Source organism: Rhipicephalus microplus, chromosome 3, assembly GCF_043290135.1.
Source record: "Rhipicephalus microplus isolate Deutch F79 chromosome 3, USDA_Rmic, whole genome shotgun sequence".
Lineage (NCBI taxonomy): Eukaryota > Metazoa > Arthropoda > Arachnida > Ixodida > Ixodidae > Rhipicephalus > Rhipicephalus microplus.
In genome coordinates, this window is record NC_134702.1 from 75913196 (window position 1) to 76057374 (window position 144179).

The 144179-nt window shown below is 43.7% G+C and overlaps 2 protein-coding genes and 1 pseudogene across 2 annotated transcripts; 1 reads left to right on the forward strand and 2 right to left on the reverse strand.

Annotated features, from left to right (window-relative positions):
* Nucleotides 1-57123: 57123 nt before the first annotated feature.
* On the forward strand, nt 57124-61106 carry LOC142802835 (uncharacterized; annotated as a pseudogene).
* Nucleotides 61107-65900: 4794 nt separating this feature from the next.
* LOC142803794 (evasin-3-like) lies at nt 65901-92339 on the reverse strand. The gene is made up of 3 exons (XM_075889838.1): nt 92225-92339; nt 80064-80157; nt 65901-66112 (listed from the first exon to the last, which is right to left on the reverse strand). The coding sequence occupies exons 1-3, from the start codon at nt 92332-92334 to the stop codon at nt 65999-66001; spliced, it is 318 nt and encodes a 105-aa protein (XP_075745953.1). The 5' UTR covers nt 92335-92339; the 3' UTR covers nt 65901-65998.
* A 14433-nt stretch (nt 92340-106772) lies between these two features.
* LOC119160015 (evasin-3-like) lies at nt 106773-127844 on the reverse strand. Its single transcript, XM_075889839.1, has 3 exons — nt 127670-127844; nt 117473-117566; nt 106773-106996 (listed from the first exon to the last, which is right to left on the reverse strand). The coding sequence occupies exons 1-3, from the start codon at nt 127726-127728 to the stop codon at nt 106871-106873; spliced, it is 279 nt and encodes a 92-aa protein (XP_075745954.1). The 5' UTR covers nt 127729-127844; the 3' UTR covers nt 106773-106870.
* Nucleotides 127845-144179: the final 16335 nt, after the last annotated feature.

The following is a 144179-nucleotide window of genomic DNA, read 5'->3' on the forward strand; positions in this document are numbered from 1 at the left end:
AACACAGATACGACGGAGACGGTCCGAGAAAGCGTTCGCTGGAGGTCAGGCACCATCGTCAAGGTGCATAAATTTGGCACATCGAACAAGGAGCGTGTAACCTTCGCAGGCAAGGAGAAGCCACGCTTTGTTCACTACGACACAATGCTGATCCCCGTCAAACCCTACTACCGGACGATCCCGGCCTGCGGCAAGTGCGGTGTCGTCGGCCATCGGATGGACACTTGTCCCAACCCACGACCGGATACCTGTGGCCTGTGTGAACAGCAGGTTCCGCTTGTGGAGGAAGGGGTGCGGGCCCCTCATGAATGTGTACCCATATGTTGTGTGTGTGGTGGAGCACACGCCACAAACTCTCGAGCATGTACGGCCAAGTACCGTGATTCCAAGGTGGCCGCACAACAGGACGGAAAATCCAAAAGGGCGTCCAAGAAACGACTCCAAGATCAGACTCCCAGTGAGCCACCACGCCGGGAAGTCGCCAAGACAGACAAGCCTGCTTTCCCTACTGGAGGAACCGGAAAACAGCCGACGGCGCAACCATGCGGCGAAGCCGGGTCATAGGCCAATGCCGTCAAAAACAGAAACCAGGTGGGTGGTACGGGTAGGGCTGCCTCCTCATCCCCCCTATCATCCCCTCTTCATCACGTAACGCCGACCAAAATATTATTGCCAAGCTTCAGGCACAAATCGAAGCGTTACAGAAAAGACTAGCGGCAGCCGAGGCCAAACGGACCCGACTAGTCTCCTCTCCTCCTCCCCCCACAGTAGAGGTAATGGAGAGTGATACCGGGGCGGCGGCAACAGACGCGGTAGCCACACTCGAAGCTCGTGTGAACACCCTTGAGGTCCGTATGGACAGCCGTATAACTGTCCTCGAAACCCAAATCTAAGCGGCTGTAATTGCTGCCATTGCTAAAATGACAGAAACCATCCCAACCCTGATAGCTCAACAAGATGCACGTTTCACCAAACGAGCCGGCCCAATTAAGGACGCGTCCGACCGGTACCTTAAAACGCCTCGTCGACAGATCGAATATGAGAATGATGGCAGCTGCTCCGTCTCCGAAATTGAGGACACCCCCCTCCCCGCTAGTGCTGGCTCGGGAGCACCGCCACCGCAATCGCTCGTTAACTCCACTGACCATGGCGGGCACCCTTAGAATTCGGAAGTCCCCAGGATCCAATACGGCCACTCCCATCCAAATCACCCAGTGGAATTGTCATGGCTTTAAGGCTCACACTAAGCGGGCCAACCTCCGGCTTTTTCTCGCAGCATTTCTAAACCTTCCAGCTGTGGTAGCCCTCCAGGAGCCAGGAAATGCTGCAACACTCACAAACTATACTACGTTTCAGCAGGACCCTTTATCTTGTATCTGCGTGCACAAAAAGTATACGGCCAACCTAGTTGATCTCGACCTTAAGCCAGCATTCTCGTACGTGATGGTGACACTCCTTCCGCTGCGTAAACAGGACCCGCCACTGCACGTGCTAAACATCTATTGCTCACCAAAACTAAGCAACATTACATTCGAAGACCATTCTAGCCGCGCCTTAAAGGCTGCAGGCAGAGACCCTCTAGTGATCCTGGGTGATTTTAATGCCCCCAGCACACTTTGGAGGTATGCACGTGAAGAGAAACGTGGACGTAAGATGGCGGAACTTATGTCCACGCTGGGTCTACCTCTTCACACCGACCCTGCCTACCCAACTCGCGTGGGTAACTCCGTGACCCGGGACACATGTCCGGACCTTACCCTCACAAAAAACATCCAGTACGCGGATTGGGTCAACATTGAGGAGACCCTTGGCAGTGACCACTGCATACTCAACACCACCATTCGCACCTATCCTTTGGCAAGACCCTACGGAGAGGCAAAATCACCCGATTACACGAAGTTTCGGCAAATATATGCCAAAGTGACACCCATTGAGGAGCAAGAATACCATGTTTGGTCCCAGCAACTGGTTTCTTCATTACGTTCCACAGAAACACAAATTAAACTCTCTGAGGCGACTCCGGCGGTGGATAACCACCTCCTTCACCTTTGGGAGGCCCGGCGCAGCCTCGTCCGTCGATGGCGCCGTCAGAAACACAAGCGAAAGCTCAAAATTCGCATCGCTGAGCTCACCCAGCGAGCAGCAGAGTACGCGGCCCAGCTTGCTGACTCTAACTGGGTGGACCGTTGCAACACGGCCGCTCGACAAATGTCCAGCCGGAGTACCTGGCGCCTCTTCCGCGCCTTGATTGATCCGACCAGAACTCGAACAGAGACACAAAAGCATCTGCAACGAGCATTTCACAGCTTCGACGGAGACACAGCCAAATTGGCATGTAAACTCCAAGACCCATATATATGCACACAGCAGGACTCCCGAAAGCCGGCGTACTCGTATGCAGGTACCGAGAACGCGGAGATGGATCAACTGTTCCAGTTACACGACCTGAAGGCAGCCCTAGCAAAAATGAGGCGAGGAACGGTGCCGGCAAGAGATAAAATTACCGTAAAATTACTTGCCAATCTTCCTGACTCGGCCTACACCATGCTCCTTGCCTACATCAATTCCATTTGGATGGGGAAAACAAGCCTACCAATTGAGTGGAAGACCGACCTGGTCACCTTCATACCCAAAGCGGGCAAAGCCATTAACACGGACAACCTCGGCCCCATCTCCCTTACTTCTTGTGTGGGAAAATTAATGGAGACGATGGTGCGCGACAGGTTGTCCGCGTTTCTCGAGACCAAAAATGCATTTGCAGACACCATGTTCGGGTTCCGCCCACACCAGCTCAGGATGTCTTGCTTCAGCTCGACCTTGAGATCCTCGATCCAGTCGAATACTCCCTGAATGACAAAGTTGTGCTCGCTTTGGATTTGAAGGGGGCCTTTAATAACGTGACCCACGAAATTATTCTAACAGGTGGATTCCGGCCAAAACACTTTCAACTATATTAAACAATTCCTCACTGACCGAAAATCATACATTCGGATTCAGGACATTGAACACGGCCCTTATTGATTAGGCACGAGAGGGACTCCGCAGGGAGCGGTCCTCTCACCCCTCCTATTCAATGTGGCAATGATGAGACTCCCCACTCAGCTGGCGAAAGTCGAAGGCATACAGCATGCGCTGTATGCCAACATCACCATATGGGCGTTACACGGCTCGGCAGGAGACATGGAGGCAAGCCTGCAGCAAGCGGCGGACATCGTGGATGACTATGCCCGTCGCTGCGGCCTTCAGTGCTCCCCGCCCAAATCGGAATTCGTGCATATACGCCCATCACCAAATTGCACCACAAAAATCGACCTCTCCCTTCACAGCGGACCCATACCCGAACGCGATGAGATTAGAGTACTGGAGCTTTTTATACACAAAAATCGCAGAGCAGACACAACATTGGCCAAATTACGTAAGGTGGAGGACCAGGTGGGCCGGATGGTCCGCCGAGTTTCCAACAAGCGCGGGGGCTTACGATGCAAAGATGCCTTGTGGCTAGCGCATGCATTCGTAACCAGCCGAGTCCTGTACTCGGCTCCATACCTCCACCTACGCAAATCCGAAGAGAATGCACTCGAAGTCATTCTCCGCAAAATCTACAAGCGCGCCCTCGACCTTTCTGTCAGCACCTCTAACCAGTGCCTTTTGGGCTTGGGAATGGTGAACCCCTTCAAGGAGCTGAGAGAGGCGCACTTGACAAACCAATATACTAGACTCTCTAAAACATCGTCGGGTCGCTGCCTCCTTGCCCGGCTACACATCAATCATTCAATACACACGGAAGAGCGCGTACGGATTCCAGAAGTTTGGCGATACTTCTTACACGTGCGCCCTCTTCCGGCTAACATGACCCGAGACGACTACAGTGGCCGACGCCTCGCACGGCCGGAAGCCTTGGCTCGACAGTACAACCACAAATTCGGAGCAGTCTACGTGGACGCATCCAGCCCGCACCACGGTGGTTGGTACACGGCTGTGGTCGTCCACCAAAACACCGTTGTAAACGGACTCACATTCTGTGCACATAACATTACGCACGTGGAGGAGATCGCCATCGCACTAGCCGCCGCAGATCAGGACTCGAGGGTCATCATCACCGACTCAAGGGGTGTCTGTCGCAATATTGAACAGGGATACATTCCATACCTTGCTTATAAACTTTTGCAGAACAGCAGCTACCTAGGTGCCCCCGCGCACCGAACGATCATACGGGTTCCGGCTCACACGGGCCTCGATGGTAATGAGACGGCCGATGCCGCCGCCCGCGCGCTCACTCTCCGGGCACCATCCTCGTCCCCTACCGATCCGGAACTCGAACCCAATCCCACCTACACCTTTAAGGAGGTCACACAATTTTATCAATCCGGCCATAACGTCTATCCGAAACCCTGTAAGGGCCTCACGAAGGCGGAGGAGCGAATCCTCCTTTGCCTTTATACCAAAACTTCATTGTGCCCGGCAATCATAAAACACTTTGACCCCGCTTGCATGGGGAAATGCCCGCATTGTGAGGAAAATTCCTCTGACATTTTCCACATGGTGTGGGCATGCCGAAAAACCCCAAACCTTACCCCACTACCCAACCCTTCGCGGGAGGACTGGGAGGCAGCCCTGCTCGGCTGCTCTGACCTGACGGCCCAACGGGCCTTGGTCGAGTGGGCCCGGGCCGCGGCCAACGCCAATGGGCTCCCGTAAGAGGGAGCCCACGTAGTGTTTGTACGGGGCGGCCCCTTAAGCACCGTTCTCACCCTCCAGGTAAATAACATCTGTAAATAAATGTTTTTCAGCAACAGCATGACATCGACGCGGAGGTTGACGCCGGCGGCAAAATCCTGCTGAGGATGTCCACATGATTGCTCTCGCAATAAAAGCTCACATCGGCTGCGTTGACCCGACAACCTGAGGAATCAAACCCATGCATTCTGCGTGGCAACCACGTATTCTACCACAAAGTCACACGATATCTCGCAACTGCTTTACAAATAGACTGCATTGTTTTTTTAAGCGTCAATTGGTGATGGGGTGATGGCTATCCAGTTTTATAAACATTACAATTGTACTCCTACGGTACAGCCCCCACGTCACGTCAAGTTCAGCCGTAGTAAATGGCACTGTACTGAAAGTGAGTGAAAATGTATCATTATACCGTTTGCTTAGGTATCGCACTTCTTTTACAGGACGACAGGGACAAAGAGACATGACACTGTGGTCTCTGTAAAAAAGTGCGATATTTGACCTGGCGGTACACTAATCAGTCGCCTACCAGCCCAGCACTCCACCTTATGAACAATTTATATCAACCAAGGAACGGCAAGGATAGACATTTGTAATTTTATTTAGACTGCGTTAATAAAAATCTGTGCAACTCCAGGAAGTAAATGATTGCGAGTGGGTGAAGTCCTATATTCTCGGTTCCGAAATGTCTACGTTGAAGTTGCCGAATAGTATAAAGGACGCACTGATAAACGGATGGACCCACTCATGAACGCATGGGCAGATGGATGGATTCGTCGCCGGATAGACAGATGGCGCGGGTGATCATGCATTTTCTGTTGTATAGTTGGTTACACAAGTCAATTGTTTACAAATGTTTTCGTTTTGTTGTTGTTGTTGTTGTTGTTGTTGTTGTTGTTGTGCAGGCCTTTGGTTTAGGTTTTGTAAGGCATGATCGATGCCAACTAGTTCGGCCGTAAGGAGTTTCGGCCTTATAGAAACTGGCATCGGCAGCATTCACATAGCGACCGCCTAGAACGAAAATTCGGCCGATCCCATGTACCTTGGGAATCGATGTTATGCAAAGCATGCGAGGGAAGGAGACTTCGTTGCATTTTTTAGGATCCAAGCTCCTTAGGTTGTGCGTCGCTTCCTCCTCTCTAGTCGTAGTAGTAGTATGCAGCCACCTCTAGTTTATGAGTTCCTCAATAAATGACATTGTGTTTATATGTTCCTGGGAATAATATAACTACATGGCGATAGTGGTGTTCACAGCATATGCACCACGGATGATGAGAGGAGAGGTCATGCCCATCCAGCGCACTGCGGGAAAAGTGTGGAGGAAATGTAGTCATATAAACACAATGCCATTTATTCTGCTGGGCACAATGGTGGCGTTGCTATGGTTGCGTATTGTGCAGTTGGTCTAGGAGGCAGCAGCGGTGGCAAGATGGCGGCACGTGCGCCTCCGCAGTTCTTGTACTGGCACGTGGCGGAGAATATCCGTGCTTCTTGCCACGTTACTGGCTACAGAGTGCTCTCCCAGCAGTTATTGAACTAGCCGCAACGTTCACGAAACATGTTGCTTGCCATGGGGCCCAGGGTATATTACGAGCACGTATATCCATGTGCCGTGTAGCGGATGAAGTAAATAAAGTCCTCAGCGAAATTTCCTTTGGGCACCATGACAAAACGAAAAGCCGATGTACTCAATGCAGGTCAGTGCAGTGTTGTGCAGTGGTTGTGCTTGTGAAAACAGACTAAGCCCCACCACGGTGGTCTAGTGGCTAAGGTACTCGGCTGCTGACCCACAGGTCGCGGGATTGCAGCCCGGCTGTGGCGACTGCATTTCTGGTGGAGGCGGGAATGTTGTATGCCCGTGTGCTCAGATTTCAAATCATCACCAAACCATCACCACGCGGTAAAAATGCGAACCGTACAGAAACAGAAATTCTAGTGTGTGTACAAAAACCTAGATGGCGCTGCAAGTCCATACGCACCATGTTTTTTTTGGGGGGGGCAAGCGAGCCCTTCGGGGTGCAGGATAGCTAGTGACGAGGAAAACAACCAGGGAGACTCTTCGACAGGTGGTATGGACAGATACGATTCCAAAGTGGCGCCAATATCTAAGATACGTAGAGTCCGGGGCATAAATAGACGTAGCCACGAGCGCCGAGCCAATTCAGACATAGGGTATATTAACATGCAGGGTGGTAGGAACAGGCTGAAGTGGGAAGAGATAGAAGAACAGCTAAGGGAAGAGAGGCCGATGGTATACGGTTTTGTAGAAACACATCTCAGGGACATGGAACAACCTCCGAACAATCCGGACTACGCGTGGGAGTATTGTAATGGAACAGAAGGCAGCAGAAAGGGGGGTGGTATTGGGGCGATCATTCATAAAAGTACAGACTGGCAAAGGGTCAAGCAGGAGTGCAAGGAACATTTATGGCTAAAAGGGAAAGTGGCAGGTCAAATGACACTCCTGGGTTTCGTGTACTTGTGGACGGGAGCAAAGGCCAGAGAGGAAAACCAGGCAATGGTAGAGTGTATATCAAAGGACATTCAGGAGTTAGGAAGAGAGTGCGAGATAATTATACTAGGAGACATGAATGCGCACATAGAAGATATAGATGGGTATACCGACCCGACAAGCAAAATGATCATGGATATGTGTGAAAGGCTTCATTTGATCATTTGCAACAGTACCGAGAAGTGTGAAGGGCAAATAACATGGGAGGTAGGAAGGCTTCAGTCGACGATAGATTATGCACTGATGTCACATAGGATGTATGATAAGCTCAGGGAAATGCACATAGATGAAGGTGGCTCCAGAAGTCTGGGTAGCGATCAAAACGTATCAAGCTAAGTTTTGGAAGAGCAGTGAAAGTGGGAAGGAGACAAGATGAGCAACTACAGGAAAATTTTTATCCAGAAAGGCAAATTGAAATAGCCACTAAACAAATTGAGAAAGTAATCACGGAGGATAATAAGACAGTGTAAACATACACGAATCTAATTAGACTCTTTGAGCTAGAGCTTGCTAAGACGCGTGACAAGTCATCCCGGAAAAGAAGACACAAACCCAAAAGTTGGTTGGATGAGGAAGTTAAGAGAGCCATAGCAAAACGTCAGGAAGCCTCTAGGGAACACAGACATGCTAAGCAGCGGGGTGTACCGACAGATGATGTGGAAAGAAAATGGGCAACCTTTCTAAGCTGTAGAAGGGATGCATCCCTTCTGATTAATGAAAAGATTAGAAGGAAGGGAGCTCAGTGGCTGGCAGAAGTAAATAAAAAAGATAGAAAGGCAGCTGCGAAATTTTGGAACCATCTAAACTCCCTAAGAAATGATACGAGCCTAGAGCAGAACTTTATAACTACAGCCCAAGGTGCTAGGCTAGAAGGGGACGAAGCTATTGAATATATAAGAACAAGGGTGACAGAAAAATTTCAACAAAGAAGTACTTTATGCACCACAATAGACAAAGACGAATCAAGTGGTGCAATGGCTCCATTTTCACAACAAGAGTGGGAAAGGGCTGAGAAAAGGGTTCCTAGTAGTACATCAACAGGCCCAGATGGCATTCCAATTAGGCTGATAAAAACATTAGGTCCGAAGTCTAAGCAGGCTTTGAGAGAGGCAGTGAGTACAATAATAATCGATGGCGAAGTTCCCGATGGATGGAAACTTAGCAGGATGAGCATGATCTATAAAGGAAAGGGGGACAAAGCTGACATAAACAACTACCGTCCTATAACAGTGACATCAGTGGTCTACAGGCTGGCGATGCAGATTATAAAGGAAAGACTGCAGGCGTGGATAGAGGATGAGGGGGTGCTGGGGGAACTGCAGAATGGGTTTCGGAAACACAGGAGGTTGGAAGACAATCTGTTCTCACTGACGCAGTGCATCGAAATAGCAGAAAAAGAACACAGGCCCCTGTGGCTAGCATTTTTGGATATCAAGGGAGCGTACGATAGCGTGGTTCAAGAGGAATTGTGGGGAATACTGGACACACTAGGCGTGGAACATGAAGTCACTAATCTTTTAAAGGGTGTCTATAAAGGTAACAAGGTAGTTATAAAGTGGGAAAAACAGGTATCCAAGCCTGCAGAGGTAAAACGGGGGCTTAGGCAGGGGTGCCCCCTGTCACCCTTATTATTCATGATGTACCTACAAGGATTAGAGGCAAAATTAGAGGGAAGTGGACTGGGCTTCAACCTCTCTTTAGTCAAACAAGGAAAACTTATTGATCAGGCACTACCAGCAATAATGTACGCAGATGATATAGTGCTAATGGCCAACAACAAGGAAGATTTGCAGAGACTGATGGACATCTGCGGTAATGAGGGAGATAGGTTAGATTTTAGATTCAGTAGGGAAAAATCAGCAGTCATGATTTTCAATGACAACGAAGGTAGTGAGCTTAGAATACAGGAGGTCACGCTAGAGATAACAGATAAATACAAATATCTGGGCGTATGGATAAGCAATGGGACCGAGTATCTGAGGGAACACGAAATATACGTGACGACTAAAGGTAACAGGAATGCAGCAGTCATGAAAAATAGGGCACTGTGGAATTACAATAGGTATGATGTTGTGAGAGGAATATGGAAAGGGGTCATGGTTCCTGGGCTGACGTTCAGCAATGCGGTCTTGTGCATGAGATCAGAAGTTCAAGCAAGATTAGAAATTAAGCAACGTGGAATAGGTAGGCTTGCTTTAGGAGCTCACGGGAATACACCAAATCAGGGAGTACAAGGTGATATGGGATGGACATCATTTGAGGGCAGGGAAGCTAGCAGCAAGATAAAATTTGAGAAGCGATTGAGAGAAATGGGGGAAGAGCGTTGGGCTAGGAAGGTTTTCAGCTACTTGTACATAAAGAATGTCGATACAAAATGGAGGAAGCGAACCAGGAAGTTGACTGGTAAATACTTAGAAAACAGCAGGTGGCCAAACCAAAAAGAACTATCGGTTAAGAAAAAAGTGAAGGAAACGGAGACTGACATGTGGAGAATGGGCATGATTAAGAAGTCCGCACTAGAGATCTATCGAACTTTTAAGCAGGAAATTGCCAAGGAAAGGATCTATGATAATACTCGGGGTAGTTCTCTACTGTTTGAGGCCAGGACGGGAGTACTGCGAACCAAGACATATCGGGCCAAATACGAAGGGGTCGACACAGTATGCAGTGTGTGTGGAGAGGAAGAAGAAACTGCCGAACACTTGATAATGTTCTGTAAAGGGCTTCACCCTATAGTTCAGGATGATGGCGCAGAGTTTTTCAAAGCACTGGGATTTAGGGACAGCGAGGGCAAAATAGACTTTAAGCGGGTAGACTTAACTAGAAGGAGGTTATCTGATTGGTGGCTAAAGTCAAGGCACGAGTGAAAATTAAACCCTTCACTGCGAAGTACGAATCCTGAACTTCATTATTTAAAGGAAAAAAAAGATAAATGTAATGGTTAGTTCACTAAGTATTACGGCTAGGTGGCGTTAGCCGCCGCCCGATCTAAAGGGTACAGCCACATCCATCCATCCATCCATCCATCCACCACAACGGCGTCTGTAATAATCAAATGATGGTTTAGGGATGATAAATTCCACATATCAATGAAAACAGACTGAAAATTTATGCTGAGGATTATGCTGAGAAGGTCATGTGCAGGTATGTAATTTTGTGTTCGATGTCTGTACTGTAACAGCTGATTGTGCGCATTAAAACACTTTTTGTCTTTTCTTTTTGTCGCGCGTGTGGTGGGGCTGACGAGACCATCGCACACATCGTTACTGAGTGCCCGCAACTGAGCCCATCCAGTTCGAAGACAGATCTCGCTGCCGCACTGGGTTTCGTGGACACATGTGATGTGGTGGACTACGCCGCAGTGAGGCGCAGCAAAACTCGCCTAGAACAATGGAGGAAAATAACTCTCCAGGGACTTCGGGAGGGTTCTTAACTCGGCAACCCGCCCAGTCTGTATTTTGTTTTCTTATTTTCTTTCTTTTTTTTACTATTGGCTAGGGTGCCAAAGTGTGCCTGTCCGTTACAAAGGGAATGGCCGCATTACCATGATCATCATCATCACGGTGTTTGTTGAAAAATAGCGGCGTGAAATTGTCGTTCACCGGTGAACGATGCCTAGTGGCGTGGTAAGGAAAGAGTTAAAGAACCCCAGGTGGTCGAAATTTCCGCAGCCCTCCACTACGGCGTCTGTCATAATCAAATGATGGTTTCGGGATGATAAATTTCACATATCAATGAAAACAGACTGAAAATTTATGCTGAGGATTATGCTGAGGAGGTCATGTGCAGGTATGTAATTTTGTGTTCGATGTCTGTACTGTAACAGCTGATTGTGCGCATTAAAACACTTTTTGTCTTCCCTTGCTATGCTCACCCCTTCAGTAATAGAACTACCACGTTCGAGTATCACTTCACCGTGCACAAGGTCACTATGGTTACACAATGCTTACGGCGGTGAGCTTTTACGTTGAACATGGACACGGTGATCGGGTGCCATGTCCTCTTGCGTGAACGACGGAATGCAAACATCACAGGCGGCCCACGGCCGATCATACATATTGTTTGTACAGTGCGTGAATATAAAGGTCGTGAAAACATTGGCACCACACTCGCCACAGTCAGGGCATCTAGCATGCATTCTCTTGTACTTGCTTCCTTCTCTTTGGCTTCACATTCGGATGTAAACAAGAAAAGAGAATTTGGCCGGTCAATATGTCCTACTTCCGGCTTCACCATGGCTTCAAAATGAGTGACGCCAGGGCCTCTCATAAGTTGTTTCCTTCCTCCATGATACCGATGAGGGAACGATGAGGAGTGGGGTGCAGCTTTCGTTCATCCATCTGTCCGTCCGTGCATCTATTCGTCCCGTGCGTTCGCCCATTCATCTATCGGTCCGAGCATCCGTTCATCCGTCTGTAAGTCAGTGCATGCGTCCGTCCTTCTGTCGTTTCGTTCATGCTTCCCTCCATCCACCTGCCCATTATGCCGTGCGTTCATTCATCCATCGGTCCATCTGTGTGTCCGTCCATGCTTCCGTCTGTCCACCCATCTGTCCGTCCATCTGTCTGTCCACCCATGCTTTCATCCAACTGCACATCTATCCGTCCGTCCGTGAGTACGTACGTTTGCCCGTCCATCCGTGCTTCATTCCATCCGTCTGTTCGTCCGTGCGTCCATTCATACGTCCGTCAGTATGCCCATGCGTCCGGACAGACGGGCGCCTGAGATCACTCATTGTCATTCACTCTCTGGATATGCTGTAATTTTTATTGAGTCACACGTCATTAAATGACGCTAAATGTGAGTACAAGTGTTGCACGCGTAGACATATAGAACCGTTACATAACCAGTTGTTTGTACTTGCGAAACAATGCCAACAAGAACATGAATATTAGCAACACCAGAAGAGATAAGCTGATATGAAGCGCTGGTTCTCGCGCATATGGTAACGCTGGACATGGTACATAAATCAACTTCATCGAATGTTGCCAAACATCTATTGACGTTAGCCCAACATGACGTTTGTATGGTAAGAGTACATCTAGCTATTGTTTATAAAAGTCTATAGTCCAGCACTGCAGACGCAGTTGACGTTTAACGAGCATTGCCGTCTATTTGAAATGTCCTTCCAAGACCTGGCGTGGCGGTAGAATACGTGATTGCCATGCAGAATGATGTTGTTCAATTTAGGCTGAGACTATGATATTTACTGTATGCTTTCGATGGGCCAAAACTGTCGATGTATGCTTTTTCTTAAGGTTATCACGTTACAATTACTCATGTGTGTTCTAGCCGTTCCTTCTTTATACCTAATTACAGATACACGTTTAGTGGAAAGTGTTTGACAACGTACGCGATAGGATTGCGACATTATTCGAGTCTTGGAAGCGCGTCACGTTCGTCAAACCATCTCATCTTTCCATTCTAGTTTTCGTTGACGCCAAGTTAAGAACGTAATCATGAAAGCAGCAAGTCGCAAGAGGCTGTATATATAATCACACACACACACACACACACACACACACACACATATATATATATATATATATATATATATATAAGCGAATTGACGTCCAATGTGCTTGCACTACGCAAGGATATGCTTCACAATTGCTATCATGGTCCCAACAGGAATGATACCCCAGCATTCTGTGTGGCGATCAAATATTCTACCATAGAGCCATGACAGGTCCCAGAACTTCTTTTCAAGTAGACCGTGATGTTCGTGAAACGTTTATTGTGGCTGCAGTGCTGGCTATACAATATTATAAATAGTGCATACGTAGGCCTATCACACGTCCATCAAGTCGGATTAACAACAATTGTTGTGAAGCTGAAGCTCATTTATTCAGCAGAGTCCAGGGCTGCCATCCTCGCTGGCCAAGCGCTACATATCAGCTTATCGCTTTAGGTGTTGGTAATAGTCATGTTGCTGTTAGCATTTTTACGCAACAATAAACATAAGTCTGCGCGTGCAGCAGTTTTACATAACTTAAGCGTCATTTCCTAATGTATCGCCTAATAAAAAATGACGGTAGAGTCGCCTTTCCTCCTCATGCTTCACGTGATAACAATTCCAAAGGTAAGCGAGATCTGCTGAATTCTCTCAAGAATGGAAGCTTCAGCGAGTTAGTAGGCGTTCCGCTTTGATTGAACCAGAGCGCACAAAACGAGGACCAAGAAACAACACAATGGGGGCGCTGTTTCGTTCTCTTCGTTCTTCGTCCTCGTCCCGCGCACGCAGCTTTAAACAAAGATGTAGCTACTCGTGCCTGCGTTTCAAGCTGTTGCTGCCACGTCCGAGAGCTTGAATAAAATTGAGGCATATATAGTTCACGGCCCGAGACACCTGAATGTTCTTTGCCCATTTCAATTCATTCATGGCATATGTTTGCGCAGGGTTAAAAATTATGAGTGAGGATTAAATTTCATTGCAGCGCCTATTCAATTTTTCATGGTAGAACCCAAAATACAATGGGTGAAGAAGTGATGAAAAGGAACTGATCACGCGCTTCTCGCAATGACTTTTTTTCTGTTCCTGGTTTTCCGGGAGCAAATATATGAAGATAATACTTGCTTCAATGTAACATCATTGTCATTAGGCCTTTATTATCCTCAAAAACAAGCGTTTTCATTGCGCTGCTTCCTAGAAAACCTCAAACAATAAGGTGGAGGTCCGGAGAGGCAGAAATATAGGGAATACTTTGCTCTCTCCTCCATTGATCATTACACGGAGAAGCAGGGACTTTGCCATTCCCAGCCCACTACGTGCGCGCGATACGACTCAGTGAGTGCATGCAGCTGGAAACATGTGTAGGGAAGGCTATCAGTGTCATTTTTCTGCGTTCGAAGAGTATTAAAGAATAGAGAGACACTAAAGTCAAATAACAATTTACGTTAGGGTGAAAGCTCAATGGATGACAGCATCTAAAATGACAATATTATCAACAACAGTCTAAGAAATTAAGGTGAATGCACTAAAACACATACGCCGCAGTAGGGCATTCTCTAAATGAACCCGATGACTGCAGACGGATCGCCAACAATTAATCACTAGGAATCGATATAGCTGTGCTAAGTAAAGAACCTTCTGTGCATGAAGAGACGCAATAAAATGCTGCTTGTTTGTTTCTGTTTTATTCATGGAAAAAAGCCCCGCCACGTGAGGCGGGAGTCTAGTTGCTAAGATACTCCGCTGCTGACCCGCAGGTCACAAGATCGAATCCCTGCTGCGGCGGCTTCATTTCCGATGGAAGCGGGAATGTTTTGTGTGTGAAATCAATTATGGAAAAAAATCATAGAGTTGATATACTGACTCTAGAGGAAACGCGGGGCCAGAAAAGCTATAAGCACAAAAGCGCTGATATCTCGGAACGTTGTTATTGTTGCCATCGCAATACTTTAAAGAAGCGCTAAGTTTTAATGTTTAAAACACTCAAATTTTTGCGGGACAAATAAAAAACAAGCATGTTCACGTTTTATAAATAAATTATAAATGTATAAAATTTTTATTCACCACTTTTAAGAAAGTTACAATGGCTATTTATCAAATTTACTGAACGCAGAGAGAAGCGTTTGCAGATTTGTTCAATAGATGCGCCACCGATCTTGTAACGTTGAGAGCGTGGTGATGCGGTGCGCGGCCGATTGTGCCGACTTGCATACGCACCGGGTGAGTCGGCACCCGTTGCTGTGTTCTAACACTCACCGTAGACGGCTAAATAGACAGCTAAATGGACGGCGGCCATCTTAAGTCTCATTCCAATTCTCACGTTGCCGGCAAAATAGACAGCTCCGAGAAGACCACATCGTAGACAAATACGATGCAGGCTACTTTGCTATATAAACAAGATGTCACTCAGCGAATCGCTCGCATAGATCGGATCTCGCCGGAATGGTAGTCTGCACACAAGCTGACGCTTTCTCAGACGCTCAATATGAGTAACGTTTATTTGTTTTTATTTCAACACGAAATAAGCCAGAAAATACAACTGTTACGTTTGTTTACTTTAGCTTTTTCTTCTCGACGTAAGGTGGCGCATCGTCGCGTAAAAGACGTACAGAAGTGTTCCAATTCTCGGACAACATGGGCTCGGTGGTTTCTTCTAAGCAGTCTGCGTAGACTGTCTACGTGCTGTCTAAGAATTAGAACGCAGCCCGTGTTTCTTGTTGCCAAGCGTACAGTGACTAGAATAGAGAAGTGTGATGAGCGGCAAGCAGCGCCTATGGAGCGCACTGAAGCTTTTGCGAAAAAGCCGCGTGGGGGCTCGCGCAGTCATTTATTCGTTGTTTGCGCGTTTCCGACAGTTTCGTCGGGCGCACTCGCTCTGTTTTTTTTTTTTTTTTTGCGGTGACACTCTGACACCAATGCTTCTGTATGCACTCTCATGGCACGAAAACAGTCATTGCTTCGTCCCGGGGTTCAGGACAGGCTACAAGTCAGCTAAACAGAAGCATGCATTGTTCGGCAAAAGGACGATCCCCCTGTTAGCGCAGTGGCGGAGAGCGATATGCCGCGCGCTGACAAGCTGCTTCAAGAAAATTTGGCTGTGTGCGAGCTGCACATCGACGAGAGGCACGGAACTTCAAGCACACTCTTAATGGTGAAATTGTCCGTTGTCCTCATTGAAAGGAATAGGCGTGCGCAGAATACCCGTGCAGCGGGGGGGGGGGGTGAAAGTTCATAGCGGCATCCCCCTCCCTATTGAATCGGTGTGTGCGGGAAAATTTGCACCCCTATTTCAGGTGACAAAAAGAGTGCCCCAACGCCTACTCAATGTATAGAGCAGATTTAGCAGCCCCCTCCCAGCTGGGTGACTAGAAGGGGCTCCCGCCCCCTCCACTCCCCACGTGCGGACGCCTATGGGTAGGTTTTTTGGAGAAGCTCATCGCATTTGCAGACACCCTTGAAATCACTTTTTCAAAGTGGCTTAGCTACAACAAGCTTTACAGTGACAGCTTGGAAAACCTTGTTTTCTGTTTGCAAAAAAAAAAACAAAGATGTCACACTGGGCTGCGCAAAACATGGTCCGAGCCTCACCAATCCAGTGACCAAGTTTCTTTTTCTGAGCACCCTTGTGCGTTTTTACACAAAGGGACTCCACAAGGAGTGAGCATCTTTTCATACCTGACGCTCTGGCACGTCACCTGGCCAAGGGACACAATATTCTGTGGTGCGCTTGTGTACTAAAAAACTTTTTTGTGGATAAAAAATACGTGCGACCAATTATGAAGAATGCATACATATAGTAACTAACTACTCTGAAACGCGTTGTATGACCAGTGCGCAGAAAATAAAATGTTTTCATCCGGATACCACTCGTGATTCTCATCTCAGAGTTTGATTATGCGTTAGCCAGAATTATTATTGTATGAAACTCTATGGCGTTTGCAGAAGTGGTTAGAGCAAGGTATGCATGTTACGAAAAATAAGGCTTTATTTGCAGATTAGTGCATAAGGAAATGATGGTTCGCCATGGAAGGTGTTGCAAGCAATGACTCAGAACTGAGTTCATCGTTCCACTTCGCATCGATGAAATGTTTCATGCAGTCACGCGCTCACTTTTGGCACCTTGTCAATATTTAGGTTCAGTCGCGCACCCACGTAGGCATCCTGTATTTCCTGAAGCGAATTAATAAATTGGCTCGGTCGCCATTTGAGGCCATGCACAAGCAACAAAATATTATTTAAATACTTCACATTACCCGCGCGCGTGGTTGATTGCCGTCTCTGCGCAGCGCAGCGCCGCCTTGAGTGACGTGCGAACGCCTGCCAGCGCTATCCGCCGGTTTCCTCCCAAGGCGTTACGTGCTAGCTGGTGCGTTTATCACACTTCTCTATTCTAGCCAATGTACCAAGAGCCAAAAACTCGTATTCATGTGACAGCCTCTTGCCGCGATGTAACAGAGATCCACGAAACAGAGAAAATACCGGGTGTAATTGCAGCATGCAGTGGCGACTGCAAGGAAACGTCAACCGAAAGCCCAGTACTGTTCTATCATGGCGGCACACGGGCGATTATGGCTTTTAGTGCTTGGCCCTATGGGGAGCTTTTCTCCGAGAGTCTTTATATTAACTCTATTGAAAAAAAAACCACCGGAATTTACTATGCTAAATGACGCGACTGATTCAAAAATTCAATTTTCACGTAGTTACACTAGAAAGGTGGTGTCATCTAGCGGGCGCAATTGAACCACAAACGTCTGCAATCACGAAGCCAATGGCGAAAATTTGATCAAAGGTCATTGTTGCTGCTGTGGCTCCCGCTGCATTTGCTGCAACGCTGTGCATGGCAACAGTGACGTGGGTCGGTCCTGTGGCCCGCTTTTTGAGGCGGGTAATTTGAAGTGCGCTAACACGATGCGAACAACTAAAACATGACTTTGCTTCAAAATAGATCCTTCCTTGGCACAAAAGTAACACTACAAGGTTTATAAACCGCTATTTTAACAATAAACTTCCGACTTAATAGTTGCCCTTCTGTCCCTTTAAGGAGAACTGAATGAAGCCTCCTTGTACTTTAGTGGAATGGGTTCTCGGTTCTCAGTTCTGACTCATCGCTGAAAAATGTACCACTTACTGTCAGAATTTAAATAGTGCGAACCATGTAATGAATTTCATCGAATGCCGAGTTTACTTATTTTGCGAACATAACTGCACAATTAATTTTACTAAACTAAACAAAAATAAAACTTGAAAGTTTTATGTAGGTTCCAAAAGTATCACTTGAATTTTAGTCAAGTTGTTCGAGTTGCCGCATACGGGCAGCGAGAACAAAAGTGATGACACAACTATATATTGTGAGAAATTTCTTTAGCAGCCCATTCAATGGTACGTGCACAGCCCCTGCATGTGCCCAAATACGCCTAGTAGTTCGTTGAAGATAATTGCAATATTGGTTTCGCAAACGCACCGAACAGGTGCGCTTTCATGCTGACAGTCATCGCTCATTATCTCTTTTGTAAACTCGTGTAATCAAACATAGGTTTAATTCAAAGCTATGACAAGCCTTACTAAACTTACATGCAACACTCAAGGAGCAAAAACTTGTAATCATTCCTGAGCTCTTCTGAAAATTGCATCACATTAGGCCGATTTGTCTATGATTAAGTACGCGTACTAGTCGATCAAGATATGCTGATCTAAAAAGAGGTGGGGGATGATCTATAGATTATTCTTCAATGCGAAGGAATGCTAGCGGTTAGTATTATTTTAAAAAAAAGTATAAGCAAGATCTGCGAAACTAGCAAGCCTGCCCAAAAGAACAAGCTATTTCCTAATTTTGGCGCATACACGGACTGTTTCTTTTTGTCTTTCTTTCAGCGACATGATAACTTTGAGACACGCTACCATTATTTTGTTAATAGACGTGAAGGCATCGACGGGCAACAGATATCTTCCCCAAGGCAAGTTGTTGTGGGTGTTTCACGCTAAGAGGGTGATCTCGTCGGTCTCATACTTGCAAAAGCGTGGCCTTCGCAACCAGCTTCGGCAACGTGCCGTAGCATTGACACGTTACTGCATCTAATTCGAAAGAAACTGTACTTACCGGCATCAAAAACTGGTTAAACACGCTCCTTAACAGCGTGCTCAATATGATTGTTCTTCAAAAGTGAGCTGTTTTTGGGTGACGACAACACGAGCTAAAGCAGCTTTGCTGTTAAATATATTATTTTTAGGGATAAGCTTTCATACATACATACAATCCTAAGCCGAATGCCTATTTTTTGCCTGCTTACGTTTTTTATGCCATGTAGTCTACAAAAGTAGCGTTTGTGGACTAAACAAAGAAGCGTTGTAAAAAAGTGCAGGCTTTGGTTCCGTGGCCTTTGCTATGGCTCTACAAGCAGCTTTCTCCATTTATAGGTAAAAGAAAACAATGTCCGTACGGGATAAGTTGGATAGGTAGTGTTTATACGGGACCAATAAAACGTGTGAGTGTTTTAAAAAAATCGTTTGTTAAAGCATCTCAATAATGTGTATATTCTCATTATTTCGCAACAAATCTGCGTTTATTTGGTAAAACATAAAAAATTTATGCCATGTCTCGTAAAGGAAGATGAATCTATTGATTACTGATTTGCCTGGGTGTCGCAGCTTCGAGCAGAGTTTCATTATATTCCCCGTCCCAAGACCAAGTCCAACATTGGCCGAAGTTACTGTTGTTCACGAAAACACAGAAGCAGCTACTGTTACTGCAATGTCGGTTTGTAGTGCACTGAAAAAAAGAAAAGAAACATTAGTGCAATATAAGCCCATAAACACGCTTACTCAAGACATAACAAAAATGAAACGTAAGTGTTCCTTGTAGGTGTTTACTTCCTTAGCACGGAGAGTAGACTGAGGAAGAGTAGTTGTATAACGTTTCGTCAGGTGAGTTGGGACTCGACGGTAATGCTCCACCACGCTAAATAACTCGTAGGAACAGAATACTGTGGTCTACTGTAAGCGCAGTTCTTTTAGTATGTTAGGTATTCACTAAAAAGTGTTTTAAAGGTGAAATCCATAGATTTCTCGCAAAAGGTAAAAGTGACCATCAAAAAAAAAAAAACACGTGATGACATCAATCTATGGGACGTCATTACGGCGTCCCATGATGTCATCTTTTGATTAAAGGAGTGCAGATCGAGGAGGTAGTGTAAAACCTTGTTATGTGCGGCAGGCTTTCGGGGGATCTATAAAAGCCGCTGATAAAATTAAAAGTTGGCTATTGCTTTCAAGTCGTGTTAGGGAAACGCTTAATGTATCCTGTAACATTTCATGCGGAAAATGTTTTTAGGGTCTCATATTCGCCGGAATTCATGCGACCTTAAGCAGAATACCAGCTTGAATATCCGGGCACTTCGAAACTTATGTGCACTCAATCGAGAAGAAAGGGAAATTCAGACGACATCACCACGAGCATTGTGTGCTTAGACTTGGATGAAACATCCTATAATTAAGCCCAAAAGTTTAATAACAATGGGGGCGGGAGTCTTTTGTTGTCCCCCAGTCCTGTAGAACCGTATTAAATATCTTACAGTAGTCCAATGGAGCTATAAAATACATTGATTCAAGCTTCCTTCGTTTGTTCGCGTTACTGCTCAAGGTGTGAATTCTTGAAATTAGAACTTTTTTTTTACATTCTAAAAGAACGATCTTCCAAAGGCAGGTGGGGCACCATGCACTTGCCCATAATAATGCCAGCATCTAGCTTGTGCTCTTTTAAACGCCATCGGCGAACAAGGAAACGGGTGGCAACGCGAATGTGTCACATTCTTAAGAGGATGATGCAAGAGCAGATTCGCAAGAACTTATTGGACTAGACCCGGCTGTATTTTCCGTCAGAAGCACCTGCTTTTCTTTCAGCTTAAATTGGGTTGGGCCGAACCTTTCAGAAACAAAAAATTGGCAGATCCCACGTACAGTGGGAATCGACGATATGCGAAGCAAGATAGAGAAAGGTTGATATATCACTTTAAAATCGGCACAACGTTACGAAATGGAGGTAAATTATACGCACATGACTTCCATGTCATGCTTATCATTTTTGGATGTGTCGTCTACCTTCTTCATCTATTCATGTCACGTGATACCCAATTTAGCATATGTGGAGCTAGCCAAACGACCGCGAGCATGACATGAGCGTGGTATGTTGTCATAGTCTTACATGACACGCGTGTCAGGATTATCATGTTTGCACTAGTCATATACGTTTGTCATCCATTTACGTCACGTAACATCAAATTTGGCATAAGTGTAGCTAGCAAAAAGGCCATGAGCGCATTATGAAAGGTACAGTGACGCTACGTTAGCAGAACGCGAGTACTCTATATATAGTCTGACGCCAGGCGCAACCGGCGCAAACAGCGTCCGTCGGCGCGAAATGCGGCATGATACATTTCGCGCCGATGCGTTACCCAGACAACACTGCGTCTACCTCTTTTCGGGACGGAGGGACGCCGGGCACGCTGAAACACGCATGTGTCAAAGCAACGCAGCGCGGCGCACGCCTGCCAATATATGGCAGGACCACCACCACGCGTGGCAACGCCGGCGTGACGTGACAAAATGAACGCCGGTGAGCACGCACACCGCGTCACGTCAAAATGTATTGACACCTTGACTGTGGCATGTAGTTATTTTGTCACATGACACACATCTCATGATTATCATGTTTGTACCAGTTGCATAGCTTCGTCATCCATTGGCGTCACGTAATAACAGGTTTGACATATATCTCAGTCCCCACGTGGGAGCTGCCCGCTACACAGTGATCTGTGTTTTGGAGGACCAAATAAAAGTTTATCTAATCCAATCCACTATGTGAAGCTTACGAAACAGCCACGAGCGCATCATTAGTGTGGCAAGTAGCCATCTTGTAACATGACACGCATGTCGTGATTATCAGGTTGTGATGTGTCATTCACCTATGTCGTGCGTTCACGCCACGTAATACGGATATTGGTACATGCGAAGCTAGCGAAACGGCCACGAGCGCATCATCGGCGTAGCATGTAGTCATGTTTGACGTGACATGGATGTTTATCATGTTTATCATATTTGCACCAGTATCATACTGTCGTCTTCCGTTCACGTCCCGTAATACCAAATCTGGTATAAGTGAAGCCAGTGAAACGGCTACCACCGCATTGTGAGCGTGGCATGTAGTCATGTTGTTACATGACAGGCATGTCATGATTTTCATGTTAGGGTCTGTCGCTTGTGTTCGCCATGCAATCATGCCATACTATACCATTTTTGTAACATGCCTTTTGAACGAAACTACCGCAAGAACTGCAGGACCATTAAATGTAAATCATGACATTCATCACATACGTGTCATGATTTCATGTTACTACTCGTCAAGTATGTTCCACATACAGTCATGTTATGCCATACCAAGTTTGGTATCGATACCATTATGGAAACGGCCAAAAGAGCTAAAAGACATAGGCGGATAGATAGATAGATAGATAGATAGATAGATAGATAGATAGATAGATAGATAGATAGATAGATAGATAGATAGATAGATAGATAGATCGATAGATAGATAGATAGATAGATAGATAGATAGATAGATAGATAGATAGATAGATAGATAGATAGATAGATAGATAGATAGATAGATAGATAGATAGATAGATAGATAGAAACAGTCAAATTATCTGCAACTCACCAAGAGACTACTTACCGTCTCATTGCAAAATTCAGTGTTTACGTCTTCCTCCTCGGTAGTAGATTCTGGTCTGCTGAGTCCAATAAACCTGGACAAATCGAAAATTGAGAATTGTGCGTATAGGTTCGAATAAGGTATCGCGAGCTAGTAGAGTGAGTGAAAATGGTAAAACTCTAGAGCTTCGTAATTAGGCCCCGTGTTCACTGCTCTCATTCAGTTCATAATAAAAGGAACGTTTGTGCGTGTAACAATGCCAGTCTCAAACTATATCCTTCAATGCTGCTGGAGTACGATTCCGACATGCTCACTTCAACCTAATGGTTAGGGGGCAGATCTTTAGGGAGTAGGGGCCTATATGTAGGAGCGCCTGACCGCTATTTTCCAACTCTTCAAGTTCCTCGCTGGAAAGACGTGGGGGTGTCAGTAGATGCAATGATGGAACTCTACAGAGCCCTGTTTTTCGGTTTTCTGAGATATATCTTGCTCGTGCTTAGCACTACCTGCAAGACCAATGTTCGTGTTCTTCAGGCAGTACGAGCCCAAGCACTGAGAGTGTGCCTTGGTCTGCCCAGATGTACGTCAACAGAGGCAACGATTTCTATTGCTGGTGACTATCCGATACAAACTCACATTGTTGTAGAAGTCCTGAGAACGCACATAAGACACTTCGCACGTGCTTCCTGTCATCACCTTGCACTGTTGCCTTCAGAGAGGCGCCAAGCATCGTTCGCTAAAATTATTGTGAAGTTTAACGAGAAACTTCCCTCGGGCTCCCCTCCTGCATCTAAACCATCGATACCCCCTTGGTGTCTTATTCGATCCACAGTGCATCTAGTGTACCAGGGATCCGGAGGAAATCTGAGCTTTCATCGCCCGTGCTGAAACAACTGGCTCTTCTTCTTTCGCACGAGAAATATTTAGACAGTGTACATATATATACCGATGGCTCCACGAACCACCAGAGTTCGTCAGGTGCAGTAGTTGTCCCAGCAAGAGGTGTTACCATCAGCTTTAGGACTGACCACTCCACGGCATCTACAGCAGCGGAACTAGCTGCTTTGCACGCTGTGGACTTTGTGTGGTCAATTGGGAACCAACACAACAATGGTCGATTTTCAGCGACTGAAGGGCTGCCCTACAATCTGTGCTCTCATCACTGCGTCGCGGGCCGTACGAACAGCTTGTTTTCGAAATTCGATGCTTTCTCCACACTTCACACGAGAAAGGGCATCATGTGACGTTTCGGTGGCTGCCAAGTCACTGCGGTGTCATAGCGAATGAACGTGCCGATACTGCCGCATGGGCAGCTCTTGAAGGAACACGAGAAGAAGCCATACCACTTTCGCCGACTGATGCAGCCAGTAATCCTCGACGACTTGCGCGTGAAATCACGTTTTCACTAGGGTGCCCACAAAGCAACAAGATGAATCGTCTACACCACCTGTCCTCTTTGATGGCTCTCCGCATGCCCACTGAGCTCGACCGAAGAGAAGCCACCCTTCTTCATCGCTTATGGCTAGGAGTGGCATTGACAAAATCTTCTTCCTTTGTCATAGGAATGGCCGGCAACGCTCTCTGGGATGCCTATGATTGCGAAGAGACGCTACACCACATCCTGTGCGACTGTCCGTTGTGTGACATCTAGAGACAGTCACTGGCATCCGTTCGTGCGCGCATCGACAACAGCCAAATGTCTGTGGACACTATTCTGTCAAGTGCCAGAGAGAAGACATTACAACAGAAGGCGACAAAAGCTCTGTTGAAATTCCTACGCGACACGGACTTGAACAAGTGGCTGTAACAGCAATCTCACACACTGTGAAAGACAAGACTGGACTATGACTGAGTGTGTGCGCGTGTGCTGCCGAATGTGGTGTGTTTTTCTCTTTTCCCTCTCTGCTTTCTATCCTTCGTCTTCCCCATTCCCCTCCCAGGCACAGGGTAGCAAACCGGCTGCCTATAGGTTGGTTAACCTCCCTGCCGTTATTTTCCTCCTATTTTCCTTCTTTTAGGGTGTAGGCTAGTCGCTCGTTGTCTATTGTAGCCAACCCTAGGATTTGGAGTTTTGACTAGATGGCGCTGTGCCACTTGCTCCACTCCGATGCGTAGTATACGCGTGCTTTAGTGTGATGATAGACCACTAGATGGCGCATCAGTGCTCACATTAGATGGATGCACTCTCTTCAATGCGTGCTAGTGTGATAGTTCTGCCACCTTTATAAAATGCAATAAGAGGAAGCGTGCAAACCCGATTCGAGTATGAGCACGATTCGAGTATGAGCGGCGCAGACAAGACGGTGGAGCGGAGGGCTTGGCAAACTGCTTCAGTGCGTGCTCGAACATGGTATCTCGATATGCTCTAAGATGCGTATCGTATGATAACATGCAATCAATCAATATCGGAGGAACCTGTATCAATCTCGCCTTTGCAAACTTTCCACTACGTCTGTTCCAAGAACCACTCTCCGTTCATTTACCGACCATAAAGCATTTATTATGATGGCAGAATTGAAGCCACATTTGCATACGCTTTACAAATAAGATTACGTTGTGTATGTATACAGTCTTTGTCACGTCTTTGATGATCAACTCGGCAAAATTCACGCAAGATTTATGGTATATTGATGTACCTTTGGAGCTCTGCCCACTCATCATCATTCACTCCGTGGATATGCTGTGATTGTTTTTTTTTTTTTTTTTGCAAACTGGCGATGTGCGACCTACGCGTCCGCAAGCTGCTAGGATTAACCGCGATGCTGCGCAATAAGTAGTGTGTGGGAAGCTGTAAACCACCCAACCACTCGATGCACACTTTTGCGGCCTGGTGCGATTCTACGAATCTGCCACGCATTATGTAACGCGTCAGACTCCCCCCTGATTGAAAGTCTTACGGCATTCTCGCTTATAATTTAGTTTAAAGCAATGCCCTGGCTTCTTTGTGGAACACCTGCTTACAATGCGAAAAATCTGGGCTTGATTAACAGTCGGGCCGAAGGATAGTCTTTATTTATTTGAATCTATCTCGAATTTTAGTTCTCGGACGGCGCCTATTTTTGTCTAACCAATGATACCGACGCCAGTGCCAAGACCAACGCCGACAAAGCGCTATCATGGTAAAATTGCGGTTCGAGCTGCAATAAAATGCAGACATTTTGCATCGCAGCAAAACAATCTCCCAAACTGCCATGTGAGCGCTTGCAGCAGCTTTCGAAAAAGACTTTGCAGAAGCGTCCTTCTGGGGCAACGACAAATTAAGTTGCAGTGCTTGGTATGCGATCTTATAACCCTTGTGACAAAGCAAGGTACCGTTAAGAAGCGTTGCCCAACCTTCTGCGTAATACCCCCCGGCCTCTTCTACCATAATCATATCATTGCACCGTTACGAGCCTTTCGCTTTGATAAAACTGTCATCCAAAACAGAAAAAATAAGAAAGGTGTAGGAAGTGGATTCTAAACGTGGTAACCGAAGCGCTCTGATTGCTCACTTGCTGTGACAGATGGCGCTATATGTTGTGGGCTGTGCACAGGTAGCCGGGTAGTCGCTCTAGTATGCCTGTTTCTTTCTAGTACGGTAAAAAACGGTGTTTACGAAGTTAGTGGCAACCAAACAACTTCGTCAACCCTCTTGTATCATTAAAATGCCTTTGAACCAAAAGATTTATATACCAGCCACATTCTGCATGTATGGTTTCACAAGAGCAATTTGCCTGCATGGCCCGAACCCTTGACCTCTACTAGACCCGTACAAGAGGCTTATTTTTGGTGCTATATGTGCAGAAACATGTGCGGGCAGTTCTCAAAAAAGTTTCAACTCGCATGCGTAGTATCACGATAATAACGATGTTACGCAAGGTTTTGGTGTCATTATGATGCAGTCATATATTTAGAACTGCAGGATTCAGTTCTATTTTTAACGAACTTCCCAACTTCCCAAAGTAATCAAGCGTGGTCGTCACTTTCATTAATCAAGATTCAACCACAGATTAAGAGGGCAGATTAAGATTGACAGCACGTACAAACCTTTGATTTAATGAAATCACCACTGCTCTAGAATAATTTAGAGCGAAATCGCATTACTACTTTGACTGGGACTGCTGTGATGAGGCGTAAAACCTATTGAAGCCTTTGTGACTTGCAACGATGCAATTAAGCAAGCAAATAAATAACGTGGATGCTAGAGGGCCATCGCACCAAATAGAAAACAACTGCATTATACTGCATGAGTACAATGTTTTGGGCATAAATGCACATAACTGCCGAGTACCCGGTAAATGCAAATTGAACTATTGCTTAAGCGTCATAGCTGCACCACTACAAATGCTTCTCAAGCTCAGTGACATGAAAAAAGAATAGTACGCTTCCAAAACCATCAATTTAAACTGCTCTGCGCCAAATTTTCATGTTAACTGCGACATCTGGTTTAAGTGGCATACTTACACTGCCTGGAGAATAGCGGCTGCAAGTAGAGCTGATCTCAGAGACACAACAAAAGCCATTTTGAGTCGAATTCGTCTCAGTTCCTGTCTAAGAGCCTGGGTGAATCCGTGACTCGTTTATATAGCTCATTGGAGGTGTGGAAATTTACAGTGTCTTCAGTATGCGTTAATTAATGGCTACGCCCAGACAGCATTCACGTTAAAAAACAAACGAGCACGTAAGCATTGCCCTTCTATTCAGAAAACAATCTAGTTCGGTTCCTGAATGGTGTCTTCTTCGTCAATGAACTCTTGGCTATGCCTTTTCTCTTCCCTTGTAAAAGACGTCAAATGCATGAAGAACTTTTTGTGAAAACGCGTCAATTTATTTATTCGCTTTGATAAAACGCAAACACTTCTTCTTTTTACTGGAAAGAAACACAGCAAGATTTTCGGCCAGCTTTCTTGTGACCCCGTCCCCCTTGTTGGACTAACGGCAATAACAATTATCTGGGTTTTTTCCACTAATCAAGTCACCTTGCTCCTCACTATCTATTTTCTTCTGCCTCAGGATTATCTAATTCATTGGAACATTTAACACATCAGTATTTACGCAACCTACAATGAATGAAAATGACAAGACATTATCTATTGTACACTTTCACCTTTGATTCACTGCGAAAAACTGGAAAATTGTATCTAAGTAACTGCCTTTTAGACCAAAAAAATATGACAAATCCCACGTACAGTTATAATCAATGATATGCGAAGCACGAATGAAGATGGTTGATATGCCACTTTCAAATCACCACAACGTTACAAGGTGCAGGCAAATTATGCTGTACACGACTTCCGTGTCGTGATTATCATGATTGGATGTGTTGTTTACCTTCGTCATCTATTCACGTCACATGATGCCAAAATTAGTATATGTGGAGTTAGCGAAACGGCAGTGAGCACGCTATGGGCGTGGTATGTTGTCATGTTCTTACATGACGTGCGTCTCATGATTATCATGTTTGCACCAGTCCTATACCTTCGTCGTTCATTGGCGCCACGTAACACATAATTTGGTGTATGTCGAGCTAGCGAAACGGCCTCGAGTGCATCACGAAAGGTCCGATATACTACAACGTAACGTTGACGGGTGCGCACGGTGGGCGCAGCGACGCTACGTTAGCACAGCGCAAGCACTGAATAGTATGAGGCCAAGCGCAACCGGCTGGATTCCGGCCTGTAATAGGGGATACTGAAAGAAGGGGAGTCTGCACCTTCGTATGCAACAAACTAACGCACGTAACCAACGACCTCAAGATAGAAGCAGGCCGGTTGGAACACGTCTTGGTAGAGATCGTGCCGGGTACCAGCAACCGTCAGAGCATTTTCATTCTTAATATATACAGCAGTCCAAAGGAACAAAAGCAAGGGTTCAATACGGTTCTAAAGAAAGCTGTTAATATCACCGGGGAATGTCCACTCGTCATAGCAGGTGATTTCAACGCCCCTCATCATACATGGGGTTACAAGTACAACACTGGGAAAGGAAATCGACTTTGGCAAAGTGCAAGTGAACTTGATCTCACCCTAATCACAGACCCCGGCCTACCAACAAGGCTTGGTACATCTTGCTGCAGGGATTCCACCCCGGACCATACATTTGTAAGGAACATCAAGAAGGCCCAGTGGATGAACCTTGCTGTAGACCTAGGGAGTGACCACTGCATTCTTGCCACTATCTTCTCCGTGGAGCGTAAAAAGCAGAGAGAATTTCACTTCACAGACTGGGATAAGTTCAGGAAGATAAGGATGGAAAGGGAACAAGATGGCCACAGACAAGGCTTGGAGCAGTGGGTCAAACAGATTAAAGATGACATCAAATCCGTCTCCTCCACCATTACCACAGATTTTCCGGTTGAAAGAATGGATAGCCGGCTCGCTCATCTTCTTGAGGCAAAGCAAGCACTACTGAACAGTTAGAAGGGTCAGTGCCTGAACCGAAGACTGAGGAAGAAGATAGCTGAGGTAAACAGATCAGTCGAGGAACATTGTCGCGCACTATAGAGGCAGCAATGGGACGAAATCTGCAACTCCGTCGATGGTCAGATGCGCAATGGCAAGACATGGAATATGTTAAAGCATCTCCTCAACAAAAACACCACCAAAACAAATCAAAAGCATGTTATCGCTCGAATTTTGCATAAAGAGATAGGGCGCTCTACAGAACAGCAAGTTGTCCAGCAGCTCGTGCATAAGTACCTCCCAATCAAAAGAGAATTGGCACCACCAAGTAGACAGTACCAGGGCACGCCAAATCCAGGTCTTGAGGGCGACTTTAACATCGAGGAGATCAGAAGAGCCTTGCATGATCTCAACGGCAGGTCGGCCCCTGGCCCGGACGGCATATCAAACAAGGCCCTGCGTAACCTTGATGACGATTCAATTGAAACCCTGAGGGATATGATCAATTCAGCATGGAAAGAAGGCAGGGTGCCAGAGCAGTGGAAGCTGGCCAGCACGATCCTTATTCCTAAGCCAGGAAAGCCCCCTAACTTGGACAACATGAGGCCAATATTCTTGACATCATGTAAAGGCAAGGTCGCAGAACATGCCATACTGCACAGGATAAACAAGTACTTGGAAGATAACAAGATATATACACACAATATGGTTGGATTCAGGGCAGCGCTATCCACACAAGATGCATTGAAGCTTACCAAACACCAGGTCATTGACAATGAAACCAGAGACGTGAGAGCCATTCTGTGCCTAGATCTAGAAAAAGCGTTTGACAACATCCACCACTCATTCATACTCGAAGCAATTTCCAAGCTTTGTCTAGGGAAAGCCTTCTATGACTACGTATGCTCCTTTCTTACAGATCGGAAAGCCGTGATGAAGATTGCAGATATCGAGACCGCAGCAATCGAACTAGAAGCAAGGGGCACGCCGCAAGGGGCAGTGATTTCACCAATGCTGTTCAACATTGCCATGATTGGACTGTCAAAGAAATTATCGAGCATTGAAGGATTGGAGCACAGCATCTACGATGATGACATTACCATCTGGTGCACAGGCGGAAGCGAGGGGCAGATTGAGAGCGCTCTGCAAGAGGCAATTGACACCGTAGAAGACTACCTTCGCCCTTCCTGGCTCAAGTGCTCCTCGAGTAAGTCAGAACTTTTGCTTTATCGGACTGCACGCCGGGGACCGAAGCCCAGGGGATGGAAGCCGTTAAACCAGATAGACATCCATCTCCGTACAAATCAAGGGGACGCCATCCAGAGGGTCGACTCCATCAAAGTCCTGGGAATGCTGATAGAGTCTACCGGCGCCAACAGCAAATCTATAGCCAAGTTAACTCGGAAAGCAGACAGTGCAGTGCACCTCATACGCAGAGTGGCCAACAAAAGAAATGGAATCAAGGAAGACAACCTCATCAGGTTCATGCATGCGTTTGTTCTAAGTCACTTCACATATGAGGCAGCAATGCACAACTGGTCAAAAGAAGAGTCTGAGGCACTGAATGTGCTCCTCAGGAAAGTTATCAAGAAGGTCCTGGGCCTACCCATACATACCAGCACCGAGCGTCTGCTTGAGCTTGGCATACACAACACGCTCGAAGAAATAGCAGAAGCCCAAGAGAGAGCACAGTTTGCAAGGTTATCTACTACAAGGTCGGGGAGAATGATCCTGCAGGAGCTGGGCCAACACCCAATAGCAATCAGACGCAATTACAATGATATCCCTGACAACATCAGGGAGACTATCACGGTATCTCCTATACCGAGAAACATGCATCCAGAACACAACGTCGGAAGAAGAGTAGCGAGGGCCAGGACTATACCTCGTCAAGTCTCAAACGAGGAACGAGGGGTCGTATTTGTTGACGCGGCTTCCTGCGCCAATGGGAAAGCGTTTGTGGCACTGGTAGTCGATGGGGCTGGCCATGTCGTCAACTCAGCGACGGTCAGGACGAAAGACCCAATCATTGCGGAACAAGTGGCCATCGCCTCAGCACTCAAGATGGATAACATTGAAGTCGTCTACAGTGATTCCGTGGCAGCACTACGGGCGTTCGCCAAGGGGACGGTCTGTGAACAAAAGCTGAAAATGCTGCAAGGCAAGAACATAACACATCATCTTCTGAGTTGGTTCCTAGCTCACCTTGGACAAATCAACGATTCCCCTCCCAATCTCAACGAAGCAGCACACGAGGCGGCGCGAGGACTCTCCAACCGCGCCTCCCCGGGGATGCGTTCTACCGGTGAAGGGCATAACCGGGAAATTCTTACAACATATAACGAGCTCACTAAACATTTCTACCTGTCTAGAAGGATTTTCCCTCCACCACACAAAAATCTCACCCGGCCACAAGCACTTACATTAAGGCTTTTGCAAACGCGGATGTACCCTACTTTGAAAATGTTACACATCATGTACCCTGACCTATACCCAAGTAATCTTTGTCCACATTGTGGGGAAATAGCTTCATTAGAACACATGCTCTGGCAGTGCACCAAATTTGCTCATTTATCGCACATCACCTCTGCCAGATGGGAGGCGGCAATCCGCAGCTCGTCCTTGGCAGATCAGCTCTGGGCTGTCCACCAAGCCCGCGAGGCGGCTGAGGAGCTTGGCATCTCAGTCCCCACGTGGGAGCTGCCCGCAACACAGTGATCTGTGTTTTGGAGGACCAAATAAAAGTTTATCCAATCCAAGCGCAACCGGCGTGACCAGTGTCCGTCGGCGTGGCCTGAGGGCAACCGGCGCGAAACGCGACATGCTGCATTTTGCGCTGATGCCATTGAGTAACGTTACTCTATGCCGATGCATTACCCAGACAACACTGCGTCTCCGTCTTTTATTGACAGAGGGACGCCGGAGGCAGTCAAACGCGTATGCCTGAAAGCAACGCCGTGCGCGCCTGGCGTGGCTACGCCGGCGCGTGCGCGCCCCGGGTCACGTCGAAGTGTATTGGCGCCTTGACTGTGGCATGTAGTCATTTTCTCACATGACACGCATTTCATGATTATCATGTTTGCACCAGTCACATACCTTCGTCATTCAATGGTGTCACGTAATACCGAATTTGGCATATGCGAAGTTAGCGAAATGGCCTCAAGCGCATCAAGAGTGTGGCATGTAGTCCTATTGTTACATGACACACATGTTGTGATTATCATGTTTGGATGTCACGTAATACCGAATTTGGCATATGCGAAGTTAGGGAAATGGCCTCAAGCGCATCAAGAGTGTGGCATGTAGTCCTATTGTTACATGACACACATGTTGTGATTATCATGTTTGGATGCGTCATTTACCTATGTTGTCCATTCGCGTCGCGTAATACCGAATTTGGTATAAGTAACTCTAGCAAAACGGTCGAGACCGCATCATAAGCATGGCATGTAGTCATGTTGTTACATGACACGCATCTCATAATTATCTGTTTGCACCAGTCAGATACAGTCGTCATCCATTCACGTCCCGTAATACCAAATTTTGTATAAGTGAAGCTAGCGAAATGGCCTGCATCAGCCTTTATATTTCTTTTAACAATTTTCATCACGTGGAGGTCATAATGATCACAAAATATAACACTGTCATTGAAAAATCAGAATCATATTAAGAGAAGAAGAAATTAGAAGGCAAGATTCGAACACAAGACCTTCTCACGCAACTAATTTTTAAAAAGTTGACACGCTACCACCATGCAACACTAAAAAACAAGGGAGTTCGTTTCCTTCATCAGGTGGGTAATATTAAGGATTCGCCTCTTCATTTTTGAAGTGTGAATACACTTTATAAGCGACCCCAAACCATCCAACACCGTCGGCGGCTTCCGCAGTCTTCTCTCTATCTTTAAAAGAAAGAGGACTTGGCGGGCCGCAGCGCGACGCTCTACCGAATAAGCCACGGACGCGATGCTGATATCGGTGTCAGTAACGCGCCTTATACCCCCTCCCCCTTCGCTCGCTCCACTCTCCTCGCTCGCTACAGCTGCGCGCGCACCCCTCTCTCTCGCGTGCCCGCCTTCTCTCTCAGTCTCCCGTCGAGAGCGGGTCGTGCGATGGATGTCCCGGAGGCAACGCTACCATCAATAACGAATGCAGTACAACCGAATGCCAGCACTGCACCCGTCGTTGGAGGTGACAGTACCGCGGTGGTTTCGCCGACGTTGGAAGACAAGGCGGCGCTGCGAAGGGCTCGTGAGACCAAACGCAAGCGGGCGAAGCGTGCAGCGGATGCTGAACTGCGTGCTCGCGAGGCCGAGTGCAAGCGGGCGAAGTGTGCAGCGGATGCCGAACTGTGCGCTCGCGAGGCCGAGGACAAGCGGGCGAAGCGTGCAGAGGATGCCGAACTTCGCGCTCGCGAGGCCGATGACAAGCGGGCGAAGCGTGCAGAAGATGGTGAACTGCGCGCTCGCGAGGCCGAGATGAGGCGTCAGCATCGAGCCGCGAACGCGGCCCAAGAAGCGGAACGACAACGCAAGCGTCAGGCGGAGAAGGGCGATGAAGGCCGGCGTCAAGACGCCGCTCGCAATCGTCAACGGCGAGTGGACGTTCCCGAAGCCGTTCGAGCCAGTGAACGTGCCACGTGGGAGAGGGTGCGAGCCCTGGACTTTGCTCGTCCGGACGCGCGTTTCAAACGCGACTTTGTGGATCGCAGCTTCGGTCCCAGCTGCGCCGCGTGTGACCGGCTGTGGTTCGATAACAACCTGAGCTGCATTTCCGGTGTGAGGAACGAGACCAACAGGTTGAACGCGTTGCGGGTTCTTTGGAACGAGTTCGGAAGACGGTCGGGTGAACACCGATGCGACGACATGGATGCGCAAGGCCCGCGGCTGGCTCCCTTCGGTGCGTTCCGGGTGTGTGCGTCTTGCCGAGAGTCCCTGCTGGCCGGGCGGGTTCCGCCGTTGAGCAAGAGCCACGGCTACGCGTACTTGCCTCGTCCCGCGGACCTCCCCGATCTGAACCCGGTGAAAGAGCGCCTCATCTTGCCTCGACTCCCCTTCATGAGCATCAGGCGGCTCACGCGGGGCTACGGTCAGTACGGCATTAAGGGACAGATCGTGAACGTGCCCATCGACGTTGCGAGCGTGGTGGAGTGTCTTCCGCGGCTGGTTCCCGAGGACGTCGCGATAGACGTGCACGTGAAGCGGAGGCTGGTGAGTCCGGCTACGTACAGGCGCAGACTGGTGAAGCGCGGTAACATCTTGGCGTGGTTGAAGCACCTGGAGCATGCGCCGTTGTATGCTCCCTCATAGCATCACCTCGTGCATTCGCACTTAACCATGTTCACCCTCGGGGAAATGCTTGGGAGTTTTTTTTTTTGTTTGGAAACGTAGATTTCAGCGATTGCCAATATGCAAGAACTAAACAGAAAGTAGGTCATTTGTTCGTTTTGCCGTTCCCTGGATTAGAACGTAGCTCTGACGCGTTTCGCAGTGAATAAGATTAGCGCAACTAAACATACAAGCGGCATTCACAATGAATAAATGAGGTGTTTTTCATTTATATTTACATAAAAATTAAATCTTGTGGTGCACACTGAACACTTCACGTTCTGTCACTGCCTTCGACATACTTTAGGAAATTATTTTTGACGTTTCCTTACTACATCCTTATTACTTCACTCTAGCCGTAACAACGATACAGATCAGGGTGGCATATTGCGGGTGTAGAGTTGTTGCAAAGGCCGCAAATATAATAAATTACGACGTTGCTAATCATCTTAATGCAGTTTCGAGCATGATCACCCGAATGAGGTCGTATTCACATAATTCACTGCACGCATCATAGACTACAAACACGGATAATAAACGCTCGAAGTGCCAGTGCTCTGAAGAGTACTGGGAGGCGCTCGAAACGCTTTTTTTTAATAATTTATCTTCTGCACCAGAACAGAAAATAAAATTGCCCTTAGCACATATATGTGTGCGCTTAAAAATCAATGGTGAGCACTTGGTACTCGTCGATATAGATAAGGAGCAGGAGTATATTTGCGTTTTACTCTCTCGTTTTAGAGGAGTGCAAGAAGACTCTACGTGTCTGAGAGACTGGAATTTTGATTGCTTTCACTCTGTCTTTTCATGTAGCGAGAACGACGCATTGCGCTTCATCGCACACTTTGCGAGAGTAACAAAAAAGGCTCTTAGTTGGAACTCGGCTGATTTAGCATTGTGATACGCTTTTCTCCTTCTATATTTTCTTTTGCTCTAATTTTTCCCACCTCTCGAAAGAGTGAGCAGGCATTGTGCCCCTCCAGTGGCAGTTGCCAGCTACCTCTTTCCCTCTTTTCTTGCTGTTCTTTTGTATCCGTGTATGCCAATCAAATGAATAGTGAATAAATACCCTCCCCAGCATTTAGAGTGTAAAAGTGAAGCATTTTAGCAAGTTATTTCTTGCTCTTGCCGTACCAAACAACTATCGTCATAGGCATACACTGGTATAAGAGTCATGATTATGTTGAACCTCGCTAGTAAACTCTGGTACGCTAGATAGAAGGAAGATAACATTTAGCCCCCAAAATTGGTATGTATCACAGAAACTTGTGTGGCCTAACAGAAGAGTATTATAATTTGGAGATGTCGTGGACTGGAACATTTAGAGGCATGGAAAGAATAAAAATGTGTAGTCGAGCTGGATCTAACCAAGACAGTCACCGTGGCAGTCACGTTTTCTGTGACAGAACCTTGCCAGATATTCAAAATGCTTTAAAAATGCTTTTACAGGCATCACATCAAGAAAATGTCAATATTTGTTTATCTGTTGGCTATCATCTTTTATAAAAATATACTAAAATTAAAATAACAGTAAGGCTTTCAGTCAACTTCGCAACTCCTAAAACAGTGAAACTGGAAGATTTTGAAGACTACTCTGGCTGTTTCTAGGCTCCATTTAGGCCTTATCGAGATGTTACAGATTGTTTATAGGATGCTTCTAGGCCACGGTTACGCTTTGACTACTTTATGATAGGTTGTTTCAACATTGTGTCTCAGCTCAGAGAGGTTCGAGTTAAACCACAGGTAGTCACGACACAGGCGCATCGGCATTTCCGTAGGCCTCCCATCACTTCGGGGAATCCTCGCAGCCTTTCCATTTTCCTAATATATTCTTGTTATACGTATTACGGGTCTCTGGTTCACTCCTGTCGCTTCGCAGTCATTCTTTGGTTTAGCTGTTGCCTTTGTTCTTGCAATGAAACATGTATATAGTGTAATTTCTAAGGCACGTATCTGTTTACGATTACCCTGACTTCATCTCTGCAAAAAAAGCCGAAACACTGCATATTTAATTTAAAGCGTTAAACTGTCAATGACCAACAAAGCGTATATAAATAAAATATTGAGATAACCGTTTCGTGCTATTTGAATGCGTTAAAATGCCATAAAAGATACCAAATGGTATTACAGCAACGTGCCTATAATTGTGCAGTGCTAACAGTCATCAATTGATATTACAGCAATGTGCCTGTCATTGTGCAGTGCTAACAGTCATATCAAGGAACAACTTTTTTTGTGACCTATGTGTACCCACAATGGTGCTGTAGTGGCTAAGGCCCTTGGCTGCTGACCCGCACGTCACGGAATCGAATCCCGGTCGTGACGGCCACGTCTTCGATGGAGGCGAAAATGATTGAGGCCTGGGCACTTAAATTTTGGTGCATGTTAAGAACCCCAGGTGGTGGAAAATTCTCGAGTCCTTCACTACAGCGTCTCTCAATCTAATGGTGGTTTCAGGACGTTAAATCTAAACAAATATTATTATCTGAGCCATGTCAAGTCGCCACATAAAATGACGAGAATTTCTCTAGAAATTTCCATCGTGTACCACCTTCCCATTACTATAGGTGCCTTTTAGAAGCCTTTAGTTTATGGGACACTTCGTAACGCTGATTGTTGAATAGTTGAGTATATAAAATGCCAGCTCGTTTGAAATCTTGCCAACAAAGAGTACCGTATGTTCGAATCAGTGTTTATTGAGTGAGTGTCCAAATACGAGTTAAGAGCACAATATTTATGTAATTGTTGCGTCATAAGACAAGTACTTTGTGTGAAAATTACAAAATACAATAAGTACAAAACAAAAATACAGTAGGTACTAAATGCCGCTAGGAAACACAAAATTGAAATAACGAGACACATTCGCGACTGTGTCACGTGGAGCACTCAATATTACGCCAAACTAAGGCATTGATGAAGACCCAGCCAACCTTTTCAATATAGCCATTTTAATAAACATACAGCCACATGCTCACTCAGGCTTTATATTAATAGAGTGTGTTAGTGCATGCACACGCTTTTGCGTTCCTCTGTACTCTCAGCCGCAAAGAAGAAGAACACTGAGGACGCAGGAGATCACGTAATTGAACCACTTTGCAGCTCAGCGCATAATCTCTCGACTGAAAGGAGGCAGTTTGTATTGTTTTTTTTTTGTTCAATATTTCAACATCAGTAAGATATACTGACTTTCAGTATAACCAAGAACATTTACCTTCAACTTTGCTTCAGGTGAAAATGCTGAGAATTCTGTGTATGTCGTGCAAATGAGTGTAGAATTACCATTAGGACGTTGTCCAGCCGACTGCATAGAAAAAGCTTGAAATATTATTCCACTTCAGGGGGGGGGGGGTACGTGTCAACATGCGCTGCCACCAATAACGAAATTCTACCTTGGCAAGATCCGGAAATGTCGACACAATGTACACCTCTACAAATACAGATTTTGCCTCGTATATGATTTTCTCATTGGGCTCCTTTATAGCTCTCTTGATTCTGTTTACTGACACCATCAACCATACGTTTTCTAATTCAATTCCAGTGTTTGTATTTAGTTTATTTTACAAATAGATCCCCATTTTACAAATAGGGAGCGGCGATGGCATAGTGGTTAGATCATCCGCCTCGCATGCAAGAAGTCCGTGGTTCAAATCCCGGTGCCGCGCAGTTCTCAACCGGAAAAAAAAATCCGCGTGTGGATGGAACTGCATTAAGAGGCCTGGGATGCGGCCTCACCAGTAACCACCGCCGGGAACGCACTCCCTCACCAGAGAAGTATTGGCCACCCTGGTGCAGTATCTGGCCACTACCTCCCACATGCATACGTCAAATAACTCACGGCCCTCAGTTCCCAGCAGCTGCGAAGCAACTGACCAAGGCGGCGGTCAGATCTGCAACGCAGCAGAGGGTGCTAAGAATCTCTGGACTACAGGCCGCCATTGGAACCTGAACTTGGCAACGTTTAACGCTAGAACCTTATTTGGTGAGGGAAGTCTAGCTGTACTATTCGAGGAGCTAGAGGGTGTTAAATGGGATATAATATGGCTCAGTGAGGTTAGGAGGACAGATGAGGCCTATACTGTGCTACAGAATGGGCACGTCCTTTGCTATCGGGGCTTAGCAGACAGAAGTGAACTGGGAGTGGGGTTCCTAATTCACAGAAACATAGCTGGCAACATAGGGGAATACTATAGCATTAATAAAAGGGTGGTAGGTATTGTAATTAAACTGAATAAAAGATACAAGATTAAGGTAGTGCAGGCTTACGCGCCTACATCAAGCCATGTGACGCTTCAGTTTAAAGCTTCTATGAAGACGTGGAATCGGCAATGAGTAAGGTAAAAGCACAGTATATTATAGTCATGGGCGACCTTAATGCAAAGGTAGGGAAGAAGCAGGCTGGAGACCAGGCAGTAGAAGATTATGGCATCGGTACAAGAAACGCCAGAGGAGAGCTACTAGTAGAATTCGCAGAACGCAATAATTCGCGGATTTTGAATACCTTCTATCGCAAACGAGAAAACCGCAAGTGGACATGGAGGAGCCCTAATGGCGAAAATAAGAACGAAATAGATTGTAAATGACTGCACACCCAGGAATCGTGCAGGATGTGGAGGTGGTTGGCAAGGTACGATGCAGTGACCATAGAATGGTACGGTCTCGAATTCGCCTAGACTTGAAGAAGGAACGACAAAAACTGATACGCAAGAAGCCAATCAATGAGCTAGCACTCAGAGGGAAAGTACAGGAATTCAGAGTGTCGCTGGAGAACTGGTACTCGGCTCTTAGTGAGGAAACCAACCTTATCGTAGATACAATGAATGATAACCTGACGAGTATCATTACGGAGTGTGCAGTGGAAGTTTGAGGCAGGGTAGTTAGACAGGACACTGGCAAGCTTTCCCAGGAAACGAAGAACCTAATTAAGAAGCGTCAAAGCATGAAAGTGTCAAGTACAACAGACAAAATAGAACTGGCAGAGCTTTCGAAGCTGATTAATAGACGTAAAGTATGCGATGTAAGAAGGTATAACATGGAGAGAATTGAACACGCTCTGAAAAACGGAGGAAGAGTCAAAGCAGTGAAGAGGAAACTTGGTATAGGCAAAAGTCGGATGTATGCACTAAGAGACAAAGAAGGCAAAATAACTACCAATATAGATAGGATAGTTAAAATAGTGGAGGAGTTTTACAGAGATCTGTACCGTAGCCGAGATAACCACGACCTTAATACTATAAGAACTAGCAGTAACCCAGATGACACCCCACCAGTAATGATAGAAGAAGTCAGAAAAGCTTCGGAGAGCTAGCAAAGATGCAAAGCTGCTGATGAGGATCAGGTAACATCAGATCTGTTGAAAGATGGAGGACAGATTGTGTTAGAAAAACTAGCCACCCTGTTTACGAGGTGTCTCCTGACGGGAAGGGTACCAGAGTCTTGGAAGAACGCTAACATCATCTTAATACATAAGAAAGGAGATGGCAAGGACTTGAAGAATTACAGGCCGATCAGCTTGCTCTCTGTAGTATACAAGCTATTTACAAAGGTAATTGCTAACAGAGTAAAGAAAACATTAAAATTCAATCAACCAAAGGAACAAGCAGGATTTTGAGCAGGCTACTCAACAATTGACCACATTCATACTATCAATCAGGTAATAGAGAAATGCTCAGAGTATAACCAACCACTATACATAGCCTTCATAGATTACGAGAAGGCGTTTGATTCAGTAGAAATATCAGCCGTCATGCAGACACTGCGGAATCAGGGCGTAGATGAAGTATATATAAACATTCTTGAAGAAATCTACAGGGGATCAACTGCTATCATAGTGCTTGATAAAGAAAGCAACAGAATACCAATCAAGAAGGGTGTAAGGCAGGGGGACACAATCTCCCCAATGCTATTTACCGTGTGCTTGCAGGAGGTTTTCAGAAGCCTAGAATGGGAACAGTTAGGGATAAGAGTTAATGGAGAATACCTTAGTAACCTGCGCTTCGCCGATGACATTGCATTGCTGAGTAACTCAGGGGACGAATTGCAACTCGTGATTACGGAGTTAGACAAGGAGAGCAGAAAGGTGGGTTTTAAAACTAATCTGCAGAAAACGAAAGTAATGTACAACAACCTCGGAAAGGAACAGCGCTTCGAGATAGGTAATAGTGCACTTGAAGTTGTAAAAGACTATGTCTACTTAGGGCAGGTAATAACCGCAGAACCTAACCACGAGATTGAAGTAACTAGAAAAGAATAAGAATGAGGTGGAGCACATTCGTCAAGCACTCTCAAATTATGACAGGTAGATTGCCACTATCCGTCAAGAGGAAGGCATATAACAGCTGTATCTTGCCGGTACTTAGCTACGGAGCAGAAACCTGGAGACTTACAAAGAGGGTTCAGCTTAAATTGAGGACCACGCAGCGAGCAATGGAAAGAAAAATGGTAGGTGTAACCTTAAGAGACAAGAAGAGAGCAGAGTGGATTAGGGGACAAACGGGGGTTAAGGATATCATAGTTGAAATAAAGAAGAGGAAATGGACATGGGCCGGGCATGTAGCGCGTAGAAAGGATAACCGCTGGTCATTAAGGGTAACTAACTGGATTCCCAGAGAAGGCAAGCGGGTTAGGGGGAGGCAGAAGGTTAGGTGGGCAGACGAGATTAAGAAGTTTGCAGGTATAAATTGGCAGCAGCAAGCACAGGACCGGGTTAACTGGCGGAACATGGGAGAGGCCTTTGTCCTGCAGTGGACGTAGTCAGGCTGATGATGATGATGATGATGATGACAAGTAGATCATTCGTATTGACGATGAAGTAAACTATTCCTCGCAATCGCTGCTGAACAAATGTTTCTCAGAAAAGCCAACAGGGGACGGTGAGCCGTCGGGTGGCACGTGGAGACCTATTTACCTGAAGATTTATAAGCCCACTTTTGTCGGTTTCACAGTTATCTCAATTATTATTACTGATGAATATGACTTCAAGATTTCTTTTTCTAGACATGAGACTTTTCATGTTGGGAATTTGCCCAGCAAACCTTCTAATTAAACTAACGTCCACCCACCTTCCTATGAATTCGGTCGAGGAGGCAGAAGGAACCTCATTTTGGTTATTCAGAAAAAGCTCCTACCGAAAAAAGAGTATATTCGTTCGTAGTATAGGACGAAATATATCAATGCATTAGTGATGTTTACTAGTATCACTAAAACAGCAGCGAATGTAAACTAATCCAAAATGTGTTTATATCATGGGAAACAAAAGGTGAGTACTATTGATGACGTTAACTAAATCATTAGCACCATTTTTCAAGACGTGATCAATGTATACGGTTAACACAAAAGAGAAAATAGGACTTTTAGAGGCCCTCCTTACATCACTATCACAAAAAAGGCAATATTATGTAATATAAATCTACTTGTTCAAAACTTATGAATGAATTATTGATTGGTAGCACTTAGTCCCTGCGTTCATCCGTATACCAAATTGAAGGCGGTTCTTTTTCGCATATCTGTGTTTGTATGTTCAGGTGTGAGTGCTATTGTGTCAGTTTTTCTGCAGCTTCTCTACTAAACTGAAAAATTCTTAAGCTCACATATTAAAATATATCAATATATCAACCCAAATAAAGATTGCGGAAATTAAAATATAAATGCTCACTTTTCTTCACCACTTTCATTAACCTCTTGGTATATCTGTTTGGCATGCGCATACGAAAACTAATACCCATAACCTCGTAAAATTTCAGTGAAAGGCAGAATTCTCCACACCGAATCAACCGAATGAACCTATGAATGTTAACCTTCCTGAATTATAACTTGAAGACAGACACCGAGAGGGGAATTTCTTAAACAGATTTACATGAATAATTCACCACTTGAATCATCTGTATATCTTTGTCCCTAGCAAACAGAACTACACATCACCCTACACAAGATGCATGAAAACTTACTTCGCAAGAACGAAAACATTTAAGAATATTTGCCCTCACACTATACCATAATGCAACCTCATTATCAAACTGACGTCATAAAAATCATTATTAATATATTGTTATATTGTCTTCCTAACCATACTCATACTTTTGTTGTAATAATGCTTGGTTTTTGTTGTTGCTTCTTTTAATTTTTGCAAGCGCGTTCAATGTTTACTATTCTTATTGCCCACGCTGCTTGGACTACGTGTCTGCAGTATTTCATGAATATATACATAAATATAAAAATAAAGGCATAGACTAAAAACTAAATAAAAATACGTCTCTGTTACAAGACGCAGTGCTGTCTGTTATAGAGTAGTTGACTTTCTGTCGCATAACAGGCTTTATTGAAAGAGCATCCTGTAACTTATTATTTTTGGTTCACGTAGCATTCGAAAGCGCGCGTATGTGCGTAATCATTCTTTGCGGGATCTCAAGAGCATCTCGTTGACACGACTAAAATGCTACCTAATCATAAAATGTTACCTAATTGCGCTTACCCTGGTCCAGCACGCAGTGATGAGGGCGTGGAAAACTTTTTGTTTGGCAGTCTTTGTGCTCCTTTGCACAGTTCGATCGCTTGCTTATATATAGATGTGACGAAAAATATGGCGGCTTCTTACCAGAATTGTCAAGCCTCGAGGCAGGGTGGAGCTCGGTAGGCTTTCTTGCATCTCTCGTTTTTTTTTTGTTTATTTCTAAGTTCTCATTAGCCCTCTTTTTGCTTCTTCTATCGCTTTGTATCTGCTTGTTTCATTTGTGTTTTTGTGCATTATTTTTTCTTTCTGGTTTCTTCTATTCACTTTTATTTCCTTTCTGTCTCTGTCTCTATACATATCACTACTTTTGTATCTCTCAATCTCTATTTGTTTCTTTTTCTCTATCTTGGCTTCATTGTGTTTCTTTCGGTCATTTTCCGTTTGCGTTACGCTACGCTTTTACATTCTCTTTTTCGTCTTTATTTTTGTCTATCTCTTTTATTATCTTTTTCAAGGGTTTCTCTTTCTCTGTAACTTCTTTTATTTGTTTTGCTAAAATACAGTCATCAGTAAGTATATTACCAACTTTCCACCGTATATCCTCAAATGTTTCGATTGAAGCTTGAGCCGCGCAGCTTGAGCCGCGCAGCCCGATATTGTATATATGTGTGCCGACAGGCTATTCAAGAATACTGAGGTGTTATCTCGGCATCAGCCCCCAGTGCTTCGTGGCTGGAGTCGGTCAAACCAGTTCATGTCACGTTATGCAGCGTTCCACTTAAGTTTGCGGATAACTATGCATTTGATAGTCAAAGTTTCAGAAGTCTCTACTACGACGTCTCTCATAATCCCATAAAAACTCGTATATCTTAACAATATTTACCTTGTTATTATTTCTGTCTGCATATCTTTTTATGTTGCTTTTTCTTTCATGTATTTCACGGGCAGAATTTTTCTTTTACGATTGCCTAGTTTCAGAGGTGCATACCCACCTCGGCAGTTTTATACGCCCTAAATACAATTTATTGATAACTGGAACAGCTTCTCTCTTAAAAAGCTGCTTGTAACAGTTAATGATAGTGTAAAGCTGACTCTTGTCGGTATCGTGATTGTTACTTAGGTCTTAGGCGCGGTTATTAAAAAAATCTGTTGTGGCACATAGTGGGCACCTGATTGACTTGATACGCTCATTGCGGTACGAGTTCGTTGTCTATAGCGTAAACAAAGAAAGACAACGTAAAAAATGAATATATATTTGTAATAGTACGTTATTTGCAAAAATTTCTGAACGCCCCCAAAAAATGTTAGCAAAGAGGTAGTAAATGCACACATTTGCTAATTTCGCGAGAATTTTTCGCCATCCTGTCTTTCCTTTACTTGCCTGTGAAACTGGTAAATTTTTCCGCTTCTACAAAAATTGGGGGACCCCTCAGCTTCACTTTCAAGAGGTTAACGCGATAGCAAAATTTGGTCCCTAGCGTGCTATTCAACCGTAAAGTACATACTTATTAATATGTCCTCTTACGCACACACACGCACACACACACACACACACACACACGCACGCACCCACACACACACACACACACACACACACACACACGCACGCACGCCCGCACACATACACACACACACACAGAGAGAGAGAGAGAGACATACACAGACACGTGCATATTCTTTATAACTAAGCTAATCACAGATAATAGAAGGAGGATGTGCAAATTAGGCTAAGTTCAGGGAAACATTGAAGTTCGAAGAGATAAAAAATTGTCCCATAGGGGCCGTTTCTGTAGCCAAAGGGCTGCATCTAGCCCATTCGTCTTTTTGTGAAGACTGCAACCGTCAAGCAGCTCTCAAGCCGTAACTGTAAGGGCAACAGCTGATACCTTAGCAAATACCACTCAGCTAGTCCAGCCTAGGTCGGCAAGCTCACCTTTGAATCGACTCACTCAGACTCAAAGTGAGCCGTGAGTCTGAGTGAGTGAGGCGGAGAAACTTTTCTGTAAGTGAGTCCGAAGAAGTTCGGAGAAGTATTATTTTCGCTATATTGAACCCAAGTTCGTCTATATGACGCCAAATTAGGCGAATCAGGTATGAGCGGGTCCGAAGAGTAAAGTATATTTATTCACCGAGACTGAGTGAGGTTCATATAAATGCGAAGCGTTTCCTAGCGAACTTCGGCAACTTTTGGCGTATCTATCTATCTATCTATCTATCTATCTATCTATCTATCTATCTGAATCCGGCGGCAACCAAGGCATTTTCTGGCGGCAACCACTATGGCGGCAACCCTGCCGCATTTCACGCGTTATTTGAGGACACACTGTGTTCTCTGTACTCGACAAGTAAATTTTATTTTTGGGATTCAAAAAGCTCGCGATCTTTTCTTTCCATTGATGCTGAGCGTTAACGTCTCCCCTGAAAGATTATACGTTAGCAGTGAAAACAGTGTGAGCTACAAGAAAGCATTTTCATTCTACAAACCTTGGTTGTTCTGCGAGCACGGAGAAAATGTTCAGCATAACAGTGCGAAATATACTGTGCCTTTACACTAAGAGCTATAGGAGAATTCTGTGAAGCGATATTGAATATAAAAAATTAGTAATTTATTAACACTTTAATGAAAATTGGTCAAATTATGAAAGTTGGCATTGAATATGGGCAAGTAATGAGTGCCCGAATCGCACTAGCATACACAAGGTGCAATTTTCGCGTTTAGTGTCTTTTACAGAAATTACACGCATAAAAATAGCACCAAAAGTTCATATCACAATAACTTTATCGACGTATAAGTTGTACTGAGCACTGAGAGTTTAACCATTTTCAATTATGAATTATGCAGTGCTTAGAATATCATGACGCAGATAAGCTTAGGCGACGTTCTTTCATAAAGTGCTCATCAAGCGCGTCCTACATCCTTTTTCATTTTACTTTAATTTGTCGATGTTTTTGCGTAGAAAGTCAAACGGAAGCCTCATGCGAATAGCTGTAGAGTCTTGTCAGATTACGCAGCATATTTGTCAGAAAAAATATATAGTCATTCATTTCTATTGATACACCGTCCTCTTTTGCCCGTTGCTTTAAGGCACAGCATCAGCATTATCATCAATCAGCCTTACTACTCCCGCTGCAGGACAAAGGCCTCTTCTATGCATTTTCCGCCAGTCAACTCAGTCCTGTGCTTCCTGCATTCATTTTTGACCCGAAAACTTCCTAATGTCACCTGCTCACCTTACGTTCTGTCTCCCTCCCACCTGCGTGCCTTTTCTGAGAATCCATCCAGTTCCCCTAATACACCAGTGGTTATCCTGCCTACACGCTACGAGCCCGGACCATGTCAAATTCTTTTTATTGATTTCAACTTTGATAGTATTAACTCCGGTGTGTTCGCTGACCTATTCTGCTCTCTTCTTGTCTCTTAAAAATACACCTATCATTTTCCTATCCATCCTTCACTGCTTCAGCGTCAATTTAGGCTGAACCTTCTTTGTAAGCCACCAGTTCTCTGCCCAGTACACTACAAAAAATTTTACATCCTTAAGGGTGTATTTTTTCTTTCCCATGAGTAACACCCTTTTAGGGTGTTACCCATGGCCGAGATGGGGTGAGGTGGTGATCAACGTAATGAGGCGCGAAAAAGCAGCGGCTTGATTAGGAGCCAACAAAAATGGCACGTCCTTCTTGAAGAGATCAGTTAGAGCTCGTGCAATGTTCATAGAAACACAAAACTGCGAGCGTCTTTGGCGCTATATAGTTGGTACAGGCAGATCGAAAACAGCGGTAACTGTCGGGATTGGGGCGAATATCAGATGAGTCTTCGAGATGCCCCAGGATAGCAACTTGGCGTTGTTCGAAGTGTCATTTCGAAGAATGAACTTGTAGCCCAGCCGCACGAAACACGGAGATAATGAACGAAAGTTGGTAGATATGAGTCTCAAAAGTTATGAGTCTCAAAAATATGAGTCTCAAAGATATCAGTCTCAAAGATATGAGCCTCAAACATGGTGGACCCACATGACTCGTCATACTCCCACCGGAAACCGGCAAATTTTAGCGCGGGCTGCCAACCCCCTCCGGCGGCGTTGCGGGGGATGTGTCCCAAAGGCCTATACTGGCCTGAGTTCGCTGAGCAGTGCGTTGGTGCTCGCCAACGATTCTGCGAGTGGCGACGCAGGACCATCTAGACACTTCCGTCCAGTCTTGCTGCGCCGGTCCTTAGGGAGCGAGTAATGGGGAGAGTACTCCTGGCGGCATAGGCAAAGCGGAGCCTGAAAACTCGGATAAGTCAGATTCACCCATGGTTTTCGCCATGCCTGACCCGGGGGGCTTACCCTTCGTTTTTGCCCTCCGGTATACCATCCTCTTCACGTGTGCACATAGCCTCACAAAGGTGCTGCGCACAGCGGACTCACAGAAGGGGTGAACCACGTACCTTTTCATTCCCTGCTCTCTCACTCCTCATCACACTTCTCCTAAATATTCAAACAGCGTGAGGTGGCCAATCGCACAAGCATCTTGTCAACCTCCCTGACTTATCTATTTTCCATCTCTTAGTTCTTTTTTGTTATTTCTCATGTATGTCACGGCCTTACAGCTTATAATATTCTAATCTAAGATGATACGATGTGATGTGGGCATCGTGACCACGTGCTCATTTTTGTCCAAAACCTTGAGAAACCAGTGGCGCAATAGAGGCACTTAACATGATTTCCGCATCAGAATAGGTGACGTGGCCTGCAGCGCAAGCTAGAAGAACAATAAAATAAAGAAATGGTGCAATAAAATGAAACGTTGATGGTTCTTGTGTGAGTATGTACGGCTTGTGTGGGTTTCTTCAAACACTTCTATCGATGGTCACCCACTTTGCCTTGCCTTCGCCAATGAATCAATCCAATTCAGTTCGTCGAAGAAAAATCAATGGAAAATTACTGTGCAAAATCATTTAAAAATACGCCGCCACCTCCAAACTATAACGCATTGATTTCTTCCCGGCGGGCAGTGTTTACCCCTGGAAGTGAGGCTGTGACGTTTGTGCAACCCCCTAATGTCACATGTACAATCAAAGTGGGGTTAAAAAATATAATGATGATAAAACGCTCTGCGGAACGTTTGTTCGTGAACGTCAAAAAGCGTGTGCCGTGACCTGTCACGGGAAAAAACATGAAGCAGTGGTGGAAAGTTCAAACTATCTTTTAATACCTTGATGTCACAATCTGTTTGTCAGTTCGGTCGTTAGCCTCTTGTTTGTCTGTACGTGCTTCAATTTTATACTTTTCAATGCACCTTGAAAAAGTTTTGCTTCGTGATTTACGAAAAAATAAATAAAAAGCCCAGCCTAACAGGTCATCTTCATTATCGTCTGGCAGAGTTATTCACAATTGGGCACGTACGACGTCCCCAATTTTTACAAACCACTTGGTCCGGTGCGAATGCTTCAAAATTATGTGTGCAATGTGTGCAAATTCCCCAATTTTATGCTTTTACGTAACTCTAAGGTACAAGATTTGAAGTGAGTGGATCAGGTAACAAACTCGTTAAACGGTATCTCAATTATAATCAAGAAGACATGGGCATGTGCAGAACATAGAGCAGTTTGTCAGGGGGACTAATCAGATTATGCTAGTCGAGATAAGGTGGTCATACCAGGCAGAGGAACGCGTTATTCGGAGCAATAAAGAACATGCCTTTTTTCTGAAATAAGTGGATGACGAACACCTAAATTTGTACCGTTCTCAGCAGCCTTTCCTATCTCCTTGTGGCCATTGCGACGTTCTAATCAACCGTCTTTTATTGACACTTTTAATTATAGCGCTTGCTCAGGTTCTTTTTAAATGCGAAGCATTTCTTAGTGAACTTCGGCGACATTGCGCGTATTTATATATCTATCTATCTATTTATCTATCTATCCATCTATCTATCTAGCTATCTATCTATCTATCTATCTATCTATCTATCTATCTATCTGTCTGTCTATCTATCTATCTAGCCCCTTATGACTTTTAGCTCTCCTGGCCGTTTCGATAATGGTATCAATACCAAACTTGGTATGACATAACATCACTGTATGGACAACATACTTGACTAGTCATAACATGAAAATCATCACATGTATGTCATGAATGTCATGATTCACATTTATTGATCCTGCAGCTCTTGCGGTGGTTTCGTTCACATGGCATGTTGTAAAGCTGGTATGGTATGACACGATCGCATTGCGAACACAAGCGACAGACCCTAACCTGAAAATCATCACAAGCATGTCATGTACCAACATTACTACATGCCAAGCTCATGATGCACTCGCAGCTATTTCGCTAGCGTCACATATACCAAATTGGGTATTACGGCGCGTGAATGGGTGACGAAGGTATGTGACTGGTGCAAACATGATATTCATGAGATGTGTGTCATGTAACAACATGACTACATACCACGCTAATGATGCGCTGGCGGCCGTTTCGCTAGCATCACATATAAAAAATTTGGTATTACGGGACGTGAATGAATGATGAACGTATGATACCAGTGCAAACCTAATAAACATCAGATGCGTGTCATCTAACAACATCACTACATGCTTCGCTCTTTATGCGCTAGCGGCCGTTTCGCTAGCTTCACATGTACCAAACTCGGCATTACGTCACGCGAACGGGCGACATAGGTAAATGACACATCTAAACAGGATATTCACGACATGTGTGTCATGTAACAACATGACTGCATGCCACACTCTTGATATCCCGGCTGCGGCGGCTGCATTTCCGATGGAGGCGGAAATGTTGTAGGCCCGTGTGCTCAGATTTGGGTGCACGTTAAAGAACCCCACGTGGTCAAATTTTCCGGAGCCCTCCACTACGGCGTCTCTCATAATCATATCGTGGTTTTGGGACGTTAAACCCCACAAATCAATCAATCACACTCTTGATGCACTCACGGCCGTCTTGGTAGCTTCACATATGCCAAATTTGATTTTACGTGACGCCCCGCCGCGGTGGTCTAGTGGCTAAGGTACTCGGCTGCTGACCCGCAGGTCGCGGGTTCGAATCCCGGCTGCGGCGGCTGCATTTCCGATGGAGGCGGAAATGTTGTAGGCCCGTGTGCTCAGATTTGCGTGCACGTTAAAGAACCCCAGGTGGTCGAAATTTCCGGAGCCCTCCACTACGGCGTCTCTCATAATCATATGGTGGTTTTGGGACGTTAAACCCCACATATCAATGAATCTCATGTTCTAATCTCAGAACTACTCTGCAGTCGTCCTATCTCTAAACGTTACGCCATTATATTCAGTTCTACCACATCAGGCGTGATAACCTATCATAGTTTTTTTTTCAATTTCATTCAAGGTATTACTCCAAATTTCAGAAGTGCGGAATAACTCGGGAGTGCAATTTTCATTTTAAGCGCAGTGATAAGTTGGCGGTTGCAAACTGCAAATGTGTACCGACGGGCTTTCAGTTTATCCGTATTCATTGCGGAGTTACTTTTACACAGGTAGTCTCTCGTGTTATTAATTTACCTGAATTGCACCTTCATTTAATAAGACTAAAATTTCATTGTATATTGCTACCTCTTTCTTTTCGTAGGCCACTTATCGTTAGCTTGGCGCTTTTGCGTATTCAATTCCGACCCCATGTTAACGCTTTCTTGGCACGCATACCCCATGGTTATCGTGAGATGAGCCACAGTTGACGCTGTTGCTTTTCTTAGAAGCACTTCAGATTGAGCACTTCCTTCCAGCCCAGAGATTAATTGGTAATAGGGCTTAAATATATAGCTGAAAATTGGTGGTTGCTATTCAGGTAAATAGGTGTCTTAAAAACTCCTTATAAAATTCAACCACCTAAAATAATGAGCAATTACCTGTAATGTTAATGCTGATGAAGTTAATTGAATGCGCTGATCAAAGCACAGACACTTTTTTTCTTTTTGGAAGCAGGCAGCCGTGATCGTTGCAGGGCCTTGGGAGAAAATTGTACCACGAGCTTTTTCTTTTATTTACGTGAATACTGAGATACGCTGGAACATAGCGGCGAGACAGCAATTGAACGCCAAAAGTACCGTAATGCCTTGACACGCCCAGGTGCGAATGCCACTGAAAGACAGTTGTGTCAAGGACTACGGTCTCCCAATATATTTCTAATTCCTTGCTGTCTTTGCGAAAGAGCTCGTTCCATCTGATCTGAAGTTTGTCCGATTGCATGAACAGCAACTGAAGGCGTTTGACTTGAGTGCCTTTAGCGCCCTAATATATATTCACTGACTTATGCTTGCTAGACATTTACATTAATGGCCTCTCTATCAGCCACCCTTACACCGCCATTCTCCTTAAGAAATGTGTCGTATTACGCTGCACGAATTCTATTATTTCTCTGGTTTTTCATCATCCGGCTAAACAATTCGCTATCTGTCACTCTTACTGGTGCGTCTGAGTTTTATAGAGATATCTAAATAATTCACAATAGCGTGAAGCGAATATATCCAGAAGCCCTTAGGCACCGCACCATTGCGCTTCGTGTGTGATGTGTGCAATTTTTCACATTTTTCGCGCTACCGTCAAATACTTAATTGCTTGGCGTAGAACGCATATTATTGAATAAAAGTGCTGTTGCCAGGCGTATACAATATTGCGCATGCCAGACGTTAATAGTGCGAAGAAGAAAATCTTCGTAAACATTTGAAAATAGTACCAGACATAATATCCTTCAATGAAACAGTCAACGTTTTGCATAATGAAATTCCCAGCAACAAACATGAATCAGTAGAGCAAGAACTGGGTTAAGTAGCCTATGGTTGGTAGGAGCTAGGATACTTCCTAATCATTTTTTAAGAAGACGTGCAGCCGCAGACCCCCACAAATAACGGCACTAACTGCTGTGTGGCCACAAAACATAGTTATTTTAGGGAAAAATGCATATACATTCAACTGGAAAATACAGTTGGGTCAAAAACAGCACTACCGTTGCAGCAAACGACAAATTAAGGTTCCGTTTCTTTATTTCAGAAGGTGAATTGATTTTGTGAAAAAAATCGATATTTTGTTTCGGTATATCTACGTTACACCTTAACCCTTTCCATGTTGAATACGAGCTGCACTCGTTCATTGTGAAGCAAGCGCGTGGGAGCACCACGGTGAAGTAATATTATAGGTGATTAACTTCGATGTGCTCTCTTTAACTGCAACAATGAAATTAGTGAAATATATGAAAACGCACTCAAAGTACACGCTTAAAGAGAGACTCGATTGCTAAAATGGCGTCCTCCCGTGTGCGCGATTGCTGCGGGCAGAAAAAGATCCTTTCAGGGAAAAAAAAGAGCACTTGTTTGCCGAAGCTTCGTAAGTAGATAACTTGAGTTCTTGCGCGAGTGTGGCAGCGCCCACCCTTAGCAGCGCACTTTTCATAAATTATCACACTCGAACGACGACCACATATCGCCATTGGGCACCCCAAGAGGCGAGAATCTCCTGTGACGCGTGAAGCTTTATTTGAAGTCACGAAATCGCTGCCATGCAGTTTACTTTTTCAAATTAAGGGTGACACTTTTTGCATCGAAGACCGGAGAGGTTGAAGCGCTTTCATAGGAGAGTGCCGGGAAAGACATCATCTGCACATTTTCAAAAAAAAAATTGTTGCTGCGCGAACTGTGAATCAAGTGGCTCTGAAAAAAATTATTTTTTTTCAATGAGTTGAAGACTTGCAGAATCAAAAAGGTAAATAAACGACTTGGTTTCTACTATCATTTGTTACCTAAATTTTGGTAGGGAAAGCGTAAATACAGGCATGAAGAGTCCTCGGAATTTTTTAGAGAGAGTAGAATATACTCTAGAGGGCTTCAGCTTTGTTTTTTTTTTCTCCAGATCACTCTTTTATGATTGGCGTTGTCATGTCCGTTTTTAGAAAGAGATGCTACTCGAAAAACCAGAGTTTCTTGAATCTGTAGTCTACAGGGACTTGAACTCTTTGCTGTTTCCGTAGGATCTTATGCTGATTTTAAATATGTAATTAGTTATCTAGTAAGTTGCATAGATTTCGTTTTGTACCATGACAATGTGTAAAATCTGTGTTGTATGAAACAGTGTTCCAAGGAACGACTTTCCAGAAACCAGTTTATTTTTGGAGGAACGAAGGAATGCCGCCGTTATATTTAAGATTGATAGAACTGTACCGACAATGTGTCTCGTTTACGTGGGAACGGTAGAGGAAGCGTTCCTTTTTATAAACGTTCCTTTGTATTTAACAGGTGCGCACTCGCCGCAAATAATGCAGAACAGGGTGGAGTGGCGACTGGTTTAGGTGCAACGATCTATCACTCACCTGTCACTTGACTCTACTGCATCCTTATGTTCACTTAAGGCGCCCTTAGGGAGCGCAAAGAAGTGCGCATTGCTGAGACCAACCACATGTGGAAAAAATATCTGATTACATTTCCTATCAGTATGATCCAGTTGTACAGCAATCAACAGGCGTTCTGGAGAGTGGAAGAGTTGACACACCTTGGAGAATTTTCACTTGACCTTCGAGAATGATGGAACCTCATTGTAAGGCTGCCGCCAACAAAATGCGCACAAATTTTTTACCTCGGCGTCTTTGATTTAATTGATTGATATGCGGGGTTTAACGTCCCAAAACCACCATATGAATATGAGAGACGCCGTAGTGGAGAGTTCGGGAAATTTCGACCACCTGGGGTTCTTTAACGTGCACCCAAATCTGAGAACATGGGCCTACACTGTTTCTGCCTCCATCGGAAATGCAGCCACCGAAGCCGGGATTCGATCACGCGACCTGCGGGTCAGCAGCCGAACCTCGGCGTCTTTGCAGGTCCGCCAACTCATAAGTAACTTTTGTGTGAGTATGTGAGTGCGTGTGCGTGTTCAACGCTTGAGGCATAGAAAGTGAGTAAAGCACCAATATCTTTCACTGTAATCCCGCGCAGTGACTATGAATACTGCGAATGAATGGTCTTGGGTCCGAACGTAATGGTGGCCAAGCTACACTTTGGAATTCTACTCTTTGGAAGTGCTGCGTACAGTGTACGCTTCGGACGTTTATATATGTTTTATATTCACGCACTCATGGACTGCTAAGTACCTGCCTAAATTCAGGAATGCTTTTCTCGTCATGTGTATCTTAGCTTCTCCATGGCTCAATTGTCTCTTTATATCCTGTTCATGCCACTGGCAGCTATTAACAAATCTGTCTTTTCACAGCCAGGTGCAAATGACAGGTAAGAGGACCGAAATATAATCGAAGCGAGTGCAACAAGGGCGCCTGCACTTTTAAAAAAAGTTAGTGCAGGTTATTACTTTTTAGATAGTAAAGTGCTGTCACAACAGTCACGGCCTAAGTAGTAACTGCAGGCAGTAGACCTGCAGTTACTGTCTGCATGTACTATTTGAGTAGTGAGTGTTGTGACAGCAGTTCATTACGACAAAAGTCAGTAAGTAGCACTACCTTTTATAAGAGTATGTCTGGTGCCTGGTACGGTTGTGTTTGGCCAGGAATGTATTCAACATGCCAGTAATCTCTGTGGTTATTGGTCTGTGATTTGATTGTCAATAATTTCAACAACCACTGCTCTGAACGTCTGTTAAGCAATAAACAAGAGTCGCACATTCAGCGCTACTCTCATCTCTACTATCTCGATTGACTTTGTTCTTAGTTGTGTTCAACATGAGAGAACCCTCGCGAGCTTCATCAAACGGCTCTTCAACGTTGCCAGCGAAATCCTAACGACAAAATAAAGCTTGTCTGTCATATACCAACATCGAGACAGAACTCTTGGGAAGTGCGAACAAGAGACTTGTATGTTGGACACCATTTAACATTCTCACACTATAATAATAAATCAGCACTCATTAAACTCCTGTGTATTGTTCCTTTTGGTGCAGTTTTATACACATAAGACCTATTTTTTATATTGGCGCATATGTGGTTATTTCTATTTGAAGAAAAGTTGTATGACGCTTGAGCTTCGCCTTCAAGAGTAGGACGCGATAGCGTAATCGGGCTCCATGTGCTTCGCCTGATCCGCTGCTTGCGTGACTACTGCAAGTACAGTTACGAAAAGCCCACGAAGCCGTATTTCTCTTTTTTTTTTGCAAAATAGAGAGGATTTCGTTCCGGGTTGGTTGGACAAACGTGATCCTACGCAGCTGTTCACTTTGTCTGAACACTTCGTGACGGGTCAGTCTTTAAAATCCTCACTCATTTAGCAATTATTATTTGTTGACGCATGGCGTGATTTTACGCTCCTGCCACGGAACACCATATGCGGTAGGAATCGTCTAATTGCTTATTATTTGTATATTTTTGAAGCAGTTTCAAGCAGTACCTGACTGTTTGGTAGAACGCCAGCTGCCTGCTACATGAAAGGCTTGGCTGAATTTGCACTCGAACAATTTTTTATTTTCATTTGTGGTCATCTCGAGTTTTTCTTTACGGAAAACCCTGTTGTTTTACTGAAAACCAACAATGCCAGTGCCGAGACCCAAATTCAAGCAATACAACCTCTTTGACGCTTTTGTGTTGATATTTCAAGTGAAGTATTCTTTTCAAGGCTGATGTAGAAACTGTCATACATGTTGCATTTGTATACAAGAGCACTAAGGTTGCAGTTAGACATAATTGTAGTGTGGCCGGTGGCCTTTAAAAAGTGCATCTAGGATTGTTTTCCTACACGCGTTTTACACATTCATTTGCGATGACGCTGCTGATCTTAAATTTGTAGAATATCATCATCATAATCATGATTATCATAATCGTCAAATGAGTTCCACCACTGTAGGGCAAAGGCCTCTCCCATGTTCCCCAGTCAACTCTGCCCTGTGCTCTCTCCGGCCTATTTATATCCCCAAACTTCCGAATTTCATCTGCCCAACTAACTTTCTGTCTCCCCTTCAACCACTTTCCTTCTCTTGGAATCCAGTCTGTGATAAATAATGACCAGCGGTTATCTTGTCTTGGTTCTATATGTCCTGTGCACTAAGTGAAAAATTGGCAGATCCCACTTACCGTGAGAATCAATCATATGCGAAGCACGAATGAGGAAGGTTGATATGGCACTTTAAAATCAACGCAACGTTAGGAGGTGGACGTAATTATGCCGTACATGACTTCCGTGCCGCGATTATCTTGTTTGGACGTGTCACTTACCTTCGTCCTCTGTTCCCGTCACGAAATACGATATTTCGCATATGTGGAGCTAGCGAAACGGCTGCGAGCACGCTATGAGCGTAGCAAGTAGTCAAGTTTTACATGACACACATATAATTATTATCATGTCTTGACGTGTCATTTATTTTCGTCGTATATTCACGTCACGTGATACCAAATTTGGTTTATATGGAGCTAGTGAAACGGCCGCGAGCACGCTATGAGCGTAGCATGTAATCATGTTTCACATGACATGCATATCATGATTATTATGTCTAGACGTGTCATTTACCTTCGACGTCTATTCACGTCACGTGATACCGAATTTCGTAAATGTGGACGTAGCGAAACGGGGTCGCAAGCACGCTATGAGCGTAGCATATATTTATGTTATCGCGATAGCAATTATAAGTACACTCTTGGCTGGATTTTGCCGCCGGCGGCAGCGTCGGCGTCGATATCAGGCACAACCGTGATATATATATATATATATATATATATATATATATATATATATATATATATATATATATATATATATATATATATATATATGGCACAACGGGAGCGTTGTCAACAAGGATAAATATATTTATTTTCCAACAGTTTCGGGAGGGGTCCTCCCTTCATCAGGGGATGAGTTATACTAACATGAACTTCCAAACTTCGTTGCTGCCACATCCCTCTAACCTTGAAAGATGTTTGCGAGAGTGAGAGAGAACTAAAAGAAAGGAAGAAAAAAGACAAAAAAGGCAAAAAGAAAAAAAGAAAGTAAAAAAGAGGAAGAACCACTGTCAACACTGAGAAAGAAACCAAATGTCCGTGTACGTCCACATCCGGTTCTTATCCCGTGCTGGTCAGTTCTCGACATGTGTCGGGCCACCCAAGCTTGTCGCCGCGGTGGCAGGAGGGGTCCGTGACGGCGTGCCTAAGGAAAGGGTTTCCCCTTAATGGGTCGGTGTCTCTTTACCTTTCATCTTCGTCCGTTTCCCTTCAATGGTCATCAAGTAGTAGGCAAAAATAACCACTTTGTATGTGCATGTGAAAAAAAGAAAAAAAAGTAAAAAAAGAAAAAAAAACAAGAAAGGACAGTGTACACGTACGAGTCAGTCAGAAAAAACAAGCATGGTCTCCAGCTATCAATATTTGTCACCAATTTCCTCCTGGCTTACTTCTCGGAGGCAGGAGAGTGTTCCGGGGTCCTCGCTGATGCCGGCTACTAATGTCCGAATTTTGAAAATAATATATGCCTCACAGCGTGAAGCATACTTTATTTTCAAATTGGTGACCAGTCTGTTGCAGCCTCGTCTCTCAAGGCTACAACAGACTGGCGGCGAGTATGGGATTCAAATTCCACTTGGCTACAAGGCACCATTAGCGGCGGTTCCGAAGCGCTGTGAAGATAGAGGCAGGATGGCGACGTTGGGAAGGTTTGATCAGTTCATCGAGAACGGTGACAAAAATTTTCAGTCCTACGTGGAAAGGTTCGACCACTTCCTGAAGGCCTCCCAGGTGAGCCACGACCTGAAGGTGTAATGTTCATAACGGTAGTAGGAAAGAAGGCCTACAAAACTCTGAAAGCGTTGCTGGAGCCAGAAAAGCCAGAAAACAAGACGTACGCACAGTTAGTACAGACACTGAAAGAGCAGTACGTTCTTAAAACTTCCGTGATTGCCGAGCGTTTCAAATTGAATCATTGTTTTCAACAAGATGGGCAAGCGGTGACAGCCTTCGCTCTAGAGCTGAAGCGGTTGGCGACATCCTGTGATTTCGGAACGTTTCTGGACGACGCGCTGCGCAGCCGGTTTGTGGCAGGACTTTGTGACAAAGAAACACAAGCAGAGCTGTTAAAGACAAGCAAGTTGGCTTTTAAAGAGGCTTGCGATATGGCTAGGAGTATCGAGTTGGCCCGGAAAGAAAGCCAAGGTTTTCAGCCCAAGTCGGCGCAAGGAATGATCAGCACCCTTTACCGCAAAACAGATAGCGGGAAACGCCCACCACGCTGGAGAGAAGAAACTTCGAGGATGCCTGCTGGAACCAGGGGGGCGGAACCACTGCATTGTTTCCGATGCGGCTCAGAGCATGATGCAAATATCTGCAAATTTTGCTAGTACCGTTGTCGGGTGTGTAAACGGGTTGGACACATAGCGAAGATGTGTAGGGACAGAGGTAGAGACGCTGCGAAGGTGATAGACGAGGAAAGTAACGCGGGTGAACATGTGCTGCACAATATCTATTCCTGTGAGGGGCGCACCAGACTCTACGAAATGTGCCTGAAGCTAGATCAGAAAAGTGTCCGCATGCAGATTGACACAGGGGCGTCTGTGTCAATTGTACCAGAGTCACTGTGCAAGAAATGCTGGCCCAGCCTACCCTTAGAGCCATGCAGTCTTAAGCTAAAAACCTACGGTGGCACTCCGCTGACGGTAAAAGGGAAGCTAAACGTTTCCGTAGAGCACAATGGTCAGCACGAGCAACTCCCGCTAATTTTCGTGAAAACAAACGAGAGTACTAACACTATGCTGTTGGGGCGAGACTGGCTGTCAGCACTGAAGTTAGACTGGGCTAGTGTGCATGGGGTTTGCTTGGACAAAGTGGCATTGCTGCTTAGAAAATATGCTAAGATCCAAGGCAGGCTCAAAAGCCTGCCTTGGGTCTAATTAAGAACAGGGCCATTAAGTTAGTGCTTAAAGATAATAATATCAAACCCGTTTTTTGTAAAGCGTGGTCGGTACCATTTTCAGTTAAAGAAGCACTGTCTTTGGAACTGCAGAACCTCGTGAAAACCGGAGTGCTAGTACCTGTTCAGCAGAGTGAATGGGCGACGCCACTAGTAGTAGTATCGAAACCAAACAACCAGGTCGGGGTGCGGGGAGATTTCAAAGTGACACTAAACCCATGCCTAAGAACTGATCATTACCCCCTTCCTGTGATTGAGGATCTGTTTGTAAAGCTGGCCGGTTGCAAATATTTCACGGTGTTGGATTTGTCCACTGCATACCTGCAGCTGGAATTGTATCCCCAAGCGCAGTCGCTAGTCGTGATCAACACGCATTTGGGGTTATTCAAATATACGCGCTTACCCGATAGCATAACGAGTGCACCTTCAATTTTCCAGGCAGTTATGGATGACGAGTTGAAAGGACTTGATCGGGTAGCGTGCTATCTAGACGACGTGCTGATAGCAGGAGCTACCTTTGAAGAATGTTTCCATAAAGTGAAAATTGTGCTGCCCCGGTTTCTAGAAAGAGGCATTCGACTGAAAAAAGAGAAATGTAAGTTGTTTCAAACTTACGTCTTGTATTTCGGACACGTTCTCGATGAAAGGGCATACGCCCGTCAGAGGAAAAAGTAAAAGCTATAACAGAAGCCCCTGCACCTGCGAATGAGGCACAGTTAAGAGCTTACTTAGGGTTGATAAATTATTATGCTAAGTTTGTTCCCCACGTGGCCACAAGACTCAGACCACTGTATGACGTGTTGAAACAAGGAAAAGGTTTCAAATGGTCCCGTCAGGACGAGCAAGTGTTTCAGCAAAGAAAAACGTGCTTGACGGAAGGTAACGTTTTGACATACTACGACCCAACGAAAGAGATAGGGCTGGTGTGTGACGCATCCATGTACGGCGTGGGCGCCATTCTGTTTCATAAGATTGATAAGGTGGAAAAACCTATTGCTTATGCGTCTAGGGCACTGAGCAAAGCAGAGAAAGGTTATGCTCACATTGAAAAAGAGGCTCTCGCCATGGTCTTTGGACTGAAGAAGGTCCACAAATACCTATTTGGGCGTAGTTTTGTCGTTTGTTCGGACCACCAGTCATTAGCCAGCCTTCCGGGGCACGGCAGACCTGTTCCAGTAATGTCTGCAGCACGCATGCAACGATGGGCTTTGCTACTGGCGGCTTACAATTACAGATGGGTGTACCGAAAAGGCAGCAACATGGGAAACGCTGACGCGCTTTCGCGATTGCCGCTGGCGATTGAGCGAGATGTCTCGGATTACGTACAATTTTTTTCTGTTGTCAATGAACCTCCACTGTCTGCTAACATAATCAGCAAGAAAACGAGTACTGATAGAGTGCTATCAAAAGTGTTGTGGTACGAGAAAAATGGCTGGCCTGCGCATGTCACTGATAGTGAATTCGAACCGTACTTTGTTCGCCGGTGTGAACTATCGATAGATCAGCAGTGCGTTACGTGGCGAAATCGGGTAATTTTTCCGCACTTTTTGCGTAAACAAGTGTTGGCACTTTGTCATGAAGGTCACCCCGGAGTTACGCGTATGAAAATGCTCTCGCGCAGCTATGTCTGGTGGCCTCAATTAACCCAAGATATTGACAATGTTGTTAAAAGTTGCTGTACTTGTCAGTTGACGCAGAACGCTTCACCTAAGGCCCCACTACAAACTTGGGGTTCGCCAAGCCGCAGATGGCAGCAACTCCACCTGATTTCGCATTCGCTGACAACGAGTGGCTCCTCGTGCTGGTGGATGCACACACGGAGTGGGTGGAGGTGTTTGTGATGAATTCAACAACGACCGAGAAGACCGTCGAGTGGCTGCGTGGGGTGTTCGCATCGTATGGCCTTCCAGATGAGGTTGTTACGGACAACGGGCCTCAGTTCACGGCAAAGAGTTTCACAGAGTTCCTGCTTAAGAACGCAGTGCGGCACTTTAGAACAACTCCATACCACCCGGCGTCCAATTGAAGTGCCGAGAGGTGTGTCCAGATGGTAAAACGGGATCTTACGCGACAGCTTCTCGACGAACGGTCATCGGGCCAGAGTAAGACCCTACAGCACCGCATAGATCTCTTTCTGTTCAGGTACCGGAACACACCGACCACAACCACGAAGCCGACACCGGCAGAACTGTTTTTGTCGTGGTCGCCCCACACTCGCCTGACTATGCTGCAGCGAGACCTGGAGAGACGGATGAAAGAACGGTTTTCCAAAGTAAAGGCCCAAGTTGACGAAAGAAGAGGGTCGGAAAGAGCTTACACAGAGAGGGAAAGCGTTCTGGTTCAAGGCCTTCGTCCAGCGATCCCAAGTGGCTGATAGGTGCCATATAAAGAATGTGCAGTGCCGTTACGTACCTTGTGCACGTAGGATGCGAAAACAGGTTCATGCATGTAGACAATTTGCGTCCGCGCTACTTTTAGAGTGGCGAAGAAGGCTCCAGTGAGCGTCCCTGTTTTGTGCCCAGCTCAATTCCAGACCCTGGGTCCGAAGCCCCTCCTACGAGACCCCGTCCCCTTCCAGTTCATGTGTCTCCCAGGTCTGCTACCGCACCGCCGGCGCAACCCGGAGACTCACCTCCCTCAGAACAACCAAATGCAAGTCCACATCAAGGCTCAGCCCCGGAAACGTCCCCTCTGCGAATACCTGTGTCTTCTCTAGGTGCTCAGAGTCTTCGACTCAGTGCTCGTACAAATAAACCTCTCGATTAGTATAGGCCATAAACATTGTGGAAAGGAGTGTGGTGTCATGCGAAGCCTGTGTGACGTCACGCTGATAGCGCCGGTGCTTCATGGCTATATAAGCGGTGTGAACCGGGCGCCCAGTGCTCTTTTGTACTCCGTAATCATGTAGTAATAAACCGGCTTACTGTTCTTCGTTCACGGTCACTCTGGCTCTGCTCGTCCCTCGAGGCTAAGTTTCGTGCAGGATGTTTTCAAAAACTGGGAAAACACTGTCGCACTGCCTCATGAAGGCACCATGGCGCGATTACTTCAACGGGTACTAGAGATGAAATGACTAAAGCAAGTAGCGTTTAATATCACTTTTCATGTTATTAAGAGGAAGGTTGTGCGGGCGTCATTTCAGCAGACGAGCACCTGTAGATGAGCCTCTTGTGAGCGTCTATAGGGCTCTGTTGTGTTCCTGTAAAGTTTATTTCACCACACGCAACGTCTATTCTATTTTGCTCATTTTACTGTATTTACTTTTGCTACCAAAATTTTGTCGAAAGCATGTGAACTAAATAGGATAACAACACTAGCTATTGGGATCCCCGTACAACAATCCCACCAGCCACCAGCATTTAAAACCAAATACGCAAATGCGCTCCCAAGCATGAATGATATCTGTAAGTATTATCCAATGCTGGCAAGCCACGAGCACCCTAGGCAAGCCTTTCCCGAAGTACAAAAGGTTGCGTATTGCTGAAACAAAACTTTAAAGACATGTTAAAGTATGCAAAAATAAACTCGCCTTCTACTGCTAAAGAGCACCCTGCAGACATCCAGGATGCAGGACTTGCAAACATCGTCAAGATGGCGTGATACTCAAACGTACCCGGAGTGATTATGTCCATCTTATAAACTCAACCTTTACATACAGTGGTGCCAGCATTATCTACACGATCCAATGTTCATAATTTCATAAACAGTACTTGGTCGAAACAAGACACTCTGTTAATGTCATGATAAACGGTCCCCTTGAGGACACAGTAAAGAAATTACCATATGCAGTGGCACAGCAGTTTATTGTAGCAGCACACAACTTCGCCCTTCTCAAACTCTACAAGCTACACTTGAACTTCCGGTCCGCAAGAGACAGAAAAAATAGAGTCATGACTTATTCACAAGCACAACGCACTCCGACCAGTAAGTGTAACTTTTTCTAAAGAGGCTCTTAAATCCATTTAGTGTGGCACGTACACAAAGAAAACAAATGCGAGTTAAGCCCTGCACCTAGGAATTTATGATTTACTATTGGTAACTTCTGACAGCCAAGATTCAGCAAAACGTGTACAAGGGAAAGCAACAGTTCCCAGGCTTTTATACCATGCTTTCTGTAGAAGCGTGACCGAGAAGTTTTTACCAGGACTGTACATCCTCACTTCCTCACCATTTCATTATTTTTTTTACATTGAAAGTCATGAGATCACAACTCGCGTCTCATGCAGCACCGTGGTTGTCCATCGCGTATACCACCACCAGTGTCCGTAACCATATCGCGCGAATTAAAAAAAAGAACACACATTGTACCAGTGACACAGTGGGTCTTGAACCCAGATCCGCTGGGTGCCTGCCCAGTATCTTACCGTTGAACCATGCCGGTGCTTGGGACTTGTTGGCAAACTTGCATAAGGCAGACTCGATTTTGGGGAAGCAATCGCGTTAATACGACTTATGAAGCGTCTTAAAACTGAGAAAGAACAACCAGTCGTCGTACAATAAGAATAGCGTAAAGAGTGGGTCGTCCATTGGCCCAACACCTTACAAAAGCTTGTTTTTGTTCAGCTATTAACTGCGGCGTATACCCACTTCAGGCATAATTCCTCGTCGTCGTCAGCCACTGCGTGAACAATTGACACAATATTCCTCCCAATAGTTTATCGAATACGATGCTTCTCAGGAGAATGACGAAAAATTGTATAGCGAATTGTGGCCTATTGCCCTAAAAGTTTTAATATTAATGTCATGAAGGTCATCAAGCAAGTGCGCTTGAAGCAGTTACCCAATGTGTGTTTAGAAAAAGCTCTGTAAGGCCACTCTTCTAGCTTTCGCTTAATGTGCTGCGCCTTCCGCGCAGGTCTGGTGTTTGTTTTCGACCGACATATACTAAGTATGATGAAGGGTATTTCGAAAACTTTAAGGGTCTGTTCATAAAAAAAATGGTGATATTAGGCGACATGATATTTGTTGCCCAACTCTACAACCGTCGCACACAGAAAGAGCGTACAAAATTGATCACACGTTTAGTATACGCAATAGTATCAAACAGCAAGTGCAGTCGCCTAGAAAACAAAAAAAAAAGAGCACGGAAGTAGCACTTTCACACGTGAAACCTGGGGCGGGGTGAACCATGCAGTGCTTTAAGATATATTTTGTGCGAAGCATTTCTTAGTGATCTTCGGCGACTTCGAGCGTATCTATCTATCTATCTATCTAGCCGCCTACGACTTTTTGCTCTCCTGGGCGTTTCGTTAATTGTATCGATGCCAAACTTGGTATGGCATAAAATGACTGTATAGAGAGCATATTTGACCAGTCATAACATGAAATTTATGACAGGTATGTCATAAATGTCATGTGTGTCATGAATGTCATGGTCCTGCAGCTCTTGCGGTGGTTTCGCTCACATGGCAAGCTGAAAAACTGGTATGGTACGGCATGATTGCATAGCTGATTTGTGGGGTTTAACGTCCCAAAACCACCATAAGATTATGAGAGACGCCGTAGTGGAGGGCTCCGGAAATTTCGACCACCTGGGGTTCTTTAACGTGCACCCAAATCTGAGCACACGGGCCTACGACATTTCCGCCTCCATCGGAAATGCAGCCGCCACAGCCGGGATTTGAACCCGCGACCTGCGGGTCAGCAGCCGAGTACCTTAGCCACTATACCACCGCGGCGGGGCCTGATTGCATAGCCAACACAAGTGACAGACCCTAACATGAAAAACAATGGCATGCGTGTCAGGTAACAACATGACTACATGCCACGCTCATTATGCGCTCGCGGCCGTTTTGCTAGCGTCACATATACCAAAGTTGGTCTTAAAGTGTGTTAGTAGATGTCGAGGGTACCTGACTGGTGCAAACATGATAATCATGAGATGCGTGTCATGTAACAACAAAACTACATGCTACGCTCATGATGCGCTCGCGGCCGTTACGCTAGCTTCACATGCCGGATTTGATATTACGTGAGGCCAATGGATGACTAAGGTATGTGATAGGTGCAAACATGATAATCATGAGATGCGTGCCATGTGAAAACATGACTACTTGCCACAGTCAAGGCACCAATACATTTGAACTTGACGCGGTGCACGTGCTCGCCGGTGCTCATTTTCTCGCGTCACGCCGGCGTTGCCACGCCAGGCGCCGTTCCTGTTATATACTCGCAGGTGCGCGCTGTGCTGCGTTGCTTTAACGCATGCGCGTGTCAGCGCGTCTGGTGTCCCTCCATCACGAAAAGAGGAAGACGCAGTGTTGTTTGGGTAACGCGTCGGTGCGAAATGCAGAATGTCGCATTTCGTGCCAGTTGGCGTCAGGCCATGCCGATGGACGGTGATCGCGCCTGGCGTCAGACTATAAAGTGCTCGCGTTTTGCTAACGTAGCATCGCTGTGCCCAGCGTGCGCGCGCGTCAAAGCTACATTAAAGTATACTGGGCCCTTTATGGTGCGTTTTGCGGCCATTTTGCTAGTTCCAAATATATGAAATTTGGTGTTACGTGACGTCAACAGATGACGAAATGTATGACTAGTGCAAACATGATAATCCTGACAGCGTGTCTTATAAGAACATGACAACATACCACGCTCGTAGCATGCTCACGGCCGTTTCGCAAGCCCCAGATATACTAAATTTGGCATCACGTGACGCGGATGTATGACGAAGGCAAATGACACATCCAAACATGATAATCATGACACGGAAGTCATGTTTGGCATTATTTACCTCTACCTCGTAACGTTGTGTTGATTTTAAAGGGACATATCAACATTTTGCATTCGTTCTTCGCATATCAGAGAATACCACTGTACGCGGCATCTACCAATGTTTTGTTTGGGGGGGGGGGGGGGGGCAATCTGAAACCGTGTATGCAGGGAAGCGTGTTTCCGTTATGCACATTTCGTCACAACATTGCATTGAAACGTTTCTTACTGTAAAGTTCTTCTTTTTTTACCTAAATGCTCATATTTTGTTTCCGATGAAATGGCATTTCGGTTACACTGAAGTCGAAAGCTATTTCTTGGCCTTACATTCGCCTTCTTTTGGGGAGTGGTAGTGAATAGGGGGATTTATTTAATTGTTGTGGTGCATACTCCTTTGAAACGGATTGTGACTGAATCACATACCTTGTCGACAGGAAATGCTTATAATCTGGGACCCCGGGTCACTTTCTACGTAAATCAATTTTTTGTCTGCCAAGCTTAACTAAGTATCATCGTGACTCTCAGATGTTATTCAATTACATAAGTAAACTTGCTTCCAAAGAAACTCCGGGGGTATTTTTCATATGTTGAGTCTGTGACTTGCACCAGTCATAATGTGTTTTTCTTGTATTAAACTCCAATTTTAAATTTTGTGTACTTTGAACCCTTGCCAGACGTGCGTACACATTGGGATGCAATCGTACTCTGCGAACAAAAGCTTTTGTGCGGTCAGTAAGCATTTGTCTTGTCTCCCGTCATGTTTTCCTGTTCACTCGCTCCATTGAAATAAATGTCACTGACGTCGGTAGGTAACGATTTTATTTAGTTTTGCCCAAGTAAACGAAGTTCTGCAGAAATCTTGTCCACCTGTGTTATTCATACAATACGTAGCTTGCCTCTTTAAGGTTCATACTCAGGAAAGTTGCCCGTAATCATATAGCACCAACCTGTAGTGTTGTACCCGAGCAGGCCACAAAAACAGCTTGGAGGGCAATCGTCTCCATCTGAAGTGCACTGCAAATGCGTTGATTAAAAACAACATTGCATAATAGGTTCAAAAGTAGTCTGCGTAAAGCGCTTTTGCGTGTTTCTTTCCAAAAAAAGCGAAAGCTCAATTTAGATATAATTTAGGTGATGTTGCGGAGTACCGACGAACTGTTTTACTTGCCTTATCATGTTTAAACTAATCAACTAATCCACTGCATAAGCCAAGCGCGATCACTTAAAAAAAGTTAGGGCTACAATAGCTGCATGTGCTAAGTGATTGTTCTAAACGTAAAACGTCTATTTGTGGACTCTTTACATATTTGATACAACAGAACTACTTAAGCAATCTGACAAGAACACTCACACTTCCACCACCTGTAGTAGCATCTATACCAGCATATTTCAAATTAAAGAGCTTGGTAATGTGAAATATCAAGTGGCTTCGGTCCAACCAAAGTTGTCCATTGCGCTTATAATAAGAGCCTTTTGGGCTTGTGCTTTCGCCGAGTAACTTCTAGAGTTTTCCAGCCACCTGTGGCACCTTTGTACTGATTTGCAGTCTTCCAATATATATATATATATATATATATATATATATATATATATATATATATATATATATATATATATATATATATATATATATTTGTGATCTTTACGGTAAGCAACAGTGCGTTTGTCGATACATTTAAGTAGCTGAGTGTTGAAGTAGTATTAACCTGCAATTGTGAATGTGCATTCAAGCTATTGGAGACAATATTAAAGTGAATAGTTGCTTGTGGTCATAGTTGCGCATGTTTTCGGTGAACTTAGGTAATATATTTATAGACAGCATATATTAGGGATAGTATCTACTAACTTTTTGTTAGCGGCTTTTTATTATAATCAAAAGTATGAGAAGGAATGATAAAATACAAAGAATCAAAGCTTCTTTCGCACTTCTTGGTAAAAATCGCGAAGTTTTCTTAGCTTTTTTGATGATAATAATTTGTTTGCTGTCTCACTAGCATTTGGGAAATGCTTGCAACATCTGAAGCTCTGCACAAGTTGCTGTGAAAATCCAATGTCCACCATGCATTTACAGGACGTGACCTGTAAGCGAGAGGTGTATTTTTTTCTCAGTTGGTGTAGGGATCCTCTTCCGGTGTCCCACGATAGCTTTCTGCACCTAATGTGGTTTTGCACCACCTGGTGTAACGGTAGCATAGTGGATTTTCTGCACCTTGATTGTCTTCGATATTGCCTCCTTAATCGGTCATCCTTTAACCAAGCGACAGTGTCGTGCGGTAACTTATTCACGTGACGTCCTGTTATGCAACATCAAAGTGACACCACAGTTACGTCACAGGTTGTCGTCATGTGACTTCATGAGTCACATGACGAAATCATCATCACCTCATCGGGTGGTGATGATTTTTGCATACCTTGAGATCGCGCCGACGTGGCAGCACTTCCGCCAACGGCACAATCAATTTTCGCATCTTCTGACAATACAGACAGTCAGATTGTGAACTGAGACAGTGCTTGGATTTATCCGCACTCTATAAGGCAATTTTCTTCAATTTTAAAAGGCTCAATTTTTTATAGGTAGCGATCCACATCGCTAGCGCCAGCAAGGGGAAACCAGAGGAGAAAGAAGACGAGGCCAGAGAGGAATGGGGACAACGTGGCACGATTGTCGCGCTGAACGTGGCACACTCGCCGTTTGCCGGAATCTCTGCGCTTCCTGTTCTCCGCTGCTGATCCTGTTCTGCGCTGCTGCTCACGGGTTGGAACGGCTTGAACGACGGGCGGCGGGATCGCACTTCAATTTAACGTTTGCTTTTTTGTGGTTTTAGTGCTTTTTTGGCAGTTGTTCCTGGTTTGTGCCATATGATTTTCTGAGTTGAAGTGACTCGGGCTATTTAGATGTCGGTTTCTTCGCCTTGCCAAGGGCCTTCTCCTTGGCTAGCATCTATACCGGCCAAGGATTGGCCGATTGATTCTTTTCTTTGCAGTGGGGTTACCAACGTCCCCGTTGCTCTGGTACCGACCAATGGAGGTATGATAGCTATGAAGAACCCGAAGATGATTCAAATGGAGCTTCGGAAAGCCACAACACACTTTCAAAAGATCACTGAGGTCCGGCATTTCGGTCGTGGTGGTATTTTGTGCTGCTCTACCGATCAGGAGTGCGTCCGAGAGCTTCTCAATTGTTCCGAATTTGCAACGCAGCGGGTGAGCCCATTTATTCCAGCGCATCTTGCATGATCGAAAAGCATAGTCCGCGATGTAGATATGAGCCTGACCCCTGCAGAAATTCTTGAGTTATTTTCAGTAGCAGGTGCAGTGTCAGTATGCAGGTGCACGCGTCTGGTTGACAATAAAAAAATCACCTACTGAATCGGTGATAGTAACCTTTGCGGGAACGATAAGACCATCTGAAATCAAAGCTTGGCCTCTTATCTATAAGGTAGATCCTCGATCCCCTAAGCTACTGCAGTGCTTGAATTGTTGGAGATATGGCCACAGCGTGAAAGGGTGCAGATCAACTGCCAGATATCGACTATGCGGAGAAAATCACGACAGCCGTAAGTGCAACTCGACGGAAGAGAAGTGCTGTTTATGTCATGACTCGCATCCTCCAGACTCTTTAGATTGTGAGGCGAAAGAACGAGAAATTAAGATGCTGGAAATTGTGGAACGCAGGCGTTGCTACCGGAGGGAAGCTGTGACTGAATTACAAGAACGCTCGAAAGGTTACGCAAGCGTAACAGCACGACATACCACTGCTATGGATGCATCGTTAGCAAAATATATAGCAGAGGCTATAGAGAAGGCAACGGAAAAGGCGATGGAGCGTCTTTGCAGCAGTATTATTGGAGTCGTGGCTGAATTGTTAACATCTCAGTTGACCCAAATCATTGCTTCAGTGTCTACGAAAAATCAGACTTCACAGGATTTGGAGGCTTCAGAGTGTGCCAGGACAGAAAGTCCAAAAGCAGGACCCTCCAGTAAGATACTGCGGGCAGATCCAGAACCCGTATCAGATGACACTGATGAATTCACAGATATGGATGCGGAATCTCATAATTTCTTGAAGTGTGCCAGATCTCCCCTATCGAAAAAGTCTTCACAGAAATCAAAATCTAAAAAGTTCCTGTCAAAGAAAGACATTTTGGAGAACTTCTTCAAAAAAGACTTTTTGAAGAAAGATCTTTTGGATCAAGCAGTCTCTGCGGCGGGTTTATTGAGTCAAAATAGGCTCCTTAAAAGTATTACAGTGGAATTGTCGATCAATAGGGTCGGCTACCACAGATTTATTGTGTATTTCTTCGCAAATTTCCCCAGATATTATTACTTTACAAGAAACTTGGCTTACAAATGGACAAAAATTTTACCTAAAAAATTATCGCTTATTTTGTTCAGACAGACCTAGCAGAGGTGGTGGACTTGCTATTTTTATATCAACTAAATTTAGTCATAGAGCGAAGATTAACTACCTGTGCATGGATTCTAACTATGAAACTATGGTATTAGGCATCACTCTGCCAGGCTGTTCCTCTTTTTCTTTTGTTAACGCATACTTTCCGGTAGGAGTACAGGACACAAGATGCTTAGATGCAATGTTAGCTTCCTGCAGGACGGATGTAATATTAGCTGGTGACTTTAATTCACACCACGTGTCTTGGGGTTTCAAGACTGATGTAAATGGAAGGCGCTTGTGGGAATGGACTGTTGATAATAACTTATCTTGTGTATATTTCCACACTGTTACGTTTATTAGGAGACAATCAAAGTCGGCGATAGATCTGACCTTTTCCAGCTCCTCACTAAACATTTCGTCGTGGAGAACATTAGATTGCGCAACAAACAGTGACAACCTTCCTATTAGCTTCGATATTAACTTTCCCTGAATATTTTTACTGGTAAAATTGGCTCGTTTGTAAATTATGAGCGTTTACAAAAAGACTTAAAGTCTACTTTTGTTCTTCGCAAGGACATGCAGGAAGACATTCGGGCTATGAGTCTGTGTGCGGTATTGAGAAGAGCAATAAAAAAGTCAACTTTTTCAATAACTTCAGACACAGGCGGGTCGTTTAGCCCATGGTGGAACGCTGATTGTATGAGGGGGTATAGAAAACGAAAAGCGGCGTGGAAGCAACTTATCCACAACCAATGCCCAAAAAACTGGTGGGACTATAAATACGTGGCAGCAGATTTTAAACGTATAGTACGCAAAGCAAAAGATGACTATGACACTAACAAATTTAGCTATCTTTCAAAACCATACAACAGAAAAGCGCTTTTTAGATTTTTGCGTTCCAGAAAAATGATACCACCAGCAGACAATAATATTTCTTTAATTCTTTCGCCTAGCGAACTCACTAAAATATTTGAAAATGTTGCTAAAGGATTAAAAGAAAGATTCAGATCAACAATGCCAAAACACATAGTAAAGCCGATTGCAGGGGAGGAGTTCATTGAGGTGACATTAGCGGAACTAGCGGGTGTAGTGAGGCACTTACCTCCTACAGCACCTGGACCAGATGGAGTAACCTCAGCAATGATAAAAGTACTATATGACATTTCCCCACATGAACTTTGTAATATGGTTAATTACTCTTTGAAAAATTCTTGGATACCGGCAGATTGGAAACTTTCCAAAATAATTCCGATACTTAAAAAACAGCGACTTGGGTATACACTTGACAATGTGAGGCCAATTGCTCTTACATCTAATTTGGTTAAACTAACTGAAAGAGTTTTGAATGCACGTGTAATAGAATACATTGAGTAGAAATCAATTATGAACCCCAGTCAAATTGGCTTTATATCGGGATGCTCCATATGGTGTGCGCACGCGGATTTGGAGAGCCGTATACAGTTGGCTAGGCGTAGAAGAGAGTATTGTGCATTAGTTACTCTGTATTTGGCCAAAGCGTATGACAAAGTGGAGCATAAAATACTAATAGAGCAGATGGAAATGTAACACTTACCAAACTACATGACAGCATGGGTAGCAGAGGTTTTAAGGGAGAGAGAGTTTTATTGCTTTCAAAGGGGTTGTTTTTCTAACAGATATCGACAATACCGTGGCGTACCACAGGGGGCAGTGCTCTCACCGGTGCTGTTTAACATGTTCCTCAGTTCGATTCCAACACATAGCAATATTCATTTATATGTGTATGCTGATGACATTGCTTTCTTTGCGACAAACAGTGATCTGCAATCACTTTACCATACATTACAGAATTACCTAAACATGATAGAGGAATGACTTGAAAAAATTGGAATGTCTCTAAACGTAAACAAAAGCGCGCTTCTAGCGTTCTCGTTCAGGGATCCTGTCAACATCTCCTTGATGTATGGCACAGAGCAGATTCTCCAGGTGGATTCACTCAAATACTTAGGCATCATATATAACAGCTCGTTAAATTGGAAAAGTCACATCGATCACATTGCGTCCAAAGCAACACGAGCCATGGGGTGGTTACGCAAGCTCAGCAACATAAAAAGGGGGTTGCGAAGAAATACATCGGTAATGGTCTATAAAATGTACATTCGTCTTATCATGGAATTCGGCTGTGTCTTATTTTCGGGCAGTGCGACATATAAAATGAGACCGCTAATACTATTAGAAAGGGAGGCTTTACGACTATGCCTTGGACTACCCAAGTTTGTTGCTAACAATGTGCTATACATGGAAGCGCGTCTACCGTCATTGGTGAATAGATTCAAAATGCTTACTATTCAAACATTTTTAAAACTATACACTGTGCCCCAGAGAGCATCGTTTTATGCTTTTATTAAAGAATCAAGCTTGTTTTTTTGAAACTTGGTGGTCACGATTCCACTGCCCACAGATCTTGTTCGTTCAAGCGCTGCTAGAACCACTGAACGTGAAAATCTAACATATTTTCTCAACAAGAAACGTTAATTTAGATCTTAAGATAGAATTTGAGAAGATTTATCCCTCTAACGCAAAGAAAATGCCATTTCAATATTTAAATGATCGGCTGCAGGATTACTTGGCACATGTGAACATGAACAACATAATTGCGACTGATGCATCCGTATCAAATGAAAAGGCTGGGGCAGGTATCTTCTCACGTTTCCTTGACTGGTCCTTTTCGGTTAAACTCTGATTGATTTGATTGATTTGTGGGGTTTAACGTCCCAAAACCACGATATGATTATGAGAGACGCCGCAGTGGAGGGCTCCGGAAATTTTGACCACCTGGGGTTCTTTAACGTGCACCCTTTCGGTTAAACTCTCAGATTACACACCAATATTTATACCAGAATTATTCGCTATTGTACTCGCACTACGGAAACTTCCTTTGGGCGAATAGGAAGCAGTTGTAATTACAGATTCTTTTTCAGTATGTGCTGCTCTGTCTTCAGGTGCCAACTTAACACTTATGCACATGTTTCGACAACTCGTACCGACAAACCTGAAAAAACTGCAGCTCTTATGGGTACCAGGCCATGGTGGCATATATCTCAATGAGATGGCGGATGCACTAGCCACAGTATCTCTTAGCGGTCCCCTTATCCCGATTTTGCCTGATACGGCTTATGCGCACAGCAATAAGGTTTAGAAACCTCTGTCTGCATGAATACGACTGCTACTCATTGGATAATTATCGAGATTTCGCACATCTAAGATGCCGCTGGAATAGACAGTGGTGTGCAACATGGCACTTGGCAGTTACTTTTACAAGATTGCGTTGCAGAATTCCACAACTGAATTAATATTTGCATAAAGTTCGTCTGAAGGCGTCACCTTTATGTCACACTTGCGAAGAAATGGAAACGATTGATCACTTCGTTTTGTTTTGTCGCCGATATTCTCATCAGCGGAAAAGATACCTGGTAGCTCTACTTAAAAAATTGGGATTAGAATTGAATGTGGAGTATTTTTGTCGTTTGGCAGCATTAAATTCGATTATAGCCACAGGGACGTCTGCTCTGCGGTATTTGAATACATAATTGAAACAAAGCGATTGCCATGTTAATCTGCGCATAAATATATATATATATATATATATATATATATATATATATATTATTTTAGACCCACTATTACCTCTGTCTCAAATCACATCTGATAGCCTGCATCGCTCCCTGCTCAGATATACTCCTTTTTCGATTTTCGGCTTTTCTGTCTATATTTTTTTCAGCCCAAAATTACGTTTTGTTTGAAAAACAATTAGCCTTTTAGTTAAGATCCTGCCGCCCGGTTCTTGGCCGATCCCCCTTTGTGGGTGTGCGCCAGACTATCAAGGATCATCATCATCATCACAAACCAATGCCGTCGTAGAGTCTGCATGAAAAAGTTACATTGGCGCAGTCGAGGTCAGGAGCCTTACATTGGCGCAGTCGAGGTCAGGAGCCTGCAAACGAAGATCAACTTCGATCGTCGTCAAGAGCTTCCATCCTGAGCTTCCAAGCAGAGGACCAGACGTAGGTGGAGCAGCAGGAAGCCACTACAACTCCGAGCCTTCTGGAGGTGATCGCCCATATCGCCGGAGCTACTGTGGATGACCTCGTCGCTCAAGATAGCGTGTCTGTGAACACGACTCTAGAGTATTTGTTGTCTCATTCGGCAACAGCTCCTTCAGGACGTACATTGCGAACACCAAGAAGTCTCTCTGATACTAGCAGTGAAAGTGCCCTTAACGCTATACTTGAACTACAGAAGCTATATATGGCACAACAGCAGCAGCTTTTAGAACTTCTTGTGTCAGTTGCAAATGTAATAAACAAGAAAGAACTTTGACCAGACATGGTTGACGGCAGTTGAGGCGCTGATGCGTGGCTCGATTTCCACAAGTTTGCATGCACCAAAAAAAAAGAACAAGTGGAAGAGCGATGAACACCACGTACGTAACATGAGACCTTTTCTCTCTGGGAACGTTCAGAAGACGTTTCAACTACAAAGAACTTCATATGGAAACACTTCTTGGGCCTCGTGGAGGAAACGCTTTGCAAGTGCTTTTGAGGCACACCCTGTAGAGCTTTGGGATAATAATATTACTTACGGACAGAGATAAACAAATATCAGGAATTACGCTCTCGAAAAGTGACGCTTACTTCGTACTGCTCACTCATCATTGGTGGACTCCTCTCTCGTGGCTCCAGTCATACATTACATGACAAAGTACTATGAACAAGAGATGTCGGTGAGATCACTCACTTCTATGGACGAGCTACTCTCATCACTGAAATATATCACAGCGTCTGAATACAAGCCACCTGATGAACAGGCTAAAGTCAGTAGAGGTAATTACTGTGGCAAGAACTCACCCCCATCTGTAACCACTCTAGACGCTAACATTGAACCTAGACTGTACATCAGCATGCTATTGAGTTCACAGTGTCAGGACAAAACTAAAGAACCTCACACTGTCGAATAAGCAATCTTTCTTATGAAGACAGGAATTCTGGGTGTCCAGGTGCTAGTGATTAGTCGCAAATGGTTAGTTTTATTTGACATTGGGGCCTCTGTTAGTTTATTTACCGAGAACATAGTGAATTCTAGAGACAATGTACCTGGGAACCCCATTCATGTGTGCAGCTATGATGGTTCTTGTCGAGAGTACCACAGATGGGCCGAAGTATGTCTGGAGTTTGAAGGCGAGAAGTTCGAACTTTAAGCGCTAGTAGTGCTCGAAGTCAATTTCGACAACCTCTTATCAAGTCGTATAATGAAACGCATGAAGATTGACACATTTTTGGATTGACGAAGATTCAATCTGAAAGGAGTGCGCTAAAGAAAATATCGCCCATAACGCTTTCCATAGGCCGGCAACTAGAGAAGGTGTACCATTGATTTTTCCCGAGCTTTTGCGTGTTGGTGCATACCCAGAAACCACAGGAGCCACTGAGGTACAAGAAAGTCTGGTTAAAAAAGGAGCTTCAAGGAATGAATGCTAGAGGCGGGAATCATCAAGCCTTCAACTTCATATTTTGCTTCACCCATACAATTATTCCGAAAGAAGATAGTTCGTTTCACCTGTGGACAGAATATAGGCTCATTAATAAGCAAACCGATCTTTTCCAGTACGCAGTGCTACGAATAAATCAGATTAAAGAAACCGGATGACGTCAGTGGTTTTCCCGCATTGACCTGTGTAAAGAATACTGGCAAGTGCCACTGAAAGAAGATACAAAAAATTTACTACATTCGTCACCCCTTTTGACATCTACGAATACAACAGACTACCCTTCAGATGGAAGAGCTCCGGATCATGGTTCCAAAAGATGATGAATGACGTACTTTTGTATATTCTGTAATGTATGCATAGACGACATTATTATATACTAAAGCACAGGAAGGTCATGGAGAGCACTTAGAAAATGTCCTCAAGGCACTTAGCGCCATTGACTTAAGATCAACATAAAGAGTAGTGAGCTCTTCTGCAGAAAAGTGGCATCTCTTGGAAGAGTTTTTGATGGATCAGTCAAGGGCATTAAGGAAGAGAGCATCCAGCGCAATAAAAAGCTTAAAAAAATTTATCACATACACTGCTTGAGGGTGTTTTTTGGACTTGCCGGTCATTTCCGTGCATTTATAAAAAACTATGCACTAAAGACGAAATGTTTGACCACACTGACTCAACAAGGCGTTCCCTTCGTCTGGCCCGACGAATATTAGAACAGCTACCTGTAACTTGTCTTAGCCATATCAACTGACCTTGTGCTAGCACTGCCCGCCTTTGATCTTCCGTTTGAACTTTATACAGATGCACCTTACTCCGCTGCAGGCGCCAACCTGCATCAATATGATGAAAATGAGCAACCCGGAAGAGAGCTTTAGGTCATTGGCTACTATTCCTGCACGTTAACGAAAACGCAGGAAAATTACACGACAACAGAGAAAGAAGCTCTAGCTGTTGTAATGACCCTCAAGTACTTCAACCAATTCAGTTTTGACGTAATTCATAGACCAGGCTAGAAGCACCAGAACGCTGATGCCTTGTCCCGTCTTCACGTGTCACAAGACGTTCCACACGGAAACATCAACTTGCTGACCCTGTGGGAGATAACAGCTAGACATGGAACTGCGCATTGGGAAGATGTATTTGCCTGAAGCAAAAGTGCCTCAAGTTCTGATCTTGTATCACAGCAGTCCACATTCAGGAGGGCAAGACGGATTCTGTAGGACATACGACAAACTTACTCAGAATCTTCTATGGCAAAATATGAAAGCAGATGGTGTCTATTATGTGGCGCCAGACGTGCCATGAGGGCCAAATGGTGAAGTCAAAATACACGCCTCGAGGAAATATAATGGTATTGTCAAAATATTCGACTCTCCAATTTGAAGCAGTTCATCTTGATTTCGCAGAAGTTAGAAAAAGAGTGAAGGCATCAAAATATCGCAAGGTTTCTTGATCGCGGTGGATGAGTGCACGCACATCGCGGCCGCAAAAACGGGAAGAAAAGATTCGAATTGCATAACAGCACTGTTGCAGAGAAAAATTTTCAAACACATCAAGGACATCGTTGCCGACAATGGGCCAGCGTTTAGGAGTCGGAAGCTACGCAAGTGGGTCTGCGAAAGAAACGTCGTGCTTTGACACCCAGCGCCTTATCATCCTGAGGCTAAATCTCATGCTGAAAGCATGAATAGAGACCTCAAAATGTATATAAATTTATACCAGGAAGTCAAAGGAGGCTGGAAAAGTGCTTTAGATTTACACGTACATCGTAATAACAGGTCCTACACCACCAGCATCAGGTGCAGCCCATAATTCGCTGCGTTTGGTACTGTTCCGTATTTGCGAGCGGACGAAGATCTTGGGTTAGTTGACAGAATCACACTGAAGGAGCGCCCCAAGACCGAACTCCAACAACTAAAATACAGAAGTACGATGAAGATGCATTTTTGTCGTCGCCACAGCATGAAGATGAGGGAGATCAACCATAGTTCCAGTAGCGCCAGACAGTAATGTCTGGCGCTACTTTTTTTATGAATCAAACAGAAACAAACAAGCAGCATTTATTGCGTCTCTTGATGTATGGAAAGTTCATTATTTAGTGCAGTTAGATCCATTACTAGTGACTAATTGTAAGTTGTCCTTTTGATGTCATCGGGATCCTTTCAAAAATGTCCTACTGCGGCGCTCTTGTACTTGTGCATTTACTTTATATTTCTCGGTAAGTAGGGCACTATTGTTGATAATATTGTCGATTTAAATGTTATCATACATTGAGCTTTCACTTTGACGTAAATTGCTAATGAAGTTTAGTATCCCTTTAATGTGCACTTGAATCTAAGCACACGGGCCTACAGCATCTTCGTCTCCATCGAAAATGCAGCCGCCGCAGCTTGGAATCGATCCTGCGATCTTCGGGTCAGCAGCTGAGTACCTTAGCCTCTAGATCACAGCAACGAGGTATGATCCGCTTTCGTGTTATACTGATTCCTGGGACATACAGATCAGTGTTTTTTTTCTGTCTGCTGGTGTCTCTCAGCTCATTATTTCTTTATAAGCGAGCAGCTGACCTATAATCTCTAGTATACTCTCTGAAGACATTAAACCCGCCAGAACGAGTCCCTTTATTCGGTTGAAGGAAAGAAGGAGAATTTCAAGGACTAGCTTTTCTTCGTTAGGGCAAATGCACATATGTACTCAGGGAGGCTGACGAGTAATGACCTCCACCGTAGCTAAATTGTTCGAGCATCAGATGTGTAGTTTGAAGCGTCCAGATTTGGCTCCTATCAGTGGCAACTAGTGTACTCTTTCTACATTACTTTCACACTCATGTCATACTTACTGCAAATAGAATCTCTTATGTTTTCTTTGTTACTGTCTGCTATTTCTTGTTATTATTGTTTCTTACAAAAAAGACGAGTTCACAAAATTATCCTCTTTGTTGCTTTTTTCCCTCCATTTTACTTAAACTACTCTTTTCATTCCTATTGATGGCTACGCTATATATTTGTTTTCTGCGTGGCGCCAAGCAGTGACTTGAGATGGCAGCACATGGTGCCAGCCTACTCCCGTTTTTCCTTCTCCTCCCTCTTTCCTTTCTCTCTATCATCCCCGTTACTTATCTTTTCCTCAACTTCCCTTTTCTTTCACGCTCTTTTGTGGTACATGACTATTCTCTTGACGGTTATGCTAGAAATGATTTTGGTTGCTTTGCGCCTAGCTGTGCAACGACAATGACAGCATATACATGTATATGAAGGTCCGAGTTACCAAGGCTCTTGGCACATAAAAATTACGTGATCATACACGCCACGAAATAAACTGGCTGAAACTTTAACCTAATGCATTCTCTAAACGTCTTCTAGTTTTGTCAATTTTTAAATCCATAAGAATTGCAGCAACCTTAGAACCAATGCAAATTTCTGATTTCTCAACAATAACGGCTTCTTTCTAACTATGCAGCCATTGTTTAATTCATAAGCTTATGAAGCATGTATAAAAAGGCCGACTTATTGGTGAAAACCATTTGGTGGACATGTTGATTAGTACCCACTTTAAAAATTTTCGACAACCTTTCCTGTAGAAAGAAGTAGTAAATGTTATCAAAAAGCGAGCTGACATCGAAGCTCTGTGAGAGAGGCTAAACTAGCACCTGAGGATTACGCGTACAGAAAGAGTCTGAAAACTCAGTGAAGCTAAATAGTTATGCAGATAACTAGCAATGTGCCATGCCTTGAATATTATCTGGGTCTTGTATATCTGTGCCCAAAATTAGCGCGAGGATGGCGCACATATAACGTGTCTATTAAGTTCAAATTCTTTTCGCGTAGCAGTTGTCACTGAACGTTGAAAGATCTAGGTTTTTTAAAATACGAGCATCATTGAAGAAAGTAGCAGTAACCTTCTCGAAAGGTATTTCATGCATTAAATTTTGATCTCAAAGACTACAAAGTGCGAATTTAATGTCATTAACATTGTCTTTGCGGATGCGAATAAACGAGGGAAGATTTGCGGGGCACTGCTGGGAAAGAATCAGCGGGTATCAAATGGTAATTGCTAAAATATGAACTACCATATTGTAAAAAGGCGCGACGACAGCTTCACTGATCACCGTATAGGTCACGGTTTATGAAATTTCCTTTAGGTGCAGCCATTTATAGATATGGTGGAGAGACGGATGGGCTCACAAGACATTAAGTAAACGTAAATGGTAGGCAGCTAGAGGCATACTTTTTAACCTATCATCACACTTTAGAGGATATAAATGCACGAAAAAATGAGGAAGGCACATGAATTAAAATTTTTTTTAACACTTGAAGCATGTCTTGTTTAAAGTAGTGATAGTGCATCCGCAGGCCAGACGCTTAGGAAACGGCACAAAAATGAAACCTTTCACGTCTGAACAGTCACATCTCACGAAGGCCTACACGTGCCCGTGAATGATATGCACGCATTCTTCTTGTCTTAACAGGCAACAGTAAATATTTGTCACTGATTCTTTTTCTGTCATTGTGCGCTCTTTCAGGTATTAGTCAGCATTCTTATGCCTACAGTCTTTGATCACTAACGCCCCCCAACAATATCAGCTTTCTGCCCAGCAAATCCTATATTACGCACTCCACCACAATTTCGCGCACTAAAGGCAAAGGCGTAGCGTGATTGGACCTGTGTGCGTAGGTATAGTGGCAAACGAGGCCCGAGACTTACCCCTGTCCTTCTAAACTTTTTTTGGAATATAGTACAGGGAACAAATTGGCACTCGGTCACATCTGCCTGCCGAGCACTCACGCCTAATCACTAAGCACCTCGCCCCTCCACGAAAATATTTCTGCCTATGCCTCTGTGTTGAACTCAACTAACATGATCCAACACCATAGAGATACGTGTCATGCGTTTTTACTATAGTTATAAATGTATCTACGAAAGATTCTATAAACAGTTTATTTATTATTGCCGTGTTACTAGCCTGGCTATGCGATCTTTATGTCACCTGCTGATAAATATTGCATATCATCCATTTGAACGCACACTTTTACAATCCTCTTACTTACCGTTTTATTGCAAGGTACTACGTTAATGTTATATTTGTCATCTTCATACGTCATTGCCTCTACGCTCAAAACAAGAGCATTCGGGCGTGCTCGCCTGTAAAACAACACATTGATTACACGACGATTTCATGCTGTAGGCAATCTAGTTTACGTTGAACGTGGTGAAAAGCGCAGACAAAGTGAAAAGTTTTGGTGCATTTTCCATGAATCTTATTGTATTCTACTTTGCCGGCAATACAGTGTTTCTATGCTTCTATCTACATTGAAGCACTCCTCACTGAAACATCGGTATTATTGAACAAACGTTGCCCAAATTAGCAGTGAAATAACCACCCAAGATACATGGTCTTTAGGTAATCCTTTCATTTTCTATGGCGCAGCCATGTGTTTGAATAGCAAGGCATGTCGTACTCGTCATATCATTTAAAAGAATGTTCTACATCACCATATCATAATTTCATGAAAGACCCTTCAAAGGTGAACACTGGAACAGCACACCACGTCAACGCTTCACATTGTACTGTTCAACATGAAGGCTTTACTCCTTCTTATATGGTCAATGATTCCTTTGCCAGCCTGATAATCATACCTGCTGCGCCGATAGTGTCTACAGTGATTTCGGTCGTGATCAACTCCGGGCATGTGCATTTCCCGGCTTAAATTTCTTCTGCTATCGACTACCAATGGCGAGCTGAATCAACACTGACATCACACCTGGCGAATAATTTAAGCTGCTGCTTCCACCTACCTTCCGTCAGTGGGCACGAGAACAGCACCACGCTGACGTTTAGTTATTTATACTGTTCAACATGTGGCGGGTGTAAACCATTACCGCTATTTTGTAAAAAATCAGGTGATAGCTTACTGAAGTGTTCCCGTTTGTACAAACGTTTTATGAAATTGAGTTGTTGTGCCACCCAGAACTCCCTCATGAATTTTTTATATATTGAATACTGGCGTGAGAACTCATTCGAGTACACTTATTTTCCTTTGAGTTACAAAATGCAAAGCCAAGAACGAATTCACTGCTGACATATAGCGATATAAGAGTGACCAAAAGACCACAAAGACAAAAAACTGTCGTCGTACGAAAAGGTTTAGATTACCTGAAGCAAAAATGTGAAGCTCTAAGAGCAATGAATGAGGTACTATCTGAAGTGAAGCTCGGCGCAGCACATGGTAAATGAATTTAAACATGAGTAAAAGTAAAAATAGTATGCGTCCCTAATTCTGACAACACCTCGCTAACACTAAAACAACGTACCGCTTCATCCAGTAAGCTTGTAATAATGCTTCGGTATTTTTTAGGAGTTTTTTTTTTCTAAAAGAGTTAAATGAACATGTACTGAAAGTGAGAGAAACACTTTTTTTGCTACTGGCAATATGGTCGGGCCACCTAAAACACCTTTATGTCAGTGTTTTGCTCTTTTATAAATACCACAAATCTATATTGTAGCTAGAATTTACATGATCCTGTTTCGTCAGTATTGAGGAGTGAAGTTTGAATTCGCTTCATATAAATTGGAATATTTCATTTGGGTATGAATTAGCTCGTGAAATTCGTGTAAAACGATTCTAATACACGATATAGTAATTTTACTATAAAATAACAAATTCCCATGCTTTAGTCGGGGCTCTGCTTAGTCTAAAGGGCGTAATGGCGATTACTAGACTTGCAAGACAAGCGATTTGTTTTTGGAAAGAGCGCACTGTTCGGGACGGTCATCGGGGTTTTGTTCTTCGTGGTATCTACTGAAAGCATTGATAAGTGTTCTAGTCCGTTTTACGCCATGCAGTTTTGGACCACTCCTTCTTCTTTAGGAATTGATGGGTGCCCAATACATTTATTTCCTGTCTATTTTATTTCAAATATTCCATGTTGGAGCAAACAGAGGACATGATACTGTAGCACCAAGCTGTATGACGATAATTATAGAGCGAGAATAAAACGACGACACAGAGACAAGAAGGACACGAAAGACACGAACGCTCGTGTCTTTCGTGTCCTTCTTGTCTCTGTGTCGTCGTTTTGTTATCGCGCTATAACAATCGTCATGCCATACCAACTAGCCCATGCTGCCACACTGCCAAGCTGTAGGAAAGCCAGCCTCGTGATCGAGTTTTGTCATTGAACATCATGTCCTTCAGTAAGTACCTACACGCCCTAGAAAACCTGATTCTGTAACGTAAGCACGATAACAAAGTAACTACGACACAAATGAAACATTTTTGGTAAGATTTCAGGTAAGATTTGGGTAAGGTGGGTCAATAAGTTTGACTGAATCAAATATTATGCATATCGTGAGCTTACTGCTTACGTCATCTACAATAGCACTTAGACGGTACCCTATGGTTTGATGGAAAGTCAGAACTCAGGTCAGAGCACAGATGTCAGTTGCGTGAAAACGAAGTGCTGGCTTCGGTGCGATGACGGGCGTGTAATAAGCAGTGTTTGCATCTCGTTCTTCCAGGATCAACGAATGCTTTATTGTCAAATTTAGCGACACTGGTTTCTTAACGCTGCTGCGTTAAAGTTTTCCGCGTCCGTTATTGCTGTTCCTGAGTTGATAAACAACGTGAATCATCTGTGGCGCACACCCACACGCCAAGGCGCGCATACTGTAGTGGTGGCTATATAGTTGAGCATTAGCTTTCAATATGCACAATACTGGGTTCGATTGCCACTGCCGACCAAACATCGGAAGGTGTCTCCCTACGGTTCCATAAAAGACCTTCCACGCACCTGAACCCATCAAGGTATTAGCAAAAAAGACAAGCTTCTGCTGCAAGAAAGGGGGGAGAGGGTGAAGCCAATTGTTGCTGTCAATCCGCAACACAGGTTTAATAAATATATGCACGTTTCCCACCTGGTGCTCTGCAGAACGAAGTACACAAAGAAAGGCACTGATCTTGAAAGAATTTGGCGGCACGGAACCACCAGTCTATAAAGTCAAGTCATCATTTTTATCTTTTTGCGAGCATCTGTCGGAAGCAGAAAGACACTAACCCTTCAAAGGTAGAAAATAACTGAACGTCTTAGTGGGCACACGACAAAACTAAACTGCACACTTCTGTATGAAATTTCACTTCAGAAAATAGTCTTTCGTTTTTAGACTGAGCACAGAAATAGTGGAACGTACTTCATGCAGTAGTTGCCATGCTGCATATGGTGGCACATTCCTAAATCTCGGTGGCATATTTACAAAGTCGGGCTAGGGTTTATTAGGGTGCCTCGTTTGCCTGAAAATTTACTTTTATATGACAATAGTTGGGTTTCACCTGCTAAGCCTTACACTCGTTATTTCTTGACCCTAATTTCACTTTGACGTAGTATAAATGTGGAAGATTATATTCGGTTGTAGTTAGAGTGCAATAGCCATCCGAATGCTTCCGTAAGATCTTCATGGTACCTAAAAGACAGTGATTCCACCATCTTTCAAATTTTTTCACTAGCACTCCTATTGGTCCACAGTGACTGATTCGGCAGTAGGCACCGCAAAAATCGGTTCGAGAGCGATCGGCGTGGAGAAGGCCTTTTCGGCAGATGTCGCCACCACCGAATGGAATTCGGCGCACTTTCTGCAGCCGGAATGCTCATTGTGAATGCGCCCTTAGACAGGTAAAGCATTCGCGGGCTTTTGTGGGAAGCTCGGCTATTTTTGCAACAGTGTTGATACTGTGCTTTCACCAGGTTCTTTTTTGAGAACACCGAGCAAGTTTAGCAGTACTAATTTTGCTTCTTTCACGAAATTCTCAATTTTTGACAATGAGCACTCGCGGCATTCAGTCGACGTCTCTTCAGCGGGCTCCACGTACCTTTATTAAGAAGAACTGCAAATTGCCGGTACAGAAAGCAATTGAAACATTGAGGTGTTTCTGGACTCCATGTGCTCGGACGACATCAAGGCCCACTGACTGCTTGGCAGCGCCTTGGCAGTCCTGGCAGCAATAAAGCAAATGAGTGGTCTGAGTAATAGCGTAGAAAGATTCGTCATGCTGTGCACTTGGCGTTAGATGAAAATGTGTGATGACAGGTTGTACCACTTATTTTTTTGCTATCTGAGCAGACAGTGAGTTAAAAGCACGAATACGCAAGGAAGTGGTTTGTGTGAGGTGGATGGTCGCTGCCGTTGAGCTTTAATTCATAACGTTTAGAGTGGCTGTAACGGGCAGTTGATGGTAATAGCTGCAGTATTTCAGAAAATGCGAAGTGCATTCGCGAACAACCTGGTGTTCCACGTGTCAATGTAACGCGTCTCCAAGAAGCATAACTAAATCCCTCATACCGGGTTGATAAAAATACAGCTACGCCCGGAACTCTATTTTGTGTGGTGCAAGAACACTGCCGGTGTACTCATCGCTTATTAATTCAGGCTGTGCTGTGAGGCAGGTAATTGATAGATATGTGGGATTTAACATCACGAAACCACCCAATGATTATGAGACACGCCGTAGTGAAGGGCTAAGGAAATTTTGACCACCTGGGGTTCTTTAACGTGCACCCAAATCTGAGCACACGGGCTTACAGCATTTCCGCCTCCATGAAAAATGCAGCCGCCGCAGCCGGGATTCGATCCCGCGACCTGTGGGTCAGCAGCCGAGTATAGCCACTAGACCACTGCGGTGGGGCACTGCGAGGTAGTTGTGGATTGGAGTATGGTTGAATGATAAACGCTTGTGTATGTTTCACTTTTACATCTATCATCTCTGATGATCCAGATGGCTTCAGCTTTTTTCATTCAATATCCGAGAAATTCTTCAGCTTGCAGAATTTAGCAAGCAAGCCCCTTAAGAAAACAAATATCCATCTAGAAGAGGTCGACCAACTCGGGTGATAGCGAATCGTCGAACGGCTACTGATTCAGATGAACGTGAACTGGTGTTACCCTAATAGGCGCACGCTGTGTATCTAACATTCCCTTCTACCCATATTCTCAAACCCGCCCCATAGTCGTCGTTTTCTATCAAATAAAGATTCATTCATTCATCAATCATTATATGAATTTGGTCACGCAGACAGAACCATACCATAGTTATTCAAAAGGCATTCTAATTGAAAAAATGACAAGTTGGTTCACATAGGGCAAAATAGATGCATTGATCTGTAATGCATCAATGTGAACAATTACTAATGAGCCGCGCATGCCGACAAGCGTGAATGTGTTTATAGAGAACACTTGGCAAGGTCAGTGCGCTATCAATGACATTAACAATATTAGTGGTACTGGTTTTCGACATGAGACCAATATATAAACAAAGTATAATGAAGATATGTCTGCAATGGCAATCATTAAATCTCTACAACAGCAGAAAGAACATCTGTTATGTACAAGTACGAAACATACGGATAAAGAGAGCCTTGTCACTATGTCAAATCCACGTAAAGATTTACGCTATTTTTTTACACATATTTTTCTCCACACGTTGAAGTGTGAGCTCTTACAAAGGTTTCACTGTTGCTCCTTTTCTCCACCCGAAGATTGACATGTGTACATACGTATATAAACACAGTTTTGATCTTTGCAGTCGAAGTAACAACACATTGTACAAATTTTCTGGAACCTATGTATTACGTAACTTTTGTCAGTTCTTTATATTTCTTTCACCTGATTATAGAGGATGCATACTTATGGCTCAACGTAATCATCTATGTAAATGTGTGACTAAATTTATGGTTGGTTATTTGGCAATAATGAAAATTGTATTCTGTAGCTTTATGAAAATTCGTTGAAGGCATGTATGAGAATTCGTTGTCTCTGAACCCCGCAGGTCGAAAAAACTATGAACCGCTCTCAGCCTCGCTCAATAAACATACTTTATTCTTGGGGCCGGCTCACACCAGATTCGCCCAATTTGACCACATATTAACTAACTTGGGCTCAAAATCACGAAATTGTTTCTTCTCCAAACTGCTTCGGGCTCACTCACAGAAACGTTACTCTGCCAAAACTCACTCAGACTGACAGCTCAATCTCAGTCTGAGTGAGTCAATTGAAGAGTGAGTTTGCCGACCTAAGCTAGACCCAACTTTTGGACAACCTGTGTGGTATTTCCTGAGGTATCAGCTGTTGCCTCTACAGTTACGGCTTGCGAGCTACTTGGCGTTTGCTGTCTTCAGAAAAAAAACGAATCTGCTAGCCACGGCACTTTGGATCCAGGCACAGCCCCTACTCCCCTAAACTTGTGCCTTCTTTGCACATTCTGCTTCTATTATCTGTGATTAGCTCCGTTATTGAGAATATATATGTACACGTTATGTGCCCAATCTAAAAACTGTTCTATGAAAAGGACTGTGGTGCATATAAGTTGATCTCTCTTTGTGCACTTGTGTCCGAGCGAAGTGCTGCTGAAGTATCGAATTTACATCGCGAAGGGCTGCTGAAGGTTTCAAAAAGTTTATTTCAATTCAAAGCATTCAAGCCGAGGCTTTTGCGGTATACCTCTGTTAACCACACAGTGCGTCAACGAGTGAAATGACTGAAACCGCTCAGGACTACTCGATCACTGTACAGGAGCACTGGGACTTGCATATTTACTTTAGGCGATATGCCAGGCCTCTTTTCCAACACTTGTTTGAACTCGCTGCTGCAATGCCCCCTACGACATTGAGTGCAACTGTCTGTGCGTGTCATCCATTTTCCATGCTGTGATGGTTGTACCTTGCATAGGTTTAACGATTTCTGCTGTGCCGAATGGATCATAATTGCTTGTCGCAGCACTAAAGCGCGTGCCCACCTACACTGACTCGCTCGACCGGCGTGTCTAGTTACGTTGGTGCAGCGGTCACACCAATTGCGACTCGAGTCATCTCATGTTCAGGGTTTCCACTTGCTGTCTAGTAACTTCGCCAAAGGGTAACTGAAAAGCCAGCAAAAGTCATCCACTCTCCTTAAGTTTCGTCAAGAAGTCACCAATCTATATAAGTATAGTATGACTAAGATTGCTCATATAGCCCCCTGAAGTACAGTATTATTCATAACTCTTAAGTTATATTAAAGTTTTCAATGCCAGTCGCATCACCCTCGTCGCTATATGAGAGGGCTCAGTGGACCTGAACTCACATCACCCGCTTCACCATGGGGCCACTGGCTGAGAAAGGGCATGCATGCTAGAGCAGTGTCCTTGAACACTATACCCTTATAACAAAGGTGTTTGACATATCAGTCATAGCGAATACAGGGTGATGCAGTCGCTGAAACAATGCAGTGATAGCATGCGTAGCCTTTCCACACACTTACAGAATTTCATTGCTGTGAAATGATGTGTCCGATAAGTGAACATCCAATTACAAAACAATGAGAAAAAGTTCAGAAAAACTCCGTAACCATAGCGATGCCCGCCCCCCGCTCTCTGTGTGGTTATGTTTACGCTACACATTCGCCCAAATGCAGTTTCTGAAGGCTGCCTAAAGAAGCCGACTTCTTAGCGAGCCCATAAATATGTTAACAGATTTGAACTCAACATACCAAATTTGAAAGTGCTATATAGCACAGTGGCGTATCCAGGAGGTATGTGGCAAACCCGACCCGTGCACCCCACCCCCTCCTCCGAAATGTTTTTCGCCATGGCATACATTGAAAAAAATCACCCTTTCAAGGGTGTGGCCTCCCCCAAAAAATAAAGTGTGCCCCCCCCTCCACCCCTCCAATATGTATATATATATATATATATATATATATATATATATATATATATATATATATATATATATATATATATATATATAATTTCATCTACACCCCTGCTACCGCACTGAGGGAGTTGACAAGTTATTCAGGACAGTTGGATCTGTGGTCAGAACACGTGGCCTAACTATCACTTAGCCGCCTTAGAAGCGAAACTTTAAAGAATCTTAAATTCCTTAAAGCACCTAAAAATTGATACCACCACTTCAAGGCACGCGAAGCAATCTGCTGACCTAAATTTTGCTGGGAGGTTGCCGGTGGACACATCAGTGCGCCAGTGCCTCCAAAATTTATGTAAATTCAGAAAATGCATGTGAGAAACAGGACAGGCGTGCTGAATTGCACGCAAAGTTCACCTTCTACTGGTGTGTCTAAAACTACGACAAAAATAAGAAAAGAATGTAGTCCTCAATTATTTTTAAAAACAATGAGTATTGAATGCAACACAGTCAAAATCTCTGGTGAAAATGGCGAATAATTTGCCATGTCTTCATTCATGTTATTAAATCGCTACGGGCCTCTCAAATTCGCCAATTTGGCAAAACGTAGCCACAAGTGCCACCCCTTCATATGTTACTAAGTCCGCAGAGGCAGAACTCAAGGTTCGGCTCAGTGACCTAGAGTGCACCAGCTCGTAGAAAGTGAGCGAATGAGCTGTGCTGTATTTGCAGACTCGACAATGGCGTTACAGTGCATACAGTAAGTGATCTAATGTAGTTGTTACTAGCAGTTTACGTAGAAAAATGTTGAAGCGTCAGCACGACGACAAAAAGAAAAAAAAACACCACGAGGGCAATGTTCTGTAACTATTTCGTGATTTCCAGATGGGTGGCAACGTTTTCACAGAATACACGGCTAGCAGAGCCCATCAAGGAGAACACGCCGTTCCCATTCCTCTTTCAAGGACAGATGCTGTAAGCTAGCTTCATCACCTGGCACAAAAGCGTTCACAGTTAAAGGGAACACCTGAGTGCACAGCACGTTTATATCTCGCTATCTTACGGAAGAACGGTAGCTTAGAGATGCATCAGATTTCTGGTGTTTGAAAGTTCGAATTCCTGTAGACACACTGGTGATGTGCATGCAGATTGTTTTCATAACCACTTACTGTTATAGGGCCAGCAATATTAATGGTGTGCATTCGAGTGCTCCCTTTAACAGTGAACGGTGTTGTACGTAATGTCTAGTAAGAAGGAGCACGCCAAGTATAAAACATGCAAAACAACACTAAAAAACTCCCAAGCATTTTCCCGAGGGTAAACATGGTTAAGTGTGAATGCACGGGGTGATGCTATGAGGGGTATTTATTAATTCGCACTATTATATTTATTAATCACACTATGGTGCCTTTATGGTGTAATGGTTCCTGGGAATCGCAATTCGATCACATGGGGGAGTTTACGTTAACTCACTGGCGAATGCGGGAACGTCCACTCTCCGTTTACGATTGCGAGCGGCGTCTTGACGCCGGCCTTCATCGCCCTTCTCCGCCTGACGCTTGCGTTGTCGTTCCGCTTCTTGGGCCGCGTTCGCGGCTCGATGCTGACGCCTCATCTCGGCCTCGCGAGCGCGCAGTTCACCATCTGCTGCACGCTTCGCCCGCTTGTCATCGGCCTCGCGAGCGCGAAGTTCGGCATCCTCTGCACGCTTCGCCCGCTTGTCCTCGGCCTCGCGAGCGCACAGTTCGGCATCCGCTGCACACTTCGCCCGCTTGCACTCGGCCTCGCGAGCACGCAGTTCAGCATCCGCTGCACGCTTCGCCCGCTTGCGTTTGGTCTCACGAGCCCTTCGCAGCGCCGCCTTTTCTTCCAACGTCGGCGAAACCACCGCGGTACCGTCACCTCCAACGACGGGTGCAGTGCTGGCACTCGGTTGTACTGCATTCGTTGTTGATGGTAGCGTTGCCTACGGGACATTCATCGCACGACCCGCTCTCGACGGGAGACTGAGAGAGAAGGCGGGCGTGCGAGAGAGAGGGGTGCGCGCGCAGCTGCAGCGAGCGAGGAGAGCGGAGGAGCGAGCGAAGGGGGAGGGGGACGCGCGCAGCGGCGTTGAAGATATAAGGCGCGTTACTGACACCGATATCAGCGTCGCGTCCGTGGCTTATTCGGTAGAGCGTCGCGCTGCGGCCCGCCAAGTCCTCTTTCTTTTAAAAATAGAGAGAAGACTGCGGACGCCGCCGACGGCGGTGGATGGTTTGGGGTCGCTTATAAAGTGTATTCACACTTAATAAATCCAACGGTGGAACTCCACCTTCCGGCCGGGTTTCATGGACGTAAAACTGCTTCTTTGTCGGCTTTCGTTTTGGGTTACCTTCATAGAAACAAGCACAACATTAATTGTAAGGCCCGACAGTGTGACGTGGGAGGACTGCGGAACCGAAGAAGACAATGATCATTTGCTGTGCTACTGCCATCGATATTTCTCTGAAAGGCGAACACATTCACATGTGTTCCTAAGATTGAACAATCAGTCGTTATCCATGCAGACGTTCATCTATCATCTTTCCTATCACTCGTCAGCTCACAAAGCAGCTGAACCAATTGAGTGCTTTTTTGGGAAAAGCGGGCCTTTGTTATCGCCTTAGACTATTTTGCAGAGCCACCGCCGCATATATGTCAGCGAAGTTATAGATAATTCCCTTTTTCGTTCCCTGCTGTCTCGCTCCTCATTACACTCCTCTTCAATATTCAACCAGCGTAAGGGGGCCAATCACACAAGTATTTTGTCAACGTTATGAGGTGTCATAAGGTGTTTTAATTATAAAGTGTTTTATAAGGTATTTTAAGACTTATATAACGAATTATAACGAATTATAGACTTATTATAGACGAATTATCAGGTGTTTTAAGACGTTAAAGCTCACATATCAATCAATCAGTCCTCGTATCACTAAACGATACGCAATTGTATTCAGTTTCATCACAATGGACGTGATTACCTTCCATAGTTTTTTTTCCTTTTAATGTTTCTCGGGGTACTACCTCAAATGTCAGAAGTGCAGAGTCACTTGGCAGTGCAATTTCCACTTTAGGCACAATGATAAGTTGGCAGTCGCAAGTTGCGAATGTGTACCGTCAGCCTTTCAGTTTATATGTGTTCATTGCGGAGTTACTTTTACACAAGTATATAGTCTCTCGTGTAAATTTTTTGCCTAGATTGGGCACTCCTTTACAAAGACTAAAGTGTGATTGTTTATTGCTAACTCGTTATTTCCATAGACCACTTACCGTTAGCTTGGCGCTTTGCGTATTCAATTCAGATCCTATTTGAACGCTTTATTGGCACGTGTACTCAATAGTTATCGTTAGATAAGTTGACGCTGTTTCTTTTCTTAGAAGCATTTTAGATGAAGAACTTCCTTCTGGCATTGCAATAATTCGCTAATTGTGCTTTAAAGTATAGCTAAAAATTAGCGGTTGTGATTCAAGTAAATAGTTATCTTGGATACAGGTTATAACATGCGTCCGCTTAAAGTAATGCCCAATTAACTGTAAGAATAATGCTGAAAGTTAATTGAAAGAAAGCACATACACTTTCTTTTTAGAAGCAGGTAGCTGTGATCGTTTCAGTGCCTTGAGGAAAGATTTGTACCACAAGCTTTTTTGTTTTCTTTCAGTGTTTACTGAGATCTGCTGCAGTATGGCGTCGAGACAGGAATTTAACTTAAAAAGTAGAGCAGTGCATAGACACGCTCAGGTGCAAATGCCACCAAAAGACAGTTGTGTCAAGGACTACGGCCTTCCAAAATATTTCAAATTATTTGCTCTCTTTGCCAAAGAGCTCACCTCACCTGATCTAAAGTTTGTTCGATTGCATGAACAGCAACTGAAAGCCTTTGACTTGAGCGCCTTTAGCTCGCTATCTATATTTGCAGATCTATCCTTAGCATACAATTACAATAATGACCCATCTGCCACACTTGTACCACCATTTTCTATAAGATATGTATCATATTAAGCTGGATAAATTCTGTCGAATTCCCTGGTTTTCCGTCACCCGCCTGTACCCTTTGTTAAATATTGTGTCAACGACAAAGATAGTCACTATCATCTTTGGGGGATAAGACCAGGGTTCGTAATAAAGAAGAATTCGACGGGTGGGCTTCGCCATGGGCACGGCGGCTCGTCCTTTCCTCAATGTTTTGGTGCCGCAACCCAGGAAGAAGGGCCTTGGGAGGTGAGGCAGAGTGGACTTTACGAATTTCGACCGCCGTCGTAGCCTCGAGGACTTTCTGTGAAGCCACCGTGGGTAAAGCTGATGTGCGAGGCCTAACCACCGCCGAGACCTGGGAGCGTGACTCCGGTTACAACTGAGACCACTAGGAGCACCCATGGACTGACATGAGTGCAGGCATCGTCTGGAGGCTCGCGAGACGGGAGCCCTCACGTCTACTTCGGCTCCGTCCTGACTCGCCCTTCACGACGACGGCTCGATATTCGCAAGATCACGAAGAACGACAGCCCGACAACTTACGGATATTCGTTGTGCGTACCGTCTGTGATGAATGCCGCGTTGACTCCAACTTCGCCTCGTGACTCGGCTGGCCAGTGACATCTCCTGTTTTCCACGCTGGACCGGATCATGGAGGCCCTCTACGAAAGGCAGAATCAAACACGCAAGGCTGTCACGCAGGTGATCGCAGATATCGGACACCTTTGTCATATGAACTACCCATCAATATGTGTGTTGAAGAAGTTTCACCTAACTTTGACTGAACAGTACGAGCTTCTCAGAGGAATCGATGAGGAGGTTGCAAACACAGTTGACATCGATCATTTGAAAGCGGAAATGGAAGAAGCCGAAGTTTATGAACGCCATATTATTCTAGCGAGGGTGAGAGCGGAATATAAGATTGAATATTCACAAAAGGCTCGGCAAAGTCACGGGGAAGCGGTAAAACAACGGATGAGAGCAGAAGCAAAAAGGAAAATAATCTCTTCGTCTCCATCACCACCATCTATTCATTACGTGCCGAATAGCAATCTTGTAGCACAGATGCCGGTCGAGTCAGCCTCGGGAAATTTTCTTGAGCGTGGTGGAAGGCAATCGATCAGGACCTTCACTGAAGTAACGACCATCAAAGGAGCCTGCGCAGAACAACTGCTACCTTCAAGGACCCGGCACACGCCTGCAGAGCTGTCGTCAGCGTGCCTTATCCATGAACCTGTTGTCAAGACATCTACAACAACTCCGGCGTTAGAGGTGGAAGGCATTCCCATGATTAAAAGGGGAAACACTTTGTAGACCCAAAGAGCCACCCACTAGATGTTGAGGATACGTCAAAGCCAAGGCTAGCAGATTTAGACGTTGTAAAGTCCTCAACAGCCTGCGTACAAGTGCCCGATGGAGGAAAATCACGGTCAATTCTAAAAGCGACATGAAACATGAGAAAGAAACAAAAGGCCACGACGACACAAAAGCCAGCCCCTGGCGCTGCTGAAAGCTTAGGTTCTCCAAGAGAGCTTCAGGAGTTAATATTGAAGAGAGGGTGCACGGCACATGTTATTTCCGCAAAGTTGATAAATGGTGACTCAGTGCAACAGCGGTGAATGAGAGAGACCAGACGAAGGCGGAAGCAGAAGGGTTACAAGGTAAATTCAGCAACAAAGAGAAAGCAGAGGAAAAGGTTACTCAAGTGTAGCTACACGAAATCTTTCTGTAAGAGTGTTCTCTGCGAATTTTCGTGCCAAGAAAACTTGATTAAACGACAATGCAAGTTCATCAAGGTCAACGCGTTCAGAAGCACGAGTGTGGAACAAGCGCCGGAAGCACCGTTGTAAAACCAGGTGCAAGAGCGAACCCGGATTGTTCCACGTGGATTGACTTGGACCTCAAATTATTAGTGACGAACATTATGTGTTTAGTGTTTACAGCAACTGTGATATTGTTTATCATGAAGCCACACTGGGGGACGTGGAGGATGTTGCAAATTATGTAGAGGACGATGAGCGACATTATCATCATCGGGGGACTAGACCAGCATTCAGAAAAAAGATGAGGTCGACGGGTGAGCTTCGCCTTGAGCACGGCGGCTCGTCCTTTTCTCAACACCCTTCTCGGTCAGTCCCTCATACTGGTGCTTCTGAGTTTCTATAGATTTCATAAATCATTTACAACAACGTGAAGCAAATATATCCAGAAGAACTTACGCACCACACCAGTGCGCAGCGCGTAATGTCTGCCACTTTTCACATTTTTCACGCTACCAGCAAATAATCAATAGCCTGGCAAGGATGCGCGTAATAATAAATAAAAGTGTTGTTGCCAGGTGTAGTATTACTGTGCATGCCAGATGTTAATTGTGCGAGGAAGAAAATGCTCGTAAACACTTGAAAAAAGCACGACACATATTGTCCTACACTGAAACAGTCAACGTTTTGCATAGCCGCAAATTCCCAGCAAGAAAAATTAATTGGTGTAGCGAGAGCTGGATTACATAGCCTATAGTTGACAGGGGTTGGGCTACTTCTAAATCATTTTTAGAAAAAACCGGCAGGCATGGACACCACAAATAATGGCAAGAAACGTAGTGTGGCCATCAAACATAGTTATTTAGGAAAACATGCATATACATTCCGACTGGAAAATACAGAGGTAGAAAAAAAACAGCACTGTTGCAGAAAACGATGAATTAAGCCTCGGTTTCTTTATTGTGAAGGGAAAACCACTCTCTGAAAAATCAAAATTTGCTCCGGTATATTTACGCTGCGCTTCAACACTTTTTCTACTGAAGAGGAGCTATACTAGTGCACTATGAAACAAGCATTTGGGGGCACCGCAGTCAGGCTATCCTCTAGGTGATTCACTTTGAAGTTCTCTCTTTGGCTGAACAGTTAGATCAGTTAAATATATGAACACGCACTCACAAGACGCATTTGGTATACAAGAGAGACTCGATTTCTGAAATGGCGTTCTCTCGTGTGCGCGATTGCTGCATGCTGGAGAAGCTTCTTTCAGGCTAAAAAAAAGCACTTGTTTGTCAAAGCTTCATAAATGAATGACTTGAGCTCTCGTGCGAATGTGGACGCTCCTACCCTTAGCAGCTGAGATTTCGTAAATCGTCAAACTCGAAGGACAACCCTATATTGCCATTTGGCATCCTAAGACGCAAGAATATCCGCTGACGCGTCCAAGTTTCATTTGAAATCACAGACTCGCTGCCTTGCGGTTTACTTTTTCAATTCAAGGGAGACACTTTTTGCACGCAAGGCTGGAGAGGTTAAAGCACTTTGTTTGGTGAGTGCCAGAAAAGCAAGCATCTCCTTGCCCCGCCGCGGTGGTCTAGTGGCTAAGGTACTCGGCTGCTGACCCGCAGGGCGCGGGTTTGAATCCCGGCTGCGGCGGCTGCATTACCGATGGAAGCGGAAATGTTGTAGGCCCGTGTGCTCAGATTTGGGCGCACGTTAAAGAACCCCAGGTGGTCTAAATTTCCGGAGCCCTCCACTACGGCATCTCTCATAATCATATAGTGGTTTTGGGACGTTAAACCCCACACATCAATCAAGCATCTGCACACACTTTCAAGAAAACTATGTTTGTTGCGCAAGCTGCGAATAAAGTGCCTCTGAATGATTCTTTAATGGTTTCAAGACAAATAAAATATGAAGGTAAATAAACGACTCAGCGTCTTGTGTCATTTTCTATAAATACTACGGTAAACAAGGTGTAAATACAGGATTGAAGAGCTTCCCGGATTTTTTCAAGAGAGTCGCGTATACTCTGGAGAGAATCAGTGTCATGTTTTTTTTTTTCCAGAGCATTCTTTTTCGATTCCATAAAGTGGCGTTGGGATCTCCGTCTTTAGAAGAGATGCTACTCGAAAAAAAAAGTTTCTTGAAACTATATTCTGGGGCAATGAACTTCTTTCTCTTTCCGTATGATCTTATGCTGATTTCAATTATGTAGTTTGTTCCCTAGTGCGTTGTATAGTTTTTGTTTTGTACCACGTTATTGTGTAAAATCAGTGCTGTATTAAATGGCGTTCCAAGGAACGACGTTCGAGGAACTAACTCTTTTTCGGAAGAACAAAGGATCGCCACTGTTTCATTTAGGATCGGTGGAACTGTACCGGCAAGGCGTTTGGTTTGGGAACGCCGTTACTTTTGTAAACATTCCTTTGCATTGAACAGCTGCACGCACGCTGAACATAATGCAGAGGAGGGTGGAAGGAGACTCCACGAGGTGCAGCAGTCTACCAATCACCTATCACTTGAGTACGCTGCATTCTGGTGTTCACTTTACGGTGTCCTCAGAAAGTGCAGAGAAGTGCGCGTTCCTGAGACCGACCCCGTGTGGCAAGAACATCTCATTACTTCTCCTATTAGTATGATCCAGTTGGACAGCAATCGAGGGCCGTTCTGGAGAGTCGGTGAGTAGACACACTTTGGAGAATTTTCCCTTGACATTCAAGGAATGATCGAACCTCATAGTAAGGCTGCCACGGGCCAGGAAAAGGCGCACTATTTTTTATCTCGGTGACTTTTCAGGTCCACCAAATCATAAGCAGCTGTGTGTGTGTGTGTGTGTGTGTGTGTGTGTGTGTGTGTGTGTGCGTGTGCGTGTGTGTGTGTGTGTGTGTGTGTGTGTGTGTGTGTGTGTGTGTGTGTGTGTGTGTGTGTGTGTGTGCGCGCATTCTTGTGGTTCTGCAACTCGTCTATTTGACCTTGTCGGTATAGTCGAGGCACCTTCGTGTGTTTCCATGGCGTCTTCAAAAGGTGAGAAGTATGGCCCCGAAAAAAAAATCTATCGTGCGTAGGACAGAGGAAGCAATCACCATGCTTGAGGCATAGAAAGTGAGTAAAGCACCGATAGCTTGCACCGTCATCCCACGCAGTGACTTCCTACTGCGCATGAATGGTCTTACACCCACGAGGCGCATGAATGGTCTTACACCCCCGATTGAGCATGTACCCCCTCATTATCAGCAAGATGGTGCAATGAGCAGGCGGTGGCTCTCATCTCTCGCGCGTACTTTGGCCCGCGTAGAGAAGGAGGGGGTGCACGCTCGATCGCGCACTGTTATCTTGCAGTGGGGAGAATCGTACGTCTTGGTTAGCCGTTGAGTTTTGTCGGAACGATTATGTTGAAGTTACCGGGCGCACAAAGTTCAATGCAATCGTTACACAGCCTCCGTTTGCAAAAGGGCGCGCTTTTCAGTCTAGCGAAGTAACATCTGAGATGCTTATTCGCGTTAATGCGTACCTGTGAGTAGGTTTCGTGCATCCCTTGTGCGTGAGAAACGCGGGGCACGTTTCGATCTGCTTGCCATTCTGTGCATAAAATACCAATTTGTTGCTATCGCGTTCATTGCTTCGCCTTTGCGTCAAACCTGTGACTTTTTTTACATGACACGCATATCAGAATTATTATGTGTAGACGTCTCATTCACCTTCGTCGTCTATCCACGTCCCCTGATAACAAGTTTGGTATATGTGGAACTAGCGAAACGCCCTCGAGAACACTATGAGCGTGGAATGTAATCATTTTTCAAATGGTACGCATACCAATATTGTCATGTTTGGACGTCTTACTTACTTTCATCGTCCATTCACGTCATGTGATACCAAATTTCAATTATGTGGAGCTACGAAACGACCGCGAGGCACGTTATGAGCGTAGCATGTAGTCATATTTTACATGACATGAATATCTTGATTTTCATGTTGGGACGTGTCATTTACCTTCGTACCATTTACATTCACGTCACCTGATATCAAATTTGATATAGGTAAATCTATAGCGAAACGGCTGCGAGCCTATCATTAGCGTTGCACCTAGTCATGTTCTTAGATGAAACGCATTGCATGATTATCATGTTTCCACCAGTCATGAACCTTCGTCAACTATTCGGATACTGTAATACCGAATTTGGTGTATGTGAAGCTAGCGAAACGACCGTGAGAGCACCATGAGCGTCGTGTGTAGTCATAGCTAGTAATAATATGAACATCATGACGTGCAAGTCATGATTTCCACGTTAGGGTCTGTCACTTATGTTCGCTATGCATTAGTGTTAATCCATACCAGTTTTTCAAAATGTCATGTGAACGAAACCACTACCACATGAGCAGCACGACCATGATATGTTAATCATGGCACGCATATAATTTTTATTTTATGTCTAGTTAGTTATGCTTGTCATGCTGTCACGTCATGCTGTACCAATTTTGGTATTGATATGATTATCGAAACGGCCAGGAGAGCTAAAAGTGATAGGTGGCTAGATTGATGGATGGATGGATGGATGGATGGATGGATGGATGGATGGATGGATGGATGGATGGATGGATGGATGGATGGATGGATGGATGGATGGATGGATGAATGGATGGATGGACGGACGGACGGACGGACGGACGAACGGGTGGACGGATGGACGGATGGATGGATGGATGGATAGATGGATGGATGGATGGATGGATGGATGGATGGATGGATGGATGGATGGACAGACGGACGGACGGACGGATGGACGAACGGACGGACGGACGGATTGACGGACGGACGGACGGACGGACGGGTGGGTGGGTGGATGGGTGGATGGGTGGATGGGTGGATGGGTGGATGGATGGGTGGGTGGGTGGGTGGGTGGGTGGGTGGGTGGATGGACGGACGGACGGACGGATGGACGGATGAATGGATGGATGGATGGATGGATGGATGGATGAATGGATGGATGGATGGATGGATGGAAGGATGGATGGATGGATGGATGGATGGATGGATGGATGGATGGATGGATGGATGGATGGATGGATGGATGGATGGATGGATGGATGGATGGATGGATGGATGGATGGATGGAGGGAGGGATCGATGGATGGATAAGCTCAAAATCGCCGAAGGCTGCTAAGAAATTCCTCGCATTTGAAACTTCTATTTCATAAAATAATGAAAGAGACAAGAAACTTGCATGACGAGAATGAATGAGAAGAGATCGGGATGCTAAAATACGGGAGGTCTTCAAAAGCATACTTGCCTTGTCATTGTCGGTGAGTATTAAGTACAGCGAATATTATAGTATACGTGGAGTATTTACTACTGGAAGTATTTAGGATACAAACCACGTTCAACGTATTCCTTTGTAAGTTGAGTTATATACTTGAGACTGGCATGAATGAAATGGCTGTGGTATACTGATATAAACTACTAAAAATAGTATGAAAGAAATCCCATCAAATTCAAGCCAGTAGTTTCCTGAAAAAAGTGAGACATATTTGTCCCACTGATTCATGCAGAGTGTTTTCAAAAACTGGGAAAACATTGTCGCACTGCCTCATGAAGGCACCATGACGTGATTACTTCAACGGATACTGGGAATGAAATGGCTGAAGCAAGTGGCGTTCTATATTACGTCTCAAGTTATTGAAAGGAAGGTTGTGTGGACGTCATTTTAGACGACGAGCATTACCTGCAGATGCGCCTGTTGTGAGCGTTCATAGGGCTCTGTTCTGTTCCTATAAAGCTTACTTCACCACACGCACCAAGCGTTATTTTTGCTCATTTTACTGTCTTTACTTTTACTACCAAAATTGCGTCGAAGGCTCGTGAACTAATTAGGACAACAACACTACCTATCAGGACCCCCGTACCACAACCGCACGAGTCGCCAGAATTTAAATAGAAATACTCAAATGCGCTCTCAAGCATAAATAATATCCGTGAGTATTATCCGACGCTGGCAAGCAACGATAACCGTACGAAAGCATTTCCCGATGAACAAAAGCTTGTGTTTCACCAAAATAAGAGCTTTAAAGAAATGTTGAAGGATGCAAAACTGTAACCGCCTACTACTGCTAAAGTAGCACCTTGCTACCGTCCAAGATGCAGGACTTGCAAACACCTTCGAGATGGCGTGATACTTAGAGGTACCCAGAGTGATTGTGTCCATCTTATAAATTCAACTTTTTCCTACACTAGTGCCAGCATTATCGACATGATTGAATAATCATACTTTCATAAACAGAACTTGGTCGAAACAAGACACTCTGGTAATCGGTCACAATAAATGGTCACCTTGATTACACGGTAAATAAATTACCATATGCAATGGCACAGCATTTAAATGTAGCAGCACACTACTTCACCCTTCTAAAACTCGAGAAGCGTCAGTCGAAATTTCGGTCCGCAAGGGGCAGAAAAAACGCAGTCATGTCTTATTTACAAGCACAACGCACTCCGGCCAATAGGTGTAAACGTTTCTACAGAGGCCCTTGAATTCATTCGGTACGGCACGTACACAAAGAAAAGCAATGCGAGTTAAGCCATGCATCTAGAAATCCGTAACCTACTATTGGTAACTTCTGGCAACCGAGATTTAGCAAAACGTGTACAAGGGAAAGAAAATGTTCTCAGGCCTCTATACCACGTTTTTCGTTGGAAGCGTGTCCAGGGATGTTTTTACCAGGACTGTACGTCCTCACCTTCCCACCATTTCATTCTTTTTTTCAAAGTGAAAGTTATAAGATCACAACTCAGGTCTGACGCAGGACCGTAGTTGTCCATCGCCACCACCACCCCCGGTGTTCGTAACCATATCCCGCACAATTAGAAAGAAATACGTAGTACCAGTGACACAGTAGGTCTTGAACCCAAATCCGCTGAGTGCCTGCCCAGTGCCTTGCCACTGAACAACGCCGGTGCTTGGGACTTGGCAAACTTGCCTTAGGCAGACTTGATTTCGGGGAAGCAATTGCATTATTACGACTTATAAAGCGTCTTAAAACCGAGAAAGAACTACCAGTCGTCGCACAATGTGAATGGCGTAGCAAGTTGGTTATCTATTGGCCCAACCGATTAGAAACGCTTGTTTTTGTTCAGCTATTAACTGTGGCGTATACGCACTTCAGGCATAATTCCTCATCGTCGTCAGCCACTGCGTGAACAATTGACACAATATTGCTCGCAATAGTTTATCGAATACCATGCTTCTCCGAAGAATGACGAAAAATAGCATAGCGAACTGCGGCCAACTACCTTAAAAGTTGTATATACTAATGCGATAGTGGGCATCAAGCAAATGCGTTTGCAGCAGTTACCCAATGAGTGTTTAAAGAAGGCTCTGAAAGGCCGCTCTTCTGGCTTTCGCTGACTGTGCTGCACCTTCCATGCAGGTCTGGCGTTTGTTTTTGACCGACATATACGAAGTGATGAAGGGAGGTTCGAAAACTTTATGGGGTCTGTTCATGACATACGTGTCATGTAACAACATGACTACATGCCACGCTCATGATGTGCTCACGGCCGTTTTTCTATCGTCACATATACCAAATTCGGTATTACAGCACGTTAATAGATGGCGAAGGTACTTGACTGGTGCAAACATAATAATGATGAGATGCGTTTCATGTAACAACATGACTACATGCTACGCTCATGATGCACTCGTGGCCTTTTCGCTAGCTTCACATATGCCAAATTTGATATTACGTGACTCCAATGAATGACGAAGGTATGTGATTGGCGCAAACATGATAATCATGAGATGCGTGTCATGTGAGAACATGACTACACGCCAGAGCCAAGGCACCAATACATTTCAACGTGACGCGGTGCACGTGCTCGCCGGCGTTCATTTTGTCGCGTCACGCCGGCGTTGCCACGCCAGGCACCGGTCCTGTTATATACTCGCAGGCGCGCGCTACGCTGCGTTGCTTTGACGCATGCGCGTTTCAGCACGTTCGGCGTCCCTCCATCACGAAAAGAGGGAGACTCAGTGTTGTCTGGGTAACGCATCGGCGCGAAATGCAGAATGTCGAATTTCGTGCCGGTTGGCATCAGGCCGTGCCGATGGACGGTGGTCGCACCTGGCGTCAGACTATAGAGTGCTCGCGTTTCACAAACGTAGCGTCGTTGTGCTCAGCGTGCGCACGCTTCAACGCTACATTGGAGTATATTGGGCCCTTCATGGTGTGCTCGCGGACGTTTTTGTAGTTCCACATATACAAAATTTGGTGTTACGTGCCGTCAATAGATGACGAAATATATGACTGTTGCAAACATGATAATTCTGACATGCGTGTCATGTAAGAACATGACAACATACTACTGTTTTATCACTGCGGTGAAGCTGGACATGTGTACCGGGAATGTACCTATCTTCGCCTCGGACTACAGTGTTTTTCCGTCGACGCACCACGGCGGAGATTTGGCGAAAGACCGAGAGCTATTGAAGATTACCTCTCACAGCAGCGCATGCCACTGCGCTGGCAGTCGCAGTCTCCATCCCCAAGGCGATCTTCTCCAAATTTTCGGAGCCTACCAGTGGCGGCGCCGGCACGCTCGCCAAGCCTTAGGCGGGAAAACTAACGACAGTGACCTTCGGGAGCGAGGCCGCTGACACTCGACGCAAGCAAGGCCTCCCACCGACGCAAGCACGGACAGGGAGGGATTCCCCGACGACAGCGACGAAAGTCAGAAGCAGATTTTCTTTGTATATACATGTGGTATTCGACGGTCACCACGACGTTAGTGCATTATTGGACACAGGTGCGGACTACTCGATCATAAGCGGGAAACTAGCAGCACACATAAAGAAAGTTGTTATGCCTTTGTACTGCCGGTGGGCACGTAGTCATCCCAATCGGCATGTGCACTATCAGAGTGAGCATTCGGTGACGTACGTTTCTCGCCAGCTGCCTCGTACTTCGTGACTGTTCCCGAGACCTAATCCTGGGAGCCGACTTTTTGCGGGAGCACGGCGCTATTATCGATCTTCGAGAGCGTACCGTGACGTTTTCGACAGCTGGATCCTCCGACAAATCTGACGACATCCGTGACAGCACGCTTCGCGTTTCTGCCTACAGCATCACGTTGCTTCTGCGTTCAAGCGTCCTAGTTGATGTGGTGTTTGACAAGTTACGGGATGGTAAGGTTGTCGCCGAGAGCAACTTGACGCGTTTATTCGCGCAAGGTGTCTGCGCTGCACGCAGCCTCGTCACGCTTTATGACGGACACTCTGCTCTGCTTGTGACTAATTTCAGTAACGAGCACCGGCACCTGTTTGTTACAGTGCCACCGCTTTCGCCTACCCCATCGCAGACGTTTCTTAATGCTTCGCATCTACATCAGCTGACGAAGGGCTTCGACCGACACCAAGCGACGTGACTTCACTACTTGCAAAAGTTGATGTCAACTCGACCCTCTCGGAACAACAACAGTCCGAGCTACGTGAACTGCTATATCAATTTAAAGAGTGCTTCACGTCCACCTCGAAGGTTCGTCAGACACTGATCACCAAACACCGAATAATTACGTATAACGACGCCACTTCCATAAAACAACACCCTTACCGCGTTTCGGCAAAGGAACGTGACGTTATAAATGCTCAAGTCGAAGAGATGTTGCAAGATAACGTTATCCAACCTTCAAAGAGTGCCTGGTCATCTACGGTCGTGCTCGTGAAGAAAAAAGATGGATCACTGCGCTCCTGCGTGGACTACAGGAAACTCAACAGTGTGACTAAAAAAAAAATGGCAGCATATCCACGGAGTGAATGATGGGGAGTGGGGCGAAGCATTCGTCCGTCCATTCGTTTTTGTTTCCGTCCGTTCCTGCGTACGTCTGTGTAACCGTCCATGCGTCCATCCACCTGTCCGTGCATGCGTATGTTCGTGCGTCCGTTCCTGCGTTCGTCCATGCATCCGCGCCTGCGTCCGTTCATGCGTCCATCCATGCATCTGTCTGTGTGTCCGTTCGTCCATCTATTCAGCACTCAAAGTACCACCATCTCGCATCTTTTCATCATATATTCTCCATATAGAAGCACCGCCATCCTGCGGACATTTCAAGGACTAAGCGGGAGGTGGCACATGCACACTTTCTTACGGCTTGCGCTTCGGGTTTACTTCCCACCTTTAACCACCTCGAGTTCATGGTATATACTAGTTCACTGTATTCATGGCTATGCGGCCCAACGCTCGCTAAACCTTTTTAAAACCAAGGAGGTTACACCCAGTAGTATAACGTAGCAACCCTTTCTTGTCAGATAGTGCTCAATGTACATGCCAATAGCTGCTAATGGGGATCGCAGCGTGCGCGTTACCTAAAGGCCGACTGCTCCTGTCTCTCATTCCCCTTTAGCGGCCATTAACATGTGGATTGAGCACTATCTTTTATTGTTCAACAACGCACAGAATAAATCTCTCACCGGAACCACCTTGGAGGTCAAAATCGTAAGGACCGCTATTTCGGGTATGTGCCACTGCTGGTTACGTACTACGAGGGACGCACAAGTCACGCCATAAGGAGCTTCACCCCTAAAAGACGTCTATCCGCTGCCCCGCATTGACGATTCCCTCGACAGACTGCGGCGGGCCATGTATTTTTCATCAATAGACTTGAAAAATGGCTACTGGCAGATCTATGTTGATGAACTAGATCGTGAAAAAACTGCCTTCGTTACACCGGATGGGCTATATGAAATCAAAGTGCTTCCTTTCGGACTCTGTTCTGCACCTGCGACATTCCAGAGAATGATGGACACTGTTCTTACTGGTCTAAAGTAGCACACGTGCCTAGTTTATCTGGATGTTGTTGACGTATTTTCAGCCACCTTTGAGGAGCACCTGAAGCATCTGCAGATTGTGCTGCAAGCGCTCCGCTCTGCTAACCTGACACTGAAGCCAGGAAAATGTCACTTTGGTTACAAGGAAATAAAGTTTCTCGGCCATGTTGTCAGTGCGGATAGTATTCGACCAGACCCTGACAAAAGTACCACCGTAGCCTTGTTTCCTGTTCCACGTGATAAGAAGGCAGTATGTCGCTTCCTAGGGCTCTGCGCGTACTATCGCCGCTTTATAGCCAATTTTTCTAGGATTGCTGAACCGCTCACTCGACTCACTCGTGAAGATGTTCCATTCGTCTGGGAGGAAGAACAGGACGCAGCTTTCTCTGAGCAACGGGAGCGTTTGCAGACACCACCAGTCCTCACTCACTTCGACCAAGACGCTGATACTGAAATTCATACTGACGCCAGCAACGTGGGTCTTGGTGCTGTCCTCGTACAACAACAAGAGGTCACAGAGCGAGTGATAGCGTACGCTAGCCGCACTCTTTCCCGTGCCAAGGTCAACTACTCCACGTCAGAGAAAGAGTGCCTCGCTGTAGTATGGGCCACGATGAAATTTAGGGCTTACCTTTACGGACGCCACTTCAAGGTAGTGACCGACCATCATTCGTTGTGCTGGTTAGCCAACCTACGGGACCCGTGTGGGCGACTGGCGCGATGGAGTCTTCGTCTGCAGGAATACGATTTCACGATCGCTTACAAATCGGGCCGCAAGCACGAAGATGCTCATTTATTATCCCATGGATGACGGTGGTTTCCTTGTGGCCCTTATTAAAACAGATCTGATTATACGACAGCGTGCGGACGATGAAATTCGCGCAGTTATCGAAAACCTTGAAGGGCGCAACTCGTCCATACCTCGATGTATTTCTCGAAGTCTGACGTCGTTCTGTCTGCGAGATGGGGGTTCTGTAAAAGAAAAACTCCAACGGCAATGAGGAAACCTATCTTCTAGTTGTGCCAACTGACATGCGTGACGACATTTTTCTTGCCTGCCACGATGAGCTCACATCTGGTCACTTAGGTTCCTCTCGAACTCTCGCTCGAGTTCAAAAAGCATACTATTCGCCTAAGCTTTCTGCATCCGTGAAGCGATACGTGAAAAGCTGCCGGGAATATCAACGCCGCACATCCCCGCCTCTAAAGCCCACGGGGCTTCTTTGACCAATGGAACCACCCAGAGCACCATTTTATCAAATAGGAATGGTTTTACTGGGGCCGTTTCCGCTATCATCTGCCGGCCACAAGTGGATCGTAGTAGCCACCGACTATTTGACGAAGTACGCCGAAACAAAGGCACTACAACGTGCTACGGCTTCCGACGTCAATGTGAACTACGAGGTAGTCCCTGACGGTGCCTTCTCGCCGCGGCGGCGAAGGCACACCTCGGAGATTGTGCACGTAGTGCGACTGAAGCCGTACTTTACGTGGTAGTGCCACTGCGCATGAACCTTATAACTGTTTTTGAGTATGCGCGTATATTCTGTTGGTTCGCCCCAACTTTCTTTCTGTACTTTCCGCGCATCACAGCGATGCCCCCTTTTTTTTCAGAGGGCGAATAATGCCACTTGGCCGCTAGTTATGACGCGCGCAAGCCATGGCTGTCCGCGATAAGGAAGACGATGTTCTGGGGCAGCGCGTGCTCTGGCTAATTGTTGATTTTTGAGGCAGCCATATTGCCAGTTCTCGGTGCTTCTCCCCGCCGGCTCAGTTCTTCCTGGTTGAAGACCTTTTGTAGCACGTGACAATATCATAGATTCCCACTGTACGTGGCATCTACCAATTTTTGTGGGGCCTGATCTCTAACAGGGTATGCAGGGAAGCGTGTTTGTGCTTTGTAAATTTCGTCACAACGTTGCATCGGAACATTGCTTACTATAAGGTTCTTCTTTTTTTTCTCCTAAATGCTCAGATTCTGTTCCTGATAGCACGTAAGGAATGGCGTTTCGGTTACACTGAAGGCGACTACTATTTCTTGGGCTTACATTCGCCTTCTTTAGGGGAGTGGTAGTGGGTAGGGAGATTTATTTAATTTTTGTGGTGCATACCTCTTAGAAACGGATTGTGACTGAATCACATACGTTGTGGACAGGAAACGCATACAATATTAGACCCCAGGGAAGTTTTCTACGTAAATTGATTCACTGTCTGCTAAGCTTAACTAAGTATTATCATGACTCCCAGATGTTTTTAAAATACGTAAATAAACTTGCTTCCAAATAAAATAGAGGGGCATTTTTCATATGTGGTGTCTGTGACTTGCACCAGTTATAATGTGTTTTTCTTGTATTAAACTCCAATTTTATATTTTGTGCATTTTGAACCCTAGCCAGACGTGCGTACACCTTGGAGAGCAATTGTATTCTGTGAACAAAAGCTTTTGTGCTGTCAGTAAGCATTTGTCTTGTCTGCCGTCATGTTTTCCTATTCACTCGCTCCAATGTAATAAATGCGTTGGTAGTTCACGATTTTATTTATTTTTGCCTAACCGAACATAGTTCTGCAGAAATCTTGTCCACCTGTGTTATTCATCCAATACGTAGGTTGCCTCTTCAAAGCAGCACAACTGGTTCGTACTCAGGAAAGTTGCCCGTAATCATGTAGCAATGACCTGTAGTGTTGTACCCGAGCAGGCCACAAAAACAGCCTAGAGGGCAATCGTCTCCACCTGATGTGCACTGCAAATGCATTAATTAAAAACAACATTGCATATTAGGTAAAAAAGTAGTCTACGTCAAACGCTTTTGTGTGTTTTTTTTTACGAAAAAAGCGAAAGCTTATTTTCAAATTAATTTAGGCGATGCTGCGGAGTACCGACGAATTGTTTTACTTGATATATTATGTTGAAACTACTCAACGGATCCATTGTAGAATCCAAGCACAATTACTATACAAAATTAGGGCTACAACAGCTGCAAGTGCAAAGTAATTTTTCTAAACGTAAAGTTTCTATTTGTGGGCTCTACACATATTTTATACAACACAACCACATAATAAGTCTGATAACAACACTCACATTTTCACCGTCTGCAGTAGCATCTACATCAGCATATGTCGAATGGAAGAGCTCTGTGGTACGAAATATCAAACGGCATCCGTCCAACCAGAGTTGTCCATTTCGCTTATAACAGGTGCCTTTTGGGCTTTTTTATTTGTCGCCGAGTTGCTTGTAGAGTTTTCCAGTCGCCTGTCGCGCTTTTGTACTAATTAGCAGTTCTCCAACAACTATACATATTTTAGTGATCTTTATTGTAAATAACAGTGTGTTTGTCGACACATTTAGGTAGTTGAGTGTTGATGTAGCATTAATCATGCAATCGTTATTGTGCATTCAAGCGAATGAAGACAATATTAAAGTGAATAAATGCTTCTGCTCATAGTTGCGCATGTTTTTGGTGTATTTAGGTACTCTACGTGTTGACAGCATATATTAAAGATAGTATCTACTCATTTTGTACATGAGCGGCTTTATATTATAAAAAAGTTACAAGAAAGTATTTAAGATACAATAAATTCACGCTTTCTTCGCACTTCTTGGTGAAAATCGCAACGTTTTCTTAGTGTTTTTGTTGATAATATTTCTTTGCCTTCTAACTAGCATTTGGAAACTGTTTGGAACATCCAAAGGTCTGCACAAGTTGCTATGAAAATTTAATGCCTCCCGTGCGTTTACAGGACATGACCTGTAAGCGAGAGGTGTGTTTTTTTCTCAGTTGGGCTATGGATCCACTCCCGGTCTCCTGTGATAGTTTTCTGCAATTGTAGTTTTGCCCTGCCGGCAGAAACGGTAGCGTAGCGGGTTTTGTGCCCCTTGATCCTCTTTAATACTACCTCCTTGATTGGCCCTCCTTTAACCAAGAGACATTGTCATGCGATGTCTTATTCACGTGACGTCCTCGTATTCAACATTATAGTGACACCACAGTGACGCCACAGATTGTCGTTACGTGTCTCTTTATGAGAACCTCATTAGGTGGTGACGATATTTGCATCCCTCGAGATCACACCGACGTGGTGGCACTTCCGCCACGACAACCATTTTTTGCGTTGGAGGAGACACCTTTGGTTTTCCGCTGATAATACGGACAGTCAGATTGTAAACTGAGACAGTGCTTGGATGCATCCGCGTTCCATTAGGCAATTTCTTTCAATTTCAAAAAGCTCAATTATTAATAGGTAGTGATTCACATCGCTACCACCAGCAAGCGGAGACCAAAGGACAAAGAAGACGAGGCCAGAAAAGAATGAATAACTAAATCATAATAAATATTTAAAGTTTCTTTAGGAATGAAGCAATTCACCTTATCATCGGCCAATCCCCTCCTTTGGGTAAAAGCCATATGCAGAGGAAAACAACATCATCAACAACAACAACAAACACCGATGCCGTCGTATTGTCTACATGAAACTTTACTTTGGTGCAGTCGAGGTCAGCAGTCTGCAAATCAATATCAAGTTTGACTTCACTCGTCGTCAAGGGCGACCACTCATCGTGAGCTTCCGAGCAGAGGGTCAGAGATATGTGGAGCTGCAGGAAGCCACTACAACTCCGAGTCCTCTGGACATGATCGCCGATATCACCAGTGCTACTCTGGATGGCCTCGTCGCTCAAGGTAGCGTGTCGGTGAACATGACTCTTGAAGATTTGGCGTCTCATTCCGTAACAGCTCCTCCGGGACGTACATTGTGAACACCAAGAAGTCTCGCTGATACTAGCAGTGAAAGTGCCCTTAACGCTATAGTCAAAGTACAGAAGCTATATATGGCACAACAGCAGCAGCTTTTACAAATTCTTGTGTCGGTTGCAAATGTAAGAGGCAAGAAGTTTGACCAGACATGTTTGCCGGTCGTTCAAGCGCTGATGCATGGCTCGATTTCTAAAACTTTGCATGTTGCAAAACAAGTGGAAAAGCGATGAATACTACGTACGTAACATGAGGCCTTTTCTCTGTACGAACGAGCAGAAGGGGTTTCAATTACAGAGAACTTCATATGGAAACACTTCTTGAGCCTCATGGAGGAAACGCTTTGCAAGGCAAAGCCTGTAGAGCTATGGGATAATGCCATTACTTACAGACAGAGATGAACAAATATCACGGATCACGCTCTCGAAAAGTGGCGCTTACTTCGTACTCCTGAGTCATCATTGGTGGACTCATCTTTCATGGCTCCAGTCATACATATCATCACAAAGTACTATCAAAAAGAGATGTCAGTGAGATCACTCGCTTCTACGGACGAGCTACTCTCATCACTGATATATGTCACAGCACCTGAATACAAGCCTCCTGATGAACAGGCTAAAGTCGGCAGAGGTAATTACTATGGCAAGAACACACTCCCATCTGTAGCCACGCCAGAGGCTAACATTGAACCTAGACTGCAGATCAGCATGCTATTGAGTTCACATTGTCAGGAGAGAACTAAAGAACCTCACACTGTCGAATAAACAGTATTTCTCATGAAGACAGGAATTCTGGGTGTCCAGGTGCTAGTGATAAGTCGCAAATGGTCAGTTTTATTTGACATTGGGGCCTCTGTTAGTTTATTACTGAGAACATAGTAAATGCTAGAGATAATGTACTTGGGAACTCCATTCATGTGTGCAGCTATGATGGTTCTTGTCGAGAGAACCACAAATTGGTTGGAGTATGTCTGGTGTATGAAGGCGAAAAGTTCAAAGTTTAAGCTCTAGTAGTGCTCGAAGTCAAATTCGACTACCTCTTATCAAGTCGTAATATGACACGCATGAAGATTAACATATTTTTGGACTGACCAAGATTCAATCTGAAGGCAGTGCGCTAAAGAAAATATCGCGCAGAAGGCTTTCCATAGGCTGGCAACTAGAGAAGGTGTATCATTGATTTTTCCCGAGCTTTTATGTGTTGGTGCATACCCAGAACCCACAAGAGCCATTGAGGTACAAGAAAGTCTGGTTAAAGAAGGAGCTTCAAAAAAAGAATGCTAGAGGCGGGAATCATCGAGCCTTCAACTTCATATTTTACTTCACCCATTACAATTAATTTGAAAAAAAGATGATTCGTTTCACCTGTGTACAGATATAGGCTCATTAATAAACAGAACGATCTTTTCCCGTACGCAGTGCTACGAATCGATGATATTAAAGAAACCGGATGACGTCATTGGGTTTCCCGCATTGACCTGTGTAGAGAATACTGGCAAGTGCCACTGAAAGAAGATACAGAAAATTTACTACATTCGTCACCCCTTTTGACATCTATGAATACAACAGACTACCCTTCGGATGGAAGAACTCCGGATCATGGTTCCAAAAGATGATGAATGACGTACTTTGGTATATTCCGTAATGTATGCATAGACGACATTAACATATACTAAAACACAGAAAGGTCACGGAGAGCACTTAGAAAATGTTTTCATGGCACTTAGCGCCTTTGACTTGAGATCAACATAAAGAGTAGTGAGCTCTTCTGCAGAAAAGTAGCGTCTCTGGGAAGAGTTTTTGATGTACCAATCAAGGGAATTAAGGAATAGAGCGTTCAGCGCAATAAGAGGCTTACAAAATTCATCACATACACTGCTTGAGAGTGTTGCTTGGACTTGCTGGTCATTTCCGTGCATTTATAAATAACTATGCAGTAAAACGAAGTGTTTGACGACATTGACTCAACAAGGCGTTCCCTTCGTCTGGCCCGACGCATATTAGAAGAGCTACCCGTAACTTGTCTGAGCCATATCATATGACCTTTTGCTAGCACTGCCCGCCTTTGATCTTCCGTTTGAACTATATACAGATGAACCTCATTCCACTGCAGGCGCCATCCTGCATCAACATGATGAAAATGAGCAACCCGCAATAGAGCTTTAGGTCATTGGCTACTATTCTTGCACGTTACCGAAAACGCAGGAAAATTACACGACAAGAGAGAAAGAAGCTCTAGCTGTTGTAATGACCCTGGGTTACTCCAAAAAATTCAGTTTTGACGTAATTCATAGAGCAGGCTAGAACCACCAGGACGCTGGTGCCTTGTCCCGTCTTCACGTGTCACAAGAAATTCCGCACGGAAGCATCAACTTGCTGACTCTGTGGGAGATAACAGCAACACATGGAACTGCGCATTGGGAACATGTATTTCCCCGAAGCAAAAGTGCCTCAAGTGCTGATCTTATACCACAGCAGTCCACATTCAGCAGGGCACGACGGATTCTGTAGGACATACCACAAACTTACTCAGAAATTTATATGGCAAAATATGAAAGCAGATGGCGCCTATCATGTGACGGTAAACGTGCCGTGAGGGCCAAATGGTGAAGTCAAAATACAAGGCCTCGGGGAAATATAATGGTAGTGCCAGAATATTCCACTGTACAATTCGAAGTAGTTCACCTTGATTTCGCAGAAGTTAGAAAAAGAGTGAAGGCATCAAAATAGCCCAAGGTTTCCTGATCACGGTGGATGAGTGCACACACTTCGCGGCCGCAAAAACTGGAAGAGAAGATTCGAATTGCGTAATAGCACTGTTGCAGAGAGAAATTTTCAAACACATCAAGGACATCGTTGCCGACAATGGGCCAGCGTTTAGGAGTCAGAGGCTACGCAAGTGGGTCTGCGAAATGAACGTCGTGCTTTGATACCCAGCGCCTTATCATCCGGAGGCTAAATCTTATGCTGAACGCAAAACTAGAGACCTCAAAATGTATGTAATGTTATACCAGAAAGTCAAATGAAGCTAGAAGAGTGCTTTGGATTTAGCCGTACATCATAATAACAGGTCCTACACCACTGGCATCAGGTGTAGCCCACATTTCGCAGCTTTTGGTACTGTTCCATAGTTGCCAGCGGGCAAAAATCTTGGGTTAGTTGACAGAATCACACTGAAGGAGCGCCCCAAGACCCAACTTCAACAACTAAAATACAGAAGTACGATGAAGATGCATTTTTGTCGTCGGCACAGCATGAAGATGCCAGAGATCAACCATGGTTCCATGAAACTCGTTAGAAAAGAACTGAACTCAAAAGCCCCATTCACCGGCCCATAGCGTGTTGTTAAAACGACCAAGCAGTAAGGGCTTCCCAAGACGTTGTATAACACTGCGCCTAGTGGAAGAACAGAGGAGGCGTTCATCGGAAATGTGGTGCCATATCACCAGCGTGAGGGGAGTGACAGCTGGCTGGGAGAGTGTTGCGATCCACATCGCTAGCGTCAGCAAGGGGAGACCAGAGAAAAAAGACGAGGCCAGGGAGGAATGAATCAATAAACCGATGCAGTCATATTGCCCGCATGAAAACTGCAATATAGTAATTGGTGGTATCGAAAATACGCCTGAGAAGTTCCTCCATGTATGAAGCGAGAGTTTTGATGGGGACCTGTTTTTTTTTAAAACAAACGCTTACGAAAGCCAGCAGATAATGAAGCTGAGGTTATTTGGTGAAAGCATCGGACGCTTCATTCAAAGCTTGCAGTTTCAGCCAGCGGCAAGCTGTCTTTTTTGTTCAAGTTACTTTCTTCACGTGTGTGTACATCAATATTACTGCAGCACACCTAAAAGAGTGCAATTCACGTTCCTTGCATTTTCCTTGGGGTAATTTCCTGCTTGTTCTTATAAACGTTGTGTTAAAGAAAGAAAAGATGGCCCAACCTACTCTTCCTTCAATCATTCATAGCAAGGGTCTCATTTTGGCAGACTTGATACCTTCAGGCAGTATGCGAAGGCTTATTTATCAACTGTTTGCTCGGTAAAAATCCACATGCTATGGGATGTTTTTTTGAGAAAAGTGTTTAAATTATTTTAGTTTCACTAGAGTACGACATTGCAATAATTGTGATATAAACTTAAAGAACGTAAAGTTGAGGAAATTGTAATCAGCTGCCTGCAGAGCTAGGACCTCCAATATTCTTAATTACGCGTCCGACGCTCGACTAACTCAACTACGGTGGTCTTCATGACGCAGTACAGTTCTTTGTGCATATTACGCATTTTAATCTGCGAGTGTTTCTCAGAACTGGTTGAAGTGATATCGGTGAGTGTGGAACACACTTTTCTGGCAGCTGATGTCAAGTAGCTTGTCATTTTGGTAAAAGCCGACAGCTAACCAAAAATTCTTTGCATACTGTCTAAAGTCAAAATAGTAATAAGTGGGGCAAGTTGGTGCAACATAATCTGGAGATATATGAGCGCACAAGGTACAAGTTAAGGAAGGACCTTACAGGAAAGACGCTGAAATTACAATCGCATAAATTGTTAAAAAAGTTCATTGTACTAGAACACCGAAAGGCGCAGGTGCAATCAACCATCACCACAAAAGTCACCCCGCAAAAACAGAACAAACCCCAACCAAATTGTGTTTTTTTTCCTTCAGCTACTTAAACAGCACACTTCATCATTTACCGCAATAAATGTAACACTGACACACGCACTTTCGTTCCCCCTCAAAGTGTGCAATGCATTTTTCTACTAAATCTGCAGCTGCGTGCTGGGCGTCTTTCCTATCATGTGCTTCCTTCTACCTCGAGCGCTTATATATTTCGACTAAGCCCGTCATAATGAGACACACCCTAGGAATGAAGGAAAGAAGGGCTCATGGGCTCGTTTTTGTCATGTTTCACTTCCGTTTATCTGTGCGTTTTAACATTTCAAAACCCTCATATGATTATTAGAGGCACCGTAGTGGACGACTCCGGAAATTTTCACCACCTGGGGTTCATTAAAGGGAAACTACAGGCAACTATTAGGTCGACGTCGATTGTTGATATAGCAGTCCAGAAACCTCCTAGTGTTACGTTTATGCCAAGGAAGGGCCTATTTTGAAATAAAATCACGTTTTAGTGGTCCGCATCGAGTTAGCGCACTTCGACTTATTCGCCTCGAGAAGCGGACCGACCGGACCGATCCACGTCACTGTTGCCGTGCACAACGTGGCCCGGCTTCACCGCGCTAGTTGCAGCAGACCAAAAGCAGCGGGAGCCACAGCAGCAACAACGAACATTGATCATTTTCCCGCCATTGGCTGCAAAATTGCAGATGTTTTTTTGTTTCAACGGCATTCTGCTAGATAGCACCACCTGTCCCATGTAACCACGCAAAAATTGAATGTTTGAACCACTCGTGCCATTCTCCATAGTAATGTCTGGCGCTACTTTTTTCATAAATCAAACAGAAACGAACAATTTGACAGCATTTATTGCATCTCTTAATGTATGCAAGATTATATACTTAGTGCAGTTAAATCGATTACTAGTGACTAATTGTAAATGGTCTTTCTGATGTCATCGGGATCCTTTTGAAAATGTCCTACTGCGGCGCTCTTGTACTTGAGGATTTACTTAATATTTTTCGGTAAGTAGGGCACCGTTGCTTATAGTATTGTCATTTTAGATCTCATCTTACATTAAGCTTTCACTCTGACGTAAATTGCTATTGGACTTAAGTGTCAATTTAATGTGCACTTGAATTTAGGCACATGGTCCTACAGCATCTTCATCTCCATTGAAAGCGCAGCCGCCACAGCTTGGAATCGATCCCGCAATCTTCGGGTCAGCAGCTAAGTACCTTAGCCTCTAGATCACCGCGGTGAGGCATGATCCGCTTTCGTGTTATACCAATTCCTGGGACATATATATCGGTATTTTTTTTTCTGCTTGCTGGTGTTTCTCATCTCGTGATTTCTTTATAAGCCAGCAGCTGACGTATAATCCCCAGTATACTTCCTGAAGCCATTAAACCCGCCAGAACGAGACCCTCTATTCGATTGAAGGAAAGAAGGAGAATTTGAAGGACTAGCTTTTCTTCGTTAGGGGCAAATGCACATATGTACTCAGCGAGGCTGACAAGTAATGAACTCCGCCATAGCTAAATTGTTGGAGCATCAGATGTGTAGTCTGAAGCGCCCAGGTTCGGCTCCTATCAGTGGCAACTAGTGTACTCTTTCTACTTTACTTTTTCACATTCACGTCATACTTAATACAAATAGAATCTCTTATGTTTTCTTTGATAATATTGTTTGCTATTTCTGGTTATCATTGTTTCTAACAAAAAAGACGATTCCGCAAAATTACCCTCTTTCTTTCTTTTTCCAATCCTTCTTACTTTCACTCCCCTTTTCATACCTATTGATGGCTACACTATAAATTTTTTCCTGCGTGGCGCCAAGCAGTGACTTGAGATGGCAGCACATGGTGCCAACCTACTCTTATTTTTCCTTCTCCTTCCTTCCTCCTCTCTCTATCCTCCCTTTTACACATCATTTCCTAAACTTCCCTTTTCTTTCACGCTCTTTTGCGCTGCATGGCTATTCTCTTGACGGTTATGCTAGAAATGGTTTTGATTGCTTCGCACCTATAGCTGTGCAACGACAATGACAGCATATACATGTATATGAAGGCCCGAGTTACCAAAGTTTTTGGCACTTAAAGATTACGTGTTCTTACACGACACAAAATAATTGGCTGAAACGTTAACCTAATGCATTCTCTAAACGTCTTCCAGTTTTGTCAATTTTAAAATTCATAAGAATTGGAGCAACCTTAGAACCAATGCAAATGTCTGATTTCTCGACAATAACGCCTTCTTTCTAACCATGCAGCCATTGTTTAATTCGTAAGCTTATGAAGCAATATAAAAAGGCCGACTTATTGGTGAAAATCATTTGGTGGACGTGTTGAGTAGTACCCACTTTAGCAATTTTCAACAACCTTTCCTGAGGCAAGAAGTAGTAAATGTCATCAAAAAGCGTGCTAACACCGAAGTTCTGCGAGAGAGACTAAACTAGCACCTGAGCATTAAGCACACAGAAAGAGTCTGAAAGCTCAGTGAAGCTAAGTAGTTATGCAGATAACTAGCAATGTGCCATGCCTTGAATGTTATCTGGGTCTTGTATATCTGTGCCCAAAACTAGCGCGACGATGGCGCACACGTAACGTGTCTATTAAGTTCAAATTCTTTTCGCGTAGCAGTTGTCACTGAACGTTGAAAGATCTAGGTTTTTTTAAAATACGAGCATCGTTGGAGAAAGTAGCAGTAAACTTCTCGAAAGGTATTTCATGCATTAAACTTTGATCTCAAAGACTACAAAGTGCGAAATTAATATGTCGTTAACGTTGTCTTTGCGGATGCGAATAATTGAGGGAAGATTTGCGGGGCACTGCTGGGAAAGAATCAGCTGGTATCAGCTGGTAATTGCTAAAATATGGACTTACATATTGTAAAAAGGCGCGACGACAGCTTCACTGATTACCGTATAGGTCACGGTTTATGAAATTTCCTTTAGATGCAGCCATTTATAGATATGGTGGAGAGACGGACGGGCTCACAAGACATTAAGTAAACGTAAATGGTAGGCAGCTAGAGGCATACTTTTTAACCTATCTTCACATTTTATAGGATATAAGTGCATGGGAAAATGAGAAAGGCACATGAATTAAAAATTTCGTTTAACACTTGAAGCATGTCTTGTTTAAAGTAGTGATAGTGCATGCGCAGGCCAGACGCTTATCAAATGGAACAAAAATGAAACCTTTCACGCCTGAAAAGTCACTTCTCACGTAGGCCTACACGTGCCCGTGAATGATATGCACGCATTCTTCTTGTCTTAACAGGCAACAGTAAATATTTGCCACTGATTCCTTTTCTGTCATTGTGCGCTCTTTCAGGTGTTAGTAAGTATTCTTATGCCTACAGTCTTTGATCACTAACGCCCCCCAACAATATCAGCTTTCTGCCCGGAGAATCCTGTATTACGCACTCCACCACAATTTCGCGCACTAAAGACAAAAACGTAGCGTGATTGGACCTGTGTGCGTAGGTATAGTGGCAAACGAGGCCCGAGACTTAGCCCTGTGCTTCTAAACGTTTTTTGGAATATAGTACAGGGAACAAATTGGCACTCGGTCACATCTGCCTGCCGAGCACTCACGCCTAATCACTAAGCACCTCGCCCCTCCGCGAAAATATTTCTGCCTATGCCTCTGTGTTGAACTCAACTAATATGATCCAACACCATAAAAATACGTGTCATGCGTTTTTACTATAGTTATGAATGTATCTACAAAAGATTCTATAAACAGTTTATTATTGCCGTGTTACTGGCCTGGATATGCGATCTTTATGTCACCTGCTGATAAATATTGCATATCATTCATATGAACGCACACGTTTAGAATCCTGTTACTTACCGTTTTATTGCAAGATACTACGTTAATGTTATATTTGTCATCTTCATACGTCATTGCCTCTACGCTCAAAACAAGAGCATTCGGGCGTGCTCGCCTGTAAAACAACACATTGATTACACGACAATTTCACGCTGCAGGCAATATAGTTTACGTTGAACCTGGTGAAAAGCGCAGACAAAGTGAAAAGTTGTGGTGCATCTTTCATGAATCTTATTGTATTCTACTTTGCCGGCTACAGTGTTTCTATGCTTCTATCTACATTGAAGCACTCCTCACTGAAACATCGGTATCATTGAACAAACGTTGCCCAAATTAGCAGTGAAATAACCACCCAAGATACATGGTCTTTAGGTAATCCTTTCATTTTCTATGGCACAGTCATATAATCGAATAGCAAGGCATGTCGTATTCGTTATATCATTTGAACGAATGTTCTACATCACCATATCATAATTTGATGAAACACTTTTCAAAGGTGAACATTGGAACAGCACACCACGTCAACACTTCACATTGTACTGTTCAATATGCAGGCTTTACTCCTCCTTTTATGGTCAATGGTTCCTTTGCCAGCCTGATAATCATACCTGCTGCGCCGATAGTGTCTATAGTGATTTCGGTCGTGATCAACTCCGGGCATGTGCATTTCTCGGCTTAAATTTTTTCTGCTATCGACTACCAACGGCGAGCTGAATCAACACTGAGATCACACCTGGCGAATAATTTAACTTCTGCTTCCCCCTACCTTCCGTCAGTGGGCATGGGAACACCACCACGCCGACGTTTACTTATCTATACTGTTCAACATGTGGCGGGTTTAAACCATTACCGCTATTTTGTGAAAAATCAGGTGATGGCTTACTGAAGTGTTCCCGTTTGTACAAACGTTTTATGAAATTTAGTTGTGCCACTCAGAAATCCCTCATGAATTTTCTATATATTGAACACTGGCGTGAGAACTCATCCGAGTACACTTATTTTCCTTTAAGTTACAAAATGCAAAGTCAAGAACGAATTCACTGCTGACATATAGTGATACAAGAGTGGCCAAAAGACCACAAAGACAAAAAACTGTCGTCGTACAAAAAGGCATAGATGACCTGAAGCAAAAATCTGAAGCTTTTAGAGCAATGAAAAAGGTACTATCTGAAGTGAAGCTCGGCGCAGCACATGGTAAATGAATTTAAACATGAGTAAAAGTAAAAATATTATGCGTCCTTAATTCTGACAACACCTCGCTAACACTGAAACAACGTACCGCTTCATCCAGTAAGCTTGTATTAATGCTTTGGTGTTTTTGAGGAGTTTTTTTTTTAAGAGTTAAATGAACATGTACTGAAAGTGAGAGAAACACTTTTTTTTGCTACTGACAATATGGTCGGGCCACCTAAACACCTTTATGCCAGTGTGTTCCTTTTTTATAAATACCACAAATATATATTGTAGCTAGAATATACATGATCCTATTTCGTCAGTATTGAGGAGTGAAGTTTGAATTCGGTTCATATAAGTTGAAATATTTCATTTGGGTATGAATTAGCTCGTGAAATTCATGTAAAACGATTCTAATATTCGATATAGCAGTTTTACTATAAAATAACACCATTCTCATGCTTTAGCGGGTGCTCTGTTTAGTCTAAAGGGCGTAATGGCGATTACTAGATTTGCAAGACAAGCGATTTGTTTTTTTTTTTTTGGCAAAGGGCGCACTATTCGGGACGGTCATCGGGGTTTTGTTCTTCGTGGTATCTACTGAAAACATTGATAAGTGTTCTAGTTCGTTTTACGCCATGCAGTTTTGGACCACTCCTTCTTCTTTAGGAATAGATGGGTACCCAATACATTTATTTCCTGTCTATTTTATTTCAAATATTCCATATTGGAGCAAACAGAGGACATGATACTGTAGCGCCAAGCTGTGTGACGATAGTTATAGAGCGAGAATAAAATGACGACACAGAGACAAGAAGGACACGAAAGACACGTGCGCTCGTCTCTTTCGTGTCCTTCTTGTCTCTGTGCCGTCGTTTTGTTTTCGCGCTATAACTATCGTCATGCCATACCAACTAGCCCAAGCTGCCACACTGCCAAGCTGTAGGAAAGTCAGCCTCATGATTGAGTTTTGTCATTGAACATCATGTCCTTCAGTAAGTACCAACACGCCCTAGAAAACCTGATTCTGTAACGTAAGCACGATAACAAAGTAACTACGACACAAAAGAAACATTTTGGATAAGACCAAGTTGGTTGGTTTGGCCACAATTGCTGGCGCAGTGCTGGTTAAATGAATGTGGCTCAGTTAGAGAGAAACAGTTAGAGTATTTTAATTATTTTAGGACTTTCAGACGGTTTATCGAACAGTTTAGAGAAAGCCAGGCGAGCTAGAGTCATACGAAGTTAAGAGCTGGTGGAATTCTACAGTGCTGAGAAAGTGCAGCAGAACTCTACTTGAGATGGCGAACCACCCTACAATGTAATAACAAATTTGGTTTGAAATTATTTGCCAGCCCATTGGCACTTGTATATTTTTGCTTAACACGCGGGATAAAGGAATCGTTAAAAACAAACAAAAAGAGGTCTGAGATGCTGCCTCACTGGTGGCCACCTGCTTGTAATACAACTCCTCACCAGAACAGGATTGTCAGCCATGGTGCAGTATTTAACCAATACCTCCTTTATGGAAGCACCAATCACCCATTGGCCTTAAGTCTGCAGCAGCTGCGAAGCAACTATCCAGGGTGGTGGTCAGACCTGCGACGCAGTGGATGGTCCGGAAAGGCTGCAATTTGAATTCGAACTTGACTTTTACGCTATAGACGTCAATCTAGTGGGGCTAGTCTAGATGCGATATTCCAGGAATTGGAGGGTGTTAAATGGGATGTAATAGGGCTCAGCGAAGCTAAAATACAAGTGAGGCTTACGCAGTGCGGAACAATGGACAGGTTCTATGCTCCCGTAGATTAGTTGACAGAAACAAACCCGGTGTAGCGTTTCTTACACGCAAAAATATCACTAGCAATATGGAGGAATAATTTAGCATCAGTTAAAGGGTGGCAAGTATCAAAATTATGTTTAAGTAAGGGTGCAAGGCCAAGGTGATACAGGCCTACGCGCCTACGTCGAGCCATAAGGATCATTTGGTTGAGCTCTTGTTTGAAGACGTAGAGTCAGCCATAAATAAAGACACAGTATGCTATTCTGATGGGCAATTTTATTGTCAAAATAGGAAAAAAAAGAAGCCGGTGATTAGCAGTGAGGAAATATGACATCGACTCTATAAATGCCATAGCGGAGATATTAGAGTAGAGTTCGCAGAACGTGATAACTTACATATATTGATTATATTCTTCACAAAACCGGCACGCTAACCATAAGTGGACGCGGTGAAGCCCTAATGGTGAAACTAATAATGAAATATACTTCATTCTGTGTGCACACCTAGACATTCTACAGTATGTAGAAGTAGATGGCAAGATCCGTTTCAGAGACCATAGAATGCTGAGAACTCGTATTCACGTAAATTTAAAAAAGCAAAGACAAACACTAGTACGCAACAAGCTCATTAATCAACTAGCGGTGAGAGGGAAAGTACAGAAATTATGAGTTTTGTTTCAAAATAGATTCGAGTCTGTGAACGAGGTAACCCACATTAGTGTTGGCACAATGAACGATGATCCTACTAGTATCATGAAAGAGTGTGCAATTGAAGTCGGAGGTACAGTCACTAGATAGGACTCTGGCAAACTACCTCACAAGACGAAAAAGCTCATTAAGAGGCGACCCACCAATAAATCATTAAACGCAACAGACAAAGTTGAGATAGTGGAGCGTTCAAACTTAATCAATAGGCGTATAATGTAGCCGACATCAGAAGGGTTAACATAGCGAGAATTGAGCAGGCTGCAAAAAGCGGCAGAAGCCCAAAAGCTGTAGGCATTATGCAAGATTGCCTGTATGCATTAAAAGACAAGGAAGGGAATGCCATGACCAATATGGATAGGATAGTTGAGGTGGCGGAGGAGTTCTGCAGAGAGCTTCACGGAAGCCGAACAACCAGGATGATAGCGTAAGAAGGAATGATAGTCCAGAATAATTCGACATGCTACCAGTAACGACCGGGGAAGTAAATAAAGTTCTAGAAGAAATGCAAAGAGGCAAAGCCGCTGGTGAGAATAACTCAACAACGGACCGGCTGAAAGTTGACGGAGGAGTCGTGTTAGAAAAACTAGCCACCACACATACGAAATATCTTTTGACGGGAAAGGTACCAGGATCTTGGAAGAACGCCACCATAATATTAATCCTTAAGAAATAAGGCTTCATTATTTGAAAAACTGCACGCCGATCAGCTTATGTTTATTCTCTACACGGCTTATAGCTCTCCCATAGTAGAGTACTAAATACTCTGATTTGTAAAACAATTCTCAACACAAACTATTAAAAATATTAGTTAATAAAATTTGGGCGACATTAGACTTAAATCAACCAAACGATCAAGCAGGATTTCGTACAGGCTGCTCCCCAATAGACCATATTCATACTAGCAATCGGGTGATAAAATGCCCGGAATACAGCGAACCGCTATACATAGCCTTCATAGATTATGGGAAGGCGTTTGACTCACTCGACATATTAGCAGCGATGCAGACACTACGGTATCGGTCAACAATACACCCTACATAAACATACTGGAAGAAATGTACAGTGGGACCCAGCCACCATGGTGCTCAATAAAGAAGGTGACAGAATCCCAATCAATAAGGGGCTAAGTCAGGCAGACACGATATCTCCAATGTTATTCACCACGTGTTACAGAATGTTTTTATGGCCCTGTAGATTAGGGAAAGTTAGGGATAAGGGGTAATGGAAAGTATCTTAGTGACCTGCGATTCGCTGATGACATTGCCTTGATGAGTAACACAGGGGACGAAATGAGGTTGATGATTACTGAACTCGATACGGACAGCAGAAGAGCAAGTCTTAAAATTGAAGTGGACAAATTTAAAGTAATATGCAGCAGTCTCGGCAAAAAAAAATGCTTTGCGATAGGTGGAGAGACGCTGGAAGTTGTAAAGGAATATGTCTATGGCAGAAACCTGGAGGCTTACAAAGGGGTTTCAGCTTAAATTGAGCATGACGCAGCGAGCCATGAGAAAAAAATTGATAGGTGTAACCCCAAGAGACAAGAAGAGAGCAGAGTGAGTCAATGAACAAACCAGGGTTCAAACAATTGGAACAATTGAAATCAAGACGAAGAAATGGGCATGGGCGGGGCACGTAGCACTGAGGCTGAATAGCCGCTGGTCATTAAGGGTAACTGACTGGGTTTCCAGAGAACACAAACGCATGAAGGGGAGACAGAATTAAGTCGCACGATGAGAATAAAAGGTTCCAGCTGTAACGTGCTAGCAGAAAGCAAAAAACTGCGTGTATTAGCTGATAATGGGAAAGGCCTTCACCATGCATTGGGCGTGGTCAGGCTATTATTATTATTATTATTATTATTATTATTATTATTATTATTATTATTATTATTATTATTATTATTATTATTATTATTATTATTATTATTATTATAAACTGCCTTTATGAGCTCATGTAACAATAAGGAATTGCCCTATTTTGATTAGAACTGTTCAGGAAGTTGAAGATACTTAGGCATAGTTTACGTTCTCATGAAATTTAGCCTGTTTTGGGTTTCTGCAACCAGCTACACTTGAGAAAAAGAATGTCCTATTTAGACTATTGAACTTGCCGATTCTGGGCGCCTAAATTTAATACATTACTTATAATGCCAATCGCATGTTAGGCAACATATTTCGTAACTTCTGCAAGGCGTCATCTGCACTGAAACGCCTCTTACATAAAACATTATTATGTTTCAAAAATGAATATGCTTGTTCTGTGTGGGATGCTTACCAAAATAACTTTATGACTTCACTTGAACTTCTGCAGAATACCTTCATCTATTTCATATTTCCAACTATATTCACAATGCCAGCACAACGCTTCGATAAAATTCAGCCTAAGTGTTTCTTCTCTTGCATTCTATCGGAAGTTATCACGTTTGGTCACACATAATTCACAAATTATTCATTCATCCTACCCAGCATGAACAACTAATTTTCAATCTTCAGTACATATCCAATCGCATCGACTACCGGCAGAAGATTGACGTCCCAATCTATAACTGTGAGGGTTTTTATCGTTCCTTCATGCGTCACACATCAGTAGAATGAAACCACCTAACCGAAGACACAAAAACTATTATTATTAAACACGTTTGCAAAAACTTTACTTAGAAAGTGTTAGAAATATTGAAAAATATTTAGTAGTAATAATTAAAATAGTTACAAATTGTATGATTTTTCTATGGCATTTTGTTCGTCGTATTTATGCAGCCAACATTGTACAATGACCATTTTCTTTTTTGATGCATAAGATATTCCTTTCTGTTTTTTTGTTTTTCGTCTACATTGTAACCACTCTCCACTAGAATGTGAAATGGCCGTGGTAGTAAACAAAACAATATGGAAAAAAATGAAAAGAACCGGGGGTGTCACGATGTGGTCTTGTCTTATTCAAGGTGGCAAGTGTCTTACTTATCAGTAGCTTTCTCTATACGCCTTGCTCACTCTGCCTCGATCTCAAACGTCAATCAACCAGTCAATCAATCAATAATTTTATTTTCTTTTGATTGGAAAGAGTACAGGACCAAAAGCTCAAGAGCTTGACGGAATCCCGATACCGTTCACAAGTCGGCAAAGCAGCAGGAATGGCAGATAATCGTGCACAAAAAATCAAATAAACTTATACGGATAACATCACAAATCATCATTCAAAAAAATTATGAAACAATTCGCTGAAAATAGAAGGAGAATAGTTGAATTGTATAGTCATGAAAGTAGCATGAAGATGAAAAAGCAACAATGGATAGGTAAGAATGGCCAGAAAGTTTGAGTGAGAGTCAAATAGAAAAGGCGCTGTAGAAAGGAGATATAGATAAAAAAAGACAGGTCTGGTATTGAAGAGAGACTAGCCTGTCTAATAGGGAGTATAGCCACAATACATCAACGAAACAAAGAGCACCACGAGACAAGTGCGCTTTGCGTGTTGGAGGCAGCAACTGGCTTTCCCTACGCCTATCTCATTTTCTTGCAATTGCCAAAGGGGGAGAAAAGTAGAGAATGTCAGGAAACAAAGAAATGGAGGAATGAAAAGACTGCTAGTGTACAAGAGATAGCGTCAAATTTCGAGTGGGGTAAGTAATCACAGACATACGACTAATAGAAAACAGAACACTGCCAGTATGTGTCTGAAAAGTATGTGCATTGTGTATGAATTTTGTGCGTGGTCATAGATGAAGCCACAGAGACTTTAATCATTACCGCTAAAAAAAACATAAAATCCGGCATTGTAGTTCGCCTTATACGTAAGATGCAGCTGGAACTGTGCATTTAAAAACCAGGGTGAATAAAAATACTTAGATAAATTATTAACGACTACTAGTATGGGTTCTAGAACTCCCTTTGAAACGTTTATACGTGTTGGCTAGAGCTTAATATAATAGCTAATTAAATAGAAATCTTTCTATTATCTGTCTCCCGAAAACCATAAGAGCTACTCAAGTATGTAAAGTTCGAGATTATCGAAGGTAAATGTTAATATATACTCCTACAGAGCTCTTTCTACATTTTGTTGTGATGACCTTAACGTGGTGAAGCATTGTCATTCTGTAGGTAACTGGGAATTCATTTTTTGTTGGGGTCTGAACATTGCGGGTGGCACCTCAGTGAACTGCATGGGAACTCTGGAAAGTAGTTCTAAAAGGGAATAGACAAGATTACTTTTCCAAAAGCTGCCGTCGTTTTGCTCTTTTTCATTAATGCACATATTTACGAAATCATGTTGGTAAGGTAGCATGTAAGCACATATTTTTCCTGAACTTGACGCCGCCTATATGAAACCCATTACTGTCACTGTTGGAGGCATTGGATCACTCATTAACAACCTAAAATTATCCACATCAGCCGGAATTGACAACATTAATTCCAATATATTAAAGAACACCCTCCCCATATCAAGCGAAATATTATGCCAAATTTTTGACCAATCTCTAACATCTGGCATGCTAACGGACGACTGGTTAATAGGAAAAATAAAACCAATTCACAAAACTGGAGATGTTCACTCGCCTGACAACTATCGACCCATATTTTTAACTTGCATATGCTGCAAAATGCTTGAGCACATAATCAGTTCACACGTGTACAATCACCTCGAGACGAACAATTTTTTCTTTCCTAATCAGCATGGTTTTAGAAAGAGATTTTCGTGTGACACACAACTGTTTGAATTCACCACCGAGTTACACTCAAACATGAACAGCAACCTTCAAACGGACTGTATCTTTCTTGATTTCTCTAAAGCCTTTGATCGTGTGCCCCATTGCCGACTAATCTCTAAGCTATCTGCTCTACGACTTGATTCTTTACATTAACCTGGATTCGAAACTTCATTTCCTTTCGACAGCAGTTCACTGTTGTTAACAATATTGCGTCCCCTTTTTCTTCTGTTAGTTCGGGCGTACCGCAAGGCAGCGTCCTTGGGCCCTTACTATTTTTAATCTACATTAATGACTTACCCTCCGAGATTACTTCTTGCATGCGTCTATTTGCCGATGATTGTATAATATACCGTTCTATAAACTCCAGTAATGACCACTTAACCATTCAAGCAGATCTCAACCATATTTGTAACTGGTGCGACAAGTGGCTTATGAAACTGAACTTAACAAAATGCGAGGTAATGTCTTTCACCCGTAAACACGTAAACTCTGAATTCTCCTATTACTTGAACAATACCATGCTTTCCCACACTTCTTCCTACAAATACCTAGGTGTTCTTCTCACAGAGAATCTTTAATGGGCCTCACATATCGAGTCTACCTGTGCCAAAGCATCACGTTCACTGGGCTACCTACGCCGCAACTTGAGAAATTCCCCTACTAATATTCAAAAACTAGCCTTTCTTACCTTTATTCTGCCAATATTAGAATTCGCTTCAGCAATTTGGTCTCCTCATCAAAACTACTTGATTATTATGTTAGAAAGGGTTCAAAATAGAGGTGCCCGCTTCATATCACGAAACTACGCCATCACGTCAAACATAACGCAAATTAAATCAGACCTTCAGCTGCCGTCATTGGATAGCCGTCGCAATATTGCTCTTCTCTGTCTGTTCCAGAAATATGTTACCTCTGATAAACGAACGCGGCTTCAGCTTCAAACACCTCACTCTTTTTCACGGAGATTGCATAATCAGTTCAGCTTCGAAGATGCGCATATACGGGTCAAATACTGGATTCAATTCATCACCATTGCCTCGGGTCGTTCGTCTTTGGAATGACCTCCCTGATTGCATAGCCTCCATATCTAATCCTGATACATTTCGCCGGCAGCTACTCACTCTGTTCACCATGTGACCCTGTTTCTGTATTCTGAGTGCATTGCGTAACGGTGATTTATATTCTCCTTGTCTTTTATTTTAAAATGTATCCCCCTGTCGCCATGTTCATATCAACAAGTGCTGTATTCCCTCAAATTTACCTCGCCCTGTATAGCCTAAAATGTGATTTCATTTATATATATATATATATATATATATATATATATATATATATATATATATATATATATATATATATATATATATATATATATATATATATATATATATATATATATATATATATATAGTTTTTCGTTGTTCTTGCACTTATCTTGCCTGTAAACTGTTTGTTACCTGTCTGTACCATTTCGATTCCTCCCCCCCTTACCCAATGCCCTGTTCTGGGGCCTGTAAGGTTTTTTTTTAATAAAGAATAAAGCAAACGCCTTCAGGCTGCTTAACAAATCTGTGACGCGTTTTGGTCGCTCGCTGTGGGCGAACTTCTTACGAGTTTTCAACTGCGAAATAATGTTCAACTTTGGCAGCAAAAAATACAGCTGTGAAATAATTGCGTTTTCCAATACAAACGCTTGTGTATTCTAACTCATTTGCAGTGTAAATAATCGTCTAGTTTTACTGAAGATCTTACTTCACCTATGTATTGGCCTAGTGATATTTACATAGCACTTCAAGCAATCAAAATATATTGCAAGTGAAAGATGAAAATAATGTTTGTAGCTTACTTACATTGCTTCCAAAGCGACTAGCAGGAACAAGAGATGGCGGAATGCTTTGAACAACGCCATATCTACGAATCACCGTGTCCTGCTAACGAAAAAGGCACCCCCCTCTCGTGCCGTTCCGCGCTCTCTACTTTTCTTGTTCTTCAGACCTGATTTTATACAGAAGTTGTTCTTAAGGTATTTCATCATGAACTTGGCATTATTTTCTAACATATATATATTTTTTGTGCGTGTAGAAGAGTAGACCATGTGTCAGAGTTCCACTGCAATCTTCTTGTTACGTCAGAAGTACGCAGTAGCCCATTGCATAAGGCGATATGCTCAGCGAAACAAGCACAATTTATGAATGCTCGAGTCATAAGAAGTTACTATATAACTGTTCTATGATAAAGTCGGTGACTAAGTAAGCTGATAGTTTTCAATAGAGTTCTTATTATTTTCTATTTTATTGGCCTGTCGCCATACGCTTGAAGTTCAACAGCGGTGTGGTACAATACTTTATTTCGAATATTTTTACCCTAGAATACCCTTATTCAAAGGAAACATACCTACGTCTAAAGGCCTTATTTTTTTCGCAGATCCATCGACGGCAATATCTGCAGAAACGCCTCTGTTGAAAGAAGCTGTGCTACTGAACAACCATAAGTAACAAAGACAGTTTCTATACCTCTTCTGTCGTCTTTATCAATGCCATTATTAGCGTAGCAATGTCTCATATTTCTTGTAGTTCATAATGACTCACAAAGCGGCAGAATGCATGGTGGGAGTTTGTATATTTGTAATATTTTACGTTTATATGCTTCATCTTTATTTTATTAAGACACCATTACTCAGTTCGGCGGTGCCCCGCAGATAATCTAGCATTCGCTAGCTCCAATATATTGTAGAAGGAACGTCGTGGAAAGGTATTGATCATCAATTTGAACACCAGAAATTAAGGGGTCTTTCTCTGTTTTAAAGACGTTCCCTTGTCAGAATTTTCTCCCAATTTTCTTTTAGGTTTATGCTACAAAATGGTGGATAGCGTTGATGCGTTGATGCGTTGGATGCGATGAGTCATAGTAATCTAGAAACTGTGCTCAATCAAGTGCGGACGCATTACTTTAGCTGTAAGAAACCGTTGAAAACTTTACAGTTTAGAAAAATAGTTGTGACAAAAGTGATAAACTTTTAGGTCCAGATTAGAGGCTTCTAGGTATAGCAGTTGCAAGAATTTATGCATTAATAACGAGCCACTGTCATTATTATTTCATTGTATTCGTACGCATAAACAATGAACATCGAAAACGATGATTGTATACATATAATAATACGATAATCAACAATACGATCATACAATAATCATAGATGCATTTAGTCGTAAAAAAATGGCATTAGGCATATACGCAGATTTTTCTAAGGCATTTAACCTAATCAATCATTCTATCCTTCTCAGCAAATTAGAAAATTATGGTTTGCGTGGAATGCGCATGCTCTTTAAAAGAGCATGCGCATTCCACGCAAACCATAATCCTACCTTTCAGACTGGACACAATCCGTAGATGCCAACAATGAAATATCTGCAAGGAAGCTGGTCGTTGTAGGTGTGCCACAAGGAAGTATTTTAGGGCCACTTTTATTTTTAATTTACATTAATGACATTGCACACTGCACAAACAACGCAACATTTGTCTCTTACGCCGATGACACAACAGTTTTTAACACAGGGAGCATGGAAACAGAGATAGAAGGAATGGCTAATGAAACACTGTCTGCTATAGATACCTCGGCTTCAGTGAATTTACTAAAACTAAACCCTTCAAAAACACAAGTCATTTTATGTACGCCTAAAGGAAAAACCTTGATAGATAAGATGAGCCTATTTCTGGGTTCTCAGCAGTTAGACATGGTTCATTCTGTTAGTAATCTTGGTGTATATTTTTCACGACACCTTACGTGGAATGTACATGTTGATATTCTATACTCTAAGATGTCATCGGCCATTGGTGTCCTTGCACGTATGTGATCTCTTCTTCCCACTAAGGTTAAAATTATGATATACAATGCACTGGTATTATCTTTGTTACAGTACTGTAACTTAGTGTGGTGCACAACCGGTGTGACGAATTTGCGCAAGTTGCACTTACTGCAGAAAAAGGCCGTATGACATATTGCGGCTGAAGACTATCTCTCCTCTACAAAACTTCTTTTTTCTAAAGTATAATATTCTTCCAGTTTTCCTTTTGTACAATTACAGGCTGATGTTATGCTATAAAGAGTTTGTCAAGCATGGTACCAATACCACAATAAATCTTGCTAAACTTAGCGTGAACCCAACTGTTCGACTCACCAGGCACAAAGAAGTTTGGACTGTACCCACCCCAAGAACTTTTTATGACAAACAATCATTGTCCTACAGACTACCTTCTTTCCTAAACTTTTTAAACCACGAAGATTTCGATACCTCCTCCAAACAAAATTGTCTGATTAAACACTTTGCCCAACTTATACATTATTCTCAATGATACATCTCTCAGAATTTATGCCCATTCTTTCCTTTTTATTATTGCTTTTCATGTTCATGCCACTTGATGACCATACATTTGAACTACTTTCTTTTTATCTTAGCACTGTTTTCATAAACTTCTTGTATTTCTTTTTTGTGATGTTCTACCCATATCATTATTTCATATTTGTTGTGCATGATTGACTGCCATTCCTGCTGCTTTGTCAACTTGTGAACGGGGTCAAGACCTCGTCAAGCTCTTCAGCTTTTAGTCCTGTACTTCACCTTATCTAAAGAAAATAAAATGATTGATTGATTCATTGATGTATGACGAGAATTTCTGATGTCGTAACCCATGTTTTATTTTATTTATAGATCTTACAACCTTAAGAGTGGTGCTTGCCAATGTCATTGCTATTTTTCTTTAAGGGTCCGTCATTGTAAATTTTATGCAACGATGGTGAAACATAAGCCTAAACGCCTCCGTGTGCGTGCATTATGACGCGCATATATATATATATATATATATATATATATATATATATATATATATATATATATATATATATATATATATATATATATATATATATATATATATATATATATATATATATATATATATATATATATATATATATATATATATATATATATATATATATATATATTCATTTTGCGTGTGTGTGCTGTCTTGGGTTCTGTGGGTTTTATGTGTTTGCCCCGGTTGGCTTTAGGATCAATTATACTTCTTCACTTCTTTATTTCATATCGGGGGTATACTTTCTGGCGTAAGATTTTCAGACTGTGGGGTTACCTTCCGTTGTTTGTCTTTGGCAAGCAGTTATCACGTGGTTTTTATCGCTTTTTCTTTCGGTTGTTTTGACGCATGCCTACTAAAAGGCCCTGCGTTCGAAATAATAAATCAGTTGTGAGTTCAGCGCTGTGTGTGTGTGTCCTTCCTAAATGTTCCGTTGTTTTTTTTTTGTTTTTTTGCACTGGTAATGCTGTTTTTAATCACGAATTGCTTTTTGTTTCGCTTATCTATATACGGCTTTCGCTGTAAAATTAAACCTTAGCGTATACGTATACGAATTGTAGCAAAGCTAGAAGTTTTCCACACTTGCTTGTCCGGGCATCGCAATACTATAACAGAAGAATTTCAAGTCATTTCCACAAAAAAGTAGCAATTTCATTTTGCAGTAAACTCTTATAATAGCCAAGGAAAAGGACGCTAAGGAGTAGGAACCTTGGCAAACCCACCATGGGCAAAATGTCACATACATGATTACGATGGGAAAAAATTTCAGATGTCAGTCATTGAAGAAAAAGTTAGAAAAGGAACTTACGCCTTCATTTATTCAGTTATGGAAAAACTCTTCTGCAGTGAAAAAAAAACTGTTTTGCAAGCACATGACGTAGTATACTGGTTTCAAGCCGCTCAATGAGAGTACAATAATTGTTTTCTGTGACAGTTCTTATCCTGTGGTGTAGCCTATGCATAAAATATTACATGCGTCAGAATACGCCCATGATCTTTCTGCTTTTCTGTAAATTCGGAAATTTTAAATGTTCTTGTCTCGTCAGAAATCCGTAGAAATAGTCATTCAGACTTTTATAGGTGGCACGCCATGTTCACCTGAATGAGCGACTGAGGAATCATAGCTATACACTGTGGCGAGCTCAGCTTCTGAGAAAAAGCTTTTGCTTCTACTATACCATTGGCATTTGCACTTTCGTATAGTAGACGAACACTTGGCTCCTGACTTGCGTCTCTTTTCAAAAGTTTACGAAAACCTGTCCGATAGTCAAGTTTTCTTTTTTACACCTTGGCGAAGATCGAGGCTCGTATGCTCATATATAGGTGCAGGTTACACGACTACAGGTGGTCAAATTTTTTTAGAGCCCTTAACTAGGGCGTCCCTCATAATCATGTGGTGTTTTCAAGACGTTAAACCCTCAACAATAATTGTTGATATTCAAAAATTATAAAAAATGTTGATCAATACTAAGCACTACCCTGATTGAAGTATTACTGCCCAAGGAAATCGAAAATTTTTCGTTGATACTAGATATGTCTCTTTCCGCTGAAATTCCCTTTTGCATCTTACGACGCCCTCAAAAATGCTAGAGAAGTATACACGACAAGTCGCTAAGCCTGGATATAACAAAGTTCGTATGGTGTACGGGTATGGAACAGTGTGCCGTCTTCACAGCACACCAGTGGGAGAGCAGTGGTCATTTTTACGGTGACGCCACCAGAAGGGCGTTGCCGTCAAATGGTATGCCCGGCGTGCGTAACTTGAATGTGTGCTGTGAAACTGTCTGCAATTTTTCAGTAAAATAGTGACATAACACAATCAAAATTTGAAGTAACTACAACATTAAAACACATACAACACATATAGATGTGTTAAAGAGATAATTAAGGCTGCTTCTGCATAGTCTGACCTCGCACATTTATTGTCACAGAACAGGACCCATATCGTCTTCTTGTTAACTGTTTTCTTTCAATGACCATAAAAAAAGCACATCGCTATTCATTTGGCTTATAGTACCCCTGCCTGGCTACCGCAATAACTCAGAATCATGCGATGAAACAAACGAAGAGTTACTGGAGGTTAAAGTTATCATGGGGTGAGTTCCACAACCACCACTTACTTGCGTGAGCCAGGCCAGTAGGTAGTCGCAATGTTAAGAAGTAAAAATAACACTCACTGACAAAAATTTACTGCCCTCCTTTTTATCAAGGGGAAACCAAAGTCCAGGAATGTAACTATAAATTCTCCGTAAAGTACTCAAGGTGATGGATATAGTTTATCTGAGTAAACCCATGAATTACCATTAGTCTGCAAAAAGTGTTAGCACCAGGCTTTCGCGAAAACCGAGGGCTGAATTCACAAAGTTTTCTCTTTGGCTACGCATTTTCTTAGCCAAAAATTCTCTTATCTGGAGGAATTACTATAGCGCGGGTATGAATTTACCTTTTTCGGCACTTAGGAGGGCAAGGAGGACAGACGATAGCCGATGAAACGACAAGGAGAGAAAGAAGTGTGTGCCGATAATATCAAGGTAGCACGCAAAGCGTCTAGCATCGAGAGTATACGATGATGGCCAATGATTTGCTGCATCTAAGTTTCAGTTCCGCGAGCGTCTGCTACAGCGCTTACGGGATGCCACGTACGTTGTAATAGACGTTTTGGTGGGCTGTGCAAAGCCAAGCACTCACCTTCAATCAACGACTGTAGCTAAAAAAAATAATTGCTTGATGGCCTTAAGCCACCGAACAATCCATGCACTATCTCACCAAGTACAAGTAAACAACACTCCAGTGCACCACAATGAAACCACACATAAATCGATGCATGAAATGTTTGAAAATGTGCATCGAATGTCTTCCCCTATTTATTGCGACCAGTTACCTTACATTTCATTGAAGCTGCGCTGCTACCTAACTAATTCGGTGCAATCTAGCATGGTATAGTGGGGAACGTAAGGGTGTTTTGTACCTATAGTCAAAGGTAGCCTTTGTTACAATATTCTTATTACAAGACACATGAGCGACTTTGGTGCCTGCAGACGAATTGTGCGGAAATAGATAACAGCAGATATCAAATGAAATTGTGAGCGCCATTTCGCTGGTTCCATGCACCACAGCATTTTTATAAAGCCGGAATGCGAGAACGTGCATACGCTTACGCTTAGGTATATGTCTACGTAAAATGAGGGAGACTCGTCGGGAGGTGTTTCAGTGCTAATTCTTTTCACAAAAAACGGTGCAAATATTTCGTCCAGCGTTGTTTGAGTGCGCAAACAAAGCAAGGGACGTGTATACGAATCTTGAGGCCGAGAGACGTTATCACACGTGCGAAAAGGATGAAAAGAGAGAGAGAGACTCTCGTTTCGGCTTCGCGAAAGCTTGAAATTGATAGATAATAAGGACAATTTTCTGGCCCAGCAGACGTCAGGGAAAGTCTCCGCAAAGCAGTGTCAGATGCTCGGAGAGCATACAAAAGTGGAGTACGCGTTATATGGGAGTGGCAGCCACTCAGACAGCGAGATGAAGTGTGACTGTCCTTAGATGTGAGAATCAATGCTAATTAGGAGAGTTGAGTTAATGAGCCAAAACTTTCCTAAATAACAATAATGGAAGCAAACCGAGCATTCATCTAGTGAAAGTGACACTAGTGACAGTGAACTCATAATAGTTGATTAGCGTTGTCACAGGCCGATATATATTTTTATTTTCTTATTTATATTTGGCAAACTATGAGAAGGTAGCCTACGTTAGAGCCGGCTATCCCAACGTCATGACAGTAACGTACAAGAATAAATAGTGCACGGTTATACAGTCACACGTGGCGGTTTCTATCTTCTAGTAACCTTGGGCAAACGCATTCTAAGTATTTTTTCTATTTATGGCAAAATTTCACCGGAAGTTTTTGCATTTGGCTTCATTCGAAGAAATGACGATATATCAACAATAGGGCGAATGCAAGCACTGCTGCAGTGGACGAGCGGTTACAGCGCTCAACTACAATCTAGGAGTTACTTGGTTCGATGCGCAGAATCACTGAGCACTTTTTTTTTTTTTTCAAGAGGTTGACCGGCCTGACATTATGCGTGGTGGCGGGTACTAATGTTTTGAGAAGTAGGCTTTCGCACTTGCTTCTTATACTCCCCTTTTGACCCAAAAGCGTTGTACTGTGCTCCTTCAAAAATTAAACAATTCAGGGTTTATAATTTTCTCCTCCATCCTCTCTTATCGCAAAAGTGTCCAGTGCTGAAATACCAATATCATACCTGGTATATTACTTTTCAGGTGTTTGGATATTCGACCAGCAATCAGTCTTCACGGTGTTTTGAAGAAAATCTACACATGCAGCAGTGAGCTAACTGCTTGCAGCCAAGTCGAATGCCTTTGTAGGGACACGCTTTCGTGCTAATTTGGTGGGCATCATCACATGCAGCAAGACCAAAGAGCACGGACAGTTGGAGCTGACGCAAACAGAGTGATTAGTTTTTGTCTTCTCTCCCGCTATTTGTCATGCTGCACGCTTCAGTGTAATGTCGCTGTCAATGGTTAGAGTGAAATATAGCAGTTAATTGAGTTCTGCTGAGAGGGCCCCCTATTGTCTAGAATGGAACAAAACAATGGCAATTTGATTTGTGTGATAAAGAGATACCCTGCTTTTGGTTACTAGAATACATTTCTAAACTGAAGTTTATTTTTTATTAACAACAGTTCCAGTGCAGATGAAAGGTGCATGGACAAAATTCGTGTATTCAGCTTCACTAGGTTTGTGACCTTAATGGCAATTGCGAACCGGTATCACAGTATGCATAAATATCACACACATATACAACCACGGGTGATAGCTTGCTTATTCTGATTAAAATTGAAAAGTTGAAATCGACATATTCAACCAACGCAATGTGTACGAGATATGCCATGTAGAGTAGCTATGCTCTAAACTAATCTTCGCAGGTTGGTTCCATTTTACCCAATTTCTTGCCCATGACTGTAGGTTGGTAAATGAAACAACTTCTTCGAACACACATATTCTGTGTAAGGTTACATTTATTTTTATGCAGTACAAAACAAATTGAAATGTATAATGGCTCAAAAGAGAAATAACTAGAAACAAATTCAGCCAAGTCATTACCAAACTTACTCACCAATGATAAACGGATTCTCATTTAAAAGATACATACATACATACATACGTACATACGTACATACATACATACATACATACATACATACATACATACATACATACATACATACATACATACATACATACATACATACATACATACATACATACATACGTACATACATACATACATACATACATACATACCTACCTACATACATACATACATACATATATACATGCATACATGCATACATGCATACATACATACATGCATGCATGCATACATACATACATGCATACATACATACTTGCATACATACATACATACATACATACATACATACATACATACATACATACATACATACATACATACATACATACATACATACATACATACATACATACATACATACATACATACATACATACATACATACATACATACATACATACATACACACATATACGCACACAGACATATACATATGTACACCCATACATACATACATACACTCAGGTGTAAATATTAAAATGAATGGCTATAAAACAACAATTCTAATACACTCATATTGAATATACTACAGAAAGTAACCTACGAGAGAAATCCACCGGCACGGTTATGTCTGAACACGGTGTTTCTCGAACCATCTCATAAAAGCTTGATGCTTAGTTTTCCGCTGCTGCCCAGTGACAAGCAGTTTTTATAAAAAACACAAGAATAAAGCCCTTGACATTGTCATGCTAAAGAAGGGCTGTGCATCAATATTTTGTACATGTCTGCAATATCACTCTGTTTATTTACATAGCTTGGCTCATTCACAACCCACTAACAAAGCATGTTAGGACATTTGGGCTGAAAGTTGGCGCAGCGCGAGTAAATTCTAGACAACACATGAATAATACAATTATAAGCTACTAAGCTCCTTGGTGCAAACAGTGTTTATATTGACAATTATAGGTGCCATTTCGTTTCCCCAAAACACTTCTCAAAAGTAGAATCAACTTTGTTTAGCTAAAAGTTTCTATTCTGGCGCGTCGTGGTGGCTCAACGGTGGAAGTGACTCTTTCGGCCAAGAAAACAAAGACCAATTATTTTTCCAGTTCGTGAATTCACCCCATGCTAACATTGAGGCAGCTGGTAGGAGTGCTTTTGGAGAGAGGAAACCACCACATTCCCACCAGTTGTGGCCTTGGGTAGCTACTTCACTTGGACCAAAATGATGAAAAACACTCCTCAAGAAGACTTCAAAGTTTGCACATCAACACAGTTTCCATACAGCTGTCTATTAGTCTGCTTGAAAAATATTGAGTTTACTGGTGGGCAAAGACTGTACACTATGTGAGGTGATGCTCCAGTGCACTGCATGTATGTCTTGCTGCTGGCCTCAACTGCGATGTTGCTCAGCACATATGTATAAAATAACAACTAATACTATGCCACTGCAAAGTAATTATGTGTCATTTGCATGAAACCGGGCCCACAATAAAAGAACATAACAACATTTGCCTTCACAAAGTTCAAAAAATGTAAATAAATTTCCACATAGTTTTCACAGTTCATCTGAGGATAGTAATATTGGTTGTAAACACATTCTTACTTTCACTAACAAACTATTTTAAGATGCCAGATTCAATATTAGAGTATACCAGAACTTTTGTAGGGTTAAACAATTGTACAGGCACCTAGAAAAACACAAGTGAATGCATGCGATAGCTACATATAAAAATAAATACTTTTATTTCTAGTCTGAGTAGAGCTGCATAGATGACAAGTCACTTGCATTACATTATGAACAAACCCTTCCGAGCAAAGTATACATTTAAAACGTTACACTTACACAGTAGATAAGTAGACTGTTGAAGGACGGACAGGCAGTGGGATAATACCCAAGCCCTAAAATCTACTGTTAAGATATACTAGGAGTAGTGATGATCCTCTTCCTCCAAATAACATAATCCACATTGATTCACTTCCCAGAGCTTATACACTCATGGTATCATTGGTGCTGTACAAATGAGTGTACACTGAAGGATTACATCAACTAAGTGCATGATTACTGCATCCATGGCTTTACTTCTTGTACTACAAAGAATGCAAACACAGTTACCATTGGCGACCATAGATGCTGTGATTTCTGGCATGCAAATGTAGAGGCACGCAGGCACTTAACACACATGTTAAAAACTTCAGCTCAAAAATATTTGCCCACTAACACTACAGCAGCCTTTAACTTAGTGTCATAGTTTGGTATCTTCCATGCAAAATTTAAATAATTTCGAATGCAAGCAAATGAACTGCTGAATAATGCACTGCTAAGAAATTAAGCAGCAGCTGCTCCTGACATCACAATGTGCTCTTTCTTCTCTTGTAAACTTTGAGCAGGAGAACAGTCACTGGCAGTCCCTTTATACTTGTTGGTCTTCTGTGCTCTGTTCTTGATACACTGCACTCAAAGCCAAAAACGGCCGAAATGGGAGCAATGGCTGTTTTTCCTCCTTCAGACTGACTGTTACTCTCCGAAAAGACCAAGCGGAACAAGATGGCCGACTTGTCCGAGAATGGGGGAGCAACTGTATTCATCTTAAGTTTGTAAGGGAGCAACGGAAGGAGGAACTGCTGTAAATGCTCTCGTCACGCAACGGTTACTCCCCGGCAGGGCACCGCACACAAATATGCATGCCGCCCACATTGATATTCATGGGCCAGATTATTGTTTGTTTTGTGTGCCAAACTTCACCAAACCAAAACAGTGATTTATTTTAGCATCCGCAGATAATAAGATAGCAGCGCTGGCTGAACACAGAAGGCCTGAGAATACAGCTACGGCAAGTACCTAACACACGCAGCAGCAGAATGGAGAGTTGGCACGTCAAAGCGGACCGAACGCCGAAACACGTGCAAAACTGCGATAAAAAAAAGCCTAGACACACCGTTCGTCCGCGAAGGAAGGGCGTCAAGGTCGATCAAGCTCCGAAACACGTGCATAAGGAGCCCCCCCCTTCCCCCCCCCCCCCCAGATACATCGGAGAAGAAAAAAAAAGCGGACCCAGACGCGCTTTTCATCAGCCGTGCACTTAGTAGCACGCTTCACCGTGTAGTTTTAGGGCAGATTGACAACAAATCTGCGCCATCTGCGCCCGCACGACAAATGTGGCGCTAGTGTAGCAAGTGATGTAATTTACATAGTAAGTTTTATTCAGTGTTTATCTTTACTAGCACTAAATAAAAATTACACTCAATTCTTTATATTTAATTATGAGTTTTAGTGTACCTCAGTTTTTTTTATAAGTGTATTAGGAGAACACACTGAAAGCATTGCGCTGACGCTTGTGCTGCCACCGCTCGACGTTTTTGTGTTTTTTTTCGGCGCAACTAGGTTCGCGTTCGCATTACTCATATTTATATGGTCTGTGGTCGGCGAGCACATGGACATGCGAGCTTGTGAGCTATGTTTTGATCGTGTGTGTGTGTCGCAGATTTGCGTTTCTACTTATTCGTGATGAAGGTTAGTGTATATTTATCTTTATGGAGCACGAAGTTGTTGTGGATTTTGCTGCTGGGTGGAACAAACACATCGTGAACACGTCTTCAGCTATCTGCAAGCCTGTTCGCTCTTCGGACAAAGGACTGTGCATACATCAGCGTGCAGGTGAGTGGCATTTCCAGCAACATTTATTGCTCTTACAGTACATTGTTGAGTGGTTGCGCTATTAAAGGAGAAATTATTTGCTCTTTCTTATTTACCGTATCCATTGCTAGCCGTCACGGACTAAATTACCTCTGTTATTACCGCCTGCATACCCTCTTGCTTCCCCTGTCACCACTGCAGTGTCAGTGTACTTTTGAAGTTAAAAGTTCATTTCCGCAACACTACCTCACTTGAAAAAACATTGGGGCGGGGTTGTAGCTGCCTTCATACTGGCACTTTTCTACCATTGGCTTTATGTAACGTTAACGGCTGAGTGTTGGGGCCTTGGGCCGCATTTTTAGAGCTGTAAAGTGTATGTAAATCAGTAAGTGAACAAATCATTGTCGCATCACTTCACTGGCATAGCCAGGCGGTTGCGCACAGAATATTTTAGGCCGGGCGTAGGGAGTCCATAATGACGACCTTATTCGCTTGCCCGGCCTCCAATTCAGATAAGCGGACACCCCCCCCCCCTCCCTCCGCACGCCTCAAAAAAAAAAAAAAACTGCCCACATCACTGCGTCACTTGCTTTACCTCTGCGCTGAACGTACTATTTTAGAAGCGCACCATCAAGCGAGCAATTTACATATGGACAGAACAATTGGAGGAGGAATGACCCAAATCTTTCAGATTTTTTTAGTGATGCAAAACCTTCGCAAAACTGAATATTGTAAAAGAGAATCATAAATACTGTATGTTATCGTTTGCGTTGTCATTACTTTGCATCATGAAATCTTTATGCGCTGTGAAAACTTGGCATGCCGTTGAAGTCACATATCGACGTTAATACCAATCGACGAAAATTTCGACAACCTCAATAACACCGTTTGGGATTTGCCGCATGCACATAATTAGGCTGATTCCCACTTGGCTGTTCTTAACCTGACTTCACTGCTACCAAATGAAACAATATTTGATGCATTTTTTTACTACTTTTTTCAGAGATATGACACAAATTTGGTTATACTGCAGATAAAGATGCTCCCAACGATGCTAAAGTACAGAAATCAAGTGAATTTTGGTAGGTGCCGACTTTTTGTACTACGTATATGAAAGCATCGCTTTTTAGGGGCAAACTGTTCATGTGTTGGCCAGAGAATAGTTTATCAAGCCACATGGTTACTCTGGCACTGACAATTTGACATGGCTCCGCTGGCCCGTGTGTGTGCTCACGCTGTTACCGTTAAGATAAAATGTTTAAGTTTTCATTGCAGGGATTGCTGTTTGTACTAGAAAGCCAACTGCCAATATTTGTTCACATTCGTGCTCCTAAAAGTACGCTTTCCCTATTTACATGGATTTTGGCTTGCACAAAGCATAACACTTGGGCCTAGATTCACATAGCTGTCGATACGCAGTCCTTCATAACAGCTTTTCTTGACTTGCCTTTAGCCTGTTTTCTGCAGATGTTTCATGGGTTTAAAAGTTCCACAGCATGTTGACCTCCCCCACTCTGAAAAATTCGCGTTCAAAGTTTGTTCTGCAAGAGTGGGCTTAACTTTCTTGTGCACCTCCTTGCTGTTCCAAGATCCTGAAGTGTTATGCTCTTACTAGAGGTGGCAGTGTTTCTAATGTTTGTATTTCCATCACATTGACCAAATATGTGATCTTGGCTTGACTGGTAGCACATCCTCAGCAAATGTCTCTGTGGCACATGTAGAAGGCAGTACAAAATAATAGGCAGACATTCACACCGGGAGCTAACTTCTAATAATGCTTTTTTTGGAAACAACGGTGCGCTTATTCCAATTTGTCTAACAGAGCAGTAACACGTTTGGCTGTGAACCAACAAGACGTTGAACTAATAAAAGCTTCACATCTTCTTGCTCTCAGATATATATGTATTGGCAAGCTATCTGTGACACTGTCAAACAAAGAATCAGAATATCTGTGCATGCCTTAAGATATATTGCTTCGTTCACATATCTCGTGGCTGTGACTCGTCAACCGAGTGAACAAATGCACCCTAGTTTACTAAATTTAAAGCTTTTTTTAGGTAGCACGGCCTACATTTATTTGTCTATAGTTTTGTCCAGCCCTTTGCGTCAGGTACAAAGAAATATACTGAAGATTATCATGTAGCCCCTGCAAATGGTTGCTTTCAAGCAGGCTTCGCATGGTTGGCTTGTGCCTACAGGTGTTGCACAATTCAAGACGCAGCAGCGTATGATAGAACAGTAGAATCGAGAGCAACTATGTGCACGAGCTAAATAAGTAGTTTAACATGAGCAGACGGTACGTGTTATTTGCCACACACATGATCTCACTTAGAATGCCCATTGGTGAATGGGCTCATAGAAATGTCACTCAGCTGTGTATAGGAAACAAGTTAACTGAACCTAAGGGTATCTTTAACTGCTACAAATATGTTTTGTTGAGGGGCTGCACATTATCTTCCAGAATATTGCTGTCTGAGGCATCGTGTGAAGAGCGTCTGCCACATCAGCATTTATATGGCTTGCGAAGTAACGTTTGGCCGAACCTTCCTTTTTTTTCACATTTCGTTTTGCAGTAGACATCCTAGAATGTAAGCGCTGCTGAAGTGTATGTGGCTCATTGTTATGTATTGATTCTGGCATGTTTAACCTCACACTTCTATTTTTTTTCTTGCAGCAATGAGATGCTTCACATATGCCTGTGGTGACATCCCGCTGCGCTAGCCTGATGGAAACACCAGCTGCGAAACTTGAGGCCTTCAGCATTGGAGAAGTTGCCCTTCTCTCACCAATGATGACACAGACTGCCCTATGCTAGAAATTCAAGATTGTTTTTCCGCGGATGACGCAGAAAACCTTTGATGTATTATGGTGCTTGTTTAGTGCTGGCTGTGGTGTGGCGAAGTCTACTTTTACGTGTGCTCACATGTCGCCTCATAAAAAGAACAATACAGCATTTATTTTTCTTTCAATATTGTCCACTCTTTGTGTTAGAAGCACCCAAGCAGTGCTCTTCCAAGGAGCTCTCGCCATGTGTTAAGCGTGTGACAAGCATACTTGAGATAAATAGTCATTTTCACAAGGAGTAACTGAAGCATGTGCAGTTGGTTTTCAGAGAGTAACTGCGAACACGTGGGAGGAACGGTAAAGAGTAACTGTTGCTCTTAGAAGAGCAACTGGTGGGAGTAATGGTTGGTCCGCAGGGAGCAACTGGTGGAAGTAACTGCTGGTCCGCAGGAAGGAACTGGAGGGAGTAACTGTTCATCCCCCGAAGGAGGAACTGAAAGGAGAGCAACGGTTCGTCCCCCTGCAGTTACTCCTTTTAGGGGAGTAATAGGAGTGGCAATGCCATTGCTCCCTGAAAGGAGCAACCCCTATACCCCTGTTGCTCCCTTTTGGCTTAGAGTGTGTACATGACCGTGGAGCACCGAACCCCTTGTTACTGCTGGAACTTAGAAAAATACAGATCATCGATACAACCATGCTACATGCAAGAGTGTATAGTTGTCAATTATGTGCTCATATTTACAGATATTGTATTTTCAGAAGCCAATTACAAGCCTCAACACACACACACACACACAAACAGTGAAGACTGAAAATGTATTTAATGTGATTCAAGAGCAAAACTACAATGTTATAGAGGAAGGCATGAAACTTCTGACAGGCATAAAAAGCCAATAGAGTTTCTTCTATTTCGACTTTACACTAGGTGCGGGAAATAGACCAAAAATAAGTTCACTAAGAAACACAAGTTAGACTGCATTACAACACAACAGCCAATGTTCATAACTTTAAGGCCAGCTCACCATACCGCATATAGGAGCAAATGGGCAGTCTATAGAAGACACAAAGAACTTGTGGATTATGAGTGTGCTTGTTTCTGACATCTATTATTGTAAACGAAGAAAACCTATCAAAAATGCACTTCATCAGGGGAAATAATCATACGCAACAAACACAACGGGCTACTACAGGTGCCACCAACACTCACCATTATTGTTGATACCAGTGTCTTGCCGGATGGATATGCTGCGTCCTGCACAGAACACCAAAGAAGCGCTCCATGACTTGGATTGCATGTGTGCTAGCTGCATCGCTCTGCTGCTGAAATAGGCTAGCCACAGACAGAGAAATGAGAAGCCATGGCTTTGAAACATACTGAACGTCACATTTAGAGATCAACAATGCATACGTAGGTCAGGTACAATTTGTAGAAAAATATATATCACTATGCAATCATGGTGAACATGTTCGGCTGAAACACAATTAACAGCACTGAGAGAGAAAAAGCTACATTAGGTAAAAGATGCAGTTACTGGCTCTATGTCATCTCAGGCTTCTTCAAAAGGTCTTTCTCCTTGCAAGTTGTGAACAGCCAGGCAATTTTCACCCACTTGCTATTTTCTTCCAGAGCACTTGATCCACAGAGGGAGTCACAAGCTCGAGAGCTCAATAAAGAATCAAAGTATTTGTGCTCGTTTCAAAGCACAAGCTTTTGGGTCTCAGATTATTGGAGTTTCATTCATAAGCTGCAGGCTTTCAGCTTTCAATATTCTCAATTATCTTGCAATTTAGTTCTATAAATGTTGAATAAGAATTATGTGTAAGAATATTACAGGTATCCACTGAAAGCAACCATGCTTGGGCACAGTAAGTGGTGCTCACGTAATCGTATGTATTGAAGAAAAACTAACCTTGCAGCCAGCCGTTAGGCAGTTTTGTGCCCTCGAAGCT

Excerpts from the sequence above, each read along its gene's own strand:
- LOC142803794 (XM_075889838.1), bottom strand. The coding sequence starts at position 92,334 with ATGATCCGGTCCAGCGTGGAAAACAGGAGATGTCACTGGCCAGCCGAG. Across the intron at positions 80,158-92,224 it reads GGTACGCACAACGAATATCC|GCGAGCACGCCCGAATGCTC; the intron begins GTAAGTTGTCGG and ends GTTGTTTTACAG. Across the intron at positions 66,113-80,063 it reads TAGTACCTTGCAATAAAACG|TGCACTTCAGATGGAGACGA; the intron begins GTAAGTAAGAGG and ends ACGCATTTGCAG.
- LOC119160015 (XM_075889839.1), bottom strand. The coding sequence starts at position 127,728 with ATGGCGTTGTTCAAAGCATTCCGCCATCTCTTGTTCCTGCTAGTCGCT. Across the intron at positions 117,567-127,669 it reads CTAGTCGCTTTGGAAGCAAT|GCGAGCACGCCCGAATGCTC; the intron begins GTAAGTAAGCTA and ends GTTGTTTTACAG. Across the intron at positions 106,997-117,472 it reads TAGTATCTTGCAATAAAACG|TGCACATCAGGTGGAGACGA; the intron begins GTAAGTAACAGG and ends ATGCATTTGCAG.